The sequence below is a fragment of the Lynx canadensis genome, chromosome A2 (assembly GCF_007474595.2).
Source record: "Lynx canadensis isolate LIC74 chromosome A2, mLynCan4.pri.v2, whole genome shotgun sequence".
NCBI lineage: Eukaryota > Metazoa > Chordata > Mammalia > Carnivora > Felidae > Lynx > Lynx canadensis.
Genome location: NC_044304.2, coordinates 20,544,392 through 20,647,407, shown reverse-complemented (window position 1 = coordinate 20,647,407; position 103,016 = coordinate 20,544,392). Strand labels below are relative to the sequence as shown.

Sequence of the window (103,016 nt, the reverse complement as noted above, 5' to 3'; positions counted from 1 at the left end):
TTCTCTTTGACCCAGACAGTGCTTTTTAAAAATGTGGATTAGTTACCAACATTTAATAATCAAGATATTGTTCCACTGAAATATTCCCAACTTTCCTTGAGGGATCAGCATGCCTGGAGCCCCTGAGCTGGCCCAGGCATAATTTGTTCTCCCCAGTTCTCTACCAGCCCTCCCGTCAGTGGGTCCCCGATCCTTACGACATGTAATGTCCCAGCAATAACATATTTCTGGCTTTGTAGGCATCTGAGTATGTGTCTGTAGCCCTAACCCATTTTAGAGCCAGGGTGACTAAGATCCTGAGAGGGGAGAGGTCTCACTCAAGGCCACATAGCAAGTGAGGTTTGGTCCGCAAGGGGACCCAAGTGTCTTGCTTTCTAAGCCACACACTGGGCTTTTCTGCCCTCACAGCCTCTGGAGGACAGTCTGAGGCAAGGGGTTAGGGGAAAGATCAGGCTGGTTGTGAGGGCTTTCTGGAAGGGACTAAGAGATGAGTTCCCTAGTGCTTGTCCTCATTCAGGCCCCACCCACAGCCCCTGCATACAGATCGGACCAGGGCAGGGCCTGTGAAGTGATGGGTGGTGATGGGATGGAGTAGGCTAAGCCCCTGCCCCTCTGGCCTGTATAGTATTCACAGGATGGAGGAGCCTTGTTCCCTGCCCTCCTGGGATGCTGGAGAGAGACGGCAGGAAAGTACCTGTTTTGAGACTGTGACCAGTGTGGTCAAGGGTGTGGGGACAGAGAAGGGCAGGGAGGGAGACCCACATCAGAGCTGGATCCTGGTGTTGAGGAGATGCTGCCGTGGACAGGTCAGCTAGGCTGAGGGGGCCCCCAGTGAAGGCTGGAGGAGGCTGGTATGGAGGAGGGACATCAGGAGGCCAAGGAGGCTGCGGCTCAGAGGGAGAAGGGGGTGTGTGATGGAGATTGGAGGAGGCTGGAGTCCCAACTAACTGCTGCCAGAGTCCCACTGTTATCAACAATGTGATTATCAACCAAGGTAAGGCCCTTAAATCTCTCTGGCCCAGGAGCATTTGAAGGCCTGCCCAGCACCCCTTCTGCCAGACATTGAGGAGCTGAAGCAAAGGAGGAGGAATAGGGAAAGAGTGAGGGAGGCTCAGAGAAGTGGTACTGGACAAGGGTAACTAGGAGAAGGCCAGGGAGGGATTATAATACTACAGCGAATGGGCATGGCAACAAGAACAGCTCTCCTCAATGTTTTGGCCTTGCGCTGTGATTATGTGCACAATTTCAGGTCCCCTCGGAGCAACCCTACAGGTAAGTGGAATGAGGAGACCCATCCATAGGGCAGAAGCTCAGAATGGTTAAGTAGCTTGCCCAAATTCACACAACCAGCAAGTGGAGAGTGTGGCTTACCTGTTGGCCTTGTGCCTTCTGGTCTAGCATTCCACCCTGAGGAGGATGAGGAAGCTGGGAGGAATAAGACTGGGACTGTGTTGGGGGTCAAGGTCTGAGTGGAAGCTTCTCTCTACTTCCGGGAAATCGGCCTAGTTTGGGTAGGCAGATGGGAGTTCCCAGCCAAGGAGCCAACCAGCCTGACTCTTAGTGGGAGTCACTTACTTTGAGGGACCTCTGGGCAGCCAGTCATGGCCTCAGGAGGGAAGACTCCTTCCAGAACCCACACACTGGTAGACACTGTATTCCTTCTCTATCCCCTGCACCTGGGTTAACAGCTCTGGGCCCAGATGCTTAGCAGTAGGACTCACAGCCTGGCACAGACCCCCTTCTGCCTTCCTCTCTCTTTGGGGCTCCTGGAAGGAGAAAAGGGGGCCCTGGCTCTACAGGTTTTCTGTCCTGTACTCCAGAACTCGCCTCCTTTCTGTCTCCTCCTCTCCCAGGCCTCCTGGACACTCCAGCCTTCTCCAGTGCTAACAGCAATCCCTAAGAACAGCCCATGCCTTCCTGAATTCTGCCTCTGCCATAGGCACAGGCCTGGCACTTGTGCGTGTCTCTGCACCTAATTCCCGAATGTGCCCTACAAAGTGGAGATACGCAACCCATTCTTGAGAGTGGAGGCAGGATCCTGCTTGTGTTCAGCTCCCAGCTCCGTCTCTGTGTGCCCCCTGGCCTTTGGCAAACAGCACAGCCTCTCTCAGCTTCCATTTCTGCATGCACGAAGAGGGAGTGGTACTTTCTGTGATGGTTGAACTATGTGTCCGTTTGACTAGGCCATGGTGCCCATTGTTTGGTTAAACACCAGTCCAGATGCTGCTGTGAAGGTATTTTGTACATGTGATTAACATCAACAGTCAGATGACTTTAAGAGAAATTATCCTTGATAATGTAAGTGGCCCTCATACAATCAGCTGAAGGCCTTAAAGAGCAAAAACCAAGGTTTTGTGGAGAAGGTCTTTTGCTGCAGGCTGTAACATAGGAATCCTGAGTTTCCAGGTTGCTAGACTGCCCTACAAATTTCAGATTTGCCAGCCTCCAGTCATCTGAGCCAATTCCTTAAAATCAATTTCTCTCTTCATATACCTATATCTATCTTATTGGTTCTGTCTCTCTGGAGAACCCTGACTGATAAACCTGGTGATAAACACACACGGTTGACACGAGGGCTCGCTGAGCCACTGCCTCCGTGCTTGTGGCGGGAGGGATCAGCACCTGGAAACAGCATGCAGTTAGTATTAGCTGGTGGCTATGGATGAAGGAACTGAGCCTCGGCAAAGTAACTTGTCCAAAGTTTCAGAGCTCAAGGCAGTATTTGAGCCAGATCTGCCTTCCCAACGTGTCCTTGCCCTGTCACCCTCCTCCTTGCCAAGAACCTTGGGTCGAGGTGGCTCCCTCTCTCCAGGATCCCCTTTGGGTTGAATGAAAGCCCTCAAGCCCTGGTGGGGGAGGTGAGACCGGAGGCACTGTTGGGGCCCGGCTGGTACTGAGTTAACAGGTTCTTGTGCAAGACTAGCAGGCTTGTGACATGCCAACATTCACCAACCCTAGAATTGCTGTGGCCCTGCTGTGGCCTTTGGAATCGTTGGGGTGAAATCAGCACAGGAGTGATGACCAAATAACGACCCTTCTCTTTCGGGATGGCTTCTTAGCCCCACCACCCACCCTGCAGACCTAGCAAGCTAATCCCTGTGCCTCATAGACTTGGGGTTAGCAGCACAGGGTTCTGCAAGGACCAGGTCAGGGAGGGCAGTGGGTGCCCTGGGATCCTCTATGTCTCAGCTCTGCTCATTGTCATCTATGGGACACAACCTAGTGTGGCCAGGCCTTCTTCCCATTATTTCAAGAATAGCCTCACATCCAGATTTTGATGTGAGCACTTGGAATTCTTATATTTTTAAATATCAAAAACTTAGTTGAGTAGATAATATTTGAATATGGCTAAAATGCAAAGAGTATGACATGGTAAAAGAAAATTTTTCCCTCATTCAAATCTGCCCATAGACACAACCACTGCTTCCAAGTTTTTATGGGTCCTTCCAGAAAGATCCTACTCAGTCATTCAACATTTACCTGTTGACTGCCTACTATAAATGACCTGCATTCATAAAACACATTTTGCTCCTTGTTTTTTGTGTTTAACACTGTAGCTTGGAGAGAGCCCTGTAGCGAGCAGAGAGACTTCTTGTGGCCTACCTCATCTCTAGTTGCTCTGTGGTTTCCGGTAGGTTGCTCATACAAATTCTTGAACGTGCTTCTTTGTATGGGGTGAGGACTTCTGTGGGATATTCAGAAATGAAATCACTAGGTCAAAGGGCAAGCCAAAGGTTTAAATCTTTTTTTTTTAATTTTTAACATTTTATTTATTTTTGAGACAGAGAGAGAGACAGAGTGTGAGCCAGGGAGGGGCAGAGAAAGAGGGAGACACAGAATCTGAAGCAGCCTGACTGAGCCACCCAGGTGCCCCAAAGGTCAAAATCTTTGATTCCAGGGTTGTTTTTTCTCTGATATTGAATTGTATGTGTTCTTGTGAGCAGCCTCAGACCCTTGATGAAGTGAAGTAGTTTTCTGGAAAAGGATAAATAGGTTTATTTATTCAGCAAATACTTACTGTGCACCCACTGTTTACCGGGTATTGGACTAGATTTTAAGACAGAACAAGGAAGATGTAGTCCTGTTCTCATGGGATGGATGGTCTAGTGGGGGAGACTATATGTGTGTGTGTGTATATATATATATATATATATATATATATATATACACATATACATACGCATATACACGTATATGCAAATATATACATACATATACACACGCATATATAGTAAATACAAGCCCATGTCAACATGTGACCACAGAATGAGCGCTCACATAGGTGGTCTGACAAGAATAGGGGCTGCTTTGTTTGGGGTTTGAGGAGGCCTCTCTGAGGAGGGGGTGTTCTGATGGTGAAGTTCCCCCTCTGATGTTCTGAGGAGGTGAGTCCTAATGGACCAGAAGGAGCCAACAAGGATGGGGGTAGAACAGGCCAGGCTGGGGAATCTATGCCCTTGGCCACCTCCAGCCCTGGCCAGTGCACTTTATAACATGGAAAGTTGGGAACACCAGCCATCTTGCCCAGGGCTGAGGAGGCATGGGTGTGTTTCATTATATTACTGTTATTATGACAAATATGTGAGCAAGAAAACATGGGCGAGAAGTCTGTGGGAGGTGGGCATGCTCGAATGGGCTCTCTAGAACTTTGAGGACCCTGAGGAGGGAGAGTGGGTAGGAGCTGGAAGGCCTCCAAGCCTCTGAGGCCTCACTGAAGTCACAGAGGCTGGCGTAGCATGAAGGGCAGCAGAGGCAGCCTGGGCCCAACTGAAGGGCCCTGAGAGCCAGCCAAGAGATGGACCTTACTGTGTGAAGTTTGGGATTGGGAGACAGCTCTGAAGCCTTGAGGCTCAACTTCAGCAGACCCTGGGCTTTAGTCAGGGTGGCCGTGCCAGACCCAGCCAGGGGGGGCTAGCATGGGGCAAGGCCACCCATGACATTTACCCAACCTCCAGAACCCATCCGGCTTGAATGCAGCACCCTGGTTGTGACACGGGCTCAGTGCTTCCCTCTAGGTAACTGTCACCATGCCACCCAGGCCCTAGGTTCCTCTTTTCTGAGCTACCCACATCAAGGTCCATTGGGATTTTGCCTTCATTGCTCTGACTTGGGGAGAAGGGTGCTTGAGGGGGTCAGCAGTGCTGGTGGCTCACAAGAGAGGTACTCAATGAGCATTTGTTGAATGAATGGATGGATGAACGAGCAAATGCATGCATGAATGAATAAATGGAATGGGTAAATAAATGAGGATTTGCTGTGGACTGTGTGAATGCATAGGTTTGTGTGGGTTCTCAGGCCCCAGAAATGGGGCAGTTTGTGGGCAGATTGTGTCAGCAAGAGGCAAGTGTGGAAAGCAAGAAGCAGATGGTTGGTCAGCAGATAGCCCAGAGATGGGAAGGGGAATTCGCAAGGCCATCTAACAGGCACCCCCTTGCTTGGGCATTTGTAGGAGCTTGCCCTGGGGAGATTTGTGAGCGCCCATATTCTGAGCATCCTGCCACCACACCTCCTCTCATCCATATACAAGCACGCACTGGGGGGCGTCTGGGGGGCTCAGACAGTTAAGCGTCCTACTTTGGCATGGGCCAGGATCTCATGGTTCGTGGGTTCGAGCCCCACGTAGGAGTCTGTACTGACAGCTCAGAGGCTGGAGCCTGCTTTGCATTCTGTGTCTCCCTCTCTCTCTGCCCCTCCCCTGCTTGTGCTCTGTCTCTTTCTCTCAAAAATAAATAAACGTTAACAAGCACACATGGGCCCTCACAGGTGTCTACGCAGCCTCCTCCACACCTCCCTCTGTGCTTGTCCTGAGTCAGGCCACCTCTGATCCTGGGCCTGGTCTGTGGAGCAGAGCTGGCATGGGATGGGGGCTACAGGACAGACCACAGGACAAGTAGTAAGTCTTCCCCATCCCAGACCTTCGCCCCTTCTTGTTGTCTTTCTCCAACCACCTATGTGGCCAGCACATCAGAGGATGACCATGACCATGCAGCAGGAATGCTCTCATTTACCTCTGCCTAACTACATTTAGAAAATAGTTTTTCCACAGTTTCCCTGCATCTCTGCTGGTAACTCTGAAGTGACAAATCAGGTTTGTGAGTTCTTAGGGCCAAGTTTCTGCCAGAGCAACCTGCTAGTCACATTCAGAGGTGCACACACTGGATATCTCTCAAGTTCATTCATAGTCTCAGGCCCGCAGGTGCTAGAGTCACTGACACCACCTCTGCACAGCCACATGCCCAGCCACTCTGATCATAGGAACAGTAACACACATGCTCATAGCCATATATAGCTGCAAAGTCACATTGTTACAGGCAGGCATGCTAGGGCAGCCACAGTGCACCATGGTTGTGACATTGTCATACATGAGGTCACACACGTGGGCTGAACCATGTAGGGTCACAGTGTTGTGCACGTTACTTTGCCCCTCCCCCTTACTGCTATCCCAACCTCCCAAAGTGCTCACTACCTCCCTGGGATGTGTCATCACCATCCCTTCCCCAACCCACATCCCTGATGAGGTCAAGGCTATCAAGAGCCCTATCCTTCCCTTGGCTTGCCTTTTCTGTGGCCATAATACTCACAGATGCCCTGATGGTCCTGTACAACTCTGAAAACTACCCAACGGGCCTGTGTGGACTCTGGGGCACTACAGTCAAGCTGTGTGATAATAACAGTCTCTTCATTCAGGACCTCAATTTTTTCACCTGTTTAATGGAGGCATGGACTTGGTGGTTCCAAGTCCTTTCTGGCACTCATGATAGGGACAGCTGTGATCCTGTGACCCCTCAAGCACTTCCTGGGCCCTGGGCTCCTTGAGCCACCTGGCTTCTGAGATTCTACTCAAACCTTAAGGCAAATGCCTCTCAATAATGAATGGGCCCCAGTGAGGTTTCCTTGGGAACAAAGGAGAGCCCAGCTATGCTCTCACTGAAGGCCTGATACCTGGCTGTCTGTCAGGGTCACAGGAGGAGCCTGTGAGACAGGGCGCCACAAAGCCTGATCTCTGGGGGACTCACCCACGCCTTCTTACAAGCAACACACTGGCAGAAAGAACCTTCTAGAAAAGCTGCCACATAACTCAACTGCAAGCTCAGGCAGGGTGTCTCAGTACAAGAGACAGTCATTGTTCTGGAAAGGCCAGAGGCAGCCCCTCCTTCTTCCCCTTCTTGTTCCTGATCTTCCCAGACCCCTGGGGTTCCAGCATAACCAGTATGTCCCCCTGAGTTCGGGAGAGGTCAGTAGATTTATAAATCCCCAAAATCTAGTCAGCGTCACCATAGGGAGATTTGTGTACTTTCCAAAGAGTGGTTGTTGAGTGGCCAATGTGTGCCAGGTGCAGTGCAGGAGCCCAGAGAAAATAAACCAAAGTGCACCCTAAGTAGCACTGGTGCAGGACGTTTCACAGTGTTCTCTGGAAAAAAAAAAAAGTTCTGTGGTCAAGTAAGTTAGGAAAGCCTATTATATAATTCAGCTGGGCTGAACAAAGGTAAACCAGTTTCTTGCTTGTGGGTTTTGGCAGAGCCTGTATCAGGCTGTGTGCTGCAACAGTGTTCTGGGAGTGGGTGGAGAGAGAGTGTGAGTCTCATTTCCACCCTGCTTTCTTCTCCAAGCCTCTGGCCGGGCGGGAGACCTTGAGCAATGCTGCTTGAGGGGCACCAGGATTCCAGATACAGCAGGGTGCTGGGGAATCTGAATTTCTGCAAGTTGTCAGGAGCTGCCAGGACATCACTTGGAAAACCACTGATCTTAGAACAGCTAGAGGGATCTTTCTAAGGCTAAAACACAGAGGTCCTCCTCTGCTCAAAGCTCTTCTGTGTCTCCCTCTCACTCAGCAGAAGCCACGTCCTCATGGAGTCTGTAAGGCCCCCCCACCTCAATGACACTGTCCCTCTACTTGTTTCTCTGTCCCTTAACCCTACCCAACAAATCCCCACCTGGGGCCTTTGCTGTTGCTGTCCCTTTTGCCCTGTATAATGCTCCTCCCCCAGATCTTGGTGGGGCAATCATCCCTCATCCCATCATTCTCACCCCCAACCCAGCCTTGTACCCCTGCTCTTCCAAGAGGCCCTCCAATACCACTGCTCTTTCCACAGCCCTGCATGTTGACTCCATGAGGCCAGGGCTGTGCTGTCTCATGACTCTGTTCCTAGCACCAAGTACAGTGCTCAGCAAAGGTTGGGGGGACTGTTAAGTGAATGGAGCCCAGGACCCCAGCAGGGCTAAAGCTTGGGCCTCCCAGGCCAGACAGGCCTGAGCATCTAGGAACACCCTCACAGGTGGACTCTGGATGGGGCCCTCTGGTCTGATGCCAGGTCTGGTGCCCTGGGAAGGGCTGGGGAGGAGGGCAGAGGTGTCCAGGCTGGGGCCGTGGGGAGTGGCCCTGTGGATGCCAGGTTCTGTCACTGGCTCTGTGAACCTTATCAGTGCTGAATTGCATCCTATCCTTGGAGCACTCTGTGTTCCTGGTGCATCTCCCCAGAGGTCATGGAAGTGCTGATGAACTTATGATCCTGATGAGCTCAGAGGGTGTCCTATGGCAGAAACCAGAAGTTTCTGAGGAACGGGGGCCAGATCTGTCTCCCCACTGCAGCCTCCATTGGCTCTGGCTTGGCCTAGGGGTAATCCCAGTGGGCAGCTGGGGGAAGGAGGGTTAGCCAAGCCCGTCTGACTGCCAGATGTAGAGGAGGTATAGGGAGGTTGTGGGGCAGTGGTACACTCTCCTCTTCTGTAAGGTGGGGGAGGGGGTGTGTTGCCCAGGACTTTCACCAGGGTGGCCTGTCTGATTCTGTGTCTTGTGCTGGCGGTACCCCTGTAAGCCCTCCCCGCTCATGTCAAGGCTGTGTTTGGGTAGCCTTGAATAGCCCCCCACAGGGACTGTGTGAATTTGCACATGATATCAGTGGTGGCCTTGGAATTTTCTGGCAAGCAAGGCTTTGACTTTGGGCCTCCTGCCCAGTGAGCTGACATTAGGCCCTGAGCCTTGTTCTGAATGGCTCTGCCTGGTGGGTAGACTGAGGGCTGGGGTCCCTGGGCCTCCTGTCCTGGCCTTCCTGTGTACTCATACTGCCGAGGCACACACAAGTGTGCGTGTATGAGTATGTAGGTACCTTCAGGAAAAGCCTGCCGGTCTGAGCTCCCACAATCTCCCCCCCAGTGTGCCCTGCTTTTTTAAACTACCATTTATTGAGAGCTTACTGGTGCCAGGCCTGTATTTTAATCCTTACAGCAACTCTGTTCCCTAGGGTTGTGTCTCTCAAAAGGGTATGTTGAAGTCCTAAACCCTCAGTACTTGTGGATGCGACTTTATTCAGAAATAAGGTCTTTGCAAATGTAATCACGTTGAAATGAGATGATACCGGATGAGAATGGACCCCAATCCCATGATTGGTGTCCTTACAAGAAGAAGGAAATTTGGATATGTAGGGAAGACAGCCACTTGAAGAAGGCAGAGAGTGGAGTCATGTGGCCCGAAGCCAGGAACTCAGGGGCTACCAGGAGCTGGAAGAGGCCGGGAAGTGTCCTCTTCTAGAGTCTTCAGAAGGAGGATGACCCTGTCGACACCCCAGCTTTTAAATTTGGGCCTCCAGAACTAGGAGAGAATCATTTTTTGTTGTTTGAAGCCACTTAGTTTGTGGCACTTTGTTACGGTGGCCCCAGTACCCCTAGCTTCTATTATGATCTCCATTGCATGAGGAGATGAGGCTCAGAGAGGTTGAGCTCCTGCCCACAGCTACACAGTAAGTCAGTGTTGTACCTGTGATTGGAACCCAATCTGCATAACTCCAGCCTTTCCCTCATGGACCCCGGAACTATCACCTCCTCCCTTACCTCCATCCCCTGACCCACGAAAGCACACCAATCCCCAGCCTCAGGGGAGACCCCATGCCCTCCCTGCTAGTGGCCTCCAATCTTGTTTGCTGGCTCCTAGACTTTCCCAGTGTCCTGGCTTCCCCAAGCTCCAATCCTACCTACCTACTCTTCCCTCACCACGCCCTGGACCCCAGCGTGGCCTCAGTCCATGTGGGAACTCGGTTGCCCCACAACCCAGCATCCTGCCACCCTTCCTGCCATCTCCATGAAGTCATATCTCCCTGCAGCTGGACCCCTTTCCTCCAAACAACCCAGGCCACTCTGTTCTCAGACCTCTCCCTTTTCTGAAGGGGCTTCTTGGGGGCTGTCCTGCTGGGACCTCCATGCTCTCTCTTTGCCAAGCACAATACTGCCGGACAGTCAGACTCCTGTCTTACCCCAGCTCCTTGCCAGTGGCCATAAGACCAAGCCAGTGAGACCTGGCATTTCTCCTTTCCCCATTCCCATGGGTCCCTGACCCCCAACTCTGTCCCAGAACTCCTGAATTCCTACACTTTGCTGAGAGGTGGCTACCACCTCTCCCCAAAGAGGAATAGCCCCCTGGCCGATGTCACCCCCATGTACATCCCCCTTCACCCTGGGCTGGTCACCTGTCACACTTAGGGCTTTGCCCAGTCTGTCCAGTTAAGCACCTCCTCTGAGTGCTGAGGTTTCCAGTCTCACAGAGGGGTCCTTATGAAGGGGAAGGCTGCACCCCTCGCTGGCACACCAAGCCTCTAATACTCCCCTGCTACCTATAGGATGGAGGCTAAGTTCCCCTGCGTGGCCTTTGCGGCCTTTCCTGCTACTGTCCAGGCTCCTGTGGGCAGCAAGTTTCAGACAGACGGTGTCTGGGTTCTAGTCCTCTCTGCAGTAGGGCCTTCCCTGGTTCCCTGCCCCCAACCCGCTTGATCCCTTGCCTTTACCCTGGCCCAAGGGCAAAACTGACACTGCCCAAAGCAGGTGCAGATCTGTTTGGCCAAATCTGACACAGGCCTGGCATGATCTGGCAAATCCTGTGTCGGCCTGGTTGAGAGAGGAAAGGAGGGCAAGGCCATTACTTGCCTGATATTGTGCTGACCTTCCCTGGACAAGCAGAAGTTTGCATAAGAGAGGTCACCGGAGTCCCTGTGTCCATGCGGCATAGCAGGACACCAGCACATGCAGGGTGTAGCGGCTTGTGTTGGTGCCCTTCCTGGTCCCCTCCCTCTTACAACTTTCATGCACACAAGGCCGACTTCCTTGCTGGTACTCCAGGCCCTGTGCAGAGGGCGTTCTTCCCCCAGATGGCCCGGAAGTGCCAGGCCTGCACCATGGCTATCAGGAATGTGAGGATAAACCCCTCGTCTCCCTTATCTTCAGGTGGGAGGGCCCCAAGGCACGTTCTGCATTGTGTCCCAGAGCTCTCCCATGTAATGGGGCCCCAGTCACCCACAGTGGCCATCTGCTTAATAACATACTTTTCACTGGCTGCTTTCGTTTCTCTGTGTCACTTCCCCTTGCCCTACTGCTGTTTCCCAGAATCACCTCCCAAATAAATTACCCCTGAATCCTTTCTCGGGGCGAGCTTCTGGAAGAACCTAAACTAAGATATGCAGCAAACTAAGATATGCATAAAGAGTCTCACACAGGCACACATACACATGCAGCAGACACATACAGCCATGTAGAAGTGCTCAGTGACACGGCCAGGCACATGTGGTCAGTCGTACTCAGACACGCACACATATGCGTGCACACACAGATACTCTCATACTCCTAGACACACGGACACATCCTCAGTCATGACGCAGACACATGCACACACAGCTAGGCACACACCTGTGTCCATTCCACGTGTGCTAGAGAGGGGACCAGAATGAACTGACCGGACCCTCCCTCCAGAAGCACAGAGATCCTCAGAAGAAGACCCAGGCCCGGTAGCCACAGAAGCAGAGGATCTGGCCTGAAGGAATCTGAGCAGCTTGAGCCCCATGGGGCCCGGAGGAGAAGCAGCCTTTCCTTCTACCTGTGGAGGGTGGGGGCATTTGAGCAAAGGGTAGAGGGTAGGATTTGCCCTGAGGGCTGAACACTGGGGTGTCCCAGGCAGAGGGAATAGTGTAGACCAGGCACAAGGGTGGGAAGGTCTGGCCCATGAGGTGGGATGGGGTGCAAGGCAAGGCTGGAGCAGGGACAGAGCAGATGGGCTGTGGAGAACCTTGCCTTATTCTGACAACCAGAGGGGAGCCATGGATGGGTTTTGACTGAGGGAGCACACGGCAAGCCCCAGGGAATACTGACAAGTGTAATCAAACCCACATCTACGTCAAACCCCTTCTCGCCTCCTCGAGGACCATAAGACAAGTCCCATCCCCTCTGGAATTCAGTGTCTCCCTTGCACAGGTGGATGCTCAGGCCCCACACATATGAGTAATCTGTTGGGGGGTGAACCTACCTGGGACCCAAGGATGACTCACCACAGGAGGCCTTTGTCACCTGGGTGAACCTCTTGGCTCCTGGCAGCTGGGATGGGAGGGGCCAATCCCCAAGGAGCAGGGGAACGGATGGGTGGAAACTAGGCAGTGGAGGTGAGTCCACACCAGGCAAGCTTGTCACTGCCCACCTTAGCCCAGAGGAGCTGTGTATCTCTTCCATCCCATAACTTGCCCTTCTGGGGCCTGGGATGCCATTTCTCTGTGGAAGACCTGCTTGTCCTTGAACCCCCCTTCCCACATGCCTCCTCCTGGAAGCCTCCCATCTTATCCACAGAGGGACACCCCAGTGCTGAGCTGGATGGAACCCCTCAGAGGACACTCACTGGGCTCAGCTTGCTTGATGGCTCCTTCTATCTGATTCCCCTGATGAGCCAGGCACAAGGGCTCCTGTGTACCTGACCCTCCATAATGTAGTGATCCCAGAATAGGGCTAGCACACAGCTGGTACTTCACAGATGCTTGTGGAATTGAATTTCCTGCTACCAACCTAATAGAAAGCCCTTCTCTCTGAGTCCGGGCATCACTGGGGCCCTTGAAAGGGTTTCCCAGTGTCGCTTGGGTCCAGTGAGTCGGGTGACTGAACTGTCAAAGTTCTGGTGACCTTTCCCTGTGTCAGGCCGATGATGAGTGCCCAGCACTGCACTGGGCAGGGTGACCCAGCAGGGTATGGTTCCTGCTCTACTGGAGCTCATGTTCCCCAGGAAGATGCACAAGAAAGCAATTGCTCATAAGCACCCTGGAGGATGGAGGCAGGAGAGGGTCCCTGGGGTGGGCCCGGAAAGAGGTGTCTCTGAGGGGTTAATGTTCAGGCTGAGACCTGAAGGTCCATGCATGAGACAAGCCATGATCTCAGAGAAGGGCAGGCCAAGCAGAGGAAACAGTCAGTGCAAAGGTCCCTGGGAGGGTCTGAGCTTGGAGTGCAGGAGGCCAGTGTGACAAGATGAGGAAGGAGAGACAAAGGAGGTCTGGCTAGGCTTGCCTCCAGCCACTTCCCTCAGGAAGTCTGCCCAACTACATCCACCCATTGAGACCAGAAGGGCCTTAGAGGTTCCCTATGGATGTCCTTATTGGACAATAGGGAAACTGAGGCCTGAGTTGCCCTCAGAGCAAGTTGGGACCACAGAGCAAGTTGGGGTCAGAGTTGAGACTTGTCTAGTCTTTGGTCCCTGGCCAGAGCATCATAGGTAGATGAGAGCTCCCTTTGAAGGCAGGGCAGGGCTGTCCAGGTCCCCACTGTGCCCAGGGCTTCTTGGTGAGTTACCAGGACCATTACATAAGAATCACCCAGACCCATGGAGTCAGACTCTACAGCTGGCCTGGAAATCAGCATTGAAACCAACTATACCCTGGATTCTGGAAACCCTGTGCCCTAGGCCCTCTGAGCAAGCTCACACCCTTTGATGACGAGCTGGGAGACTCTTCTACAGTCCTGCTTCTTTTTTTTTTAAATTAAATTAAATTTAATTTAATTTAATATTATTTAATTTTTTAAATGTTTATTTCTTTTTTTTGAGAGACAGAGACAGAGACAGAGACAGAGAGTGAGTGGGGGAGGGCAGAGAGACAGGGAGACACGGAATCTGAAGCAGGCTCCAGGCTCTGAGCTGGTAGCACAGAGCCCAATGTGGGGCTCGAACTCATGAACCATGACATCATGACCTGAGCTGAAGTCAGACGCTTAACCGATGGAGCCCCCCCAGGTGCCCCTCTACAGTCCTGCTTCTCACAATGATGGGTGATGGAGGGGGGACATGAAACTACAGGATACACTGGAGCATATTCCTGACTATCAGCATGACTTGGAGTGAACTGGTCCATCATCAAAACATTAATTTGATATTAAAAAGATATTAGAAGAGAAGTAGATGCCAAACCGACTTGACTAAGATAAAATGTGAGACAACAAAGGACTTTCTAGCGTGGGGTCAGTCACTTCGGGACTCTTCGGCCCCCATCTCTGCTTGTTGGGGGTTAAAGTCTTAAGACCCTTTTAAGTTACACTGGGGCCTGAACTATGTAAGGGTTCTTAGTTTTTCCAATATGTGTTAGAATTAAAGGTTCTGGCTGTGCAGGCACACAGACTTGGGTTCTGATCCTGGCTCCCCACTTACTAATTCTGCACCTCAGTTTCTCCATCAGTAAAATGGACAAAATACTGCATCACTCCTGGGGTTGGCGCTAAGACTTCATGTGGCATTTGGGGTACAGTGACTCTGGTATATTAAAGTTATCAGTTATTTTATTGCTGACCTTATTCGAGGCCAGTTCACTGCACTGCAATTCAGGATTCCCTGGAGGGGGGAAATCCAATTGCCTTCTGACTCTGGGCCCCTGACCCCAGCTTCTGACTCCAAATGCTCTGGGGGCAGCCAGTAGAGTCCTGCTATGGGGCCCAAGGGGCTGTGGCCTGCATCTTCCCGTCTTGCCCCACATCTCTAGAGTTGTGCTGGTAACTCCAACCACCCCCACTCCTCCAGCTGGGCAGTGGGGCACCAGGACAAAGAGTTACCTTGGCTACTGTGGACTGGGTCTATGTTCCCCGTGGCCTCACCAGAAGACTGAAGTCCAAAACGCTCAGTGACTTGCCTAAGACCACAGAGTCAATTCATAGTCTGGGGCTGTGCTGTCCAATACAGTGGCCACTGGGCACATATGGCTGTTACATTGAAGTTAATGAAAATTAAATATAATTTACAATTCAGTTCTTTAGGCACAGTGGCCACATTTCAAATGTTCAATAGTCACATGTAACCAGTGGCTACTGTATTAGCGTAGATGTAGAGAACATTTCCATCATCACGGGAAGTTCTCTTGGTCACTCTGGTTTAGAGCAGCTTGGGCCCAATGGCCTCACCTGGGGATCTTGTAAGACACTGGTACCTGGCCCCACCTGCAAAGGTTCTAAATGGCAGCCAGGGCTGAATACTGCTGCTCTGAAGCCCTGTCAGCATTATCTACCAGGAAGGTTCTCACGTTTGAGTTCAGACCTTTGATGGCATTTGCACCCCACCCCCAGCCCACCTGTGCAAAGCCAAGGCCAGGTGGCCTCAGTTTTTTGGGGTTTGTTCTATCATAGCTGGGCTGCCCTGGGTCCTTCTCTTTTCCCTGGACAATGTGAAGGGGAGGGCCAGCATCTTCCAAGGGGTTGCTTGGGGCTGTGAGAGGGAGGGCATTGGTCATGCTCACGGGAGGACTCAGCACACAGAGGCGTCCACATCTGACTTGAGTGGATGGTGTGGCATAGTGACTCTGTATCTTCACACCTCCTGGAAACTGGTCCCAGATCCACTGACATCACTGTCCCCAGGAATTGCCATAGCAGCTCTAGTCATGCATTCACTGTTTGCAATGTGGAAGGACAGGCTCAAGGTGGACGCTCACCTAGAGGGACACCCAGTGTCCCCACCGGCGTGGGCTTCTTACCAGAGTGGCCAATGCTGTTGGATGGAGGAGTAGGCCTGAGTGAGGACGAAGGCTTGTGGCCCCTTAAACCCCTCCTGCTTTGGGGTATGGCCTGTATTTAGAGAAGTTTGGCTTGTAGGGGTGTGCCATTTCCACAGGGGGTAAGACTGAGGCCCAGAACTGCAATGAGACTTCAGAGGGAAGGTCCTCCTGCAGGGGTCACTCCCAGTCCTGATAGCGTAGCCTCATCTGTGAGGGGTCTCTTTTGGCTCACCTCAGCCCAAGGAGGGGACAGACATGTGGCTAGTCCCCTGACCCGTTGAAACTGTTCCCCATGATTCTTGTCAACATTTGTGTCCTTATAATCTGGCCCTACTTCTGAGGCCATCCACTTTGTCCCTGGTCTCCAGATACTCCACCCTCAATCCTGTCACCAGACCTTTGCCTAGTCTGTTCCCTGCACTGGAATTGTGCCCATTCTCTCTCCTGTCTACCTATGCCCTCTTTGTGCTCTGAAGTTCAGGTTTTCCTGCCCCCACAGAGAAGCTTTCCCCCATTACCCTAATCCCTTCCCCTTCTCTCCTGCTGAGAACAAGTCCCACCCTTCACAGACCTCATTACCTTTTCTTTTATTTTTTTAATGTTTATTTATTTTTGACAGAGAGAGACAGAGCATGAGTGGGGGAGGGGCAAAGAGAGAGGGAGACATAGAATCCAAAGCAGGCTCCAGGCCCTGAGCTGTCAGTAGCACAGAGCCTGACACAGGGCTCGAACTCACAGACCACGAGATGATGACCTGAGCCGAAGTTGGACGCTCAACCGACTGAGCCACCCAGGCGCCCCAGACCTTATTACCTTCTGTGAGCAATCTTGTCACGATTCATTTACTTAATTGGCAAATATTTACTGTGACCCCACTCTCTCTGGGGCCCTGTGCTGGGTGCAGGAATATAGTCACATCCTTTCCCTGGAACTGATGTTCTTTTTTTTTTTTTTTAACGTTTATTTATTATTGAGAGACAGAGAGACACAGAGCGTGAGCAAGGGAGGGGCAGAGAAAGGAGGAGACACAGAATCTGAAGCAGGCTCCAGGCTCTGAGCTGTCAGCACAGAGCCCAACGCGGGGCTCGAACTCACAAACTGTGAGATCATGACCTGAGCCGAAGTCGGTCGCCCAACCAACTGAGCCACCCAGGCGCCCCTAGAGCTGATGTTCTAAGAGGGGAGAAGATAACAAACCATCAAGTCCAGTGTGCCAGATGGCAATGCCACTTGTGGAAAATAAAATAGAGGGAAGGCAGGTTGGCATTTTAAGTAGGGTGGCCAGGGAAAGCCACACTGAGAAGGTGACATACAAACAAAGTCCTGAGAGGAGTGATGGGTTGAGCCAAGTGGACACAGGGACAATAGCCAATGCAAAAGTCCTGAGATGGGAGAACGCTTGGCACATTCCTATTCAAGGAACAGCAAGAAGACCAATGTGGCTGGAGCAGAGGCAGTCAGGGGAGAGAGGTAGGAGCAGAGGCAGAGAGGTGTCAGTGAGATTGTGGGAACAGAGGAGGTATGTGATGTGGTTGAGGTCACAGTAAAAAGTCAAATGTATTAAGTGGCAGCTCAGTATCCAGCTCTGATACTGATTAATAGCTCACGGAATCCTTCCTCCCCCATTGTGGCAGGTATGTTACGAGTATTTTACAGTCAAGGACATGGAGGCTCAGAGAGATGGTGTAACTCCTGGTAGGTCACCCAGCATGAAGTTGGCAGGGCCTGGGCTCACCCCAAGATATGCCTGATGCTGGGACAAGCCCTGAGCTGCCGTGCTCAGTTTCAAGCCAGGCCGCAGTGCAGGGCTGAGTGACAGAACTGATGGGGTTTTCCAGGCATGGGTTGGACTGGGCTATGCAGGTGGGTGTGATCCCTACCTTTCCTCCTGCTTTCTCTGCCCCACCCTGAGGTGTTGGCTTTTGGGCAGGGGGTCTGGGAGTGATGACAGGGGGACAGTCTCTTGCAGGGGTGCCTACCCATGGGCTTTATACCAGGATAGAAACATTCTTGCCACAAGGGGGCTTGAAAAAGAAGCTCTCTTCTAGTCCCCCTCAACATTGAGGCCAGCAATGTTGGCTCCTCCAACGTTGAGCAACTTGAGGGACTCCCCCACCATGAGGGACTTAGATAGAAATGGAGTCCAATCTGATGGAGGTGGCACAGGGTGGGAGCTATTCAGTCAAACAGGGGAGGCACCAATCTTGGTTTATGCAGGTTGTGCCAGTGGTGGATCCTGGCTTGTCTCTATGGCGTTGGCGGAATGTGGTGTTGCAATTTTTGGAGACTAAATGAGCCAGAGTGGGTGGGGCACCCCCAGCTCCTCTTCTGATGGGTAAGGATAGAAAATAGTGGGATGTGGAAAGACCAGGGAGGATGAGTAAAATCTTAGAGTGCCTGTAACTTTGAGCAAGCGTGACATTTGAAAATCATTTTACAAAAGGGTTTCTCTAAATTCAGTTTTGTAGACTGTGAGCTTCTATAGACCAAGGGTGTTCCATAGCTAAAATTATACAAACAAAACAACAAAACAAAAACAAAAACACTACCAATAACAACAATAAAAGAACTCTGATTTTAATGGATAGATTTTTCTGTATTTAATTTTTTTCCTTAATTTTTTCACCTTAAGTGTTTGCATAGCAGGCAATAGAATAGCTGAATAAGGTGAAGTTGGTGGGAAAACTTGAAAATCATCATTTGAACAGTGTTGAACAACTTCTGGGTATATGAATGATACAATACTTGAATTTTTAAAAATGTTTATTTTTTTTAATTTTTTTATATTTAAAAAAATTTTTTTTTTCAACGTTTATTCATTTTTGGGACAGAGAGAGACAGAGCATGAACGGGGGAGGGGTAGAGAGAGAGGGAGACACCGAATCGGAAACAGGCTCCAGGCTCCGAGCCATCAGCCCAGAGCCCGACGCGGGGCTCGAACTCGCGGACCGCGAGATCGTGACCTGGCTGAAGTCGGACGCCCAACCACCTGCGCCACCCAGGCGCCCCAAAAATGTTTATTTTTGAGACAGAGTGTGTGTGTACCATGCGCATGGCTGAGGCAGAAAGAGACACAGAGGATCTGAAGCGGCTTTTGCGCTGACAGTAGAGAGCCTGATGTAGGGCTCGAACCTATGAACTATGAGCTATGACCTGAGCTGAAGTCGGATGCTTAACTGACTGAGCCACCCAGGCACCCCACAGTAAATGTTGTTTTAAGGAGAATTTTGATATCTAAGTTAAATGAACCTGAACATTTGTAATGTAAAGAAACCTATGCCAAATCACCTTGAAAATGAGATTAAATGTATCTCCGTTTCTTCTTTATGGCCCCAGACTTTTCAGGTCCAAAGGAGAGATCCACTCCTCTCCATGCCAGCTATCTACATGTGCCTTTTTCTGAATATGTTCTGGTTTGAAGGTCCACGTAGACACCACCTTAGGTCTCAGGATGTAGTAAGAAACCTCAGGGCCTGGCCAGATCCTAATCAGTGTTGGAGTCTGGCCAAACTGGCCTGTCCAGGGGAGGTGACAGAAGGTTCCTGAATATTGCAAAACATCCGGTCCAGGTCAGTTCCAGGTTGGGAAGATGCCCGGAGCAGGGTTGAAGGTCTAGACAAGGACAGCCTGGACTTTCCACAGCATAAAGTGAGCAGGGATGGCCTCTAGTGGCCAGGCCCCTAGAAAGTCTCCTTCTCTTTTATTTTTTAATTTTATTTTTTATTTTAATTCTAGTGTAGTTAACATACAGTGTTATATTAGTTTCAGGTGTATGATATAGTGATTCAACAATTCTATACATTATTCAGTGCTCATCGTGGTAAGTGTATCTCTTTACGTATTTCACCCATCCCCCTACCCACCTCCTCTCTGGTAACCACCAGTTTGTGGGGTTTTTTTTCTTTGTTCTTTTGTTTGGTTTCTTAAATTCCACATATGAGTGAAATCATATGGTATTTGTTTTTCTCTGTGACTTATTTCACATAGCATTACACTCTCTAGATCCATTCATATTGCTGCAAATGGCAAGATTTCATTCTTTTTGATGGCAGAGCAACATTCCATTGTATAAATACAGCACCTCTTCTTTATCCATTCATCTACCGATGAACACTTGGGCTGCTCCCATAATTTGGCTATTGTATATAATACAGCACTAAACACGGGGAGAGGCCTATATCTTTTCAAATTAGGTGTTTTCGTATTGTTTAGGTAAATAAAAATATGGTAGTTCTATTTTTACTTTTTTGAGGAAACTTCTGTTCTCCACAGTGAGTGCACCAGGTTGCATTCCCATCAACAGTGCTTGAGGGTTCCTTTTTCTCCGCATCCTTGCCAACACTTGTTGTTTCTTTTGTTTTTGATTTTAGCCATTCTGACAGGTATGAGGTGGTATCTCATTATGGCTTTAATTTGCATTTCCCCTATTGATGAGTGATGTTGAGCATCTTTTCATGTGTCTGTTGGCCATCTGTATGTCTTCTTTGGTGAACTGTCCATGTCTTCCACCCATTTAAAAAAAATCTTTTTTAATATTTATTCATTTTTGAGAGAGAGAGAGAGAGCGTGAGTGAAGGCGGGGCAGAGAGAGACAGAGACACAGAATCTGAAGCAGGCTCCAGGCTCTGAGCCATCATCACAGAGCCTGATGTGGGGCTTGAACCCATGGACTCGTGACATCATGACCTCAGCTGAAGTCGGACGCTTAATCAACTGAGCCACCCAGGCACCCCCAAATTATTTTTTTAATGTTTATTTATTTTTGAGAGAGAGAGACAGAGCACAAGTTGGGGAGGGGCAGAGAGAGAGGGAGACACAGAATCTAAAGTATGTTCCAGGCTCTGAGCTATCAGCACAGAGCCCGACGTGGGGCTCGAACTCATGAACAGTGAGATCATGACCTGAGCCGAAGTTGGATGCTTAACTGACTGAGCCAGCAGGGTGCCCCCTTCCACCCACTTTTTAAAAATGTTTTATTTATTTATTTATTTATTTATTTATTTATTTATTTATTTATTTATTTTAATGTTTTTATTTATTTTTGAAGGAGAGAGAGACAGAGCATGAGTGGGGGAGGAGCAGAGAGAGAGGGAGACATAGAATTTGAAGCAGGCTCCAGGCTCTAAGCTGTCAGCACAGAGCCCGATGTGGGCCTCGAACCCCACGAACTGTGAGATCATGACCTGAGCCAAAGTCGTACGCTTAACCGACTGAGCCACCCAGGCGCCCCTTAAATGTTTATTTTTGAGAGAGAGAGACAGCGTGAGCACACAAAGTGGAAAGGGGGCAGAGAGAGAGAGGGAGACAGAGAATCCAAAGCAGGCTCCATGCTGTCAGCACAAATCTGGATGTGGGGCTTGAACCCATGAACCCATGAGATCATGACCTGATTCTAAGTTGGTCGCTCAACTGACTGAGCCACCCAGGCGCCGCTGCCCATTTTTAATTGGATTATTCAAATTTTTGGTGTTGAGTTGTATAAATCATTATATATTTTGGATACTAACCGTTTTTTCAGATATGTCATTTACAAATATCTCCTCCCATTCAGGAGGTTGTCTGTTAGCTTTGTGGATTATATTCTTTGCTGTGTAGGAAGTTTTTAACCTGATATAATCTCAATACGTTTAATTTTGCTTTTGTTTCTCTTGCCTTAGGAGACATATCTAAGAAATGTCTCCTTTTCTTTTAGAGATGGAATTTATTTTTTTTTAATTTTTTTTAACGTTTACTTATTTTTGAGACAGAGAGAGACAGAGCATGAACGGGGAAGGGGCAGAGAGAGAGGGAGACACAGAATCGGAAGCAGGCTCCAGGCTCTGAGCCATCAGCCCAGAGCCCGACGCGGGGCTCGAACTCACGGGCCGTGAGATCGTGACCTGAGCTGAAGTTGGAGGCTTAACCGACTGAGCTACCCAGGCGCCCCTAGAGATGGAATTTATAAACCCTTCTCAGGTCTGAGGAGTCCGGAGAGGGCCAGGCTGCATCACGAATTCCCTCCAATTATAAATGGGTAAACTGAGGCCTGGAGCAGAGGTATTCCTCTCCCCCATCGCCCCCGCCTCCCTCAGGTCACAGGTCACACAAGGAAGTAGCAATAACAGAATAGAATCTAGGTTTCTTCACGTATGAATGTGATTCAGAGTGACTGGTGTTCTTTTAAGTTGACACTTGTTTGTTTTTCTTAATATTTATTCCTGAGAGAGGGAGAGATTGTGAGCGGGGAAGGGCAGAGAGAGAGGGGGGGTACATTGGATCTGAAGTGGACTCACCGCTGACAGCACAGAGCCTGATGTGGGGCTGGAACCCACCCAACCGTGAGATCCTGTCTGAGCCAAAATCAGACACTTAACAGACTAAGCCAACCAGGCGCCCCTAAACCAATACCTGTTTTAAGTTCAGAGGAGCGAACCATTTAAAGAATCTCTGAGGGGCGACTAATTGGATCTTAAGGTATTGGGGGAACACCTGGCCTCCGGGGCCCTTTAAGAGGACAAGGCTACAACGACCCACGTGTCCTCCGCTTCCGGGATACTTGCTACAGGTGGTGAATCCCGGCTCACCCTCAAGGTATATTGGGAAGAGTAGTTCCACTTTCCGGCCGACGCATGGCGGCGGCCGTCTTGAAACTGCATTTCCCAGAAGGCTCTGCTTACCGTCTCAGGAACCGGGCTATGGGCCGGTGGACAGAACTCCTCATCCTGGGTTTTTAAATTTCTCAGGGGATGAGTGACGGTGGACAGAGGCCTTTGGCGGCGGTGTTCGTGGGCTGCCTGGCATGTAGGCGCTGCGCGCTGACACTGTGGAACCATCCACACAGCTCTGCTTCCGGCCGGGGGCAAAAAGCAGAGGCGCTGCGTCTCCTTTAATCGTCGTGGGCGGGGCGTGGCAACGCGACCCGCGTTGCTATTGGCGGCGGTTGGGGGCGCGGAAACTGAACCTGCCGCAACGGCCGACGCTGCCTAGTCCGGCGCCTTGGGCGCCCCGGGCCCGCCATGGCTGCGCCCTGCCCTGTAAGTTTTTGCCCGCCGGTCTGCCCGGCCTTACTTTCCCCGCCCGGACTGTGGGCGCCTGGCCGGGGCGACGGCTTCGAGGGGGAAGCCGGGTTCCGAGCCAGTTCTCTCGGGTCCTAGTTTACTGTCTGTGCAGGGGGCGCTGGGTGGGGACACGTAGTGAGCACCTTCTGCGTGCCAGACCTTTGCGGGCTCCCGGAGCCGACAAACCAGTCCCTGCTCCCAGGATTTGCATCCTAGCGGAGGAGACACTGGTACTGGTATGTTCCAACTGGAGGTCAAACCTGGGGTTAGCGCAGGGCCTCCCTTGGGCTCAGCCTCGCCATCCTGAGCAGTGGATAGCTGGGTAGGGGCCAGTTTAGCGTACCCCTTTATCGGAAGGGGCAGCCTAGGTCTGCAGCATGACCTGGGCCCGGCGCCCTGAGTCTAAGGTTCCTCCAGAGGGAAGCACTCCAAAACTCTTCTTTCTGGCCTTTGGGCTGGGTTGAGAGGAAGACTGGGTGGTGCCTGTTGGCACCCTTAGGCGTGTGGGGACTTGAGCAGAGGGCCCAGGCATAGGATCCAGGCGTTTTGACCCCTAACCTAGTGCCCTTCCCTTAAGTCCCTCCCCACTTCCTTCCATATATAAGCCACCTTTGGGGGAGATGAGGAACCACAGAGCCTGGTGGGATGAGGTGGGAAGGGTGTTGGGAGGTTTCAGGGGCCCTCTGGTCAGAGGTGGATCTGAACTTGCTTCTTCCCACTGAGCCTAGAGGTGAGCATTATCTTACCCTTGTTCTCCCAAGAGGTTCAGGTGAGGCAGTTGCTGTTCTGTTGGGGGCCCTCCCCCAGCTGCCACTCCCTTTCATGTTGAAAAGGGGACTCTGGCAGGTGTGCTGGGGGTGGAGCTGGGCACAGGGCCTTTATTCTGGTTACAGCTCTGTGGAGGTGGCAATGGCCTTGCTCTTTCCCAAGGACATTTTTCCCCCCAAGGGGAGGTTTTGTGGGCCTCCCTGGTGTGCCTGAAATGCTTTTTTGAGGTTTCTGATATTTGGGGTAGGAGGAGATGTTTGCACAGCAGGGCTGTGATTCTTCAAATGCTAAGAAGCTGCTGTTGAGTGGACAGTCTCTGGAATATTCTCTCCATGTCTTCCTAAGCAGTGACCTAAACTACTGCTTTCTTGACATTGGGCTGAGTGGAGATGATGGAAGCAGCCCTTGGGGCCTGTCCAGGCTGACCTTTGTGTTCACAGTGGGACTGAGGGTATGGAATCTGAATCCTGAGATGCAGGTTGCTGAAAGACTCCCCATTTTCTCTCTTTGGTTCTTTTAGAAAAATAGCCTTATTGGAATATTATTCACATGCCATAAAATGTACCCTTTTAAGATGTAAAATTCATTAGTATTTAGTACATTCACATTGTTGTCCAATAATCATCACTATCTAATTTCAGAACATTTTTGTCACTCCAAAGGGAAGCCTGTACTCATTAAATAGTCACTCCCCTTCTCCTCACAAATCTAATTTCATTCTCTATATATTTGCCTATTCTGGACATTTCATATAAATGAATCAGACAAAATGTGGCCTTTTGTATCTGGCTTTTTTCACGTAACATTTTCCAGGTCCATCCATGTTGTAGCATGTCTGTTTCTTTATTCCTTTTTACTGCTGAGTAATATTCTATTGTATGGAGAGATTACATTTTGTTTACCCACTCATCTCTCTTTTTTTCTTTTTTTAAGTGTTTATTTCTTTTTGAGAGAGAGAGACAGAGTGTAAGCAGAGGAGGGGCAGAGACAGAGGGAGACATAGAATCCAAAGCAGGCTCCAGACTCTGAGCTGTTAGTACAGAGGCCGACATGGGGCTTGAACTCACGAACTGTGAGATCATGACCTGAGCCGAAGTCGGAGGCTTAACCGACTGAGCCACCCAGGTGCCCCAACATTTATTTATTTTTGAGAGGGAGAGAATGAGTGGGGCAGGGCAGAGAAAGGGAGACAGAATCCCAATCACGCTCTGCACTGTCAGCACAGAGCCCAACTCAAGGGGCTCAAACTCATAAACTGTAAGATCATGACCTGAGCCAAAGTCAGACGCCCAACCAACTGAGCCACCAAGGTGCCCCTTTTTACCCATTCATCTCTTGATGGACATTTAGGTTTGTCCACGTTTTGGCTATTATAGATAATATTGCTATGAACACTTGTGTACAAGTTTTTGTGTGAACATGCTTTCAATTCTTTGGGGTCTTTACCTAGAATTTGATAACTTTTTGAGGAACAGTGAGATTTTTTTGTTTTAAAAAAATTTTTTTAAATGTTTATTTTATTTTTGAGAGAGACAGAGACAGTGCAAGCAGGGGACAGGCAGAGAGAGAGGGAGAATCTGAAGCAGGTTGCCGGCTCCGAGCTGTCAGCACAGAGCCTGACGCAAGGCTCGAGCTCACGAACTGCAAGATCTGAGCCGAATTCAGACGCTTAATCGATTGAGCCACTCAGGCGCCCCGCAAAGTTTTTTTCCATAGTGACTTTTTCCATTTTTTGGTTAAGATTATTTTGTCTGTTCTGGCTGTCTCACATTTTCGTATGAATTTTAAGATCAGCTTGTCAATTTCTGCAAAAAGTGGCCCCCGAGATTTTGATAGAGACTGTGTTGTATCTGTAGATCAGTTTGGGAAGTATTGCATTTTAACAAAATTGTTTTTTAAACTGTGACCATGGATATTTTTGCATTCATCTAGGTCTTTTAAAATTTCTTTCAATGAAGTTTTACAGGTTTTACTGTGTAAGCCTTTATTTCTCTTGTTAAATTCTTTCTTTCTTTCTTTCTTTCTTTCTTTCTTTCTTTCTTTCTTTCTCTTTCCTCCCTCTTTCCTTCCCCCCTTTATTTCTAGATTTTTTTTTTAAATTAATCTCTTCATCCAACATGGATCTCAAACTTACAGCCCTGAGATCAAGAGTCATATACTGTACTGACTGAGCCAGCCAGGCACTCCTCTTTTTAAATTATTTCGAAGTATTCTTTCTCACGTGTCATAAATAGAATTGCCATCATTTTTCAGATTGTTCATTGCTGGTGTATAGGATCGATATTTGTATGTTACTCGTGTTTGTATCCTGCAACCTTACTTAACTGGCTTAGTTTTTTTTAATGGATTCCCTAGGATTTTCTATATCCAAGACCATGCCTTGAGCATTTTTTAAACTCTTCCTATTATAGGAAGAGTCTTGGCCCTGGGGTCAAGCCCCATCCTCCTCCACATTTTCACTCATTTGACCCTGGCTGTCCCACAGGAGGACCCCTCACTGGAGAGGCATTTTAAGGGCCACCGAGATGCAGTTACTTGTGTGGACTTCAGTCTCAACACGAAGCAGCTGGGTAAGAGGAGGCGTCTTTTCCTAGGCCCTAGCTTATGAGCTGAGAAGGCTGATTTTCTACCTGGGAGGTGTGGTGTGGGGGAGGTAGGGCACAGTGAGAACCCAGGTGCTTTGTCTAGACCTGCATCTTGCTTCAGCTGGTCAGCTGTCTGGGTGCTGGGGGCTTTGTGAGCTTCATTCTACATGGCAGAGGTTGGGGGCCTTGCCAAGGTCACATAGGCTTTGAGGGTGGGACCAGCTTCTGGGCTTTTCACTGCATATATCCCAGCCACCTTTTGGGTCTGGCTTACGGAATGGCCCTAAACAGTGCTTTCTTTTCCTTGGGTCCTCCATTCTGTTGTCCATAGTATTATGGGAGCATCCAGGAGAAGGGCGTGGAGTAGAGCCGGGTACGCCTCTTCTACCACTGCCCTTGCACACCAGCTGAGTACCCCTGCTCTTTGGCCGCTTGGGGATTCATACACAGCTGTCATGGCTGCAGCTTTCTTGTTTCTGTGGACAAGGCTCTCCCTTCATCCTATGGTCAAGGTCCCCTCTCAGAGGCTGTTGGCCTTGTGATCAGTGTAGATTAAGAGCAAACTGAAGTTATTTGACCTGTCTTGGGGATCGCCAGGCTTCTGATTGATGTGGGCACTCTCAATGGTAAAAGGCCCAGTTGGATTGGACTGGCTGCCCTGTGTTGCTCTCTAGAGCCCTTAGGGTGTGACTGTGTGGGGGCCCTGTGGAGGATAAGTTTTCTCAGAGGCCATGGGTTGCAGCCCAGGGCTGGCATGTGAAGAGCATCTCTTGGTCTGGCTCCCATGTGGGCCTGCTGCTCGGGGAGCTGACGACCGGTAGATTCTCCAAACACCAGCTCAGTGGTCACTGGAAGTGTGGCCTGTCCCCTGCCCCCTTACCCCTTTGTCTTGCTGGAGGCTCAAGGCCCACTGGACCTGAGGGTCACAGCGTCCCTACTTTCTCAGCCAGCGGCTCCATGGACTCATGCCTCATGATCTGGCACATGAAGCCCCAGTCACGCGCCTACCGCTTTGCGGGCCACAAGGATGCTGTCACCTGTGTGAACTTCTCCCCTTCGGGACACCTTCTTGCCTCAGGCTCCCGAGACAAAACTGTCCGGATCTGGATACCCAATGTGTGAGTTATAGACGTTGAAGGGCTCATCTGAGCTTGGGGCCCTGGTGCCAGAGCTATCCACACTCAGGTCCCCATCCTGGCTCTGGACTTATTGTAGTGGGACATCTGCTCTGCTTCTGAAGAGGTGCCATCAGAAGCTGGAGCTCCATCTGGGCCCCTCCCCTTGGTGTTGGGAGAGGGATTCTGGGCTTACCCCAGCCATTCTGGAAGGGGTCCCATCTTGGTGCTGTTCACACACGGGCAACATGTGGGGCACGGGTGCGCAGGCCTGTGTCAACTTGGAGGGGCTCCCGAGGAGTGGGGAGAGCTTTGATGTGCTCATGGGCCCTTGTGTCACTGTTACGGGTTTCCTGAGTTGGAGTACCCACTCGTGCAGCAAAGGCGAGTCCACTGTGTTCCGGGCACACACGGCCACAGTGAGGAGTGTCCACTTCTGCAGTGATGGCCAGTCTTTCGTGACAGCCTCCGATGACAAGACAGTTAAGGTGTGGTCGACTCATCGCCAGAAATTCCTGTTCTCCCTAAGCCAGCACATCAACTGGGTCCGCTGTGCCAGGTGAGCATTGTCCTGTTGAGACCTGGAGCTTGAGAGGTACAGAGACGCTGCCAGGTGCCAGTATCATGACCTTGGGCAAACACTTTCACTACTCTTTTCTATTCCTGCATCTCCGCTTCCTCATCTGTGAAGTGGGAACAAAGACGTTGTTACATTGTAAATTATTGAGAAGCTTTAAGCTCAGAGGTGACAAGTGCATTGGTCCTTTGCCAGCCGTGATTGGCCGCCCCGACAACTGTGCTGATGAGGCCCAAAGCAAGTCAGAAGGGGCTGTTTATGAGCACTAGCAACAACAGGATGATGTCACTGCTGCCTCTATACGTTTTCTCTTCACTCTTCATGGCAGCCCTGCAGGCTAAATGGTGTCGTTGCCATTATGCCAATGAGGATGCTGAGGCCCGGAAGAGTACGGTTTCTGGTGGGGTTAATGGCAGAGCTAGGGTTTGAACCTGAGTCTGCTTCTCAGAAGTTGATTTTGCTTGAGCTGCCAGTTGGGGATCCAGGCTTCTGAGGGGGCTGGTCTGGAGGCCAGCTCTCCCTTTTGTGTGGCGGGGGGCAGTATGTAGATTCGGGGGACCTGGGAACAGGATAACGGGGCTGATGGTGGGCTTTGGACCACCTTCATGCTGCTAGCATCAGGGGTCACCCCAGGTGGTGTCGTATGCCACGTGCAGTGCTGGGGGCTTGCGCGCGCAACGCTGCTCCCTGCTTCCCGTGAGGTGGGCGCCATTCTTACCCATCTCACAGAAGGAAAGCCACTTGGCTGGGATCACTCAGGGTCAGAGCAGGGTGTGTGGCTTTGGCTGGTTCTGGGATCGGGGGGTGGGCAGTGCAGAGAGGTGGCTGTGGAGGATAGTTGTGCAGCACCCATGACAGTGGTGTGACTTGTGCCCTGCCTGGTTCAGGTTCTCTCCCGACGGGCGGCTCATTGTGTCTGCCAGTGATGACAAGACTGTCAAGCTGTGGGACAAGACCAGCCGGGAGTGTGTCCACTCTTACTGTGAGCATGGCGGGTAAGTCACCAGACCCTGTCCACCACCTGCAGGACCTAGTCGTGAGGGGCCCCAGTGGCCTCATGTGGAACCACGTCTCTGCTGCTCTCTGTCTCTGAAGTTTTTCCTATGTGAATGGGAGGTTCAGCCTCACTCCCATCCCCACAGATAACAGGAGTGTTTAACTTCAACGCCTATAATTCTTGGGGCCTCTTTTTTCCCTTCATTCTCCAGTTCTCCAATTGTGCCCCGTCTGTCTGAAAGCAGGTGAGCCTGGACCCTCCTAAATCATGTTAGTATGTCACCTATGGTGATAGTTTTATAAAGGAAAAAGCTTGTCAGGTTCTTATAAGTTCTTGGAGGCTATTCGTTTTGTGCCACATCACCAGGAGAGGGACTCACCTGCTCTGGGCTCCTCAGTGAACCCCAGCTTCTGCCTCCTCAGTTAGGCTGGGAGCCCCAAGGACAGGCTCCTCCTGAGAGCTGGCCACGATACCACTCTGGGTGTTACGTGTCGGTATATTGAGGGCCCTTGGCCTGTCTCTTGGAGATAGGTGAACCAGCGGCCCTGGGGCCCTGTTGGCCCTTTGGGACTGGGCCTCAGCTGGCAGGGCCTGCCCTGCCTCCTGCTTTGATGAGGGCACCAGCTCTAACTCTGAAAACCCCTGAGCCATCATCTGACCTTTGGGCTGAAGACACTTTCTCTACTTGTATTTAGAAGTGGATGCTGGGATTTGCTCCCTGGTGAGGCTACTTCTGGTTATTGCTAGCCACTGTTCTCACCCTCTCCTTGCTATTCCTTGGCCACCTGGTAAAGAAACAGGGCAGAAGGGAGGTGTTCTGGGTTGAGGGGACAGCCTGAGCAGGTATGCACGGGAGGGAAAGTGCTGGACGTTTTCAGGTCTGTTCTGAGCCAGGACAGCCCTCCTATAGCCTGCAGTGGCCCCTGTCTTTCCAGCTTTGTCACCTACGTGGACTTCCACCCCAGCGGCACGTGCATTGCTGCTGCCGGCATGGACAACACAGTGAAGGTGTGGGACGTGCGGACACACCGGCTCTTGCAGCACTATCAGCGTGAGTGTCCACGAGCGGGACTGTGTGGGGCCAGGTGTCGGGCTCATTGCCGTGGTGCTTAAATGGGCCTGAGGATGGCCCCGGTCAGTGGGGAGAAGTCCCAGGCCTGCTGGGATCTCCAGGGGCGAGTAGTCCGTGTTGTGGCTATGCCGGTTTTTTTAACGTTGGCCAGGAGGTGAATCATGGCACTACCTAGCATCCACCAAGCCCTTTGGTGCCTGCTTACGAGCTGCCAGGGTCTCATATGTACTGCAGGGCCAGATGAGGAGCTCTCAGTGGGTCTCCGGCCAGGGCTCTGCTCAAGCGCCACTTCTCAGGGGCTGCCCGTGCTACTGGCCTCCAGGGCTAACTCAGGTGAGGGGGCCAGGTCTGTCAAAAGAGGTCAGTGTGTGTGAGACCTTGGCCACTTTGGGCCTCATGATGTCCTCCACTGATACGGAGCCATGAGCCATATGGAGGGTCAACTTAGGCTAGAGGCCAGGACGCAAGCCCTGGAGTTGTGTCCCCTGATCTAATTGTAGCCCTTGGGAGGCAGAGCTGCAGGCATTCCACGTGGGCCGGCATCAGGCTCCAGCTGGGGGGTGGGGCAGGAGCAGACTTGGGTGTGATTAGGAGGCGCGAGCTGAGGGTACTGGAGTATGGAGCTGTCTTGAGAGCAGGTGTGACTGGGCATGGCCATGCGTCACCTCAGTGGTGGGGATGGAGCCAGGGAAGGAAGCTGGTGAGGGGCCACGGGAGGAACTGGAGGCTGTGCAAGGAGCAGATGGAGGGGACCTTGGGGGCCTGGGGCCCAGACCAGGGAGGGGCAGAGCTGGAGTTGTTTGAAAAACTGTGGTTGTTGACTTGGGACTGAGTTTAAAGTCCATGGGCCACTTCGAGAATTCACACCTGAATATGGGAAGGATGCATCTGGACAAAGGTGTCGGGCTTGGGGTTCAGAGCTCGGCTTTAAGCCCTTCCTAGCTGATTCTCAGACTGTGAGGACAGCACTTTCTTGAGGTAACCAAGGGAAACAGACCTCCTAAGAAGGGAGAGAGGCTCCTGGTCTTAAGAAGCACATGGTGGAGGGTGGGCTCTGCAGCCAGCCTCAGCATTCCTAGTTGTGTGACGTTGGACAGGTCACTTGACTCCTCTGATCACCCTGGGACAGTGATAGGGCTTCTCTCACAGGTGGCGTTGGGAGGGTAATGAGTTGGTCCACATGAAGAACTCAGAGAGTGCCTGGCACAAAACAGAAAACAAGCACTATGTTGATGATGATGCTGTTGTTGCCAAGTCTTGGTTCTGGGGTCTGGTCTGTGGGCAAGGTGAGCCGTCAGTCACGGCGTGTGCTACCCTACACCACCACCAGGTGGCAGGGGCCAGCTGCATAACTGGTTCTTTTCTCTACAGTGAGCCCTGGGGTTTGTCACAGATGCCATTTCAGACAGAGCTTCTAGAACAGAGCAGATATGGGGTCTACCCCGTCCTTGGGGACCACGCCTCTCCTTCCCCTCCTTCAGGTTTAGAGGCCTCTCTCTTTTCTCGGCCAGGCCTAGATTGGAGATTGGGCACATGTGCAAAGTTGACTAGGCGAAGTTTGGCAGGTGCAAAGGAGTGCTGGGCAGAAAGGCGCCTCTGAGTGTGGGGTCAGGAGAGATGGGAAGGTTAGGAGCATAGGCTGTTTCCGATCTGTAAAGGGGGTAGTGATAGTACCTTATGGGGTTTGTGAAGATCTATTGGGGGAGTCCACATGAGAATTATAATAGAGTGCTGGAAATATGGTTTGTACCACATAAGACTTTTATTATTACTTATTATTTTGTACTACATAAGTCTTGACACTGCAGGGAGAGGATCTCTAGGTGACCCTGGGAGGGTCCAGCCTCACCTCTGATGGATCAGGAGCCTGGGCCTGGTTGGTGTTTGTGGCATGCACCAGCAAGTACCCATTGGGGAGGACCTTGAATGCCGTACTCTGGATCATGGTCCCAAAGATGCAGCGGCAGTGGTGGGACTGTCCCATGGTTTGCAGAGTGAAGGTATGTCTGAGAGGACAGCAGTGCTGAGAGCCTATGGGAGTGGGAAGCCGGTGTGTCTGGGTGAGGGCTGGGCATCCAAGTAGGGCAGGAGTCAGGCCCAGGGGATGGATTTTGGAGATTGAGTAGAGTCAGAAGTTGATGCTGTGGGTAGGGGGCCATTCCTGCGGCTTGTGAAGGGCTCAGGCCATATCCTGGGTCCCTGCGATTGAGGAGCCATGAAAGGAAAGGTCCACAAAGCAGTCAGTGTGAGGGGTGGGAGCCCCCTCTCCCATCATGGGAGGGCTGAGGGGGCAGAACCAAGGGTACGGAGGAGGGCAGAGTCTCCCAAAGAGGGTGGTCAGGAGGTGGAGTGATGCAGAGCAGTTGAGGGGGGTGGCAGGTGCTGGAGGGAGGTCCCTGGGGTTTTTGAGGGAGCAGGCTTGGCAGTGGGTGGGGGTGGGAGTCCGTGACTGGCAGGGCTGAGGAGGTAGTGGGAGGGCTCAGGTAGCATCAGGAGCCAAGTCCTGAGGGGACCTGGGGCACATGAGGTTGACAGGCTCTGCAGAGAGATTTCAGTGAGTTTTTGTTCTTATTCTTTCCTCTGTGACAGAGCTACTCAGTGTCTCATTCCTAAGCCACCCCGATATAGATCAGAGACCTCGGGTGGCTTGGAGTACCCCATCAACAACTGGGTTTCCTCAGCTTCCTGCCCAGTGCATGGTGCATGGTACATGGTGGGTATTCACGGTGCCGCAAACTCTTCCCACTACCTCTAGACTCACCCTCTGGGGCTCAAGAAGAGCCAGGTGGATCCGAGCACATTGCTTGGGGGACATGCCCCTCACCCTCTGTGCTGCCAGAGTGACTTGGCTAGGTCTGCTCCTGGCTGGTGGCTCCCCTTAAGAGCTCCATGGCTGAACCTCTACCTGAGAGACTCTACCTAGCCCCTTAGTAGCAGCTGCTCCCCCACCCTTGGAGGTGCAGGGGCATGTGTTTGGAGGCTGATTCCCCAAGAAGGACTTCTGACCCTTTGACAGCAGACACCTGAGCTACTTTCTGTCTCCGATCCCTGGGAAACCCAGAGGAGAGTTCTTAGGGACACTGTGACACTTGGGGACTCTGGGTGAGAACCAGGCACTCCTGAGTGGGCTTTGGGCACATGAGGCTGTTGGGATTTTCTGAGACACTTCGATTCATGCTACTGCAGTGTGTGGTCAGCAATCCTAGCCTGCCCGTGTCCAGCTGCCGCATGGTTGTGCTTTATGGAGGACACTTCCTGTCCCGTGTTAGGTTGTTGGGGGTCGCTTTAGGCAACAGCAGGTAGCTGGCACCATTTTTCTCGGGAAGGAATTTCTTGGCTCTGGCCCGTCACTGTGGGGAGCAGTTATGGTTTCCCAATTCAGCAAGGAGACAGTGGGGCTGTTAGAGCCCTGGGAGCACCAGTCCCCACGGAGGTGGGTTAGGCTCCATATGCTCTGAGCCCACATCAAGGCTGTTTAAACAGCTGAGCAGCAGCCCCCATCCGGAACCCGTAATGTGGTTTGCGGTTTACAGGCACGTGCAGGTCCTGGGTGGATGTCAGGGGCTGCTCCCCATTTCACAGATGGGGAGTTTGAGGCTTGCCCACGGTCACACAGCTGGGAAGCTGGGAATCTGAGCCTCCCAGTTCAAGGCCTCCGAGTCTGACGTTCTGTCCACCACCCCTTGCTGGATTCTTACACTGTGTTGATTCTAGTCATTTACTTCCTGAGGCCTCTGGGAAGCCTTGGCTTGGCCCTCTCCAGAAATTCCAATTAGAGCTCAGAGTCCCAGGTTCTCTGTCCATCAGTTCTTTTTTTTTTTTTTTTAATTAATTAATTTTTTTTGAGAGAAGGAGAGCAGGAGTGGGAGAGGGCAGAGAGAGAGGGAGACACAGAATCTGAAGCAGGCTCCAGGCTCTGAGCTGTCAGCACAGAGCCCGACGCAGGGCTTGAACTCACGAACAGTGAGATCATGACCTGAGCCGAAGTCGGTTGCTTAACCGACTGAGCCACCCAGGCAGCCCCTCCATTGGTTCTTAACACACCCCTCTGTCCCACCCCAGCTACAGTCACGGAGGATTTTAAGGCAGCTATGCAGCTGGTGGGGCAGGCCTGTACCCTTTGCTTGGTTTTTGAGACTGAAACAGTTGGTCAGGAGACAGTGCACTGTCCCACCTGATCTGGCCAACTCATTGGCTCTTTCCCACCATCCCTAAGTGAGCATTTATGTGACAGTCACAAAGAGGAGGGTTTTGAATATCCTTCCCTGCTAGTATCAGAGCAACTTCATTGTATGAATCCATAGCCCCTCATAAACCCAAAGTCATGGGTAGTTCCAGTTGCATATTATGAGAAGTCACCCCGGGTGAAGTTAAGCTGAGCCCTTTGTGATGAGAGTGGGGTGGGACTCGGTCTGGTGTGGCCTGCTTTAGGAAGGTACCTCCTACTTGGGTACCTGGGGGTTACTCTGGGCTCCTCGGTCAGTTTGAAGCCCACTGGGCAGTAGGCCAGATTTGCCGAAGGCTTGTACAACAGAGCTGTGTGGGCAGAGTGGCTTGTGGGTACCTGGGACTCTCCTCAGGCCATGTGCTGCCCGCAAGCTGTGGCCAGTTCCCAGGGCAGGGTCTGCAGTGGCCTCGATCCCACCCTCTCTGGGTTCCTGGTGGCCTGTAGAACCTTGATGTTGGTGTACCTCTGACCTTGAGTTGGAGTCTCTCTTTTGCCAGGAGCCCACAGCTGTGCCCAAATGGCAATCCGCCATCAGTTAACACTGATAACTGCCATGGAAGCAAGAAGAGGGCCTGTAAGTTTTGGGCTTGATGAAAAGTGGATTATTCCTGCACAGTCACTGCTCAGGACTTTATGGTGGGAGCCTACCTGGGGGACTGTCACGCAGGGATGATTCTTAGGACAGGGCCTCCCTAGAATGGCTGTCCCACCTCTGTAGAGCCGGAGAGGCTGCCCCAGGCTGGTGGGGCTGGTGGGCAAGGCAGGAGAACAAGGAGGGAAAGGCAGTAGGTCCTGGCGTCTGGTACATCCTCACCCCCAGTCTGAGCCCTTTTCTAGAGTAAATGGTTCCAGATGTTTCCACCCCAGCTAGGAGGTCTTTGATATTCCTGCCATTTATACTGGAGCAGAGCTTTTGGTGTCCTTTCTCTGGAGGAGATTCCCTTCCCTGGGGTGGACTTGCCCAGGTGGGAGGCCCTGGCATGGCATCCACATCCTGACCCCGCCAGCCTGGTGGTGCTGGGAAGCCCTGGGCTCCCTGAGCTCACCCTCCCCCGATCCACCCTCCTGACCCTGGCTGTTCCTCTGCCAGCTTTGTCTCAGGTGGGGTGGGGTGGGGTGGGGTGGCGTTCTTTCCAGTACAGGCTGCCAAGGGCTGCAGAAACGAGAATAGAGTGCCCTTCTCCAGGCTCAGGGAGGCAGACATGCCAGGAGTAGCATTTGAAGCCCGAGGGAAGATGGGGCATAGGTAGCTGTTCTGCTGTGGGACTGAGGGCTTAGGGTGGCGGGGCTCCCCTGGGAGCATCTCCCAGTGTTTTGGCCCTCCTCGTCCCTCACTTCTCCGCCAATGTGAGCCAGCAATCGGTGAGCATAGCTGGCCCCTCAGGAGTGCAGGGCACTAGCTCTTAGCCTGTAGACTTACAGCCTGAAGTGCTGCCAGGGTGATGCCAGGCTAGGCCTGGGCTCTGCCTCCCTGGACAGGACTCTCTATTGAGGGGAGAGAAGGATTTGTTTTGTTTTTTGATGTTTATTTATCTATTTTTGAGAGAGAGAGGGAGAACACATGTGGGGGAGGGACAGGGAGAGGGTGAGAGTGAGGGAGAGGGAGAGGGAGAGGGAGAAGGAGAGGGAGACACAGAATCTGAAGCAGGTTCCAGGCTCTGAGCTGTCAGAGCCTGATGTGGGGGTCAAAACCACGAACCGTGAGATCATGACCTGGGCTGAAGTCAGATGCTTAACTGACTGAGCCACTCAGGTGCCCCCCCTACACACAGGTTTTTTTTTTTTTTTTTAAGTTTATTTAATTTGAGAGAGACAGCACATGTGAGTGGGGAGGGGCAGAGAGAGGGAGAGAATCCCAAGCAGACTCTGCACTGTCAGCGAGGGACCTGACGTGGGACTCGAACCCATGAACCGTGAGATCACAACCTGAGCTGAAATCAAGAGTCGGATGCTTAATGACTGAGCCACCCAGTTACCTCGGGAAGGATTTGCTTTTTATCATTCACCCAGTTGTGTAATCACAGTGACTATATACTGATGGTTAAAAAATTATTCTGGAAGTATGCAGAGTAAAAATTCCCTTATTTCTGTCCTACCCATAAGACTGTATAGGAGGGCCCTACCAGGAGCTCCTGTCCACATCCCTCTGCACATGTGTGTGCCCCTCTACATGTGGGTGGTGAAAGTCACACTCTGCACCTGTTCAGTTCCTGCTGGGGTCATCTATGGCTGTATTCTTTTGTTCTCCATGCCCCAAATCTAAGTAAGCACTGAGGACACTGACCTCCCCGTCCCCAGACATCATCACCCCCTCTGCAGGCTGGCTCCTGGAGTTCTGGTGCTTAAAGAGTGTTCAGACATAAATTGCCATGTTATGTAAAGCCCTGGCTGTCTCCCCCAAGTGTGCTCGGGAACATGTACCCACATTCCCCAGGCATATGAGCTTATCAGCTGGGCTGGTGTCTGAGGGGCTCCATGTTCCTCTGTGGGTTCTGCTGAAGGCCATTTTGCGGTGGATGTGTTTATTGCTCTTGCAGCCTCACAGTGCCAGGATGAGGGGTTGGTTTTAGAATTTGCCTTTCTGTTTGTGGCTGTTCTGATTTGGCAGGCCACGGTTATCTTATCCCCGCTGATGTCCCCTCCCAGGCCTGAATAGTGGGTATGAAGGCACCAGGGTCATCTTCAGCAGCTGCTTTAGAAGCTGCGATGTAGCTGGTGCTCACATTGTCGTCCCCATGTGGCCTGCCTGGGTCCAACTCACCCACTCACCCACTGCTTTCTGAGTCCCGCTCAGTGCCTGACACTGAGTCAAGCCCCTACCTGACAGAGCACACAGTCTAATGGGGGACCCAGCCCGGAATGAAATAGTTACACATAAATGTAAAAACACTGTTGTGAGGAGTACACCCACTGGAGACTCGTGGTGCTTCAGGAGGACAGTTCAAGGGGGTGGCCCCCAGGAGGCCAGGAGGCTTCTCGGAGGAGGTAACTGAGTAATGAGCTTCAAGGTCAGGGGAAGAGGTGGGCAAGGGTCTCCAGGGTCCATGGGGAATACTTGGAGAGCTGTCAGGCTGGAGAGCTGTCAAGGGCTGGGCTGGCTGGATCCTGCAGAGTGAGGGACACCGGGACGGATAGTGGGGTTTGGGTCAGGCCAATGGGGAAAAGAAAGTCATGAATGGAATTGAGCTTTTGAGTGTTGGGTAAAGTGGCAGGACCTAGAAACTGCGTGTGACACCAGGGGCAGCCGAGAGGCACATCTGAGGGCTCACTCTGTACAGAGGCCCCATAGGCAGGCTTATCCCCACGGCACCCCTGACATGTGAGTGCTATGATCCAGCAGGAGAAACAAACTGGCTTAAATGTGTCAGGGTGCTTGCTCAAGGTCATAAAGTGGGCCAGCAGGGAGGCCAGGATTGGAACCCAGGCCTGACTAGTTCCTGAGCGTGTCTTACCGTCTGCCTGCCTGCCCCACACTCTTGTAGGGCAGGGGCATGGTATTGGGACTTCAGGGGATTTCTTTTCCACCTCATTCCCCCTGAGTAGCAGTATGAAAGACAGACGGAGCATTACGTTTGAGCACTCCATTCTGCCCCAGCTCGACACTCTGTGTGCTGTGAGAGGTGGGGGAATCACCTGATCCCACTGGCCTTGTCGCTTGTGCGCCCGCTTGCCCTGCATCTCCCGCTGTTGGTTCTCAGCTCTGGAGGAGTCTGCTCTTGTTCCTGTGCTGCACTTCTGGGAAAGCCTTGTGGGGCTCCCCATAGCTCCTTGGAGCCGAGCCTCGGTTGGTCCCGATTGCCCATCTCTGGGCTTCAGCTGTATCCCCCGGCCTCCCAGCCAGTGCCTGACAGATGTCCCTTCCCTAGTGCACAGCGCAGCAGTGAATGCACTCTCCTTCCACCCATCCGGAAACTACCTGCTCACGGCCTCCAGCGACTCGACCCTGAAGATCCTGGACCTCATGGAGGGCCGGCTGCTCTATACTCTCCACGGGCATCAGGTGAGGCCATCGGCCTGGCACTGAGTGGTGTAGAGGGAGGCGAAGGTGCCGCCTTGAGGCACATGCAGGGCTGTGGTTCATCTGAGGTGGGCCTTCCCTTGGAGCCCATTGGGGATGGCTTCTGTGGTCCCCTCACAGTCTGGGCAGTGGAGCGAAGGGCGGAAACAGGTTTGCCCCTCATGGGGCCCATGAGCTCCGGCAGAAGTGCTGGGCCTGGTACCACAGCTGCGAAGGGGGTGCAGGAGCTAACTTGGGAGTGGGACGGAGCCATTCAGACATGGTTGGCACATTTATCCCAGGGAGCTACATGGAATCTGCCCCCTGAGTGACCTCAGGCATCCCTTGGTTGAGTAGAGCCCTGGACCCCATGCCCTGAATTGCCATTGGGGTCTCTTGAGGGTTCTGCAGATGTTGATGCCTTTGGAGATAGAAACTAACAGGTATCTCTCAGAGACGAGTGCTTAGGATGGACATCTTCCTGTGTGTTTGTTTGGGAATTCCTGGAATTGAATCAAGGGACCTCTCTGAGCAACCTTCGCCAATGCAGCTGGTGCCCTGGACTCTCTCAGTGGGCAGTGGCCAGGCGCGGGGCCATGGTGAGGTGGGCTGCCTGCCGCTCTCCTAGAAGCCGGTCTGGGAGTCACTCTCTCACCTTCACCCCCACACCAGCCCCCAATTATGGCTGAGCTGTCTCCTGCTGGGCAGAACAGAATGTCTCCTGTTGGGACATAGTTGCCACACCCAAGTTGGACATGGGGTGCAGAGACCAGAGCTGTCAGTTTGTCGCCTTCTCCACCTGTGAGCAGGGGGGCAGGCTCTTGAGGACTGAGGGAGGCCCTGGGGTGCCCGTGTATCTTGGGCAGGGAGCAAGGTGTGGTGTCTAGCTAGGGCTCTGGATTCACTGCCATCGGAGTCAGGCACACGGGGGCCATTGGCCATTGGCTGTGGCTTGGCGTGGGAGCATGGGCCTTGTCTTCTGCTTCCTTGGGACCTGGAAGGCTCCTTGCTGTCCTCAGCCCATGGTGACCCCTTGTCCTCCATGTCACATGTCTGCAGTGCAGGACATGTCTCATTCTCCCAGCAACTGGCACATCTACGTGTAATATGTGGCCCCGGGGCTGGGTGACCTCTGCTCTTGTTACAGAGCCACCTTTGTTATTTCTTTGGCAAGTCAGTTATTCAGATTCATGTGTAACCAGTTTGAGATCTTATAACCAAGGAGGGTATTTGAAAACCACCCGAATGGTGCTGTCTCTCCTGCTCCCCACAGAAAGAAAGCAATATCCAGAAACATGCAAACAGATGTGTGCCAAGTGATCATCCAGGGCTTTCAGTGTGTGTGTGTGTGTGTGTGTGTGTGTGTGTGTGTGTGTGTGTGTAAAGGTTCTTTAAACAGCTGACTCACCTCTTAGCCTGATAACCCTAGAAATGTGGTGTCTAAGTGCCTGTCCTGTGTTTGGGCACAGCATCAAGCACATAACGGAAACCCATTGACCTTCTTCTGGAGAAGTGAAACAGGGACCAAGTGAGACGGCGCAGTTGCCTGTCTGCCGTTGAACCTGGAAATGTGGGAACTAGGCCAAGGGACATCTGGGTTCACATAGCCCCATGCAGATGTATAGTCCTCTTGGGCTCCCTGATCATGAAGTCCATTCCCTGGTCTACCTTTCCAGAAAGATTTGCATCTGGGCTGTTTGGTGACTTGAGCATTCACATTCTGTTCCAGGAGGTGGCTAAGTGCCCCCATAAGGCCCAGCTGCCACAAGCCACTTCTTGAAGTGTGTGACTGTGTGGCCCCAGGGGTCCCCACTGGGTCCTCAGTGCCCAGGGATTCCATCCCACAGATGAGGATGGCCGATTTGAAAGTACTTTTGATCCAGATGGGGCAACTGAGGCCCAGAGAGTGGTTTGAATTGTCGGGGTCCCATGCAGCTTAGGGTGGCAGAGCTGGGATAAGTATCCATGTCTCTACGGTTCGACTCTGAGTACTCACTTGCCTCACACACCCACTTTTATTTTACTTATCTATTTAAAGTTTATTTATTTTTGAGAGAGAGAAAGAGAGAGCACAAGTGAAGGAGAGGCAGAGAGAGAGATAGGGAGACACAGAATCCGAAGCAGGTTCTAGGCTCCGAGCAGTCAGCACAGAGCCTGACATGGGGCTCAAACTCACAAACCATGAGCTCGTGACCTAAGCTGAAGTTGGACAGTTAACCCACTGAGCTACCCAGGCACCCCCCACACACAGCTTTTAGATGTCAAGTTGTGATTTCACTCTTGTCTTTAGATCACTGATCTGTGGAGGAGGCCAGCAGGCCTTGTGGCTGCTGTGTCCCAGCCTTGCTGCTACATGACCTCATTCTGATTCAGCAGGAGGGAACCAAGTGAAACTTTGGTTTGGACTTGGAGGACCTCCTTGTGACCATCCCTGGGCGTGGCCCGGAGAGAGCTGTGGGAGGGAAGGCTATTGAGTTTTTTCGGCCAACTGGAGCACACCCCCCTCCTGCTTTCAGTTCCACACCTGTGAGAAAGGCAGGGCCAGCTGGGCAGGGGGTGGCACACCAGCTGAGAGAAGCCAGCCACAGGAAGCCAATGCTGGGGGTGAGACAGCCCTCAGCTGGGAGGGGGCTCTGGGTATGTGCCAGGGAAGTGCCTGTGTCCCGCGTGAGGGCAGGGCCTGAGCCAGCTCCTGTGGGGGAGCACTGAGGGAGCAACAGCGTGGAGAAGAAGGGTCAGGGGAAGCAGTGCTGTTGGGCTGACGCTTTCTTTTTTTTTTTTTTTTTTTTTTTTTTAAATTTTTTTTTTCAACGTTTATTTATTTTTGGGACAGAGAGAGACAGAGCATGAACGGGGGAGGGGCAGAGAGAGAGAGGGAGACACAGAATCGGAAACAGGCTCCAGGCTCCGAGCCATCAGCCCAGAGCCCGACGCGGGGCTCGAACTCCCGGACCGCGAGATCGTGACCTGGCCGAAGTCGGACGCCCAACCGACTGCGCCACCCAGGCGCCCCAGGGCTGACGCTTTCTTATCTGGGTTGAGGCTGGAAGTCTGATATGCCATTTAGTTGTGTTTTAATGTTTATTTTTGAGAGAGAGAGAGAGAGACAGAGTGAGAGCAGGGGAGTGGCAGAGACGGGAGGCATACACAGAATCCAAAGCAGGCTCCAGGCTCTGAGCTGTCAGCACAGAGCCCGACAGGGCTTGAACCCACCAACTGTGAGATCACGACCTGAGCCAAAGTTGGCTGCTTAACTGACTGAGCCACCCAGGTGCCCCATCTATTTAGTTGTCTTTTAAAGGCATGGGGGCACCAGGACGGAGGCGCTTGCCAAGTGCCAGAGCTAAGATCAGGATCACCCAACGCAGCCTGGGTCTTCTGTACTGCTTTGAGGGCAGCTTGTCAACCTGGGAGTCTGACCATAGCAGCAGTTTGGTGGTTCTCTAGCATGCACTTGGTCACACCTCCCATTGGCCCATGTGAGGCTGGCTCACTTTGTGAGGTTAGAGGTGGATGTCAATTATAAGCTTATTGTGGGCCTCGAGGATTCTGGTGCTTTTCTTCTGAAGTCCTGGCTTTGGGACTCTGAGCTACAAAGGGCCATTCAGGGGATGTAGCTGGGGACAGAGAGACTCCTGTCCCATGGGTGTTTGATGCCACACAGACTGTACCCTGGGAATAGTTCCTTGGCTGCAGCTGTGGCCCTTGTGGCTCTACAGAGGCTTCCACGCGTGAGTGTCTTCAAGTGCTTGGCTGCTGGGTGGCAGGCCTAAGAGCTGAGCAAGCCCTTTGCTAGCTCAAGTCCTTGGGCCCTGGCCCCTCAATAGCTCTGCTGCTTCAGCTGTGATGGGCCTCAGTGATGAGGAGGCAGCGGGTGGCAAGTTACCAAATGCAACCTGAGCAGACACTGACCCCTTTGCCAAGGCAGGGGTTGGGGCTGAGCAGTTGGGTAGCCGTCTACCTCCAGCCTAATCTGCCCAAGTGGAGAGTGGACAGAGCAGGGAGGGCGCTGCCAGCCTGAATGTGGTACATTGCCCTCTTTATTCTGCCTTTGTCCCTGGGAACGCAGGAGCAATTTCTCTCTCTGTGGCTTGAGCTGGTAAAGAGCCTGCACCAGTCACCTTTGCCAGCTTCTTTTTTTGAGGCCAAGTGCTAGGATGCATTCGGTTGAGGAGGGTTCATACAGCCTTATCTGGTCAGTGATGGTGCCCAGCTTTTTAAGGAAACACCCCAGTATTTCCAGGAACAAATAGCTTGTACCCACCTGTTTCTGGTTTGGAAAAGCCATGAGTACTGTCACATCTTGTTCAGTTAAGTCTGGGTTTCAGGAGGCTGCAGATGAGAGGAAAGGCCTTGGGCATCAAGGTCAGGCCATTCCAGCGTTGCCTCTTACCCTGGGACATTGGGCAAGACCTTGACTTTGCTAAGACTTTGCTCATTTGTAAGAACTCCTGTATCTGCCTCATAACAGGAGAGGGTGTGTCTACATTCCCCAGCACCAGACATAGTAGATCCTCACAGATGTTGGTCCCTTTCCACTTCAGCTCTTGGAAAAGATCTTTTGTTGCTCTAGGTGAGAGCTCTTTAAAAGGCTGTTGAATGGGAAGCTTGGGTGGCTCAGTCGGTTAAGTGTCCAACTCGATTTGGCTCAGGTCATGATCTCATGGTCCGTGGGATCGAGCCCTGCGTCAGGCTCTGCCGTGACTTCATGGAGCCTGCTTGGGATTCTCTGTCTCTATCCCTCCCCTGTTCACACACACTTTCTCTTTCTTTCAAAATGAGTAATAAACATTTAAAAATAAATAAAAGGCCATTGAATGTTTCTGTTTTGGGCATGGTTCTGGCACCCTGGGTGGGCAGTCAGTCTTTAGTAGGAAAATGAATCCATGGTAGGGGACTCTGATGGCTTCACCCCTTTCTATGGGCACAGGGCCATAGCCGTCAGCCCCTCCCCCGCTGGGATGGGAGTGCCTGTTTTCCTTCCACCCACTCTCCCACAGAGTGTTTCAAGGGTTTATCTGGCTTTTTGTTTAGTCTTGTCCTCATCTCCCCCAGAACATCCTCTTGCTTTGGTTTCTCTTTTGTCACACAGCTCCTGAAATCTGTCCCTGTGGTGACTCCTCTGAAAATACTTGTCCCCACCAGTTGCTCTGAGTAGGTGTGGCCTGCTGGTGCCTTGGTCCACAGGTCTGTTTGCAGTGCCCATTATTAGTCCCGCCTGTCAGGCCACATTCTACAGCCCAATTCCTGGAGGACAGGCCAGGTATCTGTTGGCAGTGGCCTGGCAGAGGTGCCAGTGCCCTCTCTGGGGCTCTGGAAGGTCTTGCCCTGGGAATCTGCCACAGCTTTGACACTTAAGCAAGAGGAAAAGGAGCCCCTGCTTCTTTTTTTTATTTTTTAAATATATGAAATGTATTGTCAAACTGGTTTCTATACAACTCCCAGTGCTCATCCCAAAAGATGCCCTCTTCAATACCCACCACCCACCCTCCCCTCCCTCCCACCCCCCATCAGCCCTCAGTTTGTTCTCATTTTTTAAGAGTCTCTTATGCTTTAAGGAGCCCCTGCTTCTTGCTGAATCCAGTATAGACTTAGGGGTGTCAGGGCACACAGGGGCCTCTTCATCCTGTCCCACCCCTCACCTTGCAGCAGGGAAGAGCAGAAGAAGGTAGGACTTCCCCAGCAAGTACAGCTATTGTTTGAAACCTTGTGCCCTGAGCGAGGCCCCCATAGCTCTGGGTGGCAAGTGTGGGGGCAGTGTGCTAGAAATACAGATTTATTTTTCTGTATTTTCTGAAACATAATCTTGAGCCATGCTCATTTGGTTTAACTCCCCAGAGCTATTTGGGAGAGGATGGTGGGCGGGACGTGGGTGGGAGTTAAATCTGGTGTTTATGGCTATGCAGTTGGCGTTCATGTTGCTGTGGAGTGACTGAGCTGCACGGGAATCACTGGGCATGTGGTTCCACGCACCCCAGCTGGCTCATGGTGCAGGTGAGCAGCCATCCAACTAAGGGCCTAGAACCCAGAACTGGCGCTGCTGTCTGCACCTGGGGCTGTGCTCCTGGGCTTGTTTACTGTGAAATCACAGGCTCAGGGCACGGGATCCACCCACGTCCCTGGGAGCTTGTGTCATGCCAGAGCCTAGGCTGGGGCTGGGCAAGTGGCAGTAAAGGGGTACACATGGTCAAGGAGGAGAGGCGGCAGTGTGACAGAGTGGCCTGGGATGCATGGGCTGCCCCTAGGTGGCTCCAGGTGGAAGGAGGCTCTCTGAACGTGCTCCCCCCCACCCCCGCCGACCCGCCCTGCCACCTTGTTTCTTCCGGCACTCTGCGGCCCCTTGTGTAGTCATTTCATTTTGGAAAATTAGGTTTATGCTTGGGAAGCTCAGACCTGGTTTGGATGGTTGGGCACCTCCTGGGAGAGGTGAGGGGACATCACGAGGGAGAACAGCTCATGTACTCCTACCTGAGTAAACCAAGAGGCCTGCCTGGCCTTCTGTCCCCTGCCAGCAGCCCAGGGTTGAGGATTGGGAGGAGGTGTCCTTGGCCAAGGTCAGGAGAGAGCCTCAGCATTTCTGGGCACCAGCTCTTCCCAGAGGCCACTCCGTAGTCCACGGGGCCACTACTCAGACACAGGAGCCAGCCCACAGCAAGATGCTGGTGAATGAGTGCAGGAGCCTCCCTGGTGTGGGGCTTGTGGAAGAAGCAGCCTGGGGAATCAGAGACCAGGGCTCCCACACCAGAGGCCACTTATGCCACCTTGGTCTCCATGTCTTTGTTTAATGGTCACTCTTCTGTTACTTCTGACACCAGGCATGTGTTGTGACCTTACTATTTGTTGGCTGGTAGCCAGTGAAAAACATTACAAAAGCCTCGTGAGGTGGTGGTGGATGGGGTACCTGGCTGGGTCTTTGCCAGCATAGCTGTTGTGGACACGGTGGTCAGAGTTCAGGTGCACAGGGGCCTCAGGGAGTCCGGTGGAAGGGAGCGAGGAGAGCAGGGGGGTCTGGACCAGCTATAGGGGCCCTAAAGGGAAAGTCACCCAGAAGCTATGGGAGCTAAACACCATGGGCTCCTTTGTTTTGCCTTTTTTTTTTTTTTTTTTTTTCAAGTTTCTTGATTAACACCTTGCTGTTCAAGAGTGAAGAAAGCAGACTGTGCGGGGCTCTTGGTTTGGAGGTTGTCAAGGCAAAGATGGCGTTTGGTGAAGTGACTGGGTGTGGGCCTAGCCAACCTCGAGGGCCACATGCAGCTGCATCAGGAGGGAGAGTGGGGTGGGAGGCCAGGCTGCATCCAGTGCTCATGACGACCAAGCAGAATGAATGGTGTCTCACCAAAGCTGGCCAGATCCAGAAAGGGAGGGAAGGATCTGGTTGAGCCTGTGAGGCATCCTACTTGTAGACATGGCCTGGAGCCAGAGGGGACCAGGATCTCAGGCAGGTAAACACCTCTGGCATTCAGACCACACTGTTAAAGTCTCAGCAGAGAGTTCAGAGTCATACTCAGGAGTCTCTGGAGAGGCCCCTGGGTCTTGCCTGGGAGAAGAAACAATTTGGCAACATTCCTGCCCTGAGCTGGTGAACTAATGCATTGAGAGTAACTGATTAACCAAAAAGAATAAGCCACCTTGAAGGCAGAATGATCTCAACGTGTATCACATTGGATCAGTGTCTGTGACAAAAGCGCCCATCAAGCCCCCATGGTTTGGAAACTACAGTGCACTCCAAAATGTAACTGCTGGGCTAAAGAGTAAATCGCTGTGGAAACTAAATGTTTGGAGGTGGCCACCAGTGAGAATATTGCATATTGGAAACTTTGAGGATGTATCTAGGGTGGTAATCAGAGGCAAATGTGTAGCCTTAAAGGAGTTTATTTAAAACGGAGAGAGATTAGAAATAACTGAATTAAGAGCTCAATGCCAGAGGTCACAGAAAGATCCTGAAGCAAGAGAAGACTGGAGCTCGAAGTGAGGACCCCTGAGCAGGCCGGTGGGGCTGGAGCACCAGTGAGGGCAGGAGGAGGGGCCCTGGCGAGGTTGGTGGGGGCTGGGGTTGTCTGGGTGCCGAAGGGTTGGGATGATGTTTGTCAGTGGTGGAGAAGCTCGGTCTGCGTTCTAGTCCCTGCTGGTTTTGTCCCACAGCAGAGCCTAGGGCCACCTGCTCCCCGGGGCTGTTTTTGTGGGCCACAGACAGACAGGCAAGAGCGTTTGTGGAATGTTGCTCTTTCCAGGAACACCAAGGTACCTGGTGTGGGAGCTGAGCAATCCTCTGGGTAAATGGGCACTGCTGGGGAAGACCGTGGGTCTCACCCCCAAGATTCCCCTTACTGCTTGTATGTTGCTGGCATCATCCCCAGAGAGTTTCCTGGCATTTGGACTCCGGGGAAAGCGCTAGCCTCTGCTTTCTGGTCCCAGTCCCCCACCACGCCACAGGCTACCGGCCGCCTTCTTCAGTGGTGCTGCCACTGCTTGTCCTCCAGCAAGTTTTTTAAGTTTACTTATTTTGAGAAGGGGAGAGAGAAAGTGAAAGACAGGCTCCACTCTGTGTCAGCACAGAACCTGACATGGGGCTAGATCCCACGTACCGTGAGATCATGACCTGAGCCACAATCAAGAGTCAGACACTTAACTAAATGAGCCACCCAGGCGCCCTTGGCCTCCAGAATCTTGTCGGCAACTTGGCATCTGGTGGCTGAGTGACAACAGGAAAGGAGACTGGCTGATGAATATTTGTTTGGTTCCTTAGTTGCTCTGACTTCTTGGAAACCCGCTATTCCTCAGTGAGCTCTGGACAGGCAAAGAGCCTGTGTCTGTTGACACTGCGTGTCCTGGTTTCCTTCTCTTTTCTCTCTTCCTTTTTTGTTTTTCCTCAAAATGAAAATAGCTTTGTTGTTTTGTTTTTATATTAACATAGCAATACCATACACTTCACTGTTTAAGAGTTCCAAGTATGAGGAATTAACAAAGATTTTCCAAGAATCAAATGAAAGTCACCTGAAATTTCCATCCCGCACCCCACTGTGTTAACCCTTGGGGATTGTTCACCCGGAAGAGTATTAGGGTGACGCGTGATCTGCTCCCTCCCGCACTCGGCCCTGCACTTGTGGCTCACGATGCCTTGCACCTGGCATTTCACACTCCCTGGTGTAATTGACATTCCCCATCATAAGAATGGATCTCCTTTGTCCTATTGGATGGCCATATAGGACTCCCGACTGCCCTGAACCCCAGGCCCTCGGAGACCCATCTGTGAGAGGAGGTGGGGAGAGGCACAGGCTGGAGGCTTTGTCTCTGACCTCTTGGGCCTTGGTCTCTCCTCTGGGACGCATCACCCGTAGGAAGGGTAAGCGTGCAAACCATCCTCTGAAGGTGAAGTGGGTAAGTGCAGGTTAGTGTTAGCTGGCCTTGTACTTACTTTCTTCTTCACCACCTTCATTATGGGCACCTTGGAGAGGAGGGGCCGTGGATACAATGGGGAAGTGTGGGGGTACATATTCCTTCCTGCCCAGCGTACCCAGGGGCATCTTTCCACCTGCCTGTCTCTTCTGGGCAGGCAGAAGCTGGTCTCGTTCCATGACTTCAGATCCGTTTTTTAGCCCAGAACTTCTCTGTCTTTTCCAGCATCGTGGAGGTGTGTCCCAGTGTTCCTCTTGTCCATGGCTCCACCTCTTATGTCTGCCCCATGGCCAGAGGCATCTCATTTGGGCAGTTGGGGCTCTTGCTGCTCCCTGCTCTGGTCTGGAGGAACTGAGGTGGCCTTTGTAATAGTGGCCATGCTGTCATCAGTTAGGAGAGAATCTGTTTTATCTGGTTTTTCTTTGGGAATGCCAAGTACTACCACACTGAAAGTTTGGCCAGGAGGAAGAGATGGTTCACGGTGGTGTGTGAACAGATTCTTGCTCCGTGCATCTTTCTGCAGCAGATTTCAGGCATGTGAGGAAGAGCCCTCCCTCTTTACTAGAGGATTATGCGCCCCTGCTCCAAGCCCGGATAAACTCACGGGCCCTCAAAGCACTGCGTGGCACAGGCCTGGCGTGTCCCTTCTGATGGTCATGTGGACCTTCAGCACCTGGGAAGCCGGAGCTGGTACTTCTTCCCCAAAGGTCCTAACATAAAGAAAGTGATTTGCACATTAGAGGGAGACATCTCGTTGCTCCTCTGTTCAGACACCTTTCATAACCCCCTCCCCAGCCTCCTTCCTACCCTGATTCTGGCCTCCTGTGTCACCTGGGCTCCCTGACTGCACCCCGTTTCTGCTCATTGGCTCCTCCTCAGGGCTGCACACTTCTCTGGTCAGCTGCAGGGTGGTGTCGGGGAGGAGCACGACCTGGGCCAGGGGGACCCAAGTTCTGGTGCCAGTGCTGGGCCTGGGATAAGTCAGTGTACCTGTCCGACCTCCATCTTATCCTTGGGAAGTGGGCACAGTGATGGCAACCCAGCAGGGCTTTCTGCCTACCTATGACCCCCTGGCTTGGCCTTTGTGCTGTCAGTGGCGGTGGGGAGCAGAGGCCTCAGCAGTGACACTCACGGCTGAGCTCTGCAGGTGTCTCTGCCAAAGGTGAGGGAGGACAAGGGGCTAAATGAGGCCCTTAGCCCTTTGTCCTGCTGCTGCTCCCATTCGGGAGCTTCTGGTTTTCTTCCTGTGCATTTAGCATCTATGGTGACCTTTGGTGTTTTTTCTTGTTTGTTTGTTCTGACAGGGTCCAGCCACCACTGTTGCTTTTTCAAGAACGGGAGAGTATTTTGCTTCTGGAGGTTCTGATGAACAAGTAAGTAAAGATTGGTCTAAGACATGTTGACTGGTACTTATCAGAAGAGAACAGGAGGTCAGAGCATCTTGAGGATGGGCCAGGTTTCACTAGCTTCCTTGGTGTCTTTCAGCGACCATGAAGGCTGGCACTTGGGGTGGGGTACTTAGACCCAGGGTGCTCGTCTCCTTAAAGCAGGTCTCCTAGGGGTGCTGACCCCGTGGCAGCATCTTAAAACCCTAACTGCTCAAACCAGCATGGGATGGAAGGATCCTGAGCTATCATTGCCATGAAAAAGTTAAAATGAAGGTTCTTAATAACTTCTTTTTCCTGATGAGATAATTAGGGGATATATACATAGCCTGGCAATGTGGGCAATGTGGCAAAAGCTTCATATTTCATTTAATCCTCATGGTGGCCCTGTGGACAGGGCCTCTGGTCCCTCCATTGTATGATGAGGAAACTGAGGCTCAGCAGATGACAGAGATCAGGCTGCCCTGGAGCCCCCACCTCTGTCATCTGCCCTCTTTGCTCCTATTCTGCAAATAGTTTTGAGGGATCAGATTTTCAGACTGCATGGCTGCAGGGAGAAGACACGTGTGAGGAGGTCCTGTCCCATTTTGTCACCCTGTGTGCCCAAGCTTTCTGCCCGTCAGCCCAGGTACCTCCTGCCCAGAATGTTCTCTGTCTCTTTTTTTTTTTTAACATTTATTTATTTTTGGGAGAGTGAGAGAGTGCAAGCGGCAGAGGGGCAGAAAGAGTGAGAGAATCCTAAGCAGGCTCTGTGCTGGTGGCGCAGAGCCTGACGCAGGGCTCATACTCACGAACCGTGAGAACACAACCTGAGACGAAATCAAGAATCAGACACTTAACCGACTGAGCCACCCAGGTGCCCCCAGAATGTTCATTCTCTTGATGCTGGGCCTCACAGCTCTGCTCAGCCAGAAAAGTCCCATTGGCCTTCCAATGAGCCCCAACCCCATTCCCGTGGACCGATCCGGGTCGAGTTTCTGCCAAGAAAGCAGAGGGTTGTTGGAAGCTCTTTCAGCATGGCTTGGATAAGAGGCAGTGTGTGTCTCCCCCCACCAGCACTGGTTTCATGTGCTAACCAGACAAGGGAGGAGGAAGACCAAGGGGACCCCTGAGCTGTCCCTGGGTGTGGAGGCCTGGCTCATTGCTTAAGCAAGAGAAAATAGTGCAGTAGAGTCATACTAGAAATAGTCATGGTAAAAGAAAGTCACATAGTACGAGAGGCAGCCTGGTAGAAAGTAGGGCTTCCGCCCACTCTGGGCCCTCCTCAGGCAGCCACTCCTATCAGCTCCCTGGCTGCTTTATTAAAGTCTGCTCTGAGAGCCTTTTTGGAGAGACATTTGAATCTTCACATTCGTAATACTGTTCTATTCCCGGGAATTTTTCAAGACTAGCACAGTTACAAATGGCCCTGTGAACAAGGGGGTGTGTGCTAATTCTGTTTGTAGGCGGGAGGAATGAGAGACCTTAATGGCCATGATTCAGGGAGCGGTAAACGGTAGGCTTCTCTAGGAGTGGCAAACAGCCTCAGGAAAGTGTCCTGCTTATGCTGAGTTTTCGTCTTACCTGGACACAGGGCTTTTCTGTGGTCTCACTTGAGCACTGGCCACGCTCCACAATTCCTGCTGTACTGGAAGTGACCCTGGCAGAGGGCAGCCACATGGGGCTGATTCTCTCCAATAGGAACGTTCTTGCTCCCCAGCAGGGCTGTTTGCCAAGCTTTTGTTGGAGGAGCCTTAGGATGTGAAAATCCTTCCAGTGGACTGTGGAATAAGGGGTGTGTTGCCCATGGCTCCCTGGGTACCAGTGTCTGTGCCAAGCTGTCTCTGTGAGGTCAGAAGATCATCCCCTTTTCACAAATGGGAAACTGAGTCACAGAGAGGTTGAATCCCTTGCCTAGAGCCACACAGTAAGGGACGGAGCCGGGAATTTGACCGCAGTGGTCTGGTGTAACAGGCCAGGCCACAACCCTCGGGAGCTTCTATTTTAGTGGGGAGACATGATAAATGAGGAAGAGGGACAAAGAAATTAAATAACTACGAAGTTTGATGCTATGGAGGAAATAAGTAGAGAGCTATGATAAAAGTTAGTAGGAGGCCAGGGAAGCGCTCTCTGAGAAGATGCTGTGGAAGAGGACACTCTAGCTTGAGGAGACAGCTACACTTGGGCTGGGACACGGCAGGGAGGGACCAGCAAGTACAAAGACCTCGTGGCAGCATGCAGTGACTCCATCCTGATGGCACACCCAGGTCTTCTCGAGGCCTGTCCGGAAAGCCTGGGAGGTGGGGCAGGTCCCAGAGTTGAGCTGGGGTGTCTGGTGGGGACTATCCTGCCACTGGCCTAGAACTTTCGAGGTGGCCTCTGGGCTCGCATTTTCCATGAAGTAGGACTGGCAAGGATTTTTCTCCTCCTGATTCTCTGTGCTTGTGGGTCTTGGCAGGTGATGGTTTGGAAGAGTAACTTTGATGTTGTCGATTATGGAGAAGTCACAAAAGTGCACAGGCCCCCAGCCACCCTGGCCACCTCCTCCAGGAATCTGGTAAGTGGCTCATCGGGTATGTCGTGAGCCCTGAAACTCTGGTGGTCATGGCAAACGGTGAATAATACTTCGGCACTTGTACTTTGTTTCAAATCTAGAATTAACAAGCAAGATGTGAGGACTGCAGGTGCCGAGGCCCCCTGCCATTTGACCAGGGGGTGTTTCCATGGCATATGCTACTGATGGTTGAGGAAAGGAAGGACCTGTCCCCTGCTGAGGCTTGGGCCACAGGACCCTGCAGGAGGTTCCTAGAGGGCGTGGGGCCTGGGCCACAGCTGGGACGGATGGGAAAGGCCCAGCCCTGTTGCTCTCACTTCCCTTTTTTTTTTTAAACCATGGAAAGGAAGTTCCTCAGCCACAAGCCATTTTTAGTACCTTTGTCGGTAAAAGGCCATTTGGTGTTCCCGAATTAAGATAGTTAATGGTATTTTTTGACAAATATTTTGGGGGAAAAAATGTTTGAGAACTGATATGATCTCATTGAATAAAGTTGCATTCAGCTTTGGCTGAAATAAGCTTTAAAAGCTAAGGATGTGGAGCCCTGAAGGTTTTAAGTGCCAGTGGCCATAAGCTGTTTGAATCTCTCCCTCCTGGACCCTAGAGGCAGTGTAGCCTCTCCCACCCACGGAAACTGGCCTGAACAACAGGAAGCGGCTTGCCCAAGGCCCCCAGCAACTCAAGGCTGGCCCAGAATAGAACCAGGAAGTCTCGGAGTCCATCCTGAGCTTTCTTTGGCTCCAGCAGAGGGATCCCCCACCCCAGCGAGATACCCACACACACCCACACCCCCCTAAACATACCCATCCTGTGTGTTGGGGCTCCCTCTAGGAATAGGCCAGCTTGAGATTTAAAGTTTTCTTCCAAGGGTTGCCTTAGCTGGGAGGTTATGTTCTCCTCCACGTTTGCTAATGAATAGCTGATTGTTAGCTTTGGGGTTTGTTGGGGTATGCCTGGGTTGCATGGTGGTCTTTTTGCTGCTGTTTGGTCTACCTAGAAAGGCATCTATCTTCTTCCCTTCCCTTTCCTTTCCTTTCCTTTCCTTTCCTTTCCTTTCCTTTCCTTTCCTTTCCTTCATTTCCTTCCCTCCTTTCCTTCCTTCCTTTCCTTCCTTCCTCCCTTCCCTTCCCTTCCCTTCCCTTCCCTTCCCTTTCCTTCATTTCCTTCCCTCCTTTCCTCCCTTCCTTTCCTTCCTTTCTTTCCTTTCCTTCCTTTCCTTTCCTTCCTTCTTTCCTCTCCTTTTCTTTCTTTCTTTCTTTCTTTCTTTCTTTCTTTCTTTCTTCCTTCCTTCCTTCCTTCCTTCCTTCCTTCCTTCCTTTCTCGAAATGTTTCTTTTTTTTAAATTTTTTTTTTTAATGTTTATTTATTCTTGAGACAGTGGGAGACAGAACATGAGTTGGGGAGGGGCATAGAGAGGAGACACAGAATCTGAAACAGGCTTCAGGCTCTGAGCTGTCAGCACAGAGCCCGATGCAGGGCTCGAACCCATGAACCGTGAGATCATGACCTGAGCCGAAGTTGGACGCTTAACCGACTGAGCCACCCAGGTGCCCCTGAAATGTTTCTTTTTTTAGAGAGAGTGCAAGGCAGGGTGGGACAGAGAGAGGGGACAGGATCCGAAGCAGGTTCTGTGCTGACAGCAGTGAGCCTGATGCAGGGCTCAAGCTCACAAACCACAAGATTGTGACCTGAGCTTAAGTCGGCGAAGTCTGACGCTCAACCACCTGAGCCACCCAGACACCCCTAGAAGACATTTTTCAAACTGCAGGACTGGGATCCTATGGAGTCTGTAGCATCTGTTCCCTATCTGTTGGGCATTTGCAATGAATGAGGTCCAGCCAAGGCCTTTATGTGTGCTGCCCTGTTTATCCCCTACCTTGGCCGGCTGGGTGGGCAAAGTTACTACTCTTACTCACAGATGAGACATCTGGGGCTTAGTCACTTGCCCCAGATGCCTGGACCTACAGACTCACCACGCTGGCCCCTCTGAGCGAGGCTGACTGAGCTGGAAGCTGCAGGTGGCAGAGGGCTGCCTGTCAGCTTTTCCCCATCCCAGGGAAGAGCACTGCCACCTGTCTCTTGGGAATGGTCAGTAACCATCAGCAAGGGGAGAATCCTGTGCTCCTTTTCTTGTGGCTATTAGGGAAGTAGCTCAGGCAAGCCACCTCTTGTCCCTTCAGTCCTGCTCAGATACGGGGTGTGGAGCACCCTTGCATCCCAGAGCTGTGGGGCCTGATCATCTAGCATGAAGGTGTTCGGGGTGGGGGAAGCCAGCAGGACAGGGCAGTTTGGCATGGATGGGATGCCAGTGCTCACCAGTGCTCAGGAAAACCATTTGTTCCCCTACTACCTTCAGGCCCACGACAGAGCTGTAGTCAGTTCCACTGGGCATCACCACATGGTACTCAAACAGAGGAAAGGATATGGGCTCTAGGGTCAGAGAACTGGGTCTGAACCCTAGCTGTCTGGTCCCAGACAAAGCACCTGCTCTTCCCAAACCTCTATTTTCCACGATGGGACCTGCGTACCCCTTTGGCGGGCTCTGAGGACCCCATGTATGACCGAGCTGAACTCTGCTGACCCACACCGTGACTTGACTTATTAGTCCTGAAATTGTTCTTTGTTTATGGCTCTTCCCTTATTTGTCACAAGCCCCTTTGGGACACTGAAGAGATGTATGGGCCCTCATCCAGACACACACCCATGCCAAAGCTTGCACACCATGTGGAGTACACTTGTAGGAGTGTGTCTGATCTCAGGACTCCCAGGCCAAGAGGAGAGCTAAGGGATTTTTTGTTTGTTTTGTTGCATTTTATATACATGACATAAAATTTCTCCTGTTAGCCATTTTTAAGCATACAGTTGAGTGGCATTAAGTACATTCATGTTGTTGCACAGCCATCACTGCCGCCATCCATAGAGTTATTTTGGTCTTCCCAAGCCTGGGAGAGCCAGCACCGCCTGGTGGTTAGGTTTGCCCCCATGGTGGGTAGGGAAGCTGACGAGTATAGTCTCAGCTTTCCTGCCCAAAGGCTTCCGTGGCACTGAGATGTGGTGACCGATCCCATGGCTGGCCAGGGCATCTCAGCTCCCCGGGGGCCCAGGTGCTCTGCAGCCACGTGCCAGGAGCCGGTGCATCCGATGAGCCCCTGCCCCTCCGGCTATCCATATACTGTCCCTCCAGTAACCCAGTTGTTCTCAGCCTCGACACTGCTCACCCGTTGGGACAGATAAATCTTTGTTGTGGGGGCTGTCCTGTGCATTGTAGGGTGTTTAGCAGTATCCCTGGCGTCTACCCACTAGCTGCCAATAGCATCTCCCCACCCCCCTACTTATGACAACCAAAAATGTCTTCAGGCATTGCCAAATGTCTCCTGGGGGGCAGAATGGCCCCCAGTCAAGAATCCCTGCACTAACTCCTACCTCAGGAGTGAGCCCATAAGGGAGGCTGCTGCAGAAGCGGGAGGAGTGTGGGAGTGAGCCTGGGGGTAGGGATGTCCTTGTGGCAGGAGGCATGGAGACGGCACAGAGGGTGGGCCACGCCGAGCCTGCTCGATTGGGCCAGATTTGGGCTTATCCCCGCAGCTGTGGCTCGGGTCTCTAGCCTATTTCTAGCAGAAGTCTATTTTATAAAAATGTCATTTGGCCTGTCACACTTTGGAATCTTCCAGAGGTGATGGTAAACAACAAAAAAAAGACCTTTAGCAACCTGATATTCTTCACTTACAATTGGAGTGTTCTTGTCCTTCCTGCCTGCTGGCTTCCCTGGCTCCAAGATAGTAACCAGTGAGTGGTTTGGTGGCTGGCCAGAGTGGCTTGGCTTGGCCTGTGCCCCAGGAGCTCTTGGATCTTATGACCCCTCCCTCTCTAGCTCCTTTTGTCCCCTGGCCCTTGGACCCTAAAGCTGCATGAGACACACCTGGGCATTTGGGGCGTCTTAGGAAGCCACCAGGCCAGGTACCTTGTGTCTGGTAGAGTATGGCAATCTAAAGCCAGAGGCAGGCCCGCCAACAGAGCATGGCAAGGGCAGCCCTACGAGCATGTGATGGCCCCTCTGCCCTGGAAAGCCCCCTGCCCAGGACCCTTGCTCGGGCCGCAGCATTCAGCTCTCACTCTTGGAATGAAGGCCATCCTTGAGCTCACTCTGAACAGAGCTCTGTTCACTGCCAGAGCTATTTTCAACCTCTGGTTGAAATTCACAGCTTATTTTTAGGCACATTTCATGTTGAAAAGCACAAGCCATTTCCCAGCCCTCCAGAATGAGAATAAAGGGTTCCGTTTTCTCTCTGTTCTTGGCTGAGTTGTGGAGGAGAGGGTTTAGGGCTGTGGCTGGGGGGCTTTCTCTGCTTGGAAGGCTGTAGAGGAAGGACTCCAGCCTAATAGCTGGGCCGAGGTGGGCAGGAAGCTCCATGCTCTTCCCCATGACATACTGCAAGGCCGGAGGGAGGTTGGGAGGGCTGCTTGCAAGCAGGTGAGTGCCTCCCAGAGGGGCTCATGTCGGGGCAGAGAGTAGGACCCCCACGAGTCATCTGCAGCAGGTGCTTGTGCTGGGGGTTTTAAGGGTCTGGTGCTTAACTCTGTCCTATGCTGCAGCCCTGGCCTCTCTGTTTCCTCCCTGTACTCATCTACTCAAGTTCTAGCTCCTTCCTGCCGTTAGTGCTTCGGAGCCATCCCTGAGGTATCAGGGCCACTGTGTCTTGGCTGGCCTTGGATTTGGCCATTGCCTCCCAAGTCCCAGCTACCATAGGACTGGTTTTTACTTCAACCATAGAGGCATTTTTAAACCACTTTTAACAAGGATGCATTTATTCTGATTTACTCTTATTCTTGCCTTTCCTCCAAATACCTGAGAGCCCATTATGCAATTGGGAAGGAAGGTTGTGCTAGGCAGGTGGGAGGGGAAGAATGCAGAATTCTAGGTAATTCAGGAAAACTGAAAAACACTTCCTGAGTTGTCAGGGCTGGCTGCCTTCCAGTTCAGACAGTAACCTTGAGTTCAGGGGCCGAGGGCTTTTCTCCCTCAACCTCAGATGGGGAGGCACCAGGCCCTCCTTCATGAGATTTCACGAGGTGGTACATGCCAGGCAGGCACTTGGAACTGTGCCTGGCACATGGCAAGTGCTCACCAAGCTTTAGCTATTTTTAAAATGTTCCTCTTCCTTCCTCTGTCAGACTGAGGGCTGGATGAGCCCCCTGCCCAGTTGGGGAGATTGTTGGAGTAGGGAGACAACATGCAGGAAAGGGGGCAATTCTGACCTAGATAATTTTCGATGTTGACTCCCTTCTGCAGGTCGTCTTTGTGAGGTCCAGTGAGGGTTTTAGACCCTTGCAGGAATCTGTTGTGCTTCCTGATGAGAGACCCAAGTCCTCTGTGCTCCCCACCCCCATGACTCCTCAAAGTAAAGTGTTTGGGACCCCCAGAGCCTCAGTGCTAGAGTTGTCCCCAGGGGGAGGAGGCTGGGTTAGCTAACAGTATCTGAGGTCTCAGCCTTCTCTGAGGATGGCCTGTTTCTTCCTAGTTCTGGTTCTGAGGGTGAAGCCCCCACCACCTCCCGCACCCATGTTTCTGCTCTCACATTTCTGTCTTGGGATGCTACACGGGGCTTGACTTAAGGGTTCTTGGGCTCTGATTCCAGTCTTGGCACTGGATCTTGCCCCATGCTGAGGATCTGGGGGTCCTGGGTTATCACCCCAAGCACTTACCTGGAAGAGTCATAGAGTTGAGGCAGGGGATGGGGTCCATTTCCACTTGCCTTATGGATTTCCATCTGTTTGTGAGTGTGGAGGACTGGGGTCTCTTGCTGATAACACAGATTTCTGGCTGACATTTGCTTTCAGTAGTAGGGAGAAGTATGGATTCAAGGGGATGCTTGACAGGCAAGGCATTTTGGGTGTTTACAGCAGGGTTGAACCCCAAATTTATGTGTGTTGGAGGGGAGCCTCTCCTTTCTCCCACTGGCCCCCATTCTGGCTCTGAATTTCCCAAGATTGTTGTCTGGCTCTTATCAGCAGGTGAGTCGGAATATGCTCAGATACTTATGTGTCTTAGAAGAGGGTTGGTTTCATGGAAGCCAGACTCTCGACAGCCTTTAACAACTTAGTGGGCAGTTTAAGAGCTGTGCCGCCCCTGTGTGCTGGTCCACAGTGAAGCTAGGTCAAATCTCTCCTGTGACCTCAGGCAGTTCATCTTGATTCTCTGTACTCAGATTTCTCCCCACCGGTCCACATTACATCGTTTGGGCATTTTCCATTTTAGGGGCTTACTGTGGAAAAGATCATCCTGCAGGGGTGGGGGTAGGGTGGCCGCAACAGCCATTGCTGACTCTGGGTGGCAGAGGCCCTCAGACAAGATGTCTCACTTCACACTCAAGTTTCATTTTCGTCACCTTTACTTGAGAGGAAGTCATGGAAAGTGCTCTGGGTTTCTTAGTTTCAGTGGGAAGACAGAGACTAAAAATAAAGAAGATTCAATATTTGTTACCAAGTTACAATTAATTAATTAATTTGTTGTGTGATTGGGAGAGGGGCAGAGAGAGAGAGGGAGAGAAAGAATCCCAAGCAGACTCCTCACTGTCAGTGCAGAGCCTGATGCGGGCCTCAACTTCACACACCATGAGATCATGACCTGAGCCGAAACCAAGAGTCAGACGCTTAACCGACTGAGCCACCCAGGCGTCCTGTGAGCTACTATTTAAAGGAAGTTCCTGCTTGAATCAGAGCATCCTTGTACAGTGGCCGGGAGTAACGTGGCTGTGTGAAGTCTAGAAGCACCAAAGATTCTGATGCTTCCCACGGAGGGGCTCTTTGGGCCCGGGATCAGTGTGGGGAGCTGGGCTCCTTCCCTCAGGGTCCGACTTGTGTCTGTTACTGGGAAGCAGGCAAGATCTCCTCTCCTTTTCCTTCCAGAGGCTAAAACTGACTTTATTGGGAGGTGGGTCAGGGCTCTCCCAGCACATGTTAAATAATTACCGTGTTTACCAGAAGGGAGAAGTTGCCTTTGGCAGTGCAGTGAGGAGACAGGCCCTTTAACATTTGACATAGATTGCAGTAAGCCTCTTGCAATGGTTCTCAAACCTTAATGTGCTTCAGAATCACCCTGAGGCCTTGTTACACACAGCCTGCCCCATTCCCAGAGCATCTGATTTGGTAAGGAATTTGAAGTTTCTAGGTGATGTTGATGGTCCAAGGACCCACTTTGAAGAGTCACTGGTCTACTGGAAAACAGTCTAGCCAATTGTGACCATGGCATCCTGGGCAGGGACGTAGGGGGAAGAAGAGAGCCTCTGTCCATCTCGGGGAGTTTACATGGCTCGTGGGGACTAACTATAGTTTGGGAAAAGCACTTGGGGGATTGGGTCCCTTTCAGCCCAATTTGGAGAATTGTGGTCCACTTCTTTCCAAAAGAGGAAAAGTGGTATTGCATTGGCTCTAATCTCAGTCTAGCGTTAAATTCCATCACTTCCCTGTGGGCTCTTTAAACCCAGAGGCACCCAGTAGGCCCCGCTTACAGTTGAGCAGGCAGATGTGTGTTTTTTTTAGAAGCCAGGATGCACTAGGAGGGAGGATGGTACCCAGGGCAGCCCTCTATGGGCCTCTGCCACCTGTGTTGCTGTCTTGGCTCCTTTTCTGCCCGTCAGTGCTGCTGCACCAGTCCAGTCACCTGCTCCTGAATCCACGTCCTGTGGCTCACCTGCCTCCTGTGTTGTCCTCAGTATCCCTGACTCCTGCCTCTTGCCCTCTAAACAGCGATGCCTATATCAGCTCCCATCCTCCAGAGCCTGAGGAGCCTTTAGGGAAGCTGACAGGTAAGAGTCTCTGGCACCCGAGCTTGAGATGGCCTGGTGCTCATGGCTCAACATCTAAGCCCCCAGGTGAAGGTCTTCTTTGTGGAGCCTTTTGGGGAAGTGCCTCCAGGCAACAAGAGTAGGACCAAGTCCCAAAACAGCAGCAACAGTAGTGGTGGCAAGAGGATGGGGTTGTGGGATGAGACAGAGGCTGCCTCCCCTTCTCTGAGCGGCCCCTTTGAGTTGTAGTTTCCTGCCACTGGAAAATTCTCATCCATTCCACAAACAGGTAGCTCCCTATCCAGAGAAGAGTGGCAGGAAGGCCTATCCAGGAAGGAAAAAAGCCCTATTTAATGACTTAAACCAACAGGAGGCATGGTTTCAGAAATCCTGGGCAAGGCATGGTGAGATACTCACAGTGTCATGAAGATGAAAGAACCTGCCTCTGGAATCCTCACAAGGCCCGGGGACCCTTGCATCTAGTTCTGCGTGTGTCAGGATACATTGGGAGCATAAACCTGGGCGCTCACACGTACCTTTGAGAGCTCTGTTATCTCATTCAAGGCTCTCAGAACTATCTGCTTTCCTTTCGCTCTGGCAGCCATAGTGTGGGTTCAGGATCAGTGGAGATTCCACGTTGCATGTGGGGAAATGAGCCTAAATCATGGGACAGTGTGCAGTGGGATCCTGAGACCATGATGCTTTGCTACAAAGCATGCATGACCCAGGGCCACTGCTGTGATGCTGCCATTTTGCTGACAGTGGTAACAAGCGTCTACAACCCTGTCAGGCCACGCTGATAAGTCTCCTTCACGGAAGAGCCAACAGAGGCCATGTGTGGTTATAAAACAGAGAGGGTGGGCAAGAACTGAGACTGTTGGGATTTGAGAGTCTTCTTCAGTTCCATGCTATTTTTTTCAAACCCAGAAACCTAAAAATGGAGGAAATGAGCCACAAGTGGAAATAGACCCAGTTGCTTAAGTCTGAGTAAGACTTTGGGCTGCCTTCACCCCCCCCACCCCCCCCACCCCCCGCCGCCCGCCCTCTGTTCTCCAGCAGAACTATACTCAGCCTTTCAGCTTCTTTCCAGATGACATTTCCTCCATGCGGCCTTCCCTGGGAGGCCCTCGGGTTGCGAATTCTTCCTGCCCCACCTACTGGAGCACTCGCTCTGCTTGCTGGAGCAACCCCTCTTTCCTGTAGTCAGTTATTCACTGGTCTGTCTGGTCTCCCCAGAGGGCTGGGGCCTTGGTCTTCTTGTGGTGCCCAGCATGTAGCTGGAACCCAGAATGCTCTGGAAATCAGAGCTCAGTGGACACGTGCCTGCAGTCTGTGGGCAGCATGGGTTGAACCTGTGAGGCAAGAGGCAGGCCCTGGCTGTTTCTTTTGGCATTTTTGATGGTCCCAGGCTAAATGAAGGAAATCACTTTCTGGCCTGGTTTGCCACTTTGGGGGCAGGTGCATGGGGTGGTATGGGCAGTGACTGGGCAGTGGAGCATGGTAGAATCTGCATATCTGGACTAGAAGTTTCAGTACTTCTCATTTTCAATGGAAAAAAGCCCTTTGCAGTTTATATTTTCCAGATTGGATGGCAGCGTTGGCCCATGTGTTGTAAGGGTGTTAGATAGTGCTTGTGTTTATGTTCTCATTGGTTACCATGGAAAAAATCAGAATAGATGGTTTCCATGGAGATTATCTTAAAATTAGTTTCTTTGAAGGTCTGGACATTGCTGCAGGGTTCACAGAATGCTTGTGGTGACATTGGGGGCTTTCTCTGCGGCAATGCCAAAGGCTGGTCTGAACATTCATGGATTGAGACAGATCTACCTCCTGGACTTGAAAGTGCCAGGACACCCGGCTGGGGACCCTCGTCAACTTCTTCCTAGGGTCCCACTTGCGTGGCCACCGCTCATTCCAGTCACCTGGGAACTTTTTCTTTTTTATTAAATGAAACAAAACAAAAAACCTTTGAATTGTGGAAAATTTCAAGCTCACACAAAAGGTAGAGAGACTAGTATAACAGACCCCCATGTACCTTTCATCTAGCTTCAGCATTTTGCCAATCTGTTTTGTTCATCTCCCCCACCCCCACCCCACACACGTTTTGTTTTGTTTTTTTTTTTTAGTGGAGTCGGAGTATTTTTGTTTAATCCCAGATACATTATTTTACCCTAAATAAAGACTTTTCTTCGTTGTATAACTGTAGTGCTCTTTTCACACCCAACAAAATTAATAATTCCTTACTATCATCTGTCTAGTCCATATTCACATTTTTTCACATGTGTCAAGAATATGGCTTTGTGCTTCTTGTTCAAATAAAGATTTGGGAGGCTTTGAGAAAGTCCAATCTCTGCTCCCCACCGTGGTTCTGGTGCATGGAGAGATTGAGCAGTCTTGACCCAGAGGTACAGGTAGGTTGGGGGCAGGAGGAGCTCTGGGATGCCTCTCTCCCACCATCCTTAGGGATATTTGTGTACTGTGAGCTCCAGGAACCCCTTGCTCCAGCCTGGAGATGGATCAGCTGCTGCCAGCTGTCCTGGGGCGGGCATCCGCTGGGGGGCGCTGTCCCTCTTTGCAGCCTGTGGGGGAGGCAGGGAGAGAGGTGATGTAACCTTGGTTCACAACAGCTGTATGCAAGTTAATTTTCCAGGAAGGGGAGGCTGGGAGACCCCACGGGATGCAGCCTCCCTAGACTCCTCCCTGGGGGTGAGCGCTTTGGCCCAGAAGAGTCCCGCCGCCTCTGCAGGGTAGGCAGAGCCAGTCATGGTTATCTGTCCTGGCAGGCTTTGCTCGTGTCCTGAGATGCTACACAAAATATGAATTGCCAAGCTTGGAAGTGATGCCTGGGTGTGGTCGTTGCCTCTAACACTCTCCATTGAACTAACTGCAAGGAGAGTTTAAAATAGCCAGCCTTTGTTCCCGAGGTTTTAAAAATTCAACCCCAGTAGTTACAATGAGCTGTCTTCAAGTGGATCTATAAATAAACTGCTACTGTTCCTCTTTGTCACCGAGAGCTTCGGCGTCTTCCAGAGATGTCGGCTCTGCCGCTCATCTTCATTAGCTGCCTCTCATCTGTGGGGCAGCTGCAGCCAGCAGCAGGCTGGGCTGACAGCGTGTAGTTGTAATGACAGCAACACGTTCCCTCTTAAAAAGCCACATTTTAAAAGCCAAGATTAACTACACAGGGAAAGATGTATTTTCGCATAGGAGAAACCTGGCAGAGAGGTCACCATCACCATTGATCAAGGTCAGCACCACTAATAATATGTCCTGTTTGCATGAGTTCTGTGATGTCAGGTGCTTGGCTTTTGTGGTGTTCTTGTCAAAAATGCTAACCTCGATTCAATCCTGAGAAAACTTCGGACAGACCCTAATTGAGGGACATTTGACAACATAACTGATCAGTACTCTTTGAAAGTGTCAAGGTTGGGGCACCTGGGTGGCTCAGTCAGTTAAGCGTCCGACTTCAGTTCAGGTCAGAGCCGTGTCTCTGTGCTGACCGCTCAGAGCCTGGAGGCTGCTTCAGATTCTGTGTCTCCCTCTCTGCCCCTCCCCTGCTCACGCTCTGTCTCTCAAAAATAAATAAATGTAAAAAATTAAAAAAAAAAAATGAAAGTGTCAAGGTCATGAAAGACACGAGAAAACTGAGGAGCTGACCTAGGTTGCAAAAGACCAAGGAGAAATAACTATATGCAGCATGAGGTCCCAGATGGGATTCTGGAACAGCAGGATCCAAGGACATTAGTAGGAAAACTGGTGGAGCTCAAGTGGGGTCCTTAGTTTGGTTAATGGTATTGTCCCAAGATTAATTTCCTGGTCTGATCATTGTACTAATGGTTATGTAAGACGTTAGCACTGGGGAAGCCTGGGGGAGGGATATATGGAAATTCTCTGTACTATTTTTTACAACTTTTTTCTAAGTCTAAAATTAGTTCAAAGCAGTTTAATTTTTTTAAAAGAAAGTCTCCAGTCAACACTGGGCTTTAGCTCCCTCCCAGAGTGCCTCGGCCCAGGTGTTTGCTGTGGAAGGGTAGGTGTTTCTGGCTCAAGGGAGGGGGTAGGTAACCCTGAGGTGCTCAGTGCGCAGCCTGGAGTGGGCCCTCAGTAACATTTGTGGAACGGAACTGAGCAAGAGCTGGCCCCAAGAGAAGCAGGTCATGTTCAGATAGAATGAGCTGGCCGAGGTATTGGTCACTGGCATGGAGACTGTGCAGTGGCTTCATCTGGTTGTCTGTGTTGTCACTTGTGCGAATGCTTCAGAGGTGCATTGGCTCCAGGAACCCCGGGGCAGACTCAGCAGATGTCCTCTAGCATGAGCACAGGCCCGTGACCGGCCTGCCTTCTCCCGAGGCCTCTTGGGGTTGTGTGGAAGACTCTACCCCCACCGCTGTCCGGTTCCTCCTTGGCTCTGGCCCTGGCCCCCAGCTCTGCCTTGCGGCCCACTTGTGTGTGTTTCTAGCTATACTGGGTATGATGGCCTGGAGGGCTTCAGTGCCTAAAGGCCTGGGATGTTTCCCTGTTCCCTCAGAGCCCTTCCAGAGAGGAGGGCCAGGGACCCCCTCTGTGCCAAGGGAAGTTCTTGCTGCATGATAGCCTGCTTGCTTTCTCATGGCCTCCACCCATTTGTAGTTGCTTAGCCTTCCTCTCCTGGCTCATCCTTGCTCCTTTCTCCCCAGAGTTTCCCTCACCTGGCTGTGTCCCTGCAGTGAGACAAATCTTTCCAGCTCCACTGCTTTCTCTTAGGGGCATATTTGGATGTCAGAATGACTTCCCAGGTCCTGCTTATCAAGGCAATGCTTTCACTCCTTTGAAAACTTTGGCTTTTATACATCAGCCCTCTTGTATGTGGGGCAGTACTTGGAAACTCCCAGAGAGTGTGGCTGGGGGATAGCCGGAGGTTGCGGGGGCTAGAGCCTGGGAGTGGCTGTTAGACCCTGGGTGTGGGGGCCTCAGTCTTGATTTGGGCCTGGGGGAGGAGGTGGGGCACCTTGGTTTGTGCAGTTAGCATCTCCCATGTGCCAGGCGCGTCTGTGAGTGACACAGGTGTGATAGGATGCCACCTGCCTCAAAGGGACCACTCCCTGAGGAGAGGACCGTGAGGTGAGAAAGTGCGCCCTGAGCTATCTGCAGTTCTAGGGTGGGTCGGGCACATGGATCCCTCATCCATTTTAGACCCATCCTTTGACCCCTTCACAATTCTCACTTCAAAGAATACTCTTTCCCCTTCCCATCAGCGGGGGCCTGGAATCAAAGGGTGGCTTTTAGACCCAAATGTGATCCATCGTTATGGAGCGTTTGATTCCATTCTGAGGCTGCCCTGTTGGCCCCAGGCCCCTGTGCCCCTGAGCCTGTTGGCTCCCTCTGTGCACACAGATGACCCGGCACCCCGCCTTCCTTGGGAGCCTACTGTGGGGAACACACGAAGGCACCCTGCACATTCATACTCTAGATGAAAGCCAACACAGTAACCAAATTCCATACTGATATTTAGGCTGGCTTGGAAGAACATTGGCAAGATTGCCGAACAATTAGATGATTTTAAGACACCAGAATTCCTCCTGGGTTCAGGGCTATGTTTAGAACCAGAAGTTTTCTCTCTTGTTGGACTCCAGGCCGGAACTCTAAATTATAGGGCAGACAAGACTGTTGTATATCTAGTCCACAAATATGTGTGGTGAATTCAGTACCAGGTTTCTTTTGAGCTCTGATTTGAGAAAATGGCCATGACTTTTTCCATTTGAAGAGCTGGAGAGGAGGGTGAGCTCAAGTGAGCTCCGTCCTATTTTCTGCTCTCCTTGCCAGCATCAGGTTTAGCAAACAGAGGCAGGCAGACATAGACACCTATTAACTTTTCATGAGGGCAAATTGTCAAAGCCAAAGGCCTGAGGCAAAGACTGTAAGAAACGTGTCCGTGAATCTCTGTACCTTCACTTAGCAGACTATGCAATGAGCAGTTGAATGAAAGATTAAGTTGAAAAGATTTAATCATGGTGCGTGTGTCTGTCCATTTCTTTCAGTTTTGTGCTCAGCCCTGTTTTGGAAACACAGTGACACACTTCAGTGTTTTTAGTGGGCGGTGGCCAGTCGGGCTGCTTCCTGGGTCTGTATGAGTTGGGTACCAATGAGGCAGCCTAGATCTTGGGCCCAGGTCACCTTCCTCTCCCTTTTGTGGTCCAGAGTCAAGCCGTGGACCAGTTCCTGGATACTTTTGTCTATTACAGTTTCAGTTTCCAGAATAGGCTGAGCAGGGGGCAAGGTCCAGTGTTAGAGATTGAGAGAAGAGGAGAAATTTCCATCTTGAACAGGTGTTAATAATTGACCACCCCACTTACCATAGTGGGGAGTTCTGTCACGTTGGCTCACAGCATCTTTGTGGTAAATCTCCAGCCACTACTGGCTGCCGGCCAGGTGTTTGCAGACCTTGCATGTTCATGACTGTCAAGCTGCATAGGGACCCCTAAGTGGCTGGGGCCTAACATTCCATATACCTGGCAGCCGCTGCTTGGGAAATGCTGCCTGGGCACCTCCACTGATGACCAGGGAGATTGAGGCTTTGGGAATTGAACTGTACTGAAATGTGAGTCTGGTTTGGAACTATAATCACCATACCAATGGTGGACCTCATGGACCTCACCTGGAGCCTTCAGCCGTGGGTTTTGCCCCCTGGTGATGTCCAATGGAGACGTAGTGATTTTCACCTTGAGTACAGAGTGACTGTGATGGGTATGCAGTGTCATGATGGGCAGGTCGGGCTTCAGGGGCATTTCAGTTGTAACTGCATCTTTTTTTTTTTTTTTTTAAAGTCAGGCTTTCATGGGGTGCCTGGGTGGCTCAGTCGGTTGGGCGTCCAACTTCGGCTCAGGTCATGATCTCGCGGTTCGTGGGTTCGAGCCCTGCGTCAGGCTCTGTGCTGACAGCTTCCAGAGCCTGGAGCCTGCTTCGGATTCTGTGTCTCCCTCTCTCTCTGCCCCTCCCCAGCTCACACTCTGTCTCTCTCTCTCTTTCTCTCAAAAATAAATAAACGTTAAAAAAATAAATAAAGTCAGGCTTGCTTATTTACTTATTTTAAAGCTTATTTATTTTGAGAGAGAGAGAGAGAGAGAGAGAGAGAGGGAGGGAGGGAGGGAGGGAGGGAGAATGAGTCCCAAGCAGGCTCTGCGCTGGCAGCATGGACCCCAATGCAGGGCTTGATCCCACAAACTGTGAGATTGTGACCTGAGCCAAAATCATGCATTTCATGCTCTACTGACTGAGCCAGCCATGAGCTCCAGCATTCACCATTAAAAAAAAAAAAAACTGCTCTAGGAGTTTGGACAAACATATACAGTTATGTAATCACCACCACATTCAAGGTGCAGAATATTTCCATCATCCCAAAAGTTCCTTTTTGCCACTTTATATCAATCCACTCCTTCCACCTCCAGCCCCTGGCAACCACTAATCTGCTTTCTGTCACTACAGATTGGTTTGTGTTTTTCCGAATTTGATATAAATGGAATCATGTAGTTATATATTCTTTCTGGTCTGTCCCCCCCCCCTGCCCCCCGCGCCCCACTCAGCCTAATTATTTTGAGATTCACCCTTGTTGTTAACATGTATCAGTAGTTCATTTGTTTTTAATGCTGAGGAGTACTCCATTGAATGGATTATAGCACATTTGTCTGCTGTTGTTGAACACTTGCTGTTATTCCCAATTTTGGGCTATTACAAATAAAGTTGCTGTTAACTTTTATGTACTTATATTTCTATGGACATAATTTCCCTTTTTCTTGGGTACATACCTAGCTGTGGAATGGCTGGGACATATAGGTATATGTTTAGCCTGTCAAGTAATTATCAGACTGTTTTCGAAAGTGGTTGTACCATCTTACATTCTCCCCAGCAGTGTCTGAGTTTGAATTTCTCTAACCTCCTTGTCAGCACTTGGTATGGTCAGTCTTTTTAACTTTAGACTGTTCTAATAGGTGTATACTGGTATCTTACTGTGATTTTAATTTGCATTTTGCTAACGACTAATGATGCAGAGCATCTTTTTATGTATCATTGCCATTTTTATATGTTCTTTGATGAAGTATCTGTTCACATCTTTGCTTATTTGTTTTTTGAGTATTAGGTTTTTTTCTCATTGGTTTTGACAGTTCTAAAATATTCTTGATATGTGACTTATAAATATTTTCTCCCAATCTGTAGTTTGCGTTTTCATTTTCTTTATTTTTTAATTTTTTTTAATGTTTATTTTTTGAGAGACAAAGAGACACACGGTGTGAGCGGGGGAGGGCCAGAGAGAGAGGGAGACACAGAATCTGAAGCAGGTTCCAGGCTCTGAGCTGTCAGCACAGAGCCTGATGCCGGACTCGAACTCAGGAACCGTGAGATCGTGACCTGAGCCGAAGTCGGACGCCCAACCTACTGAGCCACCCAGGCACCCCTCTTTTTTTTTTTTTTTTAAGTTTATTTATTTATTTTGAGAGAGAGAGAGAGAGAGAGAGAATGGGGAAGGGGCAGAGAGAGGGAGACAGAATCCCAAGCAGGCTCCGTGCAGGCAGTGCAGAGCCTGATGTGGGCTCAAACTTATGAACAGTGAGATCATGACCTGAGCTGAAGTCGGACACTTAACTGACTGAGCCACCCAGGCGTCCTGAGTTTTCATTTTCTTAACTGTCTTTCAAATAGTAGTTTTAAATTTTAATGAAGTTCATTTTATCAGTGCTTTCTTTTATGGGCCATTCTTTCAGTGTCATATCTAAGAAATCTTTGCCTAATCCAAAGTTACAAAGACCTTCTCCTATGTTTTAGAAAAGAAAATTATACAAATATTATAGTTTTAGGTTTTACATGTAGGTCTGTGATCCATTTTGAGTTACTTTTTGTATGTGGTGTAAAGTATGTAACAGAGTTCATTGTTTTACATATGGATAGCCAGTTGTTCCTGCAACTGTCTTTACTAAGTTGTTTGTGTAACTGTGTTAAAAATTAATTGACCAGATATCTGTGGGTGTATTTCTGGACACTGTTTGTTCCATTGTTCTATTTGTCTGTCTTTTCACCTGTAGCACGCTTGTCTTGGTTGCTGTAGCTTTAGACTAAGTCTTGAAATCAGGTAATGTGAATTTTCTCATTTTCTTCTTCTGTTCAAAATTGTTTTGGCTTCTCTAGTTGCTCTGCCTTTTCATACAGATTTTAGAATCAGCTTCTTGATTTCTATAGTTGATTTCAGGGAGAATTGAGATCTTAATAACATTGAGCCTTCAGTATATAAACATGGTGCTTCATTGATATTGGTCTTCTTTGATTTTATTCATCAACGTATGGTAGTTTTTTTGCATATATGTTATTAGACTTATATCTAAGCATTTTGTTGTGGGTTGAATGGTGGCCCCCCCCAAAAGATATGTCTGTGACCTGACCCCCAGAACCTGCAATTGTGATTTTATTTGGGAAAAGGATCTTTGACGATGGAATTAATTGGCCCTAAATCCAATGACAAGTGTCCTTATAAGAGATACACAGAGAGAAGAAGATAAGGCCATGTGGAGATGGAGGTAGGGACTGGAGTTATGCATAAACTAGGGAATCCTGGAGCCACCAGAAGGTGGAAGAGGCAAGAACGGATTCTCCCTTAGTGCCTCCAGAGGGAAGGGATCTTGTTGATACCTTAATTTTGGATTTCTGATCTCTAGAACTCTGAGAATAAATTTCTCTTGTTTTAAGCCATCAAGTGTGACAGTTTTTTAGAACAACCATAAGAAAGTAATAATAAAATTCATGAGGGGTGCCTGGGTGGCTCAATCGGTTAAGCATCTGACTCTTTGTTTCAGCTCAGGTCATGATTTCACAGTCTGTGAGATCAAGCCCTGGGTTAGGCTCCATGCTGACAGCATGGAGCCTACTTGGGATTCTCTCTCTCCTTCTCTCTCTGCCCTTCCCCCACTCATGCTTATGCACACTCTCTCTCAAAATAAATAAACTTTTTAAAAAATTCATGATTTTTGTGCTATTAAAAAGATAATGACCAAGGATTTTTGAAAATTAATGAAAGGTGTCAAACCATAGATCCAAAAACCTCAGAGAAAGGACAAGCAAGCTGAATAAAAAACAAAACTAAAACCCTGCACAAATTATATTGAAGTTTTTGAAAATCAAACATTAAGAGAAAATCTTGAAAGTCGACAGGAGGGGCGCCTGGGTGGCGCAGTCGGTTAAGCGTCCGACTTCAGCCAGGTCACGATCTCGCGGTCCGTGAGTTCGAGCCCCGCGTCAGGCTCTGGGCTGATGGCTCGGAGCCTGGAGTCTGTTTCCGATTCTGTGTCTCCCTCTCTCTCTGCCCCTCCCCCGTTCATGCTCTGTCTCTCTCTGTCCCAAAAATAAATAAACGTTGAAAAAAAAATTTTTTTAAGAAAGTCGACAGGAAAGAGACATTATATACAGAGCTGGTCAAAGGTAAGAATCTCAGACAAATTTTCATATGAAACTACACAATCCAGAAGACATTGAAGTAACATCTTAAAGCGTTGAAAGAAAAAACTGTCAACCCAGAATTCTGTACTTAGCAAAAATATCTCTTAAAAATGAAAGAGAAATAGACTTTTTTTCGGACAAAAGCTGAAATAATTCACTACCAGCAAATTTGGTCTATAAGGAATTCTGTACTTAGCAAAAATATCTCTTAAAAATGAAAGAGAAATAGACTTTTTTTCGGACAAAAGCTGAAATAATTCACTACCAGCAAATTTGGTCTATAAGGAATGTCTCTTTTCTCTCTCCTTTCCTTCTGGAATTCCACTCATACATGTTAGACAATTTGATATTGTCTCACAGTTTATGGATGCTCTGTTCTGTTTTTTTCACCCCTATTATCTTTCAGTTTGAGGAATTGATCAATGTTTAAGGACATTGATTTATTTTCCTCAGCTGAGCTGAGCCTATAAATAGCCTGTCAAAGCCATTCTTCATCTCAGTTACTGGGTTTCTTATTTCTAGCATTTGCGTGGACTCTTTCTTGTAATTTCTACCTCCCTGGTGGAATTCCGGATCTGTCTGTGTGTATTGTCCACATTTTCCTATTCGACCTTTAACATGTTAGTCATTGTTATTTTAAATTGTATGTCTGATAGTACCAACATCGAAGTCCTCTGATTCTGCTGATTACTTTCTGTCTGACAGTGTCTTTTTCCTTGCCTTTTGTGTGTCTCGTAATTTTTGATTAAATGCTGTACATCATGGTTAGGACAGTAGAGACAGAAGTAAATAGTCTTATCAGGAGTTGAGCTGAGTTTAGTGTTACTGTGTACTTAGGTGAGGTCTGGGTGTTGGAGGGTTTTTCTCAATGTTCCTGCTCCACCCCCAGCTTTCAACCTTCCTTGGGGGCCTGTTCCTCAGAGGGCATCTATTTCCATGCTCTTACACCTCCCCTAGCAATAGGCTGCTGGTGCAAGGTTGTTGGTGCTGGCTAGCTTTGTTGCAAGTCTTCTCTGTTAGCCTGGCCCCAGCTTTAGTCTTAGACATGCCCTATATCCCTGGGTCTTAGAAGTAGGGCATTCTTAGCAGCCCATCCCCTCCCTCAGCCTTAGGAAGCCTGAGTGATGTTGGCTCAGGATGGTTTCTTGCCTCTCCTCACCAGGGGCAGCGGGGTTTTTTCTTTGCTCATCTCCCAATAACTTATGGGTTTTGTTCTGTAGGAGAGAAGGGTCCTGTTAGGGTTTCATGCCTTTTCCGTGTCAGCTGCCTTCCTCTGGGTTTGCACCCTCAGGGATGGTTTTCTCCCATCTCCTGCCCTGCTGCCAATCTTTGTCATGAATTCCCAGTGGAGGTCTGTGAAAAACTTGTGAGTGGATGCAAACTCCATTTGTGTCTGTGGTTCCCAGGGGTTCTTCACTCTCACACTCTCTATACTCAGCCTCTAGCAGTTTGTTGGCTTAACTCAGTTCTTCTTACCCACTTATATAGCACCCAGTTCCCCTTCCTCCCGTGCTTTGCCATAGGTGAGCTGATGTTCACTTCCTGTTTTCCTTAGATGAGTCTGCCTTTCCTTAGATTTCAGGCTAGCTGTTTGCTTTGTGACTTAAGTTCTCTGATTTAAGAAAGTTTTGGATTGCTATTCTTGCAATTGCTATATTGTAATTCTTTTGGATTGCTAGTCTTTTTCTTGTTAGGATGGGGTTAATGTTTTACCCAACTTTCTACATCCTAGGCAGAGGCTCCTTATCCATATCTGCATCTTGATGATGAATAAGTGAGACCATAGTCAGTCCAGATGGGTTGACTTCTTGTCACAAGGAAGACCTGCAGGCGATTTGTTGTTGTGTTTTTTAATGAAAATTTATGGTTAGTGACCCATGTGTTTAAGTGACTGAGATCAACCACAGATATTTCTTCAGTTTCTACTGTGTGCAAAGTGTGAGTTCCTGGTGGCATGTGATAGGCTGGCAGCAGCAGAAACTGAGACAAGCAATTTAACCTACTATGAGAGCCCAGGATCCCACACCAGGGTGGGGTGAGAGGGGACCCCTACACACCCCAAATGAGATTTCCACAGTTAAACAGATTTGTCTTTTCTGAGTTTTCACCTTTTTAAAAAAAAATTTTTTTTAGTGTTTTATTTATTTTTGAGAGAGAGAGTGAGAGCATGCAAGTGGGGGGGGGGAGAGAGAGAGAGAGAATGAATCTCAAGCAGGCTCCATGCTGTCTGTGTAGAGCCCAATGCAGGGCTCTATCTCACAAACCGTGAAAGCATGACCTGAGCTGAAATCAAGAGTCGGATGCTTAATCAAGCGAGTCACTCCAGTCAGGTGCCTTCCCCCCCACTTTTTTTTTAATGTTTGTGTATTTATTTTGAGAGAGAGAGTACAAGCAGGGGAGGAACAGAGAGAGGGAGAGAATAGAGAATCCCTAGCAGGCCCCAGCACTGTCAGCATAGAGCCCGACGCAAGGATCGATCCTACGAACTGAACCATGAGATCACGACCTGAGCTGAAATTAAGAATTGGACGCTTAACCAACTAAGCTTCCCCACCTTTTTTTTATTTTGATGTTAAGCTGTTTATATTTGAGGTGCCTGGGTGGCTCAGTCAGTTGAGTAGCTGACTCTTGATTTCTGCTCAAGTTATGATCCCAGGGTCATGGGATCAATCCCTGTGTCAGGCTCCGTGCTGAGTGTGGAATCTGCTTAAGATTCTCTCTCTCTCCCTCTGTCCCTCTCCCCCACTGGCACACTCTCTCTCCCTCTTTCTCTAAAATAAAAAATAACAGTAATAAATAATGAGATGTTTGTATTTGGCACAAGTGAAAGATGACAACTTGGTACAGCTCTGTAGGTATGTACATGTAGGCTAATGTGACTTTACTCATGCATGCTATGCCTGCGAACCACCAGGCAGGGCCCCAGGACCCTTTGATGTTGAACGGGCAAAGCACTGATAGGATTTTCCTCCTTCAGTGCTGCTCCAGTTATTCCATCACTATCATTACTCACGGCCCTGGCGCGTGTGTCCCTTCCCACTCTTGTTTGTCATCTTATCTCTGCTTATCGCTTGTTTGCCAAGCTCTGGGAAATACCACATCTCCAGGGTGCTGGAGTGCAGGTGAGTGGCCACGATGCTGTGTCAGGTGGGGCTGTTGGCCCTTTGCCTTGGGAAGGTTTCATTACACAGGAATGTCACCGTGGTGGGCTTGGCTCTTTGAGGCATCCAGTGTGTGTGGAGGGCCCGCTCTGTGTTCAGCTCTGTGCCAGGCAGGCATTCCAGGGCAGGTGGGTGGGGGAATGACGCAAAAAGTGTTAAACACAGGATGTAAGAAAAGCTGGGCGTGTGGAAGCAAAACTGCAGGCCATGTCACCTGTCAGTAGCTGCCTGATGTCAGGGAACTGCCTGTACTTTGGGTTCTGATCTCAGCTCCATCGTTTCCTGGGTGACTTCGAGCAAGATTCTTACCTCCCTGAGCCTCCTTCCCCATCTGAAAAATAAGGTTAAGGGGAACCTGGGTGACTCAGTTGGTTAAGCGTCTGACTGACTCTTGGTTTCTGCTCAGGTCATAATCTCACGGGTTCATGGGTTTGAGCCCCGCGTTGGGCTCCGTGCTGCCAGCTTGGAGCCTGCTTGGGATTTTCTCTCCCCACCCCCCACCCCAGCCTCAAAAATAAATAAATAAACTTAAAAAAAAAAGAAAGAAAGAAAAAAGAAGGTTACTAACACCTGCTGTGAAGGGCCCCTATAAGGATTAAGTGAAGTGACATGTATAAACGCTGGCACATGGTAGGTAATAAGTAGACAGCAGTGACTGCCATCTTTATATGCCAGCCTGGTGGTGTGTTAAGTGCTATAATGTCCACTGTTGAGAGAGGACAAGGAAGCAGAAAAGGGCCATGTCCTGGTGGACAGGGACCAAACGGCATGGCCGGAGGAATAGCCTGGGGCAGGCAGGACCCTGGACCTTGTGAGTGAGGCTTGAGGCTGGGAACCTTCCGACAGTCACTTTCTTTCTGAGCCTCAGTCTCCTTTATTGTATAATGGACGCAGCCTGTGAAGCTTGGAGTAGGTGGGAAAACACGGTGGTTCCTGCTTTCCTTTCCTCCCAAGGCTACCTCCCTGACTTGACACATGGCTGCTGTCCTCAGTGCACCTTTGGAGCTGGCTCGGTTTTGGCTCAGAAGGAGGGTTCCTGTTGCGAGTCAGTGGTGCTCCCTCCTCCCGCCACACACACACACACACACACACACACACACACACACACACACACCCATCACTGGGCTTCCAGAGACTCCGCTCGGCACTGTCAGTTTCTGGGCCGTTTTTCAGAAACACTCAGAATTTCCATTCCATCTTTCCCAGGCAGCAGGCAGCGCCCGTCTGACCACTCCTCAAGGATGCTGGCTGTCGGGACAGAGGGCTGCCTGATTCCCACCCTCCTTCTCATGGCCTCTCCTGAGGGAGCCACGGGGAACTCACTGTCCAAAGGAAGAGTGTGCGTGTCCAAAAGGTGGGGGTCCTTTGGAAGTAGTGGGCACAGGGCTGTGTCTACTTCTCAAGAAAGGTCCACTGATGATTTCAGATAAGTGCCTTTCACAGCCCAGCCCTTTGTGGGGCAGGCCCAATCATCACCCCCATCTTGCAGATGAGGAGGTGGAGGCCCAGGGAGGTTAAGCCTCTTGCCCAGGGCCACCTTGCCGGTGAGTGGTGGAGCTTGATGTGAGCCAAGCCTGAGTCCCTGCTCATCCTCTCTGCACTCTGCTGTGTCTCCTGACATTGCCACCTGGGTCTGGGGGCTGCTGCAGTGAGGTAGCGGCTGGTCAAGCCTTCTGAAATGTTTCCTTTCGGAATGGACTTCTGGATAGACATTGGGATCTAACATTGTGTGCCAGTCTCTGTCAATAACCAGTGTTGTGGTTGAACCGCCCCTTAGTTCTTAAATGATTATAAGACTCCCATCAGCAGTAACCATCAGGAAACTTTGAAAAAATAAAGGTTTATTACTTTCAGTACCTAGAAATAGCACACGTGAGGCCACACGACATGGTTGAGGTTGGCGGGTAGAGAGAGTGGGCACTCATAGGCCTGGGGTTCTACTTTTATTGGGATTGAAGGTAGGGGCCTAGGAATTTTAAGGGCTCACTCTTTATTGGTGGATTTGAAACTTAAGAGTGGGAATTTAAGAAAAACAAGTGGTCCAATGGTCAGTTATCAAAAATCTACCAAGATCTCTAAGACAAAGGAGCCTCTGCAGTGGGAGGTGACCTGGCTCTTTATCTGGTCGTGTGCTGGCAATGTGTTTATTCAAGATAGCCCTTTTCCAGCGGATGCCTCTTTGAAGTGGATGCCTGAGCAGTCAAGCTGAAGTCAAGCACTCACATTACAAAAAAGAAGAGGAAAAAACAAAACAAAACACCCACAACTGTCAGGGCTTTCACTAGCCAAGGGCATTGATTCCTAGAGGCCTGGAACCCCAGCCCTGGTGGGCTAGGGTCTTACAAAACGGCTGTAGCACCACAGCAGACACGCACATGATGGGTTTGCACACATGGCACTGTTCCTGTTTTCAAGAATGTGTCTCACATTCACTTTCTTTGTAACCTCCAAAGCCTGTATTTGTCCAGGTTCAAATGGACGTGGACTGGAGAGTTTGTTATCTATGAGATTGGAACACTTTCCTAATAAAGGAAGATATGCAGTAGGGTCCATGTGCTAAATTGCCCTCCTTGGCTGGTTGGGAATCATCTCCTGGGGTGATACTTTTCAAGGACTCTGATGTCCACCCAGGTGAGCATGTCCAGGGCAGAGCGTCTTTCTAGGGCTTGGCCACTGTGGGTTCATCCAAGAGATGGGGAGACTCAGAGATGCAAGCTAGGTGCTGGTGGCAGGTGTGCAGGCAGCCGTGTTGGGGTGAGACAGTGGACAGGTGTGCAGGCATCCGAGGTGAGCCCCAGTCATAACTAGTATACTCCACTGGCCATGGCATTGAGGGGTGGAGGGGTGCCAGGTAGAGTAGCCTTCGCTCTGTGGTATCTGGGTAGTTGGCAAGCTCTAAACTCAGTAATGTCCTAGATTCAGAAGGGAGAGGGGTGATGACTGTGGGCAGGAGAAAGAGGGACATAGACGCACGGATGGGCAGCCAGCAGGCCCTGTGGGCAGGCCAGCATTGATCCATCCCACTCATGTGTCCTGGTCCTGGGGATGCAGTGGCTGGGGTGGGGCAGCCACAGGCGTGTGGGAGTACAGAGGAGCTTCTGATCAGGAGTTCAGGGTTGCAAAGTGAGTGGAGGACAGGATGCTGGGGCCAGGGGAAAGGAAGGGCGGATGAGGGCCCTTGGGAGGCCTCCCAATAGGGAGGACTTTGGGAGTTGGGCTAGAGGGTGCAGAAGCAGGAGGGGAGCTGTGAAAGGAGGTAGGCTGAAGCGGGGTGCCTTGTCAAGGGGCTTGAATTTTCTCCCAAAGGCAGCAGAGAGCCCTGGAGGACTAGCAAAGTCAGGGAGTAATGTGGTGACATTTGGGATGTCTGTTAGTGCTGTTAGTGAGGTCATGGTTTAAAGCCCCGAGCCCTAAGTGTAGCTGCATTTATGGGTTACTGGGGCCTTTGGGCCAGGCCAAGAGTGTGAGCCTCACCAAATATGTCATGTCCACGGAGGAATTGGAGGCTCCAAGACCAAACTGGGGCATCTGCTGACTGTGTCTTTGGGAATCCCACCCTGCACAGCACTTCCTAGGTTAGGAGAGGCATTCATCTGTGTGCAGACTGGTGCCTGAATTTGGGGGGACACATGTAGGACTGGGATGAGTCCCCTTAGGAAATCACTTGTGCTCAGTGGTTGTGGGGGGTGGCGTGGACAGAGGTTAGGATGGCTTCTGCGTTTGGGAGCAGAAGGATCTTAGGCAGAAACACTGATTCCTCACATTCCCGGAATCCTGTCTAAAGAGCCCAGGGTGCCTGTCCTGTGGATTCTGACTCCCACCAGCCATCTGGCCAGGATGTTCACACAGAATGCCTGTTTTCCCAGGGGATGTGCACTAGGGCGGGATTAGAACATCCCCCCGGTTCTAGGCTATCCCTGCGCTGGGGGGTGGGGAATTGGCATTGATCTGACCAGGAAGAGGGGTGGCTTCAGAGCCAGGCTGGGCTTCAGAGTCTCTGGACTCTGAGAGGCCTACTGGGGGGTGTAGGCTGCTTGAAGAGCCAGCAGCTGGCCTGGCCGCCCTGATGGCCACCAGGAGCCAGCGGAGTGCACTCACCGGCCCACCCGCACATCCCTCCCAGGCCCCTCTGGCCCACATTGCCAAATGCTCTGATTGCGCTCCTCACTCACAGCCTCTGCTTAGAAAGCAAGTCCTGGAAGGGGGCGTGTGGCCCGGTTGTGGGAGTACCCCCTCACTGTGTTTCCCGCCAATATTTGGAACTCATTTTCTCCAGTTTACTGGTGGTTTTTTACTTCATCCTTCAGAGGGGCTGTTCCTTCCTCTGTTGTTTCTTTAAGCACTGAATGAAGACTGAAGGACTCCCTTTCTTTTCGTTGTCTTTAGCCAGAAGTGGATTTCCCTGTCCCTCCAGGCAGAGGCAGGAGTCAGGAGTCGGTGCAGAGCCAGCCCCAGGAGCCCATCAGCATGCCCCAGACGCTGACCAGCACGTTGGAGCACATCGTGGGCCAGCTGGACGTCCTCACCCAGGTAGGCCCTGACGTGTGTTCACCCCACCGTCTGCACTTGGCCTGGCATTTGGACCATTTGGAGTTGGCCAGCAAGTGCTGGATTTTTAAAAAACATAATCATAATGGACCTACTTTCTAGGCCAAATTAATGAAATGGCAGTGCCTGCCCTGAGATCCTGGCTCTCAGAACCATCCAAGCCCCGGCCAGGCCACTGGACCCTAAAATCAGCAGTGCTAGATCCTGCCAGGGTATGCCCTCCCAGGGCTGGCCTGGGCTGCAGCAGAGCTTTGGAGGAAACACTGTCCATTCATCCTGCTCATCACCGGGTGGGCACTCCAGGGACGTGCCAGGGAACTGTAAGCAGTGAGTCAAGGCGTCTGGGAGCCCAGGCTCTGGGTTTGAGCTGGCACTGCTCCTTATCCTCCAAGCAACCTTGGCAAAATCCCTTCGGCTCTCTAAGCCCTGGTGGGTTCCTCTGTGATGTGCAGTGGTCATGGACTCCACATCTCACGTTTGTGGTCAGGATCAAAGGAGATGAATCTGTGGGAAGTGTTTGGCTTATGCCTGGCTCTAGGTAGCTGCTCAATAAATGTTAGCTGTGTGCTGGCCACCATCGTCAAGATGGACGTGGGCCCCGGCCTCTGGAGCACGTGTACATCTGTCAGGTCCCAATACAGAATTGTAGCACAGCAGTTTCCGTAAGAGCAAAATGCCCTGGCGAAAGGTGCCAGCCAATACCAGGGGCGTGAGAGCAGTGCTGGCAGAGGGAGCAGCCTGCCTGCAGGACTGGAGGGGGCCATGGGCACATCCAGGCAATGGGCAAAAGGCCCAGTGTGGCTGACATGGGGCATATGGGGGGGGGGGGGGGGGGGGGCAAGGCAGGATTTAAAGGTCCTCAGACCCTTCCCCGCCTAGGCTATGGGTGCAGACAGCCTTTTCCTATGCCAGCTCATGGGTAGAGCAAGGGTGTGGGAAGAAGGCAAAGGACCCTTGAATCTCTGACGGAGATGGAGCTGAAGTGGTGTGGCATCCTTTCCCTCCCTCTGGAGCCCACCCGGTGATGAGGCTCACTTGGATCTGGGGCCAAATGAGAAAAGCTCTTCTCCGTCATGTCACGTGGTCCACGGAATGTCACAGCATCCCGGCTGGTGCTGCACACCTTGGGCCCAGTGAAGGAAGAACATTTGAAGGGAAAGGCCAGGCATCAGTGGCTGGAGGCCGGGGGAACTGCGGGCACCTCATACAGACATTTTGGAAAATCTGTTAACCCTTGAGAAGGCACGTGCTAAGAGAGAAGTATGAGCAACATGCACATCCCCCACCTCAGATGCGTCAGAAACTGCCAAGCCTGCCTCATGTTCTTCACAGCCTTGTCAAGTGAGAGATCAGGGGAGGTGGAATCAATTAGAACTTTATAGGATAAAATTGGAAATTAAGTCTGAGAAGATGGTTAAAAATAGCTTCATTGGATCACTTCTTTGGAGTATAGCACTAAAAGCATTTCCCGTTGCTGTATTTCAGGAGTGCACATGGGAGGTTTTGTTATGTGTTAGCAGTTCAGAGTGTGATAGTAACTTTGTAAGAAACTGGCATCACAGAGAATAATGAAGGCTCTCTTGTGGCCTGGGCCTCTGGCCCGGGGTCTGGATGACTGTAGCACCCTCGTCCTACCTCAGGCTGTCCAGCCCCTTGGTGGATCCAAACAGCACTCCGCCCTCAACCAGATGCCAGGCCCATCAGCCAGTCACCTGCTTTGCCAAATGGTGTGCATTCCTGAATGCCACCAAGTGAGACATGTTCCTGATGGACTTGACACATCCTGAGGAAACTTGGGTTCCACAGATGAAGCCCCCACTTGAGGCCTCAGCCCATTCCAAAGTGGTAGGAGTTGCATTTGTGCTAATTAGATGCTGTCTTTGAGCTTGGTCACTGGTTTTTTTCAGGTCTACCTCCTCTCCTGGATTTGGGGCTCTAGCTGAGGTGTCCTAGCCACAGCCAGAGCTGTCCCCAGTGGCGTTGGGAGTTCCCTCCTCTTGGGACCAGCCTGGCTGTGGGCAGTCCCCTCTCTGGAGGCTCCTCTGAGGCCTAGAGCCAGGTAACCCTGCTGTGTGTAGCTACCTATGCAGGTTGCTCAGCGGCCTCTGAGCCTCCTTGGTCTGTAGGTATTGACACATGCTGCCCCCCTCAGTGAATGCTCCTCACCATCCCAATGTGCCTCTCTGCTCTGGAGAGGTGCTGTCAGCCACCCCAACAGTGACTCACACTTCACAGTCGTCTGAATTATGCTATTCTCTATCTCACCGCTTCGCTGCCCTTCCCCGCGCCCCCCCCCCCCCCCCCCGCAAGGAAGTCTACTTCAAAGAGGCTTCTGAGAGGGAAGCTGCCTTCCAGGTCCTTCGGTCGTCCATCCTGCAGAATATCCTCCAGGGAAGCACTGTGGGGGCTGCAGTGACTGGGGATGTTTACTGAGTGAGTCACAGAGCCTCCAGCCCCTGGGTGATATGAGCAGGACACCCCATTGTGGAAGCTCACAGTCCTCAGAGCCTGGCTTCCTGCTCAACAGGCTGGTGTGGCCCAGTGATTGAGTCTTCCTCTCCGGATGTTCGTAGCCCATTTACACCAGTATGAAGGCCCAGGACCTGTTCTCAGTCCTCTTCAGTGGCACCTCTGTGCAAAGCAGAGACCCGGAGGTTGGGCAGCTGAGTGTGCCATGGAGAGATGTGACTCAGCTTGCTTGGGTCAAGATCTCAGTAACCTTGGGCAAGGTACTTAACCTCTGTGCCTCAGTTTCCAAGTCTGGAATACAGAATGATAATAGTACCCTCTTATGGGCTCTTGTGAGGATTAGATGCATCGGCTTGTGTGAGGCTCTTTGGGTGGTGTCCAGCAGCGCCATGTGCTGCCCCTTGTCATTATTCATGGCCTGGCAGAGGTGGCGGGGGGATCCCAGCAGCACGAGAAATAGCTCTCCCGGCTCCCCACTACCTCCCTGCCCAGGAGAGCCATTCCTCAGCCCTCACAGTGGGGGTGGCGAGTTCCCTTCATTCCTTGAGCCCTTTCTGTGTCTGGGGCCAGTGAGCGAGCCGGGTGGCTTCCCTCCCAGGCCAGGCCATAAGGCCTGTCATCCCAAGGAAAGCAACATGCCCTTAGGGCATGTGCAGCATCCAAAATGCAGCCCTTTGACTCCCGATTTGGGGTTGTACCATTTTGTTGTTGTTTTTACTTTTTTTTTTAATGCTTATTTATTTTTAAGAGAGAGAGATTGCGAGCAGGGGAGGGGCAGAAAGAGAGGGAGACAGAGGATTCAAAGCAGGCTCTGCACTGACAGCAGAGAGCCTGACTTGGGGCTTGAACCCACAACCTGTGAGATCATGACCTGAGCTGAAGTCAGAAGTTTAACCGACTGGGTCACCCAGGCACCCCTTTACCATTTTATTTCTTTAGGAACACCTTTTCTATAAAGTGCATATGTTGTTTTTCAAAAGTGTATCCATTCAGGGAGATAACTTTGGAACACGTTACAAGGTTCACAGGCCTTTGGCCATCCCCGGAGCAGGTGTGCTGTCTGGACCGGCCTGGCCTGGCAGGGAGTTGTTTTAGATGGGAAGTCTGCAGAGTGTGGGGTCATGTCCTCATTGCCGTCCTCCTCCTCCTCCTGCCATCTGGCTGAGACCTGCAGCTTTCCAAGGGCTCTCCTTCGTGGCCCTCATGTCATCCTCCCACTTGGTGCCCAGCAGCTGGCACCATGCCAGGTGTGGATAGGGTGAGAGTAACTGCTTGTGCATGGGCCAGCCCCAGGGGCCACTCAGCCTGGGGCTTCCCCTGCTAGACAGTTTTCATGTGGTCAGGAATGGCTTCATCCAGGAGTCCGTCTGCAAGCCAAACTTGATCTTCCTGAAAGTTACGGCCAGATGTTCTTGCTCTGTGATTACAGAGCCGGGCAACCCTCAGGTCCCTGGCCAGAGAGCATACCCCTTGCCATGGCCCTTCTTTATATAGGAGACACCCCTCCTTACTCCTGTGAGGTTGCTGTTGAGGGCTTCACGGATTCCTCCACTGAGAGCTCCTGGGGACCCTGATCCCAGCTGGATGCCATGTTCTGAACAGCTGGGGTCTCTCTGGTCTTACACATCCCTACCAGCTCCGGGGAGCAGAGTGAGCCACCTGCCCATCAGCCTGGACACACCTGCCCTCCTGGATTTGAGGACCAACCCCACCATTAATCACCTGGGTGACTTTAGGCAGGTGACATTGCTCCCCAGAGCCTTAGTTTCCTCCCTCGTAAAGCGGGGACAGCCAACCCAGCTTATGTCCTCTGAGCACTGTTGGGAAGCTCTTGGTTAGCAGGACCGGCACCAGCTATTTCATAAAGCACAGCACGAAGTTGACGTGCTCCCAGGAGAATGTGGGAAAGTACCAGGGTGGCCAGGTGACACAAGAGTGTCAGGAGTGGACATTCCACAGGCCTCTGCAACTGCTGGACTTGAGTCCCAGGAATGCTCTTGAGCTGCCAGTGAGACTCTAGTGGTCTGGCTAGGCGCTAGGACAACAGGGAGAAAAGGAAGAGATCTTTCCCCAGATCCAGGAAGGGGAGCCCAGGAGGTGATGGGGAACTGAGGTGCCCAGGGGCTGTTGAAAATCAGGGATGGGTCATGGGGCCCATTAGATGGGAGCCTTGAACCCAAACCCAGGCACTGGGCCAAGATTGAAGCCCTTCAAAGTTGTATACTTACTGTGATAGCTGTTCTTTGAATCCAGTCATCTTAATGGTTGTTGAAAAAAGTATTTCCTAATAATGGGGTTTAGGTTTCTCTTTAGCGACTTTTTGCTCCTCAAAACCCCATCATGGGAATTCTCAGGAACTCCTGGGGCTGAGGTCCTGAGTGGGGGGCTGTGTACCCCCTCTTTCTCTCGTGACCCTGTCCATACATACATACATACACACACACACACACACACACACACACACGGACGCACCTGTCCTATGGCTACCATGGGTCACTGACCTGCTGGACCTGCCCCAAGTCTTCTCTTCCTGAGAAAGGTGGCTTGACCTTGGAGGCCTGTGGGATCCAGAGAAAAGCCCTGACCAGGAGTCAGAAGCCCCAGCTGCTCTGACCCAGCTTTGCCTGTTTCCATCTGTGTGGATCTGAGTAAACCTTGGTTTTCCATCTCTATACAGGGGAGCCTTTAGGCACTGCCCATCTACCTGTCCCGTGGGATGGGCAACAGAGGTCAGCACCGCACGTGAGGCCAGGACTTCCCTCAGGTCCTTCTTTCCATGAGTCGCCTTTATATCTCCCCTCCCCTGGAAGAAGGACTCCAGGGTGGGCCCTGTGGCTGCCAGGGCTGCCTGCCTGGTGATAGGCATTCAGCATGCATCCAGACAGAGGCCGTGACCTTTCCCCTCATGTTCTTGTGGGGGTGCGTCAGGTGATCTAGGGGTCCTTTTCACAGATGCTGGAAGACTCACCAATGAGCAGGGAGAGGCTGCTTTCCACGACTAGCCTCACTGCATGAGCTCACCTCCCGGGTTGGCTCCCTTTGCTTCCTTTGCGGACTCCTGAGTGACAGAGGTTTGGGTGGTGTCTGGGAGTTCCAGAGTCCCTCAGTCTTCCTCAAGGGTAAGGGGTGGGGCACAGAGGTGAGGACAGTGCCCAGGAGCTGGGGAGGCTGCAGCGAGGGGCCCCGGCCCAACAAGCGGCTTGGTGGTTTTGCCTCAGAAGCCCACAGCAGAGTTATTTTCGACTCCAGTTTCACATCTTGCTGCTTTTTAAAAATACCAAGCCATGAAAATTCCTGCTCCAACTATGTTTTTTTTATGGCACCCGTGCTTCAGGCTGGCCACAGCCATGCTGTGATGTCACGTTCAGGTTCCTGTGACTCACTGGGGGCTGCTGGGCTCCAGGACTAGAACATGCATGCAGTGGGAAGCAGGCGGGGGCAGGCCCACCCAGCCCTGCCAGTCTGGGTCTCCTGACGTTTGAGTTTGTGAAATATCCAGGTTGTTGTAGCTCCGCTGACCTAACTCAACAAGGCTAAGAACTTTTTTCTGTGAGCTTTGGGGAATTGGATAGAATGGCCTGTTTGTTTTGAGACATCCTGGCCTTCCCCCCTCAACCGCCCATGTCCTGGGGGTTCCCTATTTGATGCGCCGCTTATGTGAGGTGCCTAGTTTCATGCTGGTGGGGAAGGTGGGAGCACAGGGTCTGCTCTCGCATGGGCCGAGCTGCCTGACCACTCTGTGGGGCTCTTGGTGTACCTCTTCCCTGGGCAGACTAGCTGTTGTTTGTGCAGACACACTCCAGATTTTAAAACAGTTCTGCCATTTTAGCTGGGGGCCAGCCCTCTCAGGTGCGCCCAGACTCAACTTGTTGGGAAGGTATAGAGTAAAAGGCACCCTGCCCAGCCGCCCCCACGCCCCCACCAGGATCCCTGTTTATAGGGCGTGTGCAGCCCCTATATCACTCACACATACGGCCAGTGGCGTGGGGGTGGTGGTTGCTGGTTTCCACAAAAGTGGACCCTCTCTCCACAGCACATCTGGCCACCGGGCCTGCACAGTCCAGAGGTCATCTGGCTGTCCTCCTCTGTATAGACATTCAAGAATTACCCTTGGACCAAAGTCAGGTTCAGGACAGCCTGAACTCCTGCCCCTTGGGGTTTGGAGACGAGAGACTTGTTTTTCTTCTGTCAAGAAGCTGCTTCCTGGGGACGGGACACTCTCTGGTCTGTGTCAGAAGCGTACTTGAGGTCTGACTAGCCAGTTGCAGAGGGGCTGGGCCCTGACCCTTCCCCAACTCTGTCACTCTTTTTTGGCAGTTTATCCACAGGCTCCCCTGGCTTTGCAAAAAGCAAAGGCTGGTGCTGCTAGCAGCGCTCAAAGGCAGGACAGGCTCAAGCTCCGTCTTCTCTGCCATCTGTGGTTGTGGCAAAGAGCACCCCTCCCCAGAGAAGCTGAAGAAGGAAGGCCCCTGCCCACCAGATGGGCTTAGGGTGGCTGCCTCTAGGGCCTGGGAATGTTCACAGTCTTCCGAGATTTCTCCTGTGAGGCCCTGAGCAGGCCTGGAGAACTGGGGGTGGGGGCACAGGGGCTGGAGCCGGATAACAAGGCTCATGCAGGGGCATCTCATTCAGACTGACTGGGATTACTCTAGAGGAGGGGAGATGTAGACCCTAGATGGTTTGCTCTCACTCCTCTGCGGACCCACGAGCCATCCAAGGAAGGGTTAAGTACAGGCCACAAGAAGGGGCCTATGAGTATTCTGGTTGTGAAAGGCAGTCCCAAAGAGGCCTTCATGGCTCCGTGATGAACCAAGTCACAGCTGACCCTGTGGCCGTTTGGCACTCTCCTGCCACTAGAGCAGGGTCAGAGAAAGCTAGAGTCAGGTCTGCCACTTCCTTCGCCTGCCCTGTGGAGGGCCCTCTCTGGGCCTGGACTGTCAGTACAGACCCTCTCCCTGGGTGGAGGAGAAAAAACAGAAAGAAGCTTTAAACTCAGTGGGACATGGCTTTTAGGGGAGCGGTTTCATGTCCCCCTTTCTGATCTGGGCCCAGTTGGTGGCTCTAGAAAACCATCCAAGATGAGAGGCTAGGTTTCCTCCATGGATCGCTGGGTCCTTGGCAGGGCAGGGGGGAGCCTGTGAGCCCTTCTTCCCTGAGGTGGTCCTGTCGGGCTGGGGCCACAGCCTGACTTGCCAGGCTGTACTGAGGCCTCCAGGAGGCTACCTGACAGTCTCTCTGACTTGGGATGATTGTGTTTTATCAAGTTGTGGTAAATTAACTAACGCTTTGGATTATGGATTGTTGGGAAAGTCGACTTCTGAAGAAATGGAATGCAGAAGGTGGCCAAAGCCAAGGTTCACAGCCCGTGCTCAGCCCTGTTTGGACTCACCACGGAGTCAGAGTACAGCAAAGCCGCTGGTTGAGCAGTGACTGGCATCCTGCACCTTAGGGCGTGTCCCTTGTAGACCCTTGCCTCCCTGGCGGCCTGCCCAGGGCTGACAAGGAGATGAGCTTGAACTCAGGCCAGTTTTGGCAGGGTCTGCAGCTCAGAACTTTTGTCCTGGTGTGGGTAGCACCCCCTGGGCCCCAGGAGCATTCCGTTTTATGGATAGTGGTTAGTGGATCTACTTTTTATAGCTTCTCTTTTGGGGGTAAGCAGTAATATGGAAAAGCCTGTGTTCATTTAAAAGGAGCTGCTCTAAAGCCACAAGGAAGGTATATTAGCCAAGATTCTTTAATCCCATGGCTAATCCACCAATAGAAAATAGTGTTTCATGGACTTCCCGAAGAGAGCTAATCCTCAGTAGAGGTGGGGGCTGGGGGATGCAAAAACGTCAGAGAAATCCTATATCCCTGAGATAATGTGAAACAGAAACATAGACCTGTGGGCTCGAGGGACAAAGGCTCATTTTGTGTTGTTAGCAGCAAACGTTTGGGTGAAGGGGGTTGGTTAAAAAGACAGTTGCTGAGCCCAGAGAGATTGGGAGGAATTTCTGTAGAAACACGTTTTGTTGTGCATCAGCTGTGTGTGATCCCGGGCAAGTTAGCATGTCAGACGTCAGCAGGAGAGGGATTCTCCCATTTCTTCCCCTCTGAAATTCAGGCCTCGAAGCTGCTAGCCCTCATCAAATCAGGCCTGAGGTGGGAAGGGGAGGAAGTGGACTGCTTCCTGGACTCCCATCCTATTTTGCACACCCCCACATCCTGCTGAGGCCAAGGCCAGCTGGCAGGGGCCCCTCTGGCCTATCTAGCCTCCAGTCCCTCCCCCGCTGTCCCCTCAAGCCTGCCAGGTCCAAGGCCCAACCTGAGGGGAGCGTCCCTCACCAGCCAGGTGGTCTCATCCCAGGAGTGAGGCTGCGCCTGGGCCTTGGGAACATGATGGGCTCGCTGGTGCAGTACCTGAATTCCTGCATCTTCGTGGAGCTCAGGGCCTGGCATTTGTCCATCCAGCACTCAGTGTGCACCTACTGTGTGCCAGGAGCTGTGCCTGGAATCAGGAAGACCGCAGTGAGCAAGAATAGACAAAAACCCCTGTCCTTATGATGCCAGCATTCAGACTAATGGACGTCAGCGGGCTGTCGAGGGCCAGCATTTGCCCCTTTGACTCAAAGGCCCCTGTGCCACGGACCACTGGGTGCTGGACAGAGGCCAGGGCAAAGAGGCAGAGCCTTGGCTGGTGGGAAGCACTTGGCTCAGACCAGCAGCCTCCCAAAGCCAGGCTGGCCCTTCCGGCCCCCGTTCAGCCCTGACATGTGGCAACTGGCTGACCAGGGCACCATCAGCAAGACAGGGCCCTGCATGTGTGTACACACACACACACACACACACACACACACACACACATACATACACTGACATACACCAACAGACAAAGCTGGAGCTGGCAGGAGACAAGGCAGAGCTGTGCAGGCGCTGAGCCCAGCAGCCCCACTTTGTTTTGATAGCTCACAAGACCCCACAGCAAAGAGATTCCCCTTTTATTGCATCTGTTTTAGATCTTTAGAATCTGAGTGAAGTCAAAACCATGCTAGAGGGGAGATTAATTCCATATTTTTCCATCTTTGCAATGAAACGAAAGGAAAGTTAGACATTCTGTGCGGCACAGTCAAGACAGGGGCATTGAGCCGATGGCCAGCGCCAGGATGCTCCCCGAAGCCTGGCACAAAGGCCCCCAGTGGTGTGGCCAGGCAGGTGCGTCCTCTCCCTAAGCCCCAGGGCACCTCGGACACTACCACCGGTAATCTGGCTTCTGTCTTGGGGGGAGGGGGTTGGGATGCCCCAGCCCCTGTGGGAGACCGCCTAGAGGAGCCAAATCAACCACAAGCCTGGAAATGATTAAAAGGAACTTTCCGTCACAAGAGAACTTTAAGGAGCAGCCAGACCACCACGTGCCCTGATGGCTCAGACCCTACCAGGCCTGACCACAGGCTGCCTTCTTTGGGGGCCTCATCAAGCCCCATCTATACAAGGCCCCCTGCAGCTCAGAGCTTAGCCATGGCCCCCATGAAGTAGGGAGCCATGTTGCCCACGGTGCACCCCCATGTCCAGAGCGAGGGCCACATAAATATTAGCTGTTGATACAGTATTACAACGGAGCCTCGAGAGATGCAGTGTACAGATGAGGAATCTAAAGCCTTGAGTCAGATAACTTGCCCAAGGGCACTCAGCAAGTTAGCAGTCAAGTTCAGATTTGAACCCAGGCAGCATAGCTCTGGAGCCTGTGCTCTTACCACACAGGACAAAGGTAGGGACCAGGGGTCACCATAATAGCATTTTCCAAGAGTCTGCACCTGTGCTATGGCCAGGACATCCTGGGAGAGGAGCTGGGCAGGCACTGAGCGTGGGGGTGAGCCGAGGGGGACTTGTGGGGAAAGAGCGCTGAGGTGGGGCTTTTGGTAGGTGGCTTTGGTCAGAGAGAGCAATAGTAATAGGCAACGTGGACCTCGAGTGCCATGAGAGTGCATGCCAAGGAGTTCGTCCGTTATCCCTGAGCTCCTGGATAGGAAAGGGACATGGCAGAAGCAGTGTGGAGGTGGAGGGTGACCCAGGAGTCCCGGAAAGCCGAGGTGGAAGGTGGAGCCTGAGCGGAGTAGTCACCGAGAGGGGCCTAGGGCACCCATCTCATGTTGGGAGCCCTGGGGCAGGAGTAGCCTACCTGGGTCTGGTGAGGACACTCGTGAGGCAGAGCCCTGATGTGAGGATGCTGCCCAGCCCGACTCGGCAGCCAGAAGAGTTGAGAACAGCACGGTCTAGTCATGCGATTGGTTTCCTACATGCCATCAGCCCTTCCTGCGGTGCCCCCCTGCTCTGGCGCCCTGCTGTGCTCACCACCTCCACCGCCCTCTCCCGGCCCCACATACTTGGCCCCGCATACTTGACGTCTCTCTGCCTGACTTTCCCCCCACACTGCAGCCCTGCCGCACGCCTGCTTGGGCAGCAACCCCCACCCCAATTGCTTAACCCTCTCGCCTCGCTGCCCCCCAGGCCCCCTTCAGACACGGGTGGCCCAGTGTCCCAGCTTCCTGCTACACTGCTGCCCATTTTAGTTCTCCTTGCTGCGGTGCCCCCAGCCTGGCAGAGAGCTCGAGGGCTCCTGTGGCTGGATGTTTGCTCTCTGGCCCAGCCACCCTGTCCACCTCTGGGCCATGTTCCAGGGAGGCCCAGGAGGGGATTCTGACCATAGAAACCACCTAAGAGGGCTAGGGCTCTGCTCAGAGCAGAAAGCGGACATGGAGAAGTTCCCTGGCTGGGGTCGGGGGCCCTGGGATAGAAGGGCTGTGCCGGAGCCGGATGGGGTGGGGAGTGCTGTGGGGAGGCCTGGAGCGAGGTCTGCACGTGCAGCAGCATTCCAGGAGGAACTGGCCAAATATCTGAGAAATGCACACAGAAAGGCTGGCTGGTTACCTTCTGTCTTTCTCCTTTCCTCCAAAATGTTACTCACTGTCAGTCATGGTCGAGCAGCTTCCCCAAAAGCCAGCCCAGACAGGACCAGTGCTGCGGCCACGCCAGTGCCTGGAAGCCCCTCCAAGCCGGTCTCTTGTCTGCTGCATGTGGTGGACCTGACAAATGTGTGGGGATGGATGAGGTGGTCAGGAGGGCCCTGTTGGTGTGCTGTGGCCCCTCAGGTCTTTGTGGAAGTTATGGCTCCAGTCTTCCTGCTACATTTGCTCGTGGGCTGTACAGGAGAGACGCTTTCAGCAAAGGTCGTAGTAGCAGCAGTGCTCTGGGAGGAGGAGCAGCTGCTGGAAGGCCCCTGGCTCACGAGGTCTGCCCTTGGTATTCTGAAGTGCCAGTTCACCCCCTTCCGTTTCACCTCCGACTGTGGCACCTGGTGGCCGTAGTCAGTTCCCGGGCTGAGCCTCTTCTCCCAGACTCACTCTAGAACCAGTTCTGAAAACTGACCACAGGCGTGCAGGAGCCCCATCTTCCTGGCTGTACTTGCTCAGACCTGTGAGTGTGATAAGGCAGTGCCAGGGTGGAGGCTTCCCTGTTCCTGTCCCTTTTTGACCAAGGGCCCTAGGGTCCCTCCTCCACCTTCCTTGTGGCCACCACACTCTCTTCCCTGTTCAACCACTCCAAACCAACAGCACTAACCTCCTCAACAATGCCATATTCTTCTGTGCCTCAGGGCCTTTGCACCTACTATACCTTGTGTTTGGAACACATTTCCTTTAGCCTGTCTCGGGTTGTTGTCTCCTCACAGAGGCCTCCCAGGCCCCAGTCCGAGTCAGAGCTCTTCTTCCCAGGTATATCAGCCCCAGAGTAGGTGAGCCATCTCAGGGGCCTGGGCTTCACTTGGAGCTAACTCTCTGAACATATCCTGCTCCTTTTCTTCTTGCCTTCTCTCCAAACACAAGTGTAAAGGGGATGAAAAAGAGACCTAAAAAGGAGGTAGAGGGGCACCTGGGTGGCTCAGTCGGTTAAGCATCTGACTTTGGCTCAGGTCATGATCTCACAGTTCGTGGGTTTGAGCCCCGCGTCGGGCTCTGTGCTGACGGCTCGGAGCCTGGAGCCTGCTTCAGATTCTGTGTCTCCCTCTCTCTCTGCCCCTCCCCTGCTCATACTCCATCTCTCTCTTTCTCTCTCAAAAATAAATAAAACATTTTTTAAAAACTAAAACAAAAAGAAACGAGGTAGAAATGAGGACTAGGGGAAAGAGCTGAGGAAAAAAAAATGCAGGACAAGCCTGCCTCAAGAGGAAACCAGTCTGGGGAGAAAAAAGAGGCCAGCAGGGCTGGAAGAAGGGGAGGTCATACCATAGGAAGAGGGGGGCTGGGAAGTAGGCAGTCCACTGGAGAAAGAAGGGACGAAGGAAAAGCCCACCAAGCCCAGGGAAAGCGTGATGGAACTGGCAGGGAGAGAGCGGCCATGAGAGGAGCATGAAGAGCTCCATGAAGGGAGCAAGCGGGGCCTCCACGTGCTGGGTGGCAGAGCAGCCCTTCTTCTGCTTTGTTGCACCACTTCTACTTCCAAGGGTGGGGATTATGCTCTCAGGGAGCACTGGACTCTCGCCGCCTCCATGTGACGCCCGCACAGAGCCCGTGGGAGCATCATGGCTCCCAGCCCTCTCAGGCAGCACAGTCAGGCAGAGGCCCTGTAGATGCTCTTTGGCCTCTGGCAACACTCTTCAGATGCCTAAGTCCCTGTCACACATCAGGAGTGGAGGCTCTCCCCTTGGGCACCTCAGAAGTCAGTGGAGATACACGCCCCCAGGCTCTGCCCCACGCAGGGCACCTGGACTGGCCAGTTTGGGCCATCGGTGGGCAGGGGGCCATTGTGGGAGCTGGGCTCAACTCTTCCAGCTCCCAGAGCCCTGCAGCCATGGGCAGGCATCTGATACTTTGATGCCATTAGGGAAAAGATACCCAAGGCAGTGAGGTCCAGAGCCACGATGGCTGTCTAGATGTCCCTCGTGTTGTGTCATCTCCCGCTTGGAGCTGGGGGCCCTGGGTGCCAGACGTGTGGCTGAAGACTGGCATTTTGGCACAACTTCTTTGGGCATCACTACAGTTCCTAGGGGACTAAAAAAACAAGCCTGTCGCTTTAAAATCGGTTATTTTTAGACCCCACTCAGAAGGCCCTTCAGGGTGTTACATGAACCGTCTTACACATCTTGAACTGTGAGTGAGAGAAGCCACTTGCCCTGTTAATGTTGCCTTGACAGGGGACAGATCACAGCGTCTGTTCTCCCCTAGGCAGGAAGATGAGGATTTGAATAAGATGCCCTTGTTCAGCCTCTCCCAGAGGATATTCCTCTGGAGAGCTCAGGCAGCCAAGTCAGGCTGGGAATGCTGCCCCACCCCCAGCCTGAGCCGGCCTCACTCATGCTCTTGGTTTTGGTCCGCTGTGCCTCCAGCACTCTCCCTGACAGGTTCCCTGCGTTGGCTGTCCCTTCCTTGTCACACACTGAGGGGCTAGGCTACTTTCCAGTGGGCTTCAGCAGTGTCACTGGTATCATCCCGCCCCAGATTCTGTCTGGTGTCCAGGGGCTTGTTCCTCTGCTCTCCCTACCTCTTCCTCCCCCACTCTGCCCCCAGCAGGGACGATAGTGTCAGAATGCAAAATAGCCCTGTTACTGGCTCAGGCCTCCTGCCCAGCCCACTCAGAGGCGGAGGGCCCTCACACTTAACCCGTCCTGTCTGGAGCCCATTCTCTGCCCCTGTCCTGTGTTCTGTCCTATGTTTGGGGCCTCAGGGAATGGTCCCTTCTCCCATCTGCCTCTGACTTACTCCCACGTGGTGGGGGATCATACTTCGTTGGTATCTGGTTGGGCCTCCAACACACCTAACCACAGCCGTGTGCGCAACATCCCCCTGTGACGGCCAGAAGGGTCTGCTCCCCACTCGGCCCAGGACCACCAGCCCTGTCCTCTGCTCTGAGGCTGAAGGCAAGGTCGCCACCTAGCATGGCCCGAAGGCCCCGGCCCCATCTCTTGCCTCCACAAGGCCCTTCCTCACTCCCTCAGACATGCCTCCTTTGATCCATCCCTCTGCTTGTTACCTTCCCTGCCACCTCGGGGCTCCGTGCTCTGTGATCTTTTGGCCCCAGCGCCTTCTTGCCCCACTTGCCTGGTGAACTCTTCCTTAGCCTTTGCTCACCGCACCGTTCCCGGGCCCACTTCCCCAGGCCAAACCCCTCTGTTCTTCCCAGCACACCCTGCTGGTCTGTACGACTGCTTGGTACTTGCCTCTGCAAACTGGTGTGCGCCCTGCAGGCCTAGCTGAGTCTGTGTGCACCGTTGTCACCCTGGGTGACACGGGCCAACACAGGGGTGCTCAGTGAGGATGAGTGAGTGAAGACAGTCTGAGGCAAGGGTTGGTAAATATCTGGTTTTGTGGGCCATAGGGTCTCTTGTCACAATTATTCAACCTGCCGTCATAGCCAGAAAGCAGCCGTAGACAACATAAACAAATGGGCGTGACAGTAAAACCTTACTTACCAAAATAGACAGCAGGCCAAGTACACCAAGCCTCGGTCTAAAGATACAACAGAGTATGTTCAACAGCGAACAGGAATGTTTTTAAGGGTACTGTTTCCCATGACAAGGGCTGTGACTTTCTGGAAATTGCTGGTAACAGCAGCAGAAGGTGGTTCAGAAACAAGCCCCCAAGTGACCCTCTGACAGGGGTGACTTTGAAGATGAAATTTCCGAGTCTCCTATGACTTTGTCCCATGAGGCTTCCCCATGGCTGGCAGGTGAATGCCGTGACCTTGGAAGTGGACAGTGTTGGGCGAGGGTGACAGTGTCCAGGTGTGGGGTCTGAATTCTGCTTCCTGTCCCCATGGTTCAGGGAGAGAGGTGCCTTACTTAGTTGAGCCCCGTCTTGTGAGGGGTGGGACACCCAGCAGTGACCAGGGCAAGTCCCACAGCGTGTTTGGGAACTGCTCACTTATGCTGAGTGACACCGCACTCCAGTGAAAGAGAGTGTCTAAAATTCAGGCGTTTGGGTACTTTCTCATCGTGTGTCTATTAAAGGGTTCTTGTTGGGATGTCCCCTTTAACCCTATAATATTGTTGTAGCTCAAAATCATGACTTTTATGATAATTCCAAACCTAAATGTTAAGTGAGGTAAGAGACTGCTTTATAGGGGATTGGAGGCATCTGAGGCCTAGGAACTGTCTCTGAGTGTGGCCTGATGGTGTGAGGGGATTGCTAGGTGACTCTGGGGGGTGTCCCTTTTTACTACTTCTGCTCATTTAATCTGGAGCCAGGTGTCCAGGTGGCCTGGACAGGACAGAAGGTGACTGTTGCTGGGTAAGAACAGAGATCCACGAGTTCCTCCTCAGGCTGCTCAAGCTTGGGCACTGGGTGGGGGACACACAGGCCTCCCGGGGTTACGTAGCCAGTAGCCCTCAGGCATGGCTGGAGCAAGTGGGGAGGAATTAGGCCAGGCCTCACCTTATACGTGCTTGATGGGGACAAAGCGAAGGTGCAGCTCCCGGTGCCTTCGCCCAAACTCTGAAGCCAGGCCGCTGTGGGTCATGGCCTGGTTTGTCATTTATAAGCTGTGTGACTCTAGGCAAGTTGCTTAATATCACTGTGCATGGATTTCCTCATCTGAAAAATGGGCATGTGGAAGGCTCCCACGCTGAAGGATTGTGGAAGAGGGCTCGGCAGGATCACGAGCGCTCCATGAACATGAGCTGCCGAGAGCAGCCCCTGGAGCAGAGTGTGTCAAGAAGCATCAGGATGAGCCCCTAGGGCCTGTCCCGGGTCCTCCCACCGGTCTCCCCTGGAGTCTGGGCTCCACACCTCAATTATGGAGGGGACTCTAGGGTAAGCTGCCCGGATGGCACAAGGGCCAAGGAGAGGGAATGAGTTGCCTGGTTTCTCCAAGGTCAGCAGGCAGGAGGGACCTTTCTGGAGGAGTTTGGACTCCACCATGCAGGAGTCCTGGGAGATGGGTCACCTTACCCAGACAGGTCTGCCTAGCAGCCAGAACACTGGCCTCCTCAGCCCTTTCTCCACATTTCCTTTGCCCTGCTGAGAAGACAGAGGTCCACAGATGCCCAGGTCAAGCAGGGCTGCTTCTCTCATTGCCATTTGCCACCAGAACCAGCCTGTACCTCCTTGGGGACTTTCTCTCACCCCCTGCTCCTCTGGACAGAGAAAGGTGAGGGGCCATGAGGGCCCAGGGGCTGCTTGTGAGGCCAGCTGTCATTTGCCCTGAGTGAAAGGAGGGTGAGAAGGTTGGCGGGAGTGGGGGGCTGTCAGGAAGACTGCGGAGCTGTTTGCCTCGGTAGTGTTCCCCCCGCCTCTGGGGCAGGCATGCCACACTGCAGACGCCGTGTGGAAGGACCCGGTGCACAGAGCAGGGCGAGCAGCCTGCTTGGCGTGGCCCTGGACAGCGGGAGAAACGAGCTACGGCCTCTGCCCTCTGGACACTGAGGCAGCACGTGTTTACTGAGGCTTGCTGTGTGTCTGACACTTGGTGCGGGTGGGCATGTTGTTCTGAACCGGCAAGTGAGGTCACACTGCGAACAAGGCCAAGTGATATGTCCCGGAACCAGCCCTTGCTGGGGATACCCTCGCCCACCCACACACTGTCCCAGATGCTTTCCCTTCCTCCCTCCCACAGGCCCCAGCAGCTGGGACTATGGTGACACCGTGGTGGCCTGGACTGTCCCTACAGGTGGCCCACCTGCCCTCCTGCTGTCTGTGCCTCCAGCCCTGAGTGTGTTTGACCTCTGCTCCTCAGATGCCCCACTGGCAACCTTTCCATTGCTGTGGAGACCCTTCCCGTGGTGGAGGGAAGGCACATCAGCAAAACTAGACGTTGGGATTTCTAGGTTTTACTTTATCATGAGAGACACCATTTTCCATGAAAATGAAGTCTCGTGTTTTATTAGAGTAGGATTATTCAGGAAAACTTGTGGAGCAGAGAACACCAAGACAACATTCTAACATACAGAAATCAAAAAAATTGTCCTCTCCCTGGCCCATCCTTCTGGCTCAGACAGGGGTTGGGTGGGATTAAATGTGAGCTGGAAGAGCCTGGTAGACTTCATCCCTGGATGGTGGCTGCCACCCAGCATCTTGGCAGAGTATGCCGGGGGCACAGGGGAGACAGGAAGTAGAGAGAAAAGACAGAGATGATGACTCTTCCCGAGTCTTTCTCAGCTAGAAAAGGGGGGAAGTGGGAGAACGTCAGGGAGAGGAAGGAGCTGCAGGTTTGAGGAGTAGTGGACTTGTGAAAGCCTTTTTGTCTACAACATGCCACAAAGCACCCTCTCAAAGCTCCCCCAGGAAGGGCCCAAAATTGGGCTGGCACCCTCCTTTCAGGAGGGCCCTATTTCTACCGAGCTAAAGTATGGGCCCCCCCCATGGAACTAAGTGGAGGCCTCATGAAATGCGTGGCACCCCCGGTATTGACATTGGCCCAGCACCCGCTGCCTCCACACTTGAAACTTCGGTCCCTGTGAAAAGTTTAAAGGGGCAGGGAGGGGGTGGGCAAAGAGGAAAAGCAGGCGGGCTCCCCCACTGTGGCCTGGAGTCCGGGACCATCGGAAAAAGTCTGGATGAAGAATGATTTTGGAGCTTGGCTCGGCACAAGCTTTGCAGCAGCCTGTGGAAACTTCCAGGAATGCTGCTCTGGGCCAGCCAGGGGCTGTTTCCGCCGCCACTTTTACGAGGTACAGACCCCTCGACGGCTTCTGGCCAGCACAGGGGGAGTGTGACTCTCTTTCAGCTCAGCCCTGCCTCTCAGGGTGCAGTGCACCTTTTCAGAGCCCTTACAGCCCAGGCCAGCTCAGTTAGAAAGGGCCAGCCGCCAGGAGGAGCAGCCTCCGTGAGCGGCTGATGTCCGTGCGGGATGCTGTGAGAATTTATAGCAGCCTTAGAGGGGAAACTCCCTCCCAGAATGTTTCAATGTTTTATTAAATGTATGAAGGGAAAGTTTCCTTTTCACTGGACCAAGGCCCACAGCCTCCGTGGAGCCTCAGGGAAGGTGGCAAAACCTCTTGGGAAAGCCCACAGACAAATGGGTAAAATTAATAGAAAGTATTGTTTCTTAATCTGAGCCTTTCTTCTGGCTGTAGGCGGCACCACACAGGAACCGAGCCTGCCTTGCTCACAGCAGACTCACCCAGTGCCAGGTGCGGGCCTGACACGCACAGGCACTCACCCAGCTCTCGATGGGGGGATGTGAGCTCAGCCATAGTGGCCAGCATGGGTCAGGCTGGCCGATGGCTGGGGTTGGCCATGTGACCGGTGGGCAGGCCCGGGAGCACACCGGCTCCCAGATAGCACCTGCCCCTCTGCCAGCACTCTGTCCAAAGCCAGAGGAGGTGGGCAGGTTTTTTGCAGCCACGTCTGCAACACTGGCCCTGGCCCATAAGGCGCATGCAGCCCCAGCAGCTGGGGGCATGGGCAGGCTAGACAGCTAGGTCGTGCTGGGTGTGCAGGAGAGGCCAGGGAGCAAGGGCTCAGCCTCCGGAAGCCAACATGATGACAAGCATTGCCAACATGGGTCAAGCTAAGAAGTGCTGGGTGCCATCCTGAGTCAAAACCCATAGTGTCCAGGACTCCTGTGAGCTTGGCGTTATCCTTCCATTACAGAGGAAAAAGGGGGCTTGGAAGTGGAGTTAGGGCCAAATTTCCAGGTGGCATATTCCTGCAATGGTCCTCACTGGACTTGGACAGGCAGAGGCCCTCCTAGGCTCGGGGTCGCTCAGTCGCTCACCTCCCAGTCTGGGAAGTCCCTCCAGGTATAGAGGTGAAGAGCCTGAGGTGTAGGCAGGACCCTAATTTGGTGCCTTCATTTGGGGGTGTCGTTTTCTTACCTTTGGAATGGAGATGGGTGATGGTCTCCAGTTGGTTGTGGATAGAAACCTGGCCCAAATGAGGAAGTGGTTCTGTTCCAGACCCCAATCTAAGTGCCAGACCACCAGGGCCAGGGATTCTGACCCAGGGCTGTGGGACCTGCTGCCGACCTTCCCTCACTGTGTCCTCCCCCTGCCTGCAAGCATCAGAGAACAGCCATCCAGAGCCAGGAAGAGACATGAAAGCAAGAGCGGTCCCAGTCGCCTCCAGAGCCAGGGACCTGACAGGACAGTAGGCCGAGCAGCTGAGCAGGAATGGCTGGGGGGATCCCTAGGGCAACCCTGAAGCCTGACCACCATTTATTTTGCAGACAGTCTCCATCCTGGAGCAGCGGTTGACACTGACGGAGGACAAGCTGAAACAGTGTCTGGAGAACCAGCAGCTAATCATGCAGAGAACAACACCGTGATCAGGGGAGCAAGAATCAAGAGCTTGTTCGATTTTGGGGGGGTGGCAGACCGGGGATTGGTACTGTGGGACTTGGGGACTCATTTATTTAAATGAAAGGGATTCAGCTCTGTGGGCATCACATTCATCCCTGAGCCCCAGAGATTATGCCCCTATCTCTGTCCTCCACCTGCTGTCTGCACCTGGAGGCTCTCCACCTGGCAGTGGGAGGCCGGCCCCCTGTGGGCAGGGCCAACACATGCAGAATGGACTGTGTTTGGTTTAATGTGAAGGAGTCACCCGGAAATGTTTGCTACCTCTACCTCGGAGTCCCAATGAGCCCTAAGATCGCAGCTTCCCTGCCCCCTCCAGAAGAGTCCCCTTCCTGGGGTTTGTCCAACCTTCTGTCATATGACTGGCTCTTCCCACCCATAGCAATGGACTACACATTGGATGGGGAGCCAGGAGTTTTCTCTAAATCTGACAAAAGGCCCAATGTGGGTCCATCTGAGGTTTATCCAGGAACAAGCACTCGAGGTGGGGAGGCGGTAGCTTTGCAGTGGCCTCGATTTCTGCCTCACGCATGTTCACTGGGGCCTGGTGGCTTCCTCCTCTGTATGCACGAAGGTGAAGGAATCTGAAATTAAAATGGACTTTATTGAGCTTCTCATAAAAGTGGCTTGTTCTGAGTGAGACCTTATCAGTGCCTCCATCCCCAGGGCCCATAAAGGGAGAATGAGAGCGGTGACTTCGGAGAGCCCCTGCCAGGTTACCTCTGGAGCTCAGGGTATTGGGGGAGCAAGGACAGCCAGAGTCCCCGCATGACATTCACCTCCCCTGGCCGGCCCCCCAGCTGGCTTCCTCGATTGGATCCTGGAAGACTCAGGCACCTGCATTTCCACTTAACTCCTGAGGGTTCTCATAGGCGCCTTCCTCTGCATCCCTGCAGGGAGAGCCAGGCAGTGTTTGCCATATGTCTCGGTGTTGTCTATGCCTTCAGCATTTGGCTCCTTGGGACCCAGCCAGCCAGGGAGGTATTTATCCTTCAACATACCTGCCTTGCCCTGGGGGACCGGGGTGGGGGGTAGGGGTGTTAGATCTTCTCGGGAGCTGTTAGTACCACGCAGCTAATGAGGTTCCCAGCCTCTGCGGCTTCCAGGTGGGAGCAGAGCCTGAATGCCTAGGAGCTTGGGCCGCCAAGGAGGCAGGCTGTGTTGAGCCCTGATAAACGATGAGAACGGGGAAGCTGCCTCCCCCGGCTGTGTGGAGAGAGAGCCGCAGTCCAGGATCAGGCTACAGATTCTGCCTTTAGACAGCTGTGTAACCTCCGCATGGCGACATAACCTCTCTGAGCCTCAGGTTCTTGTGTTATGTGGTGGTGGTAACCACCCCTCCAGGTGCTTACGAGGGAGGCTCGCTCCCCATGAGCTGTGAGTGGGAAAGTGGGGAGGAGGCTGCTGGCTCAGGCTCTTCTGAAGGTCCCCAGGGATCTGCTGAGGCCTCCCACGTGTCCTTGCGTGTAGAAGAGTTGGGCGGGCCTGCTGGTTTGAATTGGCAGGTGAGGTGCTCAGCTGCCTCGGGAGGTCATGGGATCCCCCTCCGTAAAGGCCTTTAGGGAGTCTGGGTACCCTAAGTGAACCTGCTCAGAGAGGATGCAGCTTGTGGGACTAGGTTTGTCAGCACCCACCCACCCCACCCCCCACCCCCACCATGCTGGCTGTCCTGTTGTAGCTTCCAGTCGTGAAGCTGGAGGTCTGTGTTGGAGCTCTGGTGATTTGAGCAGCCATCTCAGGGTGAGGTCATCTCGGGAGACACAGATGGTACCTCTCACTGGGGACAGCAGGACTGGAACCAGGTCTCCAGGCATTGTATGGCAGCTCTTGCCCTCCGGCCGGGCCCAGGCTGCCATCTCCCTGCCTTCAGTTTACACCAGGATTGAGTTTTCTCTGTGAGGAAAATGGAGATTGAGAGCCTGCTAGGGATTCGGGAAATGGCCTGGGGGCAATGGTGTAGTGTTTGTCCCTGGAAGCCCCACCCTAGTTTATCAGCCCCCCTCACCACACCCCTTATAGGCCAATGTCCCCATGTTCTGAGGCAGCCCAGCCTGGGCTCTCCCCTACTGAGGCAGCCACGGGCTGTCTGAGAGGACTTCTCTGGAGTGGCCCAGGCAGGGCCCTCCTGAGGGGTTTCCTGCACACTCACACACCTGCCTTGATGGAGCCACCAGCCAGACCCGGAATGTGGGGGAAGAAGGTTCTTGGAGAGCTGCACTGGTCTTTGAAACACCACAGAGAACCCACCTCCTCCAAGCCCGAGGGTCAGTGTGTCACACACATAAGGCAGAGCAATGAAGGGCCTAAGTTCTAACCCCAAGAGTTCTTTCTTGAAATTGCTCACGTGGGGCCTGAGTTGGGACCTCACTGCTCAGTGAGGATCTAGGGGGCCCAGATTTTTCCTGAGGAAGAGGGGACAGGAGATTCTAGGGTGCTCTGACCCCCCACCCCCAGCCCATGAAGGTGCTACAGGACCCTGAGCTGGGCAACACTGGGCTGTTTGGCCGTGGGGACCCTCACAAGCAAGGGAGGAGCGTGAGGCCTAGGTGGGCTTGAGGTGGCTTGGCAAGGTTGGGGGCCACATGACAGGGCCTTTCTTGTGGTGGTGTCTCCCTGCCAGCCCTTGCCGCCAGCTCCCCCGTCGTAGGGGCTCTTACCAGTGCCCCACTGGTGTTTCTGCCTTCTGGAAATGCAAGTGCCTCAGCTCAGCCACCGTATTTTCTGGTTGTAGATTTTGATAACAGTCCCCCAAAATCCAAATTGCAGGCATCTCTCCCTCTCTCTCTCTCTCTCTCTCTCTCTCTTTTTTTCTTTTTGCTAGGAAGGTGAGATTAGGTTAGGGGTTTTTTGTTAAGAAGTATATCCTAGGGGCGGGTGACTCAGCCGGTTAAGCGTCTGACTTCAGCTCAGGTCATGATCTCGCAGTCCGTCAGTTCGAGCCCCACGTTGGGCTCTGTGCTGACAGCTCAGAGCCTGGAGCCTGCTTCGGATTCTGTGTCTCCCTCTCTCTCTGGCCCTCCCCCCGCTCATGCTCTCTCTCTGTCTCCAAAATAAATAAACGTTAAAAAAAAAAATTAAAAAAAAAAGAAGTATATCCTAGTGGCAATTCCCACCACCCCCTTCTCTCGTGCCCTGATTTTCCTAACGGGAAATAAAAGAACAGGTGTTGGTGATGGGTGATTTAAATTGTGATTCCCTCCACCTACCCTTTGCCAGATTCTTGGGGTTTCAAGATGAACCTGTACTTCTGCCAGAGAAACTGCGGGGGGCAGCTCAGGTGGGCCGGCCCACCAAGCCAGAAAGCAGCAGCAGCTGAGTCCTGTCCTGACCCCTGGCAAGCCTGCTACCCTTTCTTTCCCGAGTCTCCACTCCCCACGAGCTCTGACCATGTCCCTTCAGAGACTCAAGTGGCACCAGCCAGCCTGACCTAGAAACTCTGCCATTCTCCCACCCAGCACCACCCTTGTCCCTCTGTCCCAGGATCTGCTTGCCACAGATTCGCGATTTCTCCGTGGTGGCGGGCTGTGTGCAAGCAGGCTGCTGAGAGGTCGAGCAATGGAGTCAGGGGTCGCTGACTCCCAACTCCAGACGACGGCTCTGCCACCTGCTAGCTCCGTGGTCTTGAATGAGTTTCCCAAGTTTGTAGACTCTCTCTGAGGTTATATGCCTATGTATTCAGGCACATGAGGCGCTCAGAGCAGCGACTGGCACAGAGCGAGAGTGTGGTCAGTGTGTGACTGTTGGTATGACCCCCACCACCACCAGTCTGGGGTGACACTTGTGACAGGTCAGGCCCCTTTCCTGGAAGTTGGTCCATGTGTCAATGGGCTGATGGTCCCACGGTCCCTCTGGCTCTGGAATTCTAGACGGCTACAGTTACGAACTCCTGATCCTGTGGCCCCTGCCATGAGCATGCCTGTGGTGAACGGGGATTTGGGCGGGCAGGCAGGGGGACTCAGGGCAGCCCCTCCCCACCTAGGGAGGCCAGCACTCTAAGGCCACCTCTCTGCTATCACCCAGGCTGCCACCAGGGCCAGCACAGGCTCGAGGATGGGTGTTTGTGATTACCCGGAATCCCGGAAACCCAGCCCGCTGAGCGAGCGGGAGCATGGTGACTCACACGGGCCCTGTTGTCCTGGCTCCCTGTCATTAACCTCATTTTCCTAAATGATTTGCTCAAGATAGGCCCCTGATGGCTCCCGCCTTAATTGGTGTATGGCCATTTAAGGGGACCAGAAATCCCCCCGGGCCTTCTTACTGAGCACCCCTGCTCCACCCCACCCACCCCAGGCTGCTGAGGGAACCACTTTGCCAAGGCAGCAGTGGCAGGCTGTTGGCGGCCCGGTGTCCTGGGTGTCCTTCCACTTCCTGTGAGCGCCACACCTGGTGTGGGGCCTTGTCCCATTGGCTGGTGGGCTCCAGCTCACCCTAGCCTGGAGGCCCTGGCAACCTAGGCTCACTTACTTAGCCACCCCGGGGAAGTCTTTTAGAAGCTTTGCCCCGGACTCCCGACCCCTGAGGGCCCAGCCGAGCTCAAGATAGGATTGGAGCCAGGCCAGAGAGCCTGGGGCAAAGCCATTAGGAAGCTTTCATGCCAGCCCCTCCTTGGTTGGGAGCTGCCAGTGCACTCTCCCGAGGACCTATTTATAAAGCAAAGCTAAGGAGTGCTTTCACTTTAGGTGATCCTCTTTCACCTTAGGAGCGCTTCTTGCTTCAGGAATGCCAGCCCCCCACCCGCTGACCTACCACTGATGAGAAATCTGAGCACTGGGATAAGGAACCTGGGCAGGAGAGGGAAGTCGTGTTCTGCCGAAGCTTCCCTTTCTCGGCCTTGAGCTTCTCCTTCAGGCACAAGTGGGTGCCCAGTAGGTGGGGGGCTGGCCTGCAGGAGCCAGAACCCACGCTGGGCAGTATCACTCCGCCACGCATCCTGACATCAGCCCCAGTCTATCTCCGTTCTCCTCCCATTGGGTGCCTGGACTCAGCTTTGGAATCAAGACTGCCTTCAGAGCCATGGACGTCCCTGAGCGCTGGGGGCCCATGTTTAGCCTGTCCTTGTCACTCTCCTGGTCTCAAGCCTGGCCGAGGGCACATGCACCCCACAGATGCTCTGCTTAACTGGCCTCTTCCAGACCTTTGCCCTGCCCCCTGCCCTCCCCTGGCAGCTCTCTCTAGAACCATCTAGATCTCCCAGAAGAACTGTGATGCCCCACCCCACCTCTGCACTGAGCCCCGTAAATCCTGAGCGCAGCCAGATCCGCCCCAAAGACATGCATGCCCTCCTGCCCAAGGTTGGAATGGAGATGCTGGTTTTGCTCCCCAGTCCCAACTCAACCCCCAGAATCTTCCTCCCGTGACAACTGCTCCTGGATTGGCTCCTCAGAAGCCTCTGAAACTTGCAGCCAGAGAAGCGGTGTAGTTAGTCCTCCCAGACCCTCCAGGCAGCAGCTCACATGCGCCTGCTAACTGGAAACAGAAGGTGTTTTCTGTGGCAGAGGGCTGGGCCAGCCCCTGTCTGGGCTGCTTCCATGGACTTCTTAGCCGGAACCAGGAAGCTGACCTTTGCTCTTGGGGTTGCCCTGATCCTGGGGTTGGGTCTAGCTCCCCTGGTAGTTAGGGTGTGTTGAGATAGAGACATCTGTGAAACCCCACAAGGATGCCCGTGCCTTTTGAGAGGTATCCTGAAGTCTCCTGTTGGGGGATAAGGTCTCTGGCCTGGGGTTGCCTCAGCTCTATAGGCCCCTCTGGTGAGGGATGGGAGCCTCAGGCTTGTGCAGGTCAGGTGAGGGTCCTGTCAACCTCCCCCAGAAGTTTGGGCCTGCCCACCACTCACGCCATCCCAAAGCTAAACCCGCAAGGAGCCAGAACCTGCTGAG

The 103,016-nt window shown here is 52.2% G+C and overlaps 1 protein-coding gene across 3 annotated transcripts; it reads left to right on the top strand.

The window, feature by feature from the left end:
• The first annotated feature begins 3,569 nt into the window (after nt 1-3,569).
• POC1A (POC1 centriolar protein A) lies at nt 3,570-97,762 on the top strand. 3 transcript variants are annotated; one of them, XM_032592196.1, is made up of 11 exons: nt 3,570-3,631; nt 26,058-26,142; nt 27,104-27,275; nt 27,652-27,831; nt 28,737-28,844; nt 29,782-29,897; nt 38,013-38,146; nt 48,844-48,912; nt 51,362-51,460; nt 77,247-77,390; nt 97,011-97,762. In XM_032592196.1, the coding sequence occupies exons 3-11, from the start codon at nt 27,115-27,117 to the stop codon at nt 97,107-97,109; spliced, it is 1,110 nt and encodes a 369-aa protein (XP_032448087.1). In that variant the 5' UTR covers nt 3,570-3,631; nt 26,058-26,142; nt 27,104-27,114; the 3' UTR covers nt 97,110-97,762. The 3 variants fall into 3 exon arrangements, with proteins under 3 accessions (XP_032448087.1, XP_030162792.1, XP_030162793.1); XM_030306932.1 differs by lacking the exon at nt 3,570-3,631 and adding an exon at nt 22,681-22,780; XM_030306933.1 differs by lacking the exon at nt 3,570-3,631 and having other exon boundaries at nt 26,067-26,142; nt 27,108-27,275.
• Nucleotides 97,763-103,016: the final 5,254 nt, after the last annotated feature.

Excerpts from the sequence above, each read along its gene's own strand:
- POC1A (XM_030306932.1), top strand. Across the intron at positions 27,832-28,736 it reads AACTGGGTCCGCTGTGCCAG|GTTCTCTCCCGACGGGCGGC; the intron begins GTGAGCATTGTC and ends TGCCTGGTTCAG. Across the intron at positions 38,147-48,843 it reads ATACTCTCCACGGGCATCAG|GGTCCAGCCACCACTGTTGC; the intron begins GTGAGGCCATCG and ends TTGTTCTGACAG.